General features: G+C 47.4%; 3 protein-coding genes and 1 long non-coding RNA gene across 4 annotated transcripts; 3 read left to right on the top strand and 1 right to left on the bottom strand.

The window, feature by feature from the left end:
* Positions 1–32,697: 32,697 nt before the first annotated feature.
* On the bottom strand, positions 32,698–56,024 carry LOC114644634 (uncharacterized). The gene is made up of 10 exons (XM_051924802.1): positions 55,896–56,024; positions 54,660–54,701; positions 52,628–52,701; positions 52,108–52,200; positions 50,917–51,085; positions 48,800–48,963; positions 38,578–38,691; positions 34,977–35,048; positions 34,169–34,226; positions 32,698–32,798 (listed from the first exon to the last, which is right to left on the bottom strand). The coding sequence occupies exons 2-10, from the start codon at positions 54,673–54,675 to the stop codon at positions 32,698–32,700; spliced, it is 861 nt and encodes a 286-aa protein (XP_051780762.1). The 5' UTR covers positions 54,676–54,701; positions 55,896–56,024.
* Positions 56,025–73,511: 17,487 nt separating this feature from the next.
* Positions 73,512–81,624, top strand: LOC114644633 (collagen alpha-3(VI) chain-like). The gene is made up of 4 exons (XM_051925373.1): positions 73,512–73,679; positions 76,691–76,797; positions 78,446–79,067; positions 81,004–81,624. The coding sequence occupies exons 2-4, from the start codon at positions 76,713–76,715 to the stop codon at positions 81,035–81,037; spliced, it is 741 nt and encodes a 246-aa protein (XP_051781333.1). The 5' UTR covers positions 73,512–73,679; positions 76,691–76,712; the 3' UTR covers positions 81,038–81,624.
* Positions 81,377–127,627, top strand: LOC114644628 (collagen alpha-3(VI) chain-like). The gene is given in 15 exon segments (XM_051924801.1): positions 81,377–81,590; positions 82,570–83,187; positions 111,583–112,170; positions 115,226–115,289; positions 115,897–116,522; positions 117,767–118,366; positions 122,255–122,866; positions 123,046–123,395; positions 124,087–124,165; positions 124,269–124,414; positions 124,700–124,792; positions 125,130–125,183; positions 126,941–127,012; positions 127,287–127,313; positions 127,409–127,627. Coding segments are annotated over 15 exon segments (4,260 nt in total). The 3' UTR covers positions 127,526–127,627.
* Positions 127,628–129,192: 1,565 nt separating this feature from the next.
* On the top strand, positions 129,193–130,557 carry LOC114644629 (uncharacterized). Its single transcript, XR_003715015.1, has 3 exons — positions 129,193–129,276; positions 129,749–129,784; positions 130,416–130,557. It is a non-coding gene; the product is annotated as an uncharacterized LOC114644629 (long non-coding RNA).
* Positions 130,558–144,179: the final 13,622 nt, after the last annotated feature.

The raw sequence follows: 144,179 nt of genomic DNA, 5'->3' as shown, positions 1-144,179 counted from the left end.
ATCCGTTTGTGGCAACGTGTGGCTTTACTGTTGATGTAAACAATTACAGTGCTGAGCAGTTTTATGAGCTGTTTGTGTCACCTGATTTGATCAGACATTTTGTTCATCAGACAAATCTGTATGCAGCACAGTTTATTGAGACATGTAACCGATTCTCTTTGCTGCTGAAATTCTTTCATTTGAATGACAACAGAAATGAGCCAGATAAGAAAGATCCAAACCGCGACCGCTTGTTCAAGCTACGTCCTTTGATTGACCATTTATTTGAAGCATTTCAGTTGCCCTACATGCCAGGACCGTCAGTTACAGTTGATGAAAGTTTATTGTTGTGGAAGCCTGAGAAAAGGTACATTTTGTGTTTTATTATGTGTTTGCCCATTTCTAGAACTTGCACAACATTTAGTGGTCAATACTGCTTGAATAAATGTAAAAAATGTAAAAAAAAATGTAAAAAAGTAAAAAAACGAAGATTGTTCAGATTTCGCCTGGCGTGGGGAATATTTAGGGAGTTGGCGGTTAAAGGGTTAAAACTGTCATGTGTTAGGAAGAAATCACTAAGTTAATTTAAAAAGATATTGATAGTCCTGAAAGAAAATAGATAAAATGTCTATTAATATACAGGCAATCCCCGGGTTACGTACGAGATAGGGACTGTAGGTTTGTACTTAAGTTGAATTTGTATGTAAGTCAGAACAGGTCCATTATTTTAATAAATGCTATTGTTGACCGACTGTAAGCAAGTGCTCTGCCAATGAATGATGGAGTTTCACCTTTCTCTGACCTTTTTATTATTTCTACTTTATTTTCCATGTTGATGGTTTTTCTCCTCTTTGCTGTATCACCAGCACTTGCATCAGATTTGTGTTTCAGAAACATTCTTGAAGGGTGAAGACAAAAGGTTAAGATGAGCTCTTCTGTACAGCACTGTACACACTATCACAGCAGATTAGGTACCAGTCGTCAGCACGTCTGGTGTACTGAACGGGAGACAACTTCCTGCTATGTACGTAACAGTAAAAGCAGGCTTGCCATTGAGAATGAAGGGGGGCAGTGAGGGATGGTTCACCACCAGCCCACCACACAGTCACCTCCACTTGCATACAGTATGCTGCCTGCAGTGTCAGCCCACCGAGAGCGAATAGGGTACGGCCAAAGGCGGGTAGTGAATCCCCCACCACCACCCCCAGTCAACAGGCAGCAACCCAAGGCACAATACAATGCTGCCCCCCCGCTGCCCCATTCACCCTCAATGGCCTCCATTCAGCCAGAACCAGGTCACCACCTGTAGCATCACCAGCCACCCACCGAGAACGAACTGGGCAGCCGTTCCAGGGACACTGCAAGGCTGTTTGGTGGGTGGGCAGTGAAACGCCCCCCCCTCCGCCCCATCAAGCCTCCATCCTGCACTTGAGCTCTTTAGCGCACCCAGCCACCCACTAAAAATGAATGGGGTGTGGCCCCCACCGCACGAGCATTAAAATCGCCCCCCTCCAGCCTCTGTCCAGCCACTGCTTGCAGCGTCCCCAGGCCAGAGATGACGGAGAGGCAGTTACCTAGGAGCCTGCTAAGCATCCCAGATGAAGGAGCAGCCGCTGCCCCATTCGTAAGTCGTATGTCAGATGTCCGTAACTCGGGGACTACCTGTACAGTGTAAAAACATAAAATGATGTAATTGAACAAAATGTATGTGTGTAAGTACAGAAAATAGGACAGAATGATCAAACTTGTTTGTGTTTTGCGTACGTGACAAAAAGCATATATACTTTCTGGAAGTTTTCTTTCAATGATGTGTGTGACAAGAAAATATACCTTTAGGGTAAGGACTTTACCAATTGGAATAATACAAAATGAGTCAGGACGCTATTTTTATTGCTTACGTGGTCAACGATCAGGAGACTAGAAAGGTATAAAAGAGCAAGGATATCTGCGCTTGAGGCAGATGAAGTGCGGTGTCCTAGGACTGTATTTCTCTGTCATTTTACCCTTGTCTGGTATGTATCAATAAAAGGTTTTTACTAATTTTAATTTTCTTCTCTGTCTTCAGTCACAAAAAGTGTCCACAACAGTTAACTTCGATTAAAAGTTGTAATTGTTGTGATTAATTTTATTATTTGAACAGCAGCCTTAAAATCTATACTAATAAAAGGCAAAGCCTTCACTGACTCACTCACTCACTCACTCACTGACTCACTCATCACTAATTCTCCAACTTCCCGTGTAGATGGAAGGCTGAAATTTGGCAGGCTCATTCTTTACAGCTTACTTACAAAAGTTAGGCAGGTTTTATTTCGAAATTCTACGCATAGTGGTCATAACTGGAACCTCTTTTTTGTCCATATACTGTAATAGACTGCAGCTCGATGGCCGTGGGAGGCGGAGTTGTGTATCGCGTCATCACACCTCCCACGTAATCACGTGAACTGACTGTGAACGCAGTATGTAGAAAACAAGGAAGAGCCCCAAAGAGCGCTGAAGAAAACATTCATTACACAATTGAGAAGGCAGCGAAACAATAAGAAGCGAGCGAGTGACGCATACAAGCATATTCATAAGTGCAGCTACTGCGGAAACAAAGCACGGTGTAAACCGTAAGTTTAAATTAAGTTTATAGAAACACTCCCGCTGCCGTTTGCAATACCATATTCGCGACATACAAGTTTAATGAGAAGACACGAGGTATAAACGAGACTTGGATCACTTTGTAACAGAGTTAAAATTGCTGTAGTGAGAAACTTTTAAGTGTCGGGTCTTAGCTAACATTAAATAAAGCCGTGGACATCGCAACATCACACAAGAGAGCGGCTCACATGAACTGACTGAACGCAGCACGAGTGATCACTTCGATGAATCAAACCTGTTCAAAAAACACATTACACAATTGATAATGTAGGAAAAGAATATGAAGCGACTGACACATACAGACTTATTCATGAGTGCAGGTACTTCGGAAACAAAGCACCGTGTAAACCTAAGGTTTAAATTAAGTTCATAGACCTACAAAAGGTTGCCATTGATTTGAGGCAAGATTGCTTTTCTCCTGTTCAACTATACGTTGCATTCTCAACAGTAAGCTTGCACAGCTTGGTCATTTTACAACCGGAGTGCTGAACTGACAACATGGTATACAAAGAGAACTATAACAATCGTAGTAATAATAATAATAATAATAATTCTTAATTCATTACATTTATATAGCGCTTTTCTCAGTACTCAAAGCGCTATCCACACAGGGAGGAACTGGGAAGCGAACCCACAATCTTCCACAGTCTCCTTACTGCAAAGCAGCAGTGGAGAACCCGTGGATTAAATAAAAAGGCTGCTTCCTTGGCGAAGCAAGGAAAAAGGATGGGCTTATATGGCGTTCGTTTATAAAACAGCAGAGAAACTGTGTAAAGGCTGCTTCAAAAAAAAAAAGCAGAGCGCCTTAAATAAGCAGGCAGTCAGCTAAAGAAGGGAATCAATAAATAACTATATTCGTAATAAATGAACAAAAAATAGCGGAGAATCCGCAGATTACATAAAGGAAATGGGTACCTGAACAGAAAAGTGAGTCTCGAATAGCTACACAATCACTATAACAATCGTAATAAACGAACAATAAAACAATACAGAACCGCTAAGCAAGGAGAAAGGACGGCCTTATATGGCATTCGTTTATAAAACAGCGGGGATATATATGTGAATGTACGTATGTATATATGTATGTCTGACTAAGTCAGTATGATCAAGGGGGGGGGGGGGGGGTTGTATAGTTTAATTATTGTGTACATGTCCTTCTTAAGTTGGCATATGTTGGATTTATGTCCAAGTGTCTGTTGATGGCATTTTCATCTGATAGCCAAGACTCGGCCAACTCTCTGGCACTTTTAGTACTGGCCTTAAATTTTACTTTTACGTTGTCCCAGTTGAATGTGTGTCCTGTCGATTTAGATATGTGTATATATGTAGATATGTGTATATATATAAATGTGTCTGTATGTGTTTATGTATATATGTATATGTGTGTGTATATATATGTTGATATGTGTATATATATACAGTGATCCCTCGCTGTATCGCGCTTCGCCTTTCGCGGCTTCACTCTATCGCGGATTTTATATGTAAGCATATTTAAATAAATATCACGGATTTTTTGCTGGTTCGCGGATTTCTGCGGACAATGGGTCTTTTCATTTCTGGTACATGCTTCCTCAGTTGGTTTGCCCAGTTGATTTCATACAAGGGACGCTATTGGCAGATGGCTGAGAAGCTACCCAACTTACTTTTCTTTCTGTCTCTCTTGCGCTGACTATCTGTGATCCTGACATAGGGGGTGTGAGCAGGGGGGCTGTTCGCACACCTAGACGATACGGACGCTTGTCTAAAAATGCTGAAAGATTATCTTCACATTGCTACCTTCTGTGTGCAGCTTTTAAGTATGCTGCACGGTGCTTCGCATACTTAAAAGCTCAAAGGGCACGTATTGATTTTTGACTTTGTTTCTCTCTCTCTCTCTCTCTCTCTCCCTGCTCCTGACGGAGGGGGTGTGAGCTGCCACCTTCAACAGCTTTGTACCGGCGGTGCTTCGCATACTTAAGAGCCAAACAGCTCTATTGATTTGTTTGCTTTACTCTCTGTTTATTTTGAAAAGGAAGATATGTTTGCATTCTTTTAATTGTGAGACAGAACTGTCATCTCTGTCTTGTCATGGAGCACAGTTTAAACTTTTGAAAAAGAGACAAATGTTTGTTTGCAGTGTTTGAATAACGTTCCTGTCTCTCTACAACCTCCTGTGTTTCTGCGCAAATCTGTGACCCAAGCATGATAATATAAAAATAACCAAATAAACATATGGTTTCTACTTCGCGGATTTTCTTATTCCGCGGGTGGCTCTGGAACGCAACCCCCGCGATGGAGGAGGGATTACTGTATATATAATAATAATAATAATAATAATAAATTTTATTTATATTGCACTTTATATTTTAGCATATATATATATGTGGATGTGTATATGTATGTATATATGTATATGTAGATATGTATATATATGTTTACATAACCTCTTTAACACACTACTTCTCTGCTGTGAAGCGCGGGTATTTTGCTAGTAATGAATAAATTATTGAAACATTAAGTAGCAATGATCACCACCTGGCCAAATTTGGTGTTATCTTTGAAAACACACAAATGTACACCAAAGCAAAGAGTTACAATGTGCAAAAAGCTGTTTTGTGTTTGACTTCACCAGGACCCCCGTCTTGGAGCTGGAGGTATGCCTGGAGCAGGATTGTCCGAGGAGCACCTCAAGCTGCATTAGAGATTCAGTCCAATGTGCTGTGCCAAAGAAACAAACTCCATTAAAGGTGACGCCATTTTGACATCTGATTTGGTAAACTTGGCCAACAAGGACACGATAGGCTTCTTCATCGCTAAATTTAAGATGCTGTAAGGCACTCCATGGACGAGCTCATACAGGTGGCCTTCACTGTCCTAACATACAAGTGATGTGGTGACGAGAGCACCACTGGGCTTAGCAACACACCAATGGGCGACTGCATAAATCAAAAGAGGCACTCGTAAGAAAGCTTTGACAAAACGTAATCGAGATTATGTGCCCCCCGTAAGACCCCCAGTCTGATGATCCCTTCATGATCCATTGAGCCAGTACCTCATGTTTTTTTAATAAAATTCATTTCAGAATCAGCTTTATTGGCAAAGTATATGTACACATGCAAGGAATTGGACTCTGGTTTTACTTAGTATTGTCTCTGATGCTGTGAGATTGAGTTAAGTGTTCATGAGAGTGATGGCCTGAGGGAAGAAACTGTTTGTATGTCTGGTAGTTTTGGCGTACAGTGATCTGTAGCGCCTACCAGAGGGAAGTAGTTCAAAAGGGTTGTGACCACGGTGTGATGGATCTGCAGTTATGTTTTCTGCCCGTTTCCTGACTCGAGATCTGCATAAGTCCTGAATGGAGGGCAGATCAGCACCAATGACTTTTTCTGCAGTCCTGACTCTCGGTTGTAGTCTGTTCCTGTCCTGTTTTGTGGCTGAACCAAACCAGACTGTGATAGATGAACAGAGAACAGACTGGATTACTGCAGAGTAAAATTGGATGAGCAGCTCCTCAGGCAGGTTGAACTTCCTGAACTGACGCAGGAAGTACAGTACTACCTCTGCTGGGCCTTTTTGACAATTGTGTCTATGTTTGGTGCCCACTTCAGGTCCTGGGAAATTGTGGATCCCAGAAACCTAAAGTTTTCCACAGCAGACACAATGCTGTTGAGTAGTGTGAGAGGGGGCAACACTGGGGGGCTCCTCCTGAAGTCTGCTGTCATCTCCACAGTTTTAAGCTTGTTCAGCTCCAGGTTGTTTTGACCGCCCCAGAGGGCCAGCCGTTCGACCTCTCGTCTGTATACAGACTCGTCACTGTCCTTGATGACGCCAATGACTGTCATATCATCTGAAAACTTCAGGAGTTTAACGGACGGGTCTCTTGAGGTGCAGTCATTTGTGTAGAAGGAGAAGAGCAGAGGGGAGAGGACACATCCCTGGGGGGCACCAGTGCTGACTGTTCATGTGCTGGATGTGATTTTTCCCAGTCTCACTTGCTGCTTCCTATCTGTCAGGAAGTTTGTGATCCACTGGCAGATGGGAGCTGGTACAATGAACCAAGTGAGTTTGGTGTGGAGGATTTCTGGAATGATAGTATTGAACGCCGAGCTGAAGTCCACAAACAGGATCCTAGCATATGTCCCTGGAGAGTCGAGATGTTGCAGGATGTAATGCAGTCCCATGTTGATTGCATCATCCACTGACCTGTTTGCTCAAGCAGGGGGCATGTAATGTCCTTCAGGTAGTTCAACACCAGTCTTCCAAAGGATTTCATGACCACAGATGTCAGGGCGACAGGCCTGTAGTCATTTAACCCCGCGATGGAGGTTTTCTTGGGACCCAGGATAATTGTGGAGTGCTTAAAGCAGGAGGGAACTTCACATAGCTCCAGGGATCTGTTGAAGATCTGTGTGAATATGGGGGCCAGCTGATCAGCACAGACTTTGAGACAGGAGGGTGACACACCATCTGGACCTGGTGCCTTGCTGATCTTCTGTCTCCTGAAGAGCTGACACACATCCCCCTCACAGATCCTGAGTGCAGGTATGGTGTCAGTGGGGAGGGGCAGGGGCTTGGTAGTGGGTGCTGGGAGTGTATTGTGATCGGTGAGAGTGAGAGGTGCGAAAAAAGGATTATCAAACCTGCAGTAGAACAAATTCAGCTCGTTGGCCAGTTGATGGTTCTCTTCAGTATATAGAGATGGTTTCCTGTAGTTGGTGATGTCTTTCAGACCTCTCCACACTGATGCAGGGTCGTTGGCTGAAAACCTATTATTCAGCTTTTCAGTGTAGCACCTCTTTGATGCTCTGATCTCCTTTGTCAATGTGTTTCTGGCCTGATTGTACAGGATTCTGTCCCCACTTCGAGTTTTGCTGTAAACCAGGGTTTGTTGTTGTTGTATTTGCGAAAAGTTTTCATGGGCACACACATATCCTCACAAAAACTGACATAGGATGTCACAGTGTCAGTAAGCTCGTCCAGGTCTGTTGCTGCAGACTCAAAAACACTCCAATCAGTACAGTCAAAGAAGGCTTGTAGTTCCAGCTTTGCTTTGTTGGTCCATCTCTTCACCGTTTTGACCACAGGCTTTGCAGATCTTAGGTTCTGCCTGTAAGTCGGGAGAAGATGAACCTAACAGTGGTCAGAGAGTCCCAGGGCAGCACGAGGGACAGAGCGATAGGCATCCTTTAATGTGGTGTAGCAGTGGTCCAGTATGTTTTTGTCCCTGGTAGGACACTTAATAGATATTAGATATACTTAATAGACACTTAATAATTTGTGAATTTCCCCTTGGGATTAATAAAGTATCTATCTATCTATCTATCTATCTATCTATCTATCTATCTATCTATCTATCTATCTATCTATCTATCTATCTATCTGAATTTTGGCAGTTCTTGCCTGAGGTGCTGAGTGCTTGCTCTGTTAAAATCAGCAAGAACAACGAGCAGGGAGTCCAGGTGTTTGTGCTCCATGTTAGTTATCTGGTCAGCCTGGTGTTGTAATGCTTCACTAATACAGGCCTGAGGTGGAATATAAACACTGACCAGAATAAACGAGGAAAACTCCTGCGGTGAATAGAACGGTTTACAGTCAATGAAAATAGACACTAAGTGAGCACTGTGACATCTGTACACCAACCTTCGTTTATGTAGAAAAAGATTCCGCCTCCTTTCGTTTTACCCCGAGAGCTCTGTGACGCGGTCCACACGGAGAAGTTGGAAGCTCAGCAGGTATAATGTGTTATCGGGGATGTGCTCACCAAGCCAGGTTTCGATGAAGCACAGGGTGGCAGATCTGGAAAAGTCCGTGTTTGTTCTGTTTAACAGTAGCAGTTCGTCCATCTTGTTGGCCAAAGAGCGGACATTCGCCTGGTGTATTGAAGGGAGCGCGGTTCAAAAATACCCGGTGGCGCAGTTTAACAAGCGCTCCGGCTCGCTTCCCTCATCGGCGTCTCCTGCTAATTCTGTAAAGAGCGGCTGCTCCTCCGACTAAAAGTTCTGTAAAGTACTCTGTTTGGGTGAAAGACAGTGAAAAAAATTCACAAGTGAATTGGCTGATGTGTAAGAGTTCCTCTCTGCTGTATGTGATCAGAGGGACACAACTTATCACTAAACAAACAAAAACAGAGAAAGCAGTAAGGAGCGCGGTACCGAGGCTGCCATCTACGGCACCATGTTTGATTTCACATTGTTAGAGTCCCCCCGTGTCATCATTTAAGCAGAGTCTTAATGGCGATATTAATACTAGAATTACCAGAGCTTACGAAAAAACTTGTAAATCCGGCCCATCTTAAATCCGCTCGCACCTCTCCATCAGCGTCTCTTGTCTTGTAAATGTGTCTAAGCCGAAGCAGCAAGCAGCCTGCTATACCATCCCCCCCACCACCGCAGAACTGGCAAGAAGATTCTCCCAACTGAAGCCTTGTTTATCAGGGAGTGAGGTACCTAGAGCTGTATCTTCTTCTTCTTTCTGCTGCTCCCATTAGTGATTGCCACAGCAGATCATCTTCTTCCATATCTTTCTGCCCTCTGCATCTTGTTCTGTTACACCCTTCACCTGCATGTCCTCTCTCATCACATCCATAAACCTTCCCTTAGGCCTTCCTTTTTTCCTCTTCCCTGGCAGCTCTATCCTTAGCATCCTTCTCTCAATATACCCAACATCTCTCCTCTGCACATGTCCAAACCAATGCAATCTCGACTCTCTGACTTTGTCTCCCAACCGTCCAACTTGAGCTGACTCTCTAATGTCCTCATTTCTAATCCTGTCCACCCTCGTCACACCCACTGCAAATCTTAACATCTTTAACTCTGCCACCTCAAGCTCTGTCTCCTGCTTTCTGGTCAGTGCCACCGTCTCCAACCCATATAACATAGCTGGTCTCATTACCGTCCTGTAGACCTTCCCTTTCACTCTTGCTGATACCCATCTGCCACCAATTACTCCTGACACTCTTCTCCACCCACTCCACCCTGCCTGCACTCTCCTCTTCTCTTCCACAATCCCCATTACTCTGTACTGTTGATCTCAAGTATTTAAACTCATCCACCTTCGCCAACTCTACTCCCTGCATCCTCACCATTCCACTGACCTCCCTCTCATTTACACACATGTATTCTGTCTTGGTGGTCCTACTGACCTTCATTTCTCTCCCCTCTAGAGCATATCTCCACCTCTCCAGGATCTCCTCAGCCTGCTCCCTACTATCGCTACAGATACAATGTCATCAGCAAACATCACAGTCCACGAGGACTCCTGTCTAATCTCGTCTGTCAACCTGTCCATCACCATTGCAAATAAGAAAGGGCTCAGAGCCGATCCCTGATGTAATCCCACCTCCGTCACTCTTACCGCAGACCTCACCACTGTCACACTTCCCTCGTACATATCCTGTACAACTCTTACATACTTCTCTGCCACTCCCGACTTCCTCATACAATACCACAGCTCCTCTCGAGGCACCCTGTCATATACTTTCTCCAGGTCCACAAAGATGCAGTGCAACTCCTTCTGGCCTTCTCTAAACTTCTCCATCAACATCGTCAGAGCAAACATTGCATCTGTGGTGCTCTTTCTTGGCATGAAACCATCCTGCTGCTCACTAATCATCACCTCACTTCTTAACTGAGCTTCCACTACTCTTTCCCATAACTTCATGCTGTGGCTCATCAATTTTATCCCCCTGTAGTTACTGTAGTCATGCACATCCCCCTTATTCTGAAATATCGGCACCAGTACATTTCTTCTGCACTCCTCAGGCATCCTCTCACTTTCCAAGATTCCATTAAACAATCTGGTTAAAAACTCCACTGCCATCTCTCCTAAACACCTCCATGCTTCCACAGGTATGTCATCTGGAGCAACGGCCTTTCCATTCTTCATACTCTTCATCGCTGTCCTTACTTCCTCCTTGCTAATCCGTTGCACTTCCTGATCCACTATCTCCACATCATCCAACCTCTTCTCTCTCTCGTTCTCTTCATTCATCAGCCTCTCAAAGTACTCTTTCCATCTGCTCAACACACTCTCCTCACTTGTGAGTATGTTTCCATCTTTATCTTTTATAACCCTAACCTGCTGCACATCTTTCCCAGCTCAGCCCCTCTCTGTAGCCCCCCCAGTCATTTTCTCCCTCCTTAGTGTCCAACCTCTCATACAACTCATCATACGCCTTTTCGCCTTTGCCACCTCTCTCTTCACCTTGCGCCTTATCTCTTTGTACTCTTGTCTACTTTCTGCATCTCTCTAACTATCCCACTTCTTCTTTGCCATCCTCTTCCTCTGTATACTCTCCTGTATTTCCTCATTCTACCACCAGGTTTCCTTTTCCTCCTTCTTCTTTCCAGATGTCACGCCAAGCACCCTTCTTGCTGTCACCCTTACTACATTTGCTGTAGTTTCCCAGCTGTCTGGTAACTCTTCACTGCCACCCAGTGCCTGTCTTACCTCCTCCCTAAGATGCAGTCTTTCTTTTTCAACTTCCACCATTTGATCCTTGGCTCTGCCCTCACTCTCTTCCTCTTCTTGATCTCCAACGTCATCCTACAGACCACCATCCTATTCTGCTTAACTACACTTTCCCCTACCACCACTTTGTAGTCTTCAATCTCCTTCAGATCAACTCTTCTGCATAGGATGTCATCTACCTGTGTGCATCTTCCTCCACTCTTGTACGTAACCCTATGTTCCTCCCTCTTCATAAAATACGTATTCACCACAGCCATGTCCATCCTGTTGGCAAAATCCACTATCCTCTGATCTTCTTCAATCCTCTCCTTGACACCATACCTACCCATCACCTCCTCGTCTCCACTGTTCCCTTCACCAACATGCCCATTGAAATCCACTCCAGTCATCACTTTCTGTCCCTTGGGTACACTGTTCATCACTTCATCCAACTCACTCCAGAAATCTCCTTTCTCACCCATTGCATACCCAAGTTGCGGTGCATATGCACTAACAACATTCATTATCACACATCCAATTTCTAGCTTCATAAACATCACTCTGACACTCTTTTCACCTCCCAAACACTCTTGACGTGCTGTTCCTTCAGAATAACTCATAGTCCATTTCTCCTCCCATCCACACCATAACTGAACAATTTGAATCCCCCTCTGATCCACCTGGCCTTACTCCCCTTCCATTTAGTCTCACAATATATCAACCTTCCTTCTCTCCATGAAATCTTCTAACTCTCTCTCCCCTTACCAGTCATACTGCCACCATTCAAAGTTCCTACCCTCAGTTCCACTCTCTTTACCTTCCTCCTTTTCTCCCGCCTCCGGACACATCTCCCCCTCTTCTTCTCCTTCTTCTTCTTCAGCCAACAGTAGCCTAATTTCCGCCAGCACCCTGTTGGCTAACAGTACTGGTGGTGGTTCTTGTTAACCCGGGGCTGGACTGATCCGGTATGGAAATTTGTATTGTCCGCATATTGATTTGGCAACATTTTACACCAGATGCCCTTCCTGACGTAACCCTCCCCATTTATCCAGGCTTGGGACTGACATGAAGAAACACACTGGTTTGTGTATCCCCTGTGACTGGGTTCTCTGAGGAAAGAGTCAGGCACAGAGCTGCAAATGTGTTTGTCTGGTGTTACCAGTTACCAGGGGATGTGTGACTGGGAGAACTGGGAAAAAAGTCATATAGACATCAGGAGAACACACTAACTCTATAGAGATGCAGAGTATGCTGGGATTTGAAATCAGGAGCTGTGAGGCACTGGGCCACTTGGGGGCATTTATTAAAAATAAATAAATAAATAAATAAAGTTACATTTGTTGAACCAAAACCTCTATAAGTACACATCAGGCTGCAGCATGAAAGTTGAAGTCACTGATGAAGATTTGCTGAGTGACTTTGGAGTTGTAGATAAACTTGTCTCTTCAGCGTGATCTTCATGTTCTGCCTCTCACTAATCACAGTCACTGCTCTCGTTTGCACACAACACCACACACATGTTGGAGGTCTTACTGTTTGTATCTTTTACAGTTTCATTAACATGAAAGAAAGTCAATGTGATGTTTCATGTTTGTCAAACAGACAAGTCAGAGTTTGCTGTAATCACCACACTTGTCAGTAAACTTGAACTTGAATATTTGACCATCTTCTCCTTTCTTGTTTGCAATACGATGAGGAGAATGGAGAATATTGGAGGATTATTATGGAAGAAAAAGAAGCTGTCAGGTTCTACATGAATGAATTAAACAGTTACTGTATAGTTAATTATTACACCCAGAAAGTGAAATACATGACATAGAAAATGAGGAGCAGCAGAACAAAGTGTGACAGGTGACAAGGCCGAGGTGTGACTTCGAGGAAGCCCACCCTGATATGCCGGTTAGGTGTATCTTTGTGCACTTGTTCCTATGGATCACCAAAACATTGAAACTTATGTCTCCACCTAAACTACTTGATTTTTAAATAAAAATAATTACACAAGATGTTCTGTATGTGTGTGGAAATACAAATAACAATCCTTTTTATTTCTAAAATATTAACAAATTAGATTTTTGTGACCTTCATGTTAAAAAGCCACCTGAACAACTCCACACACAGAATGCCTGATTTATAAAACTGGTCTCAGGCCAAGTCAGATCTTTTCATTCACTCCTCTGATTTAGATGACAAGACACCTCACTGTGTTTCAGGCTCTCGGCTGTTTTCTTTTTTATTGTCTACATCTGCAGATGGCTCTGAGATGACAAGTGGACTTCCATTTGTGAATGTGGCTGCCCCTCAGCTGGATTTCTTGTACCTTTTGATGTCAGATTTGTCCATATCTCAATAATAAACACACGGAAGACCTGAAGAAGCAGAGCGCCAGTGCACATTTGCACTTCAGATGCCTCTTGTTATATTCTGACGCCATCACATCTGTTACTGAATGGTGAGGAGTTCTGAGTGGACCCACTGAGTTCACATTCACCTCAAGGTAAGCAAAATTGTGGAAATGATCGGGGACGTCGGTGAACTCAGCAAAATGCAGTGACGTCAATGGGGAAGGAGTAACTGAACCAGCTTTAAGTGGGCTCTGCTGGTGCGGTGGTCTTTTAAGTGACCCTGAGGGTGAGGGAACTACACTGGCCAAACTAGGCACTGTGCCAATGAGATAAAATTAAAGGAATACCCGACTCAAAATTAATTTTTAAATATTTTTCTAATCCCATGTAGTTTGTAGTAATGGCTGATAAAAATTTTAATCTCATGTTTTCACGCAGAACAGAGAGAAAAAAGTTTTTGATATAAAAGAAGCCAACCAATGGTGACCAATGCTGCACAACAACAAATGATGTGAAATAAGTAAAAAAATAAAATATCACGTTACTTGTGTCACATCATCCACATGTTGGTTATCCCGTGGTATTCGCAAAACACGCAAAGCTCATGCATATTAGTAAATTATTGTTAAACAGATACTTCCAGAAAAATCAGCGCATGTCATAAACAGGAAACGCAAGTCACATATTGAATTGAAGACAGGAATGTTGACCAATGAGAGAGGTAGAGGTGGGTCTTCAGTTCAAAAGCTCAGCACTATGGGAATGCATTTAACATTAATATTGTGCGATGATTTTTCCAAAAGTTTCTATTTAGCAATAAAATGAACATAAAAAAGAATAAATCAGTGTGTGCAAATGGTGACATCTGATGCTTGTGAATAAAATTTGAAATGGAGCTGTTTTCTGTTCATTTTCTGTTTTCTGTTCATTTTCTGTTTTCTGTTCATTTTAGAAGTAAGGTCCATTAAAGTTTGGTTATAATTTTAAAAATGTATTTTTAATGCAATCAGGTTCACAACCACACTTCCTCTCAACGGACATTTCTTCACCACACATTACAGGGTTTTGTTTTCAGCGTCCACAGAAATCAGTCTGATTGTTAAATGCCATTATTGTTATAGTTTATCTTGTCACAGGTGTCTCTTTTTAAGACAATAAGACACAGAATGGTCGTGCGTGCAGGTCAGCTGGTCCATCTGAAGTGCAAGTTTGTCACTCCAGCGCACTCAGTGTGTCTCATGTTGCTCCTCACCCTGCTGCAGATCCTTTACCATTGTGAACTTTATTTAAATGCACAGAGTTAATGTCACTGCTTACTGACTAATGCCACTGTCCTCTCTTACAGACATGGCATAGCGAGTCACTAATGCAGGGGATGACTGCAGCAAGGGTCTGAGCGGCTGGGCAGGTGGTCTCCAGTGTGTTGGACTCACTGAGTTTTGATTTTTCTTTTACAATCCGCAGCTCTGCTGGTGACTTGAAGAGACTTGAACGTCACACACGGACTCTCATGTCTGTATTCTTAGTGTCTGTACAATACAATACAATATAATACAATTTATCTTTGTATATCCCAGAATCACACAAGAGGTGTCACAATGGGCTTTAATAGCCCCCCAGCCTTGACTCTCTAAGAAGACAAGAAAAACTCCCAAAAAAAAACCTTCTGGGAAAAATGGAAGAAACCTTGGGAAAAGCAGTTCAAAGAGAGACCCCTTTCCAGGTAGAGCGGGAGTCAAAAGAAGGGGGTCAATACAATACAATCACACAGAACAGAACAAATCCTCAATACAGTATAAAAATAATAATTTTAGAAGTACGGAGCAGAATTTTACAGTAGATGATATCCCATAATATGATTTGGATTTGTTTAGAGTCCTGGAGACCTCATCCATCAAGCTGCCTCCCCCATTTGGCAATTCCACGGCTGAAACAGTCCTGGGCCAGCCAATCCAATGAAAGGACCCCTCTTTCCCACGATTCCCGCGATCCTCCATCAGGGATGACTTTTCATTAGGCAGGCAAAACAACTTGGTAGGTGGGCCGTGGTAATTTGATTACTGAGAAGAGAAACAGAATAGGTGAGGGTTAGTATCCAATTCTAACTATCATTATGTTTTAGTGCTAATGACTAACAACAGAGATGCAGTCTGTACAGTTAATCAGCAGCTCTAGTCAGGGTGTGCTAAACTGAAGTAGTGAGTCTTCAGCCGGGATTTAAAAGCTGAGACCGAAGGGGCATCTCTTATAGTAGCAGGCAGACCATTCCACAGTTTAGGGGCCCTGTAACTAAAAGCTCGACCTCCCACTGTTATTTTATTAATCCTTGGAATCATAAGCAGACCGGCATCTTGAGATCTTAATGTGCGCTCTGGTTTGTAAGTCATGATAAGTTCAGACAAGTAAGCCGGACCTCGGCCATTTAATGCTTTATATGTTAAAAGAAGGATTTTCAAATCTGTCCTAAACTTAACCGGGAGCCAGTGTAAGGATTTAAGAACTGGAGTTATGTGTTCGTATTTTCTTGTTCTTGTAATAATTCTTGCAGCTGCATTTTGGATTAACTGGTGGCTGTATAGAGAACAGTTTGAACATCCAGTGAACACCGCATTGCAGAAGTCAATCCTACTAGATATAAATGCATGAATTAATTTCTCAGAATCCTGTTTATTTAGAAAGCGCCTTAATTTCCTAACATTTTTAAGATGGAAGAAACATGTTTTGGACAACTTTGTTATATGCACCTTATAAGACATGCTAGAGTCAAAGATAACTCCTAGATTGCGGGCTGATGTAGTGAAATTAATGGGGATTCCAACTGAGGTAAATGATGACAAGATATTATTATGATCAGCATCATTCCCTCCAATAATTAACATCTCTGTTTTATCTGTGTTTAAAGACAAGTAGTTCTCATTCATCCACTCCTTTAATTCACTAACACAACTAATTAAAGACAACATCAAAGAAACTTCATTTGATCTAAATGAAAGGTATAACTGGGTGTCATCTGCATATGAGTGAAAATTAAAATTATGTGTCCTAATGAGAGATCCCAGTGGAAGCATGTAAAGTGAAAACAGTAAAGGTCCCAGTACTGAGCCCTGCGGGACACCATATTGAACGTCTGTGTATAATGATGGAGTACTGTCAGCACGTTTCTGTACATATTAGAATCGATTTGATAAATAAGAACTAAACCAAGCGAGCACGGTGCCTGTAAGCCCAACATCATTTTCTAGCCTGTGCAGTAAAATAGAATGGCCAATGGTGTCAAACGCTACACTTAAGTATAACAACATAATTACAGTGGAGTTTCCTTCATCAGAGGATATCAGAATGTCGTTTACAACCTGCGTTAGTGCCGTTTCTGTACTACGACCAATGCGGAAACCACACTGGAATTTCACAAAGGTAGATACTTCATGATTGGCGACACGGTCCAATGCGGCCTCTATGTCAGAAATCTTGGCCCCTGTGAGGCACTTAACATTAACTGCTGGTGTAACAGAGTTTGGAATTCTAACATTACGCACTATGGAATCACCAATTATGAGCACTTTCTTATTCTCAGTTTCCACAGGCGCGCTGCGGAGTGCTGAGAATCTGTTCTGGGTCTGAATTGGTGACCTGGGTGCCGAGGGACTAAATGTTAGCTTCTTAGACCCCCGTCTTACTGTTACCCACTCACCCTATGGCTGAATTGGTGCTGCTGAGTTCGGCCGCGCACTGATTACAGTGGGACCTGGAGAGACTGAAGCCAAATCAGAAGTAGCCAAACTGCCTAAACAAACCGAGTCAATCCACTTTTCGGTTTGCCTAATTGCTATCAGATTCCTCCAATTCGCGTATTTTGTCGACCAACTCTAAATTAACTATACACTTTTGGCAGGTGAAGCTGTCTACACTGTTGGCCGGAAAACCTGAGCTGTACATGCTGCAGGACATAACACATAAATGGGCAGAGAGCAGATAGAACTTACGTTTAGTGTTGATGTCATCTTCTCCATTTTTTGTAGTAACTTCGGTTCTTTGGCGCTTTCTGCGTTCATCTGAATCACTAAGAGACTGTTGACTTTAAGTTTCCACCACCCGCTGAGTGATCGACTTTAATTTCTCACTGCTGATTATTTCTCCTGGTCAGCTGCCAGCTTTACTTCAGTTGAACTTGCTCATGTGTTTGCAAAGGGCTTCGTGCCTGTGGGAGACGCCGCTGCTCTGAGAGAGTCAATGCAATGTGACACATTTACAAGCACACCAGTCAGAGTACTGGGACCCCTGACACCATTAGTGAATGTTGTAGAAAAAGATGATCAGAACAGTTTTGCATTTAATAAAAGAAATAAACAAATGTTTGTCAGCCCGGCTGAGGTCTCACTGCACCGTCACACATTTCAGGTCACTCTGTGTTGTGATCAAATTTGAATTCATTATGTGGAGTGGATGAGACAACAACAACATTTATTTATGTTTCACATTTTCGTATAAACAATGTAGCCCATAAAATGAAATAAAAGGAAGTTAATATAAAACCTGCGGTGGGCTGGCGCCCTGCCCGGGGTTTGTTTTCCGCCTTGTGCCCTGTGTTGGCTGGGATTGGCTCCAGCAGACTCCCATGACCCTGTAGTTAGGATATAGTTAGGTTAGATAATGCATGGAATGATGGATGGATCAATATAAAACATAAAGAAACAAGATCAGGCAATAATATTATACAGTATGTAACAAAACAAAAACAGTAGGGTCAAATGGCCAGGACGATGGGATAAAAAACCAACTCCAGTTAAAATGGAGAAAAAAACAAAATTTTCAGGGGTTCCAAGGCCAAAAGACCACCCAGCCCCCACTGGGCATTCTACCTAACATAAATGGTCTAAATCAGTTCTCCTGATTCTCAGGCTTCACATGGTAGAAATTGAAGATGATGGACATCTGAGACACACGTCATTCAACCCATAAACACAGGGGGCAGCGTGGTGCCGTGATCAGGTGGTGGCACAGATTGCCACCAGAGAGAACCAGAAAAGACAGAGGAGAATAGCAGAGATTAGTAGGGAATTGCAGAACCCAGAGGAAAACGATCATTTAATAGATATATTGTCTAACAGGGATACAACTGAAATGTAACTATGAAAAATCCATTTTAAACCACAGGATTTTAGCAGTTGTTTTTAATTGTTCTACAGTATTAGCCTGGCAAATTTCTATTGGTAAAGTATTCCAAATTTTAGGTGCAATATAAGCAAAAAGCTCCCTCACCACTTCTTTTAAATTTAGCTCTTGGAATTATAAGCAGATCTTCATTTGAAGATCTAAGGTTACGATTTGGAGTGTAAGGGGACAGGCATTTGAAAATATAGGAGAAGATGAGATTATTTAAGGCTTTGTAAACCTATAGTAGTATTTTAAAGTCAATTTGAAATGATAATGTAACAATGCTAAAACTAGTCAGATGTGCTCATATTTTCCTTTCCTATTTAAGATTTTAACGGTAACTGATGGACGTCTTTCTTAGGTTGTCTTGTAAGGAGTGCATTACAGTAATCTAGTCGACTGAAAACAGAAGCATGAACTCATTTTTCAGCACCTTGCAATGTTATAAGACATCTGACTTTTGTTATATTCCTTAAGTGAAAAAATGCAGTCCTAGTAATCTGATTCATACGTGATTTCATATTTAGGTCAATAGTTGCCCCTAAATTCTTTACCTCTGACTTGACTTTTAAACCTAAGTGATCAAGTTTATGACCTCAGTGTGGGACATGGAACATTAAACATGAGAGGTGACACACGTGAACAGCACCCACCCCAGTCACAAAGTCCATGGCCCATACAATCCCAATATGAACGGTGGCATCATCAGCTCGACCATCAGCTGACCAATGGGAACCAGGAAGTGGAAGCAAAGAAGCAGAAAGAAAAGCAATTAGAAGACACCAGAGGTGGCACTTCATACGGCGCTCAGGTCACTTTTAATCTCAATAAAGTTAAAGTTAGTGTGCAAGTATTTATGGAAATTTCTGATGACTTCTTTGCAGTGAAATTGTCATTTATGGTCATTTTAGAACTGTTTAAAAAAATGAAAACAATATTAAAATATATCAAAAATACAGCAGTTATAACTAATATAAAAAGTATATAACTAATAACAAATCATATTGAAGTCACAGAGCCCCTCTGAGTTGCCGGTGCCAACATCTCCACTCCCAGGTGCCTCAGCCACTGCCTGCGTACTCTTTGCATGTTCTCCTCATGTCCATCTCCAAGTTCTCTTCAGCTTTTTCTCAAAGACCTTCAGCTCTGACCAGACCCCTGACCAGTGAGTGATGTCACCTTTTGATGGGTTGCCATCCTGGGTTTGTATTTTCCTGCTCTGAGCCCACTGCAGCTGGTAGAGACTGAAAAATCTTAAAAATCTGAAATGGAAAGAGAAGCTCCAGGAAATGGATGGATAGGTGAGAAACAAAGTAAAAGAAATAAAAATATGTAAAGAGATAAGTGGGTTAGGAAACTGATGGGGATTGGAGACAGCAGTCAATACAATAAACCAATTTAAAGTACAACTCTAAGGCCACCAGAGGGCACCCAGTCTGCTCTAGGTGGGTGATTGCTGAAGTTCTCCGATTCGCTGATCTGCATTCACTCTGCTGAGTGTTAAACGGCCATCACAGCACGTCAGTCAGATGTGTTATCAGAAAAGGAGCATCTCGTCCAGAATGGAGAATTGAAACACTTTGAACACCAACAAAAAGTGAGGATTACAGAGGATTTCAAACTTGTAATCTCCATCAAATTAAAATGGAATGTACTGTACTAGCTAGTCTTAGGTTATGAAAGAGTTAAACCGTTAAAGGCTCATGCCTTTTATTTTTAATTTTTCTTAATGCATAGTCACCATTATCTTCTAGCCCTAGGTCATGAATGTGAGAAGTGATTTACTGGTCACGTGAGCAGGAGAGACAACGTACTTCCAGGTTGAAGAAAAGGACTTTTACCCTGACCCGGAAGGAATAAGGAACTGTGGACTGTTGGGCAGGAACACTTCCGGGTCAAAGTGTATAAAAGGACTCTGGGAAAGCCCAGACACTGAGCTGAGCTGGGAGGTAGGGTGGCGAAGTGTCTGGGCGAGGAGGAAAGAGTATTGTTGTGAGTTTTGATAGTTATATGAGTAGTGTGGAGTGGAGGGTGCTTTGTGCACTGTACTATAAGAAAATAAAGAAGTTTTGTACTTTTACCTGGTGTTTGGAGTGGTACCTGAGGGTTCAAGAGGTGGACACACACCTCTACTGCTACAAGAGATACTGTAAGCTTCACCCATCGAGCGGAGCTCTCTTCATTGAACTGAGATGGCTTTTTTTCATCTTTGCAAGAAAGTCTATTCTGCTTGTCCATTTTAAAACTCTGAGCGTTTATTTTGAAGAGATTCTCTATAACATAGAAATTTGGTGAAGCCCACAATGATTACAAGAAGGATGAAGCGAATCCAGAGGTTGGAGGATGTGTCGGGGGGACGTGTGTCAGGGTGGGCAGATGTACTGACCCCTGCTTGTGTTAAAACCGCTCTGCACTGAACTCTTTAGTAGCACAGCAGTGAAAGAGCCCTATGGTTAACTCTGTGGATTAGAGACAAAGGTCTGTACAGATTCCTGTGGTATAGTGTACTAGTATGGGACTAATTTATATGAAATGTACTTATATTAAATTGAAATATCAAAGTAATTGCTGAAAATATATTGAGCTCTGAGTTAATTTGGGTTAGAAATACTGTACATGCAATATTGGTAAAATGTCAGTGTGTCCATATTTTCTATAAAATATTTATAAACATGCAAATATCTTTACTGCAGATAATGATCAAGTCTTTGGAAAAAAAATGTTCCTTTGATGATAATAAATACAGGAGAGACTATTTTTTTCAAGAATAAAAATGCTACTGGTGTGTGTGTGTGTGAGATAATACTACTTGTGCATATAGGATGATATATGGCTTTAAATAGTTTGAACATGATGGGTAACTTAAGAACTATTAAGGAGTAGCGGTGTGGTGGCACAGTGGTTAGCACTACTGCTCGGCAGTATGAAATGAAAGTTTCCGTGTAGAGTTTTTATGTTCTCTCTGTGTCCACGTGGAGATACTTTCTAACTGTGCTTTCTTGCCGTGTGGTCTCCTAGTTGCTGGATGTTTCCCTTGTTGTTACAGAATCGGATCGCCACAGAAGATTCTTCCTCGTTGTCACTGACTCAGTTCGCCAACAGAGTCTCCTTAACCTCAGAAATCAGTACCACGTGGAGCTGAGTCCGATTGTCATGTAGGTTCTGATACCATGCTCCCTATTTGAGTCTTGTAGCAGCAGTAGGGGCTGCGTCATCAGAGGCTGGGTGTTTGTTTGTCCTGATCAGTAATGCAGTGAGAACGCAGCTTGTTCTTCTTTAGAGTTCATTTCTTTCAGTTTCCTTTGCTCCAAATGTAGTGTGTGAGTAAATAGAAGTCTTAACGTGTGGTGAATTGAAAAGGCAAATATCAGCCTGAGAGGGACAAGCTGCGTTAATGCTTTAAACAGTAATAATACTTGAGTGAGTTGAAATGTGCTCTAAACACACTTTAAGTGCCTTTGACTTCATTACGCAGCATGTTAAAGAGATGCTTGTAAAGTCCACTAAAAGAGGTTTAAGTGAGTCTGACAATGTGTGAAGATTACTAGAGGACTGCATGAATGTGTATGTTCTGAATTCAAACTGGAGATTTGATATATGGGATACATTGAATTCCTTTCCCATCCGCTTCTTAAGTAATTTGTGTATTTCAGATAGGAAGTAGAATAGAACGCTCCCAGGACTACATAGCTGATGAAAGGTTTAGGTTTATAATTTGATTCTTTAATGGAACATTGCGGACATTTTGTTGGGATTCTAAGACCTAAGGCAGAAAACAAAATAATACGCTTAAGGAAACATAACTGGGATATATGCAATGAAACTTTTAGCTTTCAGACTGCATGTTAAGAAATTAATTAAGAAATTAAATTAATTTTAAGATAACTTCTGCTGATCTAAGTGAACTTTGAAATAATTTAAGAAACTTTATGTAGGAAAGAATAAAATAGATTTTATAAGAATTGCCTTAGACATAGTCAAATATACATTTCTTTTTTGAAATGATAAAAGTTGTAAAAGTACACACATTTGAACAATACATGGCAAAGGGAATGTGGAGCCTAACTGTTTTTCTCTCAAAATAAAAATGATAGCGAAACGGACACAACTGTCTATAAGGGGAGAAGGGCTGAGTTAAGGGTTGATTTTGGGGTAAATTCATTTTAATTTTTGAAGCTATTTTCATGACAATAAAGGTTATGAGACAGTAGTTTGAATATTGAAAGACCAATTGAATAGCTTTCTCTTGGTATATATTAAGATTGACTTTATCTTTGTGATGATTTACTTGTTACAGTGGATATGTTTTTAGTTGAGTGGAGTTTTCAACAACACCCAAACTGCATGCGACTATAAAGGATTTGTTTTCATTTAAGGACTTATTTTAAATATAATAAACAAATGGAAAGGAAAGCTAAGTATTGTGATTGCCAAGATACAAGCAGAGACCTGATAAAATGGCCATCTGTTTTACTGCTAGCATTACAGTCGATCAGGGGTACCAAGAACAGAACAGGCCCAGCATCTCATGAGACACTAACATGGGCTCCATAAGTGACTTTCAGTAATTAATATGTGACATGTTACAATACTGGCTGATACTGAACAGAATTTTATAAGTTTACAGGTAGAAACTGCTCTTCCTAGCAGGACCTGTTGAGGACCCGAGCAGATTGACCAGGCCAAGGGAATACCGATGTAACACCGGATTGAGGCAGATAGATGGGTGGGACTGGATGGAGTGTCTCCTGGGGGGTTGCCAACTGGGATCCTATGGTGTTTTGTCGTGTGGTGGGTTCAGCAATGCACTGTACCAGTCCATGCTCCCCAACCTGACCTGACCTGTGAAATGTGCTTCAGGTGTAGGAAGAGCTAAAGTGTAATATTTAGTACACACAAACAGAATTAATAATCACAGAAACAGTGTCAGGAGGCAAAGAACCAACAACTTTAAATACAGTAACTCATTTCTATGTATAGTAAACATCATAAGGACATGGCACACTAGACGAATTTACATAATCTTAGCAAGTTAGAAGCGGTTAGGGTTAGGGTTAGTGTTGTGAGGCTGTGTGGTTCAAAAATGACTGCAGTACATTTACTGATAGGTACGTACCCTCGCAATTTCAACTATGATATTTAGGGTTTACCTTTCTTTCTTGTGTCATTCTTTTGGGAAAGCCACTTGAGTCCACACATTGAAATAATTTTCCATGAATTATGGGCACCAAAGTGGTAAACTTTCAAACATCTAATTAAAAACAGTTGGTGCATTAATGACTGCCACTTACCTTAGACTGGCAATGTCAGAGTCGCATTGTTCTTAATGTGTCCTCTTCTCGTCCGTGACACAGTTACAGATTATTTGCAGAAAGGTAAAAGCACTGAAGCACATGGCTGTCAGCACTGCGCGACGAGCAACAGCTCGACTAATGCTTTTCTACATTACACGTTCAACTTCAAAGGTGGCTGAGTGAAGCGGCTACAAAAACATGACTATAAAATGGGATTCTAATGGGGCTTAATGGAGCTCTTCGGCTCTAAGGTGTTTACTACATGATGACTCCATTACAGTCTGGACCCTGCAGCCCCTTATCCTGCCTTTTGGACTTTGATTCAATCATCTCTGTGAGGGGCTCTGCTGGGCCCACTGCCATTTTGCCACACACTCTCCTTTCCTGCACGGCAGTTGATCGTTTGACCCTTCGTGCTAAACACCTCCAAAGTGTGCTTGTTGCAAGCACTAGAGACAAATGCTCTTATAAAAGCTAAACAGAAAGATAGAACTCAAGAAGTGATGTGTCCGTTCTCGACCCTAACTAATTATAAAGCATTAAAAAGGAGAAGCATGGCCTACATGGGACACGGGTGGCTACTGTGGTGTAATCCCAAGGCTCCAGCAGACAAATTCTTCAAATGTGAGCATCTGATCTTCTCAAAGATTTGAAATGACTAAAACTGTTCAATTTTCTGTGCTTGTCGCTGCAGTGGGGTCCTGAGGCTACTCACTAATGGTCTTTCAAAGTACGATTTGTCCTTAGAAAGATGCTCAAAGCACAAATATCATTTAGTAGATCATTCATGTGGAATTCAGTCAAAGGATTTCAATTGCATTCCTTTCATGGGCATTAGACAAGCAAAATGAAAAGCTGCATAATCAACAGCGCATGAATGGTTCAAGATGAGAATCATCACAGCTCCTAATGTCCTTTTAACTGCATGAAGAGACGAGGAGCCAATCTATTCAGACTTGTGACTGACGTGCATGTGACTGCTCACCGATGGACGCGAACGTGTAATGGGAACACAATGTGCAAACCCATCATCAACTTCTCCACTCTCCGCGTCCATAACAGAAATGAGTCAGCCACAAGACCATGTGCCATGACGCTTATGGGCTTGAACAGGACAACAACATGTTAATGTAATATCCTAATAAAGAAGGACACTGAAAGAGGGGTGTAAAGGGCAGCAGTCTTGGGCTGGCATCCTGGCCGGGTATGGTCCCACTCCCTTAACCGCCTGGGAGGCCAATATAACAGAGAGATTGGGAGGGGGCTTTGTTTCAAAGCTATATGCCCCTCAGACTGCTAGATAGCAGCATCACTGGGCTTTGGTACCCATTCACTTACCCGCAGAGAATGCTGGGAAATGTAATTCAATGTGGCAGAGTGGTGGCTCTGAGGCTAAGGATCTGCGCTGGTATCCCGAAGGTTGTCGGTTCGAATCCCCGTCACTGCCAAAAAGGCCACTGCTCTGCTGGGCCCTTGAGCAAGGCCCTTAACCTGTAATTGCTCCAGGGGTGCTGTACAATGGCTGACCCTGCGCTCTGACCCCAAATTACCGAAAACTACCAAATTCCTAATACAAGAAATTGTATAAGGCGAAATAAAGAACAAAAACAAAAAAAAAAAAAATGTGGCAACCCTGCTGGGATCTGTGGGTGCCATCAAAGGGTGCTGCGGGCAGTTACGCTCCCTACTTTAGAGGCTCTCTGTTGTCCCAGAAGTCCATCCATCAGGCTCTTCCTGGCCCGGAAGTGCTACTGGGTAGAAGATGAGCGGAGCTGATTGACCTCATCCAGGTGAGCTGGAGTCGGTTGGAAGAGGAACTAGCTCACCTGGGAGGTGTGGAGGAGAGACCAAGAATCGCGTTTGGCTTATTTCACTTCTGAAACCTCTGTGAATAAAGCTTCTGTTTTTACCAGAAGTTGTGTCTGTGAGGTTGCGTCTGGGGTTTGGGTTGCTGCAACGCTCCCTGGCGGTCACAGGGAAGAAAATGCACAGCACAGGGAAGGAGCCATTGTGGGAGAGCTATTTTACAACATTTAGATAAAATTATTCAAAGGAAAAGCATTGAAGATTCCTCCGGTTCAGAGAGGTCTCTGTCACCTTTCTGAAGGGGAAGGAGCCTGAGCTAGTGCGCGAAGTTGAGAGGTTCCGGCTAGATATAGTCGGACTCACCTCGACGCACAGCTTGGACTCTGGAACCAATCTCCTTGAGGGGGCTGGACTCTGTACCACTCTGGAGTTGCCCCCGGTGAGAGGCGCCGAGCAGGTGTGGGTATACTTATTGCCCCCCAACTTGGAGCCTATACATTGGGGTTTACCCCGGTGGACGAGAGGGTAGCCTCCCTTCGCCTTCGGGTGGGGGGACGGGTCCTAACTGTTGTTTGTGCGTATGCACCAAACAGCAGTTCGGAGTTCCCACCCTTTTTGAAGTCCTTGGAGGGTGTGCTAGAGGGCATACCTTCTGGGGACTCCCTCGTTCTGCTGGGAGACTTCAATGCTCACGTGGGCAATGACAGTGAGACCTGGAAGGGCGTGATTGGGAGGAATGGCCCCCCCGATCTGAACCCGAGCGGTGTTTTGTTATTGGACTTCTGTGCTCGTCACGGATTGTCCATAACGAACACCATGTTCAAGCATATGGGTGTTCATATGTGCACTTGGCATCAGGACACCCTAGGCCTCAGTTCGATGATCGACTTTGTGGTCGTGTCGTCGGACTTGCGGCCACATGTCTTGGACACTCGGGTGAAGAGAGGGGCGGAGCTGTCAACTGATCACCACCTGGTGGTGAGTTGGCTTCGATGGTGAGGGAGGATGCCGGTCAGGCGTGGTAGGCCCAAACGTGTTGTGAGGGTCTGCTGGGAACGTCTGGCAGAGCCCCCTGTCAGAAGTAGCTTCAACTCCCACCTCCGGCAGAACTTCGACCACATCCCGAGGGAGGTGGGGGACATTGAGTCCGAATGGGCCATGTTCCGTGCCTCTATTGTTGATGCAGCTGACCGGAGCTGTGGCCGTAAGGTAGTCGGTGCCTGTCGTGGTGGCAATCCCCGAACCCGTTGGTGGACACCGGCGGTGAAGGATGCCGTCAAGCTGAAGAAGGAGTCCTACAGGACCCTTTTGTCCTGTGGGACCCTGGAGGCAGCTGATAGGTACCGGCAGGCCAAGCGGAATGCGGCTTTGGTGGTTGCTGAGGCAAAAACTCGGGCGTGGGAGGAGTTTGGGGAGGCCATGGAGAACGACTTTCGGACGGCTTCGAGGAGATTCTGGTCCACCATCCGGCGTCTCAGGAAGGGGAAGCAGTGCAGTGTCAACACTGTATATGGTGGGGATGGTGCGCTGCTGACCTCAACTCGAGACGTTGTGGGTCGGTGGGGGGAGTACTTCGAAGACCTCCTCAATCCCATTAACATGCCTTCCAATGAGGAAGCAGAGCCTGGGGACTCAGAGGTGGGCTCCCCCATCTCTGGGACTAAGGTCACCGAGGTGGTCAAAAAACTCCTTGGTGGCAGGGCCCCGGGGGTGGATGAGATACGCCCGGAGTTCCTCAAGGCTCTGGATGTTGTAGGACTGTCTTGGCTGACACGCCTCTGCAACATCGCATGGACATCAGGGACAGTGCCTCTGGATTGGCAGACCGGGGTGGTGGTCCCCCTCTTTAAGAAGGGGGACCGGAGGGTGTGTTCCAACTACAGAGGGATCACACTCCTCAGCCTCCCTGGAAAAGTCTATTCAGGGGTTCTGGAGAGGAGGGTCCGTCGGATAGTCGAGCCTCGGATTCAGGAGGAACAGTGTGGTTTTTGTCCTGGTCGCGGAACAGTGGACCAGCTATACACCCTTAGCAGGGTCCTGGAGGGTGCATGGGAGTTTGCCCAACCAGTCTACATGTGTTTTTTGGACTTGGAAAAGGCATTCGACCGTGTCCCTCGGGGAATCCTGTGGGGGGTACTCCGAGAGTATGGGGTACCGGCCCCCCTGATAAGGGCTGTTCGGTCCCTGTACGATCGTTGCCAGAGCCTGGTCCGCATTGCCGGCAGTAAGTCGAACCCGTTTCCAGTGAGAGTTGGACTCCGCCAGGGCTGCCCTTTGTCACCGATTTTGTTCATAACTTTTATGGACAGAATTTCTAGGCGCAGCCAGGGCGTTGAGAGGGTCCGGTTTGGTGGACTCAGGATTGGGTCACTGCTTTTTGCAGATGATGTTGTCCTGTTTGCTTCATCAGGCCGTGATCTTCAGCTCTCTCTGGATCGGTTCGCAGCCGAGTGTGAAGCGGCTGGGATGAGAATCAGCACCTCCAAATCCGAGACCATGGTCCTCAGCTGGAAAAGGGTGGAGTGCCCTCTCAGGGTTGGTAGCGAGATCCTGCCCCAAGTGGAGGAGTTCAAGTATCTCGGGGTCTTGTTCACGAGTGAGGGAAGAATGGAGCGTGAGATCGACAGGTAGATCGGTGCGGTGTCCGCAGTAATGAGGGCTCTGCATTGGTCTGTCGTGGTGAAAAAGGAGCTGAGCCGCAAGGCGAAGCTCTCAATTTACCAGTCGATCTATGTTCCTACCCTCACCTATGGTCATGAGCTATGGGTAGTGACCGAAAGAACGAGATCGCGAATACAAGCGGCTGAAATGAGTTTCCTCCGCAGGGTGTCTGGGCTTTCCCTTAAAGATAGGGTGAGAAGCTCAGTCATCCAGGAGGGGCTCAGAGTAGAGCCGCTGCTCCTCCGCATCGAGAGGAGTCAGATGTGGTGGCTCGGGCATCTGATCAGGATGCCTCCTGGATGCCTCCCTGGTGAGGTGTTCCAGGCACGTCCAACCGGGAGGAGGCCCCGGGGAAGACCCAGGACACGCTGGAGGGACTATGTCTCTCGACTGGCCTGGGAACGCCTTGGGATTCTCCCGGAAGAGCTAGAAGAAGTGGCCGGGGAGAGGGAAGTCTGGGCATCTCTGCTCAAGCTGCTGCCCCCGTGACCCGACCTCGGATAAGCGGGAGACAATGGATAGATGGATGGATGGATTCCTCCGGTTTCTATATTAAAAGAGTCACAAATAAGGCACACTAAGCTTCTCTTTGATTTAAGGAACTATACACCCTTGTGCCATGGTGTTACGGTGGTGAATCAGCCCAAAGGCCAAGCACATGTGCTTTCATTACATAACAGAACAGAACCTTTTAAGTTCACTGACAGCCAAAGCAGAGACTGAAGAGCTGGGATCCCATGGACAAACATGGACCTCTTTGAAGCAGTCCCTTGAATGATTTGACAGGTACACACAGAAAAGAACTTGAGCAGCGTGTCAATAAAATATTGCAGTAGACAACCTGCTCGACATTATTGCATAGATTTCTTCTTTTCCAGCACAGACAAGCAAGCTCTGAGCATCCCAGCAACACAAGTGCTGATGGTAGAGCTGAGTGCTAAGCTCTGCTGTTGGCTCCGAATTAAAGACCTCCATCTTGAAAGAGTCAATTTGGTCATTTTAGGCCATCTTCTTCTCTCTGTCCCTCTGTTACCCTGCAGACAATTTGGTGCTACAGATTTTGCCCTACTACAGAAGTTCCTGACATTCTTGGGTCTTGGCCTTTTGGATTCATGATGTGGCAGTGAGAGGATCGTTTCTACTTCATCATTCATGCATGGTGCGCCATTACTGGTTTCTGAAAAAAAAATTCAGAAAAATGCAGAAATCATTTAAAAAAACGTGAAGAAACGCTCAGCACAAAGCGCACTGTACTGCAGTATAGGAGTGAATCGAGTAGAGTGACACTTGTCATGACGCTGGCCCGCGAATGTTGGCGACCCTCGTGTCCTTTTGTCCGACTACCAGTCGCCCGGTCTTCTCGTTCTTACTGCTTCAGCAGTTTGGCCAAGCCCAATTTTAAAGGCCATTAACAGCACCGAATGCAAAGGAAGAGGAACAACCAAAAACGGCATAAGGGCCGTGGTGGACTTTGAAAACCTTTGTTACTCCATTGCTCTGTTATTGCATGAAACGTAATAACTGATTTTCTGTAAAGCTCTTGGAGAGCGCTGATCAGGCACTGAAGACACACGGACAAACTAGCGGCCTCGTCTCCTGAACTGTGTATGGCGGCTGGCAGTTCCAGAAGTGAGGACGACTCACTGCAACGCCTGTTATCCATGACTTGGTTTGGATCCGTTTTATGATATTAATGGTCTTTGTCCTTTTCACTTTTATAACTATGAGTTTTGAAGCACCCTAAAAGTAATCGTGATGAAATGTTAATGGTGATTTAAAAATGTACAGTGGAACCTCGGTTCACAAACATCTCGGTACACGTACAAATCGGTTTACGACTAAAAAGTTCGCCAAACTTTTGCATCTTTTGCATACGAAGAAGCCAGTTTCCCTTTCAGTTTGTGGTGTTCAGTCTCTCCTTGTGCATTTCATGTGCAGCGAGCAAGAGAGAGAGAGAGCGATAGAGCGCGACACACACACAAGAGAGAGAGACACACACACACACACACACCCAAGAGAGAGAGGGCTACACACATAAGGTAGAGAAGGCAGTTAAAGATGCACTGGGCTTGATTTTGTTTTCAGTTCTGTTTCCAGCGATTGGTTCGTAGCCTGCATTGTTGCAATGTGACTTTTCTTGGTGGTTTATTAAATTACGGATTTTTCAAATGTTCATTTTTTTCCCTGTGCTTAAAACTCATTAAAAAAAGTGTTTTTAACCAGCGGTTGGTAGCGCTGTAGCGCAAACTATTGCAGTGTTAGTTTTCTTTATTGTTCAAGGTTTTCTCAGTGTTATTCAATGTTTTTTCATTTAGTTTACTATTACGCTGTGCATTCTATGGTTTAATTAACTATATTTGTGCTTAAAAACTTAAAAATATATATATATATTTACATACAGTTCTTACGGTCTGGAACAGATTAATTGTATTTACATACAATCCTATGGGGGAAATGACTTTGGTTCACGACCAAATCGGGTTACGACCAGAGTTTTGGAACGAATTATGGTCGTGAACCGAGGTTCCACTGTATATCAATTACATCAAATATTTTTGCATCTTGTTTTGACTACGTTTTATTTTTCAAGCGTACCGCCATTTTGTTTCCATAACATCAGGAAGGAGACAACCTGTGACATCATCATTGTGATAGCATAAAAGGTCAGCATCCAGCATTTCTAGCCAGTCACGACTGTAGGTGATGCCATACAACTATGTACTCTTTTTTGTTTTATTTTAAATCGGGTTATTTTAAAGTTAGACTTGGGTGTAAAAACCAGAAGCAAAATCCTTCATCTGTGTTCCTGGTTTTGACCTTTAAGTGCATCATTTGATTTTTGACATCTCCCAATCCTTTTTGTAGGAGGGAAGTTTGGGCTTTAGAAAGCAGGTGGGCTTGCCTATGCTGCAGCCCACCCAATTTCTCCTGTTGTCAGGCCCAAAACCAACACTCTAAATTTTTTTTTAAAATTTTGTAGCCAATAGTTCTCTTTTAACCAGGAACGCGAGACGAAACACCACTGCAAACAAACGTCAAGGGGTCTCTCCATAATCTGAGATGACTCGAAACTGCACGGCGTGACCTTCATGTATCACCGCACTTCTAGGTCCCGCTTACTTAGCAAAGAGCTGGGAACTGCACCACAAAATGGCAACAACTGTGAACAAGAAACAGTGGTGGAGGAAGACATAAATGTGACAAAAATAAAATCATAAAGTAAGAAGAGAAATGAACTCAGCAGCCCAGAGGCCATAATAACCAACTGATTAGTTAAGGAAGCAAAGCACACTTAGAGCAGCAGACAGCAAGGAGATGTGGCAGAAGTTCATAGTGTTTGGGCATCTGAGGTCAGGTGAGGATAAAAAGGAAAGGGTGGCATCGGCAGATCGATACCCGCCTGACGACTGGCTGGCTGGAAGTGGAATAAGATGGAGGGCCACAGTAGGAGATGTGCAGCCACAGACTCCACGTGAGGCACTAAATGGGCACCATCAGTACCCAGCCTGGAGGTGCCAGCCTTCCAAGTAGACCAAGTAGGTTGAAGGTGGCGATTCCTGAGACTCGGGTGATGCCACTGTTTGTGATGTCTTCAGATGGTTTCTCTGATTCTTTACCCTTCACTTACTGACCACATTAGCCGTCGTCAGCCCACCAAAGCGCCCACTTCTTCAGAGTTCAGCCACCTTTTTACATTTTGTGTGACTTAAATTCTTCCTTTAGAAAATGTGTAATGGGAGGTTTGTCTGTGCATTCTCTGAAAGTGTGATAAAATGTTATACACGAGAAATTGAAAATGTATCTTTGGAAGAAGCTTGCTTGATATTTCAATCAGATGACACTGCAAGCAACAGAAAGGAGGAAGAAGGGAGCGGCACAAGGCCTTCATCATACACAGAGGTGAGCCACATTAAACCCACGCGGGACACGTCCACTGCGGAGCCGCACGTCTGCTGCTGTTATGGAAGCCCTCCCTGCACCACCAAAAGTGGAGAAGCCTTGCAAATGTTCAGGAGATTTGGAGAAACAGAACTCTCAGAGGTGATCGGGATTACGCGGGACCAGCCCACCCATTTACAAGCCAAAGTGGGATCAGAAAATGGAAAGACGGCATTCACACAGATTGTATGAGGGAAGTGAAAGAAACTTCATTCTTCCTCACCCACAGCCAGAAAGACATCCAGTTTGTCTGAATCCCATTTACGTGAACGTTACTTATGGCCTACGTTGTTCTGTCTTTATGCTCCCAATCAATGGCGCCAGTGAAATGCAGCCTGTCCATCCATTTTGTGACCTGTTTGTCCACTTGCAGGGTGCTGGCCTACTCCATGCCAGGAATGCCAAAACACAAAAAGCAGTCAGAAGAGCGCCCACCACCTGTAAAATGTCAGGCTTCATACCGCGTAAACGGGGCTTCGTTTAGTCCTGGAGCTTGGATTCCTTTGGGTTAGTGAACCCCGGTACACGTCATTGCGGTCAAAAGTATTTGTTTTACCTACAACAGAGAAATGAAACAGAAGCGAAAAATCATTGAAGTGGATTCGATCTGCTTGAAGGCGCCCGTGCTCCTCTGCCCAAACAAACCTTCATGTTGTGCGAATTTCAAAACGAAAAGGTGCAGCACTGGCTCAGCTCAGCTAATGGCACAAGTCGAGTCCGACGGCTCACTGAGTGGTCATGGCTCCTGGGACCCCCCCAAAGTGACTGATATGAGCAGACTGCTCGAAACACCCAAATAAACTGAAGTGGGCCACCATGGCACTCACATGGCACTCACATGGCCCACACACGGAGAGAGGCGTCTAGATGGCAGTGTAAAGAACACAACAGAAAAGTCTCGCTGCCAGCCCTATCATGGGGTCTTCAAGCAAGCGCCATCTTTCTCCTGTGCTTTGAACCAACAACTTCTTTCCTTAGGGGTGCCACCAGCACTGCGTGTCCCATTTAAATAATCATGGACCCGTAGGATATAAAGTTGTTCACCTCAAAAAGGTTACCCACTCCAAAGACCACCAGAGATCACTAGAAATCTTTAGATGTTTAATGAAGTGGAGGAAATGTGATTTTTTAAAACACGTGAGGAAGCACCAGAGGGGCACAATTAAGAGAAGAACCAGAAACAAGTGAATTGGTTGGTCTTGTTATGCGCCGCCTGGCAGTAAAAGCGCTGCCTCACTCCATACCTCTGGGCCGTAGAGGCTTTCATTACTGTAACTCAAAGCCAGCCATCCATCCAGTCAGGAGACGCCTGCAGATGAGCGGCTCTCTGACCTGCTCAGTTCAAACACACAAAGCAAAGCAACCAGGAAAGGAAGTGCATGTGGGCACGGGGAGAACCTGACAATGGCGGCTATCACACGAGTCCAGGCATGCGACGGAGGAGACGCTTCACTTTTTGAACTTCATTTTGTATTTTTGAAACCGAGAAAGAGAGCAGGAATGAGTACTGCCAATGAAGGGCAACATCCAGCAGGCACAGAAAAGAGCAGTCGTGGACCTCAGTAGGGCACTTTGTAACATAAATGGCGGATCATCAGAGTGCAAAACTCCTTTTCGGAGGAATAAACCACTTGATGTACCAGCGAATACGGGACGCCTGAAACCCCAGAAAGGCTGCTGACCCTTCACATGAGCCTTGAACACAACTGGACACAGGACACAAACAGCCACAAGGTGGCAGCACTTTCTGACACTGGCCTCTTTATGTCAGCGAACACGGACTTAAGGGACTCGCTGCCCACCTCAGTCGCTTTTTGTGTTCGATGCCAGTTCACACAACTTGCCATTTTTATGAATTACTTTGAACTTCTTGCTGACAGGACAGCACAAAGGAGACCTGAGTGAGTGGATGAAGGAGAGCCTTACATTGATCTCGAACAGCCTTGAAGAGCGCCTTTGGCATCACCTCCTCGCCAGCTGATGTCTGTGTATAAAGCAGAAAAAAGAAATAGAAGAAATGAGACAAACGGCGGGAGGGCACAAGCCAGCGCCAAACACACACACACAACACACACACACGTTCAGTAGACGAGCTTGGGTGGCATGCCAGGCTATTGTGATATGCCAGTCTGGTGACTTACAAGGCCTTCCAGTTGGCTCACTCACTGAGGCAATGGGGCAAATGAAGCAGCAATGCGCCTCCAGTTGACTGGCTGCACACAGTTTTATTTGTGTCTTTTTATTTCCCATTCAGATGTCTGCTGGGATCCTCCTGTCACCCGTGTCACTCTGCGTCAGACATGATATCTCCAGGCTCAGATCTGTCCACCTGAGCTCAGCCTCTCCCAGGCCTTCCTCTTCTACAAGGAATTGGATTGGCTTCATTCGCTCTTTTTACTTTTATAGGAAACGTATGAAATCCATAACTTCTCGATAAAGTCTCATTATGTGAGCAGCCACATTTATTATTCACATGGTGACAGTAAGGTTAGTGGCAGCAGGGCACCAAACCAGCAGACCACGGGTTACAATGCTGTCAAGTCTCATGAATGATGTGCTGCTTAATTAGGATTGGGGTCTTGTTACACATATGGGCTAAGTAAACCTGCCGAATGCCACCTGCACACAGGGAGAGCGTGCCAACTGCACATGCACCTCTAAGCACGGCGCCACTCTGCTCCTGACAGTGCACGGTGCTGTCAATTCAGCCAAGCAAAGGCGTCCTTCCACCAACCTGCTTTAAAGTTTCCTTTCTGGACATACCAGCTGCATGTAAGGCGGCTATTCGGCTTTCAATATCAGACACCTGAAATAAAAAGGTGCAAAGGTGAAGTCAGTGGCATGAGGCAGGCTGGCATCCTCTCTAGACCGGGTCTACTTCAAATCAACTGCCAACATGGATATTTGGACAAATAATCTTTGATTCGCTTCTTTCTTGTCGTTCTTACAGTCATCCATCCATCCATTTTCCAACCTGGTGAATCTGAACAAAGGGTCATGGGGGTCTGCTGGAGCCAATCCCAACCAACACAGGGCACGAGGCAGGAAACAATCCTGGGCAGGGTGCCAACCCACCACAGGACACACACAAACACACCCACACACCAAGGCCGATTTAGAATCGCCAATCCACCTAACCTGCATGTCTTTGGACTGTGGGAGGAAACCCACGCAGACACGGGGAGAACATGCAAACTCCACGCAAGGAGGACCTGCTACCCACTACGCCACCCTTCTTACAGTCATCCAAAAGTAATTTTAGTTGCATTTACAGAAAGATATTTTGTGCTCCTCCACAGTATCAAGTCAAATTACTGAAGGTAAGACGCTTGACCGCGACAGTGCCTGAGGCCCTGGCGGTGTGTCACCACTGATCCGTCATCTGGTCTCCTTCTCCACTTCATGGGGGTTCCTGCCTCAGTCGCTTGGACCATTTTGGTTTCTTGAGGAACAATCAGATGTGTGCAGAACTCACAGTTGTCATCGTTCCTAATTGTTATATGGTGGCTATTGTTGGGTGTGAGAGTCTAATCAAGGAGTGAGTGACCTGCTTGAATCAGCAAAGAGGACAGAAGACAGAAGTGACCAGCTGTAGAGATGGCTGTGGGGACACAGAGACCTGGCCAGGCTGAATTTAGAGAATTTGCTCAAAGAACCCATCGGCGCCCATTTCATATTTTAATATACTGTAGAGAACGGCATGCCAAGGCTGGAGTCCAAGTGCCTACATGCCAAACGGGTGATAAATGGGGTATGGGGGGGGACACAACTCACTAAATGGAGATGCTGATTTACAGCCCAACACCTTCTCCATGGAGCCAAACCTATGTTGGCTCCATGGAGAAGCCATGTTTCATGTTCCTTGGCTCTGGCACCTACTTCCTTCTCCAGTACCAGGTGACAGCTGCCTGTGCCACCAGGGCCCAGTACTCATGCCACCTTCTTCTGGTGTGAAGGTGTCCATTATTTAGGCAGACTAGTGAACAAATTCTGATTATTTTCCAAGGACCTGCCATAATGTTGGGTCTACTACAAAATTCCTTGGCCATACTTCCAGCCTTGCCCTTTTATTTAATGTTCATTTTCTCTGCTCTCAGTACTGCTTTCCTTGGCTGTCTGATGCCCAGATTCGGCCACTGCAGGGGTCTGCTGCTAATTTTGATTTATTTTGTGCTCCCGACTAACACTGTCTGCTTCCATCTTCTGCATTATTGCTGCTACTTTTATTGAAGTCACTGATTAGAGAGGAGCTTAAGCCATCAGGAGATCATCAAAGATCTACACGCCCCTTGACACAACAGGAGACTGGGTTACATAAAAGCTCAGAGGGCGGACTGCAAGGCTTATAAGCACTACAGCGTGGGAAGCTCGAATGGTCTGAGGACGGCTTGGGGATGATCTGCTTAGCGTCCCCAATGGTACCTCACTCTCCACATGAAGGATCTTGGCTGAAGCAGAGAGCCACCTTCTCCACCAGTTCAGAAAGCTCAGAGTTGGTGGGACCTCCTGGATGGCTAGTGGCACCACTGAGGCCTTTGTAGCCTTTTTTACAAATAGCAGGAATTGCCATCTGTTAGAGACATCTGCAAGAATGACACAGTTGGGCAGGCCTACTGGAGACATTCTAGCTATTCATTCAGCAGAGCCATAAAGTGAGTGAAAGGTAGTGGTGAGAATCAAAGCCCATTGTCTGCGGCCCAGGAGACACAGCACAGCAGCTCCCTAACATCGAGAAAGCCCCTCGAGTTACCTTTGGAGAGAATGACACAAAAGGCCTTCCACTCATTTGGTGTCTCTCACCCGCTTCTTTGGCATGAACATCAGAAAGGGTGGAGCCAGTGAGAGAGAGATGTGGTCAGAAGGGGAGGGGCCAGTGAGAGAGATGATCAGAAGGGGTGGAGCCAGTGAGAGAAATGTGGTCAAAAGGGGAGGAGCCAGAGAGAGAGAGAGACAGAGAGATGATCAGAAAGGGTGGAGCCAGTGAGAGAGATGTGGTCAGAAGGGGTGGAGCCAGTGAGAGAGATGATCAGAAGGGGTGGAGCCAGTGAGAGAGAGAGATGTGGTCAGAAGGGGTGGAGCCAGTGAGAGAGATGATCAAAAGGGGTGGAGCCAGTGAGAGAGAGAGATGTGGTCAGAAGGGGTGGAGCCAGTGAGAGAGATGTGGTCAGAAGGGGTGGAGCCAGTGAGAGAGATGATCAGAAGGGGTGGAGCCAGTGAGAGAGAGAGATGTGGTCAGAAGGGGTGGAGCCAGTGAGAGAAATGTGGTCAGAAGCGGTGGAGCCATTGAGAGAGAGATGTGGTCAGAAGGGGAGGAGCCAGAGAGAGAGAGAGACAGGGAGATGACCATAGAGGGTGGAGCCAGTGAGAGAGAGAGAGAGACTGTCTGTGAAGGGACGGAGAAATCTTGAGAAACGGTGCAGAGTGTGTGTGTGTGTGTGTGTGAGTGTGAGTGTGAGTACATTAATGTATGAGATGCAGGTGGACTTCTTAAATCTATTGGCCTGGTATGTGTTTACCAGCAAATCTTGAGAAGGACTGTGGTGTGGATTGGCTCAAGGAGCTGAGAAAGGTGAGTGCAGATGGTGTTGCCCCGTGAGCCTAGCGAGGGGCACAGGCAGAGGGTACAGTAGGAAAGCAGCCTGGAAGCGGCCGTGATAGGTGAGATTGGCAACATTGTCTTTAGATTGCAGCCGAGGAAGAAGATGGTGTCCAGCAGACCTTGTGTGAGGAAGTGTGAGTGTGAGAGACAACGCGCGTCACAACGTAGGAACCTACCAGCACCAGTGGTGTTCAATTGTCAGCCCAACGATATCATTAAGTAAAAATGAAAAAAAAAGCACACAAAATGAAAATCTATCAACACACTGCTGTAAAGTACAACGACCAAAGGACAGAATTAAAAGGCATCTCCACATCAGGTACTCCTCACCAAGAGCAGAACACACCAGAGAATGCTCAGACATTGATATTGTGGTAAGTAATGGAGGGGACTCGTGATGATGAGGAGGACAACTGCCAGTCAGTGACATGTGACATGTGCAGCTCCACACAACCCGTCAATTGCATCATAAACAAGTGAACCAATGGGCCGCTTAGAGCCTTCAGGCCTCATGGCAGAACAGAGAGACCACTGGGGGTCTGAGTGGTGCCACACGCACTCCAAAAAGAACAACTTTGAAACTCCACGGAGCTTAATGTGATTCTGACAACTGCGTTTGGGTTTGCGGTAAACATTTCACTGACGGAGGCGAGTCGCCCACTGATCTGTGCCCCTTCTACCCTTGACCCCCCATCCCTCCCCCAGTATGATTACTCAGGTCTTTGGTTCGTCTTACATGCGCATCAAGCTGCTGGTGCGTCTCGTCTGCTTCATTGCCCGGCCTTTGATCCTGGGATGGTGGTGATGGCCGCTGAGTGGGCTGCACTGTGTCCTTTACTCCACAGGGGATCTGAAAATGAGCAAAATGAAGAGAAATGAAAAGAAAAGAAAAGGTGACACTGCCGGTGGACAACTAAGCGAGCAGAGACAAAGAATCTGAACTGCTGCTGAGCGCACGGCCAGCGCGAGCGAGACCCCCACTCCCTCCACGACATGGGGGTCTTGACATGCGTCTGACATGTGTGTCGGCCCTTGGGAGTCAACGAAGGGGACCACTGCCGGTGGACAGGAGCGGGCTCGACGACGGAACACGTGTGGCACACACGCGGCACAAACAGCCGCAGAGGGCACAGCCCGGCGGTGTGAAAGGATGAGAGCCTTAAAGTGCGTTTTCTGCAGCACTTCATGACAAAGGAGAAGAACTAAAAGAGAATCAAGGAGCTTTAATTAAAGGACGAGCCTTTCAGGAGACGTGAGCTTGAAAAGAGAAAATCAGAATGCTGCCAGCCTGCAGCACAATTCTGATGTGCTATTAAGAGACGTTAATGAATGTTAAATTCAAATCACACACCCAAAAAAGCGAGGCCTTAAAAGAAGAAGAAAAAACAACACACCACATCTTATTAGTCATCACGCTTTTAGGAAAAGTGCAAATGAAAAAAGCAAAGTGCCATCTTGTTCTAAAGCGCGGCTTTGTGCAGAGCCGCTAATGACCGAGCTGGACGACCGGCCGCATTCACTGCAGGCTTTTATCAGCTTCGGAGTGCTAAGGGGGCCGCGACTGATTGGGGGGAGGGGTGTTTGTGTGGACAACGTGACATTTGCTGGACGCTTGGCTTTGCAGGCCAGTGTCCCTGGTGCCACTCCAGCTCTGACGCATTTCTACCAAGCGCTGGCGTTGTCTGATGCCGCACACGCAAACACAACGAGCAGCATCTTGGCATGGCGGCCGTGTGAGGGAGCGCCCCATCAGCGGGCATCCAGCGGGTTATGGCGGCTTGACTTCCTAAACAGGTCCTGCACTCACGTTGCATGAGGACACAAAATGGGGGGTGAAAGATGATTTTGAAAGTCCAGTGGGTCATTCGCTGACCTCAGACTAATGGCGCAAGGCTGATGTGATTTGTCCTGAGAGCCTTTTACACATACGACAGAGACGAGCGTATTGTCAACGTATTGCATAAGGCATTCGTGACACCTAGCACTTGTGTAAACCACTGACATGAATCTCCGAATGTGCCAGCGCGTGCTCTCCTGGTGGGGCACATTAAAAACTGCACGCCCATCACAAGTAATATGCAGTAATGGATGGCACTCACACAACGCTCGCCCTTAGGCTTTATCAGCCCGTGATTGAGAAGCCTCGCTCACTTCTTACAAAATGTCCATTAGTGACGAGCGCGAGAATGAAGAGCGCTAATGGACGGACTGGCACTGCTTGTTCAGCAGCTGACAGATTTGCTCCATTTGTTGAAAATTAAAGCAGAAGCGGATTGTGTCCCTTTACAGACACATGAAGGAGACAGCAAACATTAGAGGATGACGGGCAGGCCGACTCACAAATGGGCGCAGCAGCGGCCGGCAGAGGGCAGATGGGTGACCGGGAGAGAAGAGGGCACAAGTCACTTTGTGACAATCATTGAAGAGAAAGATGAGCAAGGAGCGCACTGCTGGCCGCAAACGTCCATCCTGCTGACCCTAACCCCCCGCTCTCGGCCCCTTTCTTTGTCTGCGGCTCGTTTTTTGACATTTTGCTTTTCTGAGTCCCTGTATGTTTGCAGCTGTGGGGTCCGCGCGGTGTCAGGCCGTTGTTCTTTGCCCACTAATGTTGTTCTCTGTTTTGTTCTCATTGCTTATGTCTGCTCGACCTGCTCCCCTTTTTGAGTTTTTTGGAAGCTTGCATTCCTTTCTTCAGGTGCCCACAAAGCCATTTCTTGCATTTTGAGGCACTGGCCTGATATTTGTTTTACTTTAAGGCTTATTGTGTAAGCCCAGCAACAATCACAACCCCGAGAGAGGTGGTCCTGGCTGCCCCTAATGACGCGGTGACAATCTGCGGCTTTTCATGTCCTGCAATCGCAGGTAACTAGAAGACCCCACGATGAGCTTCACTTGGAACGTTACTGGAATTCAGTGTGACGTAGAAGATACGCTGAAAATGCACGGCTCTCCTGGTGGGGCTTTAGTCACAGGTTTGGTAACTCTACTGAAGCGATGGCTCCACGATGTCCACGAAATGCACTTCACTAAACCAAAGCGAAGAAAACGCGTGGCCCTTCGTTCTACTAAAGCCTTCTTGCAGGTTTGGTCCCCGACTCTCCATGTCCACCAACAACACATTCAGACCCCAGAGGGGGCGAGCGCCTGCCTTGTGATCACTGCTGCCAGGTTAGGCGAACCAGGCAAGGAGAAGATGGATGGTCCGTCCATTATAGAGGCCAAAGCAAGCCCACCACTGGACACATCCCAGAACACCCTGCAAAAGCCTCTGATGTCATGGTGTACCTGCTTTACCTTACTTGCGTTGGGTAGACTCATCGTCATGACAACAACAACAACAACATTTATTTATATAGCACATTTTCATACAAAAAGTAGCTCAAAGTGCTTTACATAATGAAGAAAAGAAGAATAAAAGACAAATAAGAAATTAAAATAAGACAACCTTAGTTAACATAAAAAGGAGTAAGGTCCGATGGCCAGGGTGGACAGAAAAAAAAAAAAAAAACTCCAGAAGGCTGGAGAAAAAAATAAAATCTGTAGGGGTTCCAGGCCACGAGACCGCCCAGTCCCCTTTGGGCATTCTACCTAACATAAATGAAATAGTCCTCTTTGTAGTTAGGGTTCTCACGGAGTCACTTGATGCTGATGGTTATACAGACTTCTGGCTTTTAATCCATCCATCATTGTTGGAACATCATGGTGCTTTGGGTAGATGGTGGTGGCACAAGCCACCACCAATAGGACAAAGGAAAAGGAAACAGAAGAGAGAGTAGGGGTTAGTACAAATTTTGAATGAATAGTTATTATAATGAATTGGATATACAGAGTGTCAGGATTAAATTACAGTGAAGTTATGAGAAGGCCATGTTAAAGTAATGTGTTTTCAGTAGTTTTTTTAAAGTGCTCCACTGTATTAGCCTGACGAATTCCTACTGGCAGGCTATTCCAGATTTTAGGTGCATAACAGCAGAAGGCCGCCTCACCACTTCTTTTAAGTTTTGCTCTTGGAATTCTAAGGAGACACTCAGTTGAGGATCTGAGGTTGCGATTTGGAATATAAGGTGTCAGACATTCCGATATATAAGACGGGGCGAGATTATTTAAAGCTTTATAAACCATAAGCAGAATTTTAAAGTCAATTCTGAATGACACAGGTAACCAGTGTAGTGACATCAAAACTGGAGAAATGTGTTCGGATTTTCTTTTCCTGGTAAGGATTCTAGCAGCTGCATTCTGCACTAATTGCAAACGATTGATGTCTTTTTTGGGTAGTCCTGAGAGGAGTGCATTACAGTAATCTAGCCGACTAAAGACAAACGCATGAACTAATTTCTCTGCATCTTTCGATGATATAAGAGGTCTAACTTTTGCTATGTTCCTTAGGTGAAAAAATGCTGTCCTAGTGATCTTATTAATATGCGATTTAAAATTCAGATTACAATCAACGGTTACCCCTAAGCTTTTTACCTCCGATTTGACTTTTAATCCTAATGCATCCGGTTTATTTCTAATAGCCTCATTGTATCCATTATTGCCAATCACTAAGATTTCGGTTTTTTCTTTATTTAATTTGAGAAAGTTACTATTCATCCATTCTGAGATACAGGTTAGACATTGTGTTAGCGAATCAAGAGATTTGGGGTCATCAGGTGCTATTGATAAATACAGCTGTGTGTCATCAGCATAGCTGTGGTAGCTCACGTTATGTCCCGAGATAATCTGACCTAATGGAAGCATGTAGATTGAGAAGAGCAGTGGACCCAGGATAGAGCCTTGTGGAACACCATATAGAATATCATGTGTCTTTGAGTTATAATTACCACAACTAACAAAGAATTTTCTCCCTGCCAGGTAGGATTCAAACCAATTTAAGACACTGCCAGAGAGGCACACCCATTGACTAAGGCGATTCTTAAGAATATTATGATCAATGGTGTCAAATGCGGCACTCAGATCTAAGAGGATGAGAACAGATAAATGGCCTCTGTCTGCATTTACCCGCAAGTCATTTACTACTTTAACGAGTGCAGTTTCTGTGCTGTGATTTGTTCTAAAACCTGACTGAAATTTATCAAGAATAGCATGTTTATTGAGGTGCTCATTTAACTGCATAATGACTGCCTTCTCTAGAATTTTACTTAAGAAAGGCAGGTTGGAGATGGGTCTATAATTTTCAAGAGCAGAGGGGTCGAGATTATTTTTCTTAAGTAGGGGTTTAACTACCGCAGTCTTAAGACAGTCTGGGAAGACCCCCGTATCTAATGACGAATTTACTATGTCAAGAACATTATCACTAAGCACGCCTGATACTTCTTTGAAAAAATTTGTTGGTATTGGGTCAAGGGCACAGGTGGATGGTTTCATTTGAGAAATTATTTTATGTAAATCAGGTAAATCTATCCTAGTGAAAGACTCTAATTTATTTATTATGGAGTACTGGGGTTTTGGAGGATCCTTAGTGTTGGGGAGATATACTATGTTATTTCTAATATCATTAATTTTTTGATTGAAAAATACAGCGATAGCCTCACAGGTTTTACTGGAAGTACTTAGGAGGCATTCCTTTGAGTTACCTGGGTTTAACAGATGATCAATTGTCGAAAATAAGACTCTGGGATTACTAGCATTGTTATTTATAATCTTAGAGAAATAGCAGCGCCTTTCAAGACGGACTGTGTTATTGTATTCTGTTATTTTAACTTTTAATATCTCATAGTCAATAGTTAGTTTAGTCTTCCTCCATTTACGCTCAGCTCTACGGCATGTTCTCTTTAAATCAGACACTCTTTGGGTCTTCCAAGGTATAACAATGCTAGAAGATTTTTTAACTGTCTTTTCAGGTGCAACTATGTCAACAGCAGCCCTCACTTTAGTATTAAATCTTTCCACCTTACTATTTACATTCTCCTCGCTATTATAGTTGGCACTATAAACGGACTGATTGGTTAGAATGTTTGTAAGTTTTAAAGTTGCTGATGAGTCAAAGAACCGTTTTTTAACAATATGCTTCTCATGAGTGTTTTCTATCATTATTTCTATATTAAAAAGTAGAAGAAAATGGTCTGAAAGACCCGTATCAATGACCTGCTTTATATCAACTTTTAGTCCTTTAGTAATTACTAAGTCTGACGTATGACCTGCTTTATGTGTAGGCTGATTAACGAGCTGTCTCAAATCAAAAGAGTCCAGGAGGTTCATAAATTCTTTTACTTTTTGGTCACATTGATTATCTACATGAAAATTAAAGTCGCCGACTATTAAGAGTGCGTCATAGTTCGTAATTAAGATTGACATCAAGTCAGAGAATTCCTCAAAGAAAGACGCGTTGAATTTAGGAGGTCTATACACGGATAATACTAGAACGTGAGAATCTCCCTGAATAACAATGGCGAGATACTTAAAAGACTTGAATTTACCAAAACTGATATTTTTACATTTTAACCTGCTTGAGTAAATGTTTGCTAATCCGCCACCTCTCTTTCCTTGGCGATCAGCACGAGTAAAACTGTAATCCGGAGGCGCAGATTCGATTAAAACAGCTGCGCCATCTGAGCTAAGCCACGTTTCACTTAGTGCAATAAAATCTATTTTTTTATCACTAATAATGTCGTTGATAAAAAACGTCTTGTTAGTTAAAGCTCTAATATTTAATAGTGCCATATTCAATGTTTCGGAGGAGCAGAGATGAATACTATGTGCGTTATTGATATAGGGAACAGGAATTAAGTTATTTTTATTAGCGCCGCTCTGCGTGTATTTTTTGTTTAATCTATGATCTGTTTTTACAGTTTTAATACATTGTTCATCTAAAGTAGTAACTTTAATTAAATTATTGGCGTTTATGCCGTATTGCCTAGATTTTCTATGTGCATTAAGATTGGTTATTACAGTATTTATGTTGCGCACTTTTATGGAAGATTTTTTTAAACAATTATCATGACCAAACACAGGAGTGGCATTTCGGAAGGGGTTAAAAGCAGAGATAGATAGTCAAGATAAACGAATTACCTTGGATATGTTTTCGGAGAGGACCCGGGCGCCGAAGCTGTTCAGATGCAGGCCATCTCGCTTGAAGAAACGCGGTCTTTCCCAAAAGAGGTCCCAGTTGTTAATGAACCCGATGTCTTGATTCTTGCAGAAGCCCTGCAGCCAGTTGTTTAAACCAAGCAGACGACTGTAATACTCGTTTGATCGTCTGACGAGAGGGAGTGGACCCGAGATGAATATCTTTGCCGATGGGGTCCTCTCCTTTGTGTCTTTAATTAATGCAGTGAAGTCTGCCTTGAGGATCTCCGACTGTCGGTGCCTTATGTCGTTTACGCCAGCATGTATAACAATGGCTCCAACTGCCCTGTTCTTGTAGATCACCGGCGCACGTCTCGTCACATCTCGGACACGAGCACCGGGAAAACAAGAAGCAAAAGATTTTCTATTAGGGCAAGTGATATTGAGGTTCCTAACAATAGAATCACCTACCACAATTACATCACCAGGAGCTGAAGGCGAACTGGGGACGCTTAGAGGGTCAAACCGGTTCTGGGTTACGATGCTTGCCTGTGCCGATGGAGGTGTTCTGGCCTTGAACCCCCGCCTGCATAGCTGAAATACACCGAGGTCATCATCGGTGTCGCTCCTACGAGGCGCAGGGGTGAAGGTGACTTGCGCGGCACAATGCGGGGTTGATGTTACGCCGATAACAGATGGCGAGGACGGTTTATCCAACAGCCGAGCCTTCAGATCTCTGAGGTATCTTCGTCTGTACAGAAGATTCTGAATCTGTTCATCGAGTGCCTGGAGTTCCTCGACTACAGTTGCAATGCGATTCACCTCACTGTCGGCCATTGTCCGCTTCTGCTTTTGCTTCCGCTTCGCGCCCTAGGAAAAATGAGAGAGAGAGAGAGAAGGTGAGTCAGTCTCATTGTCTTCCCCGCGTCCTCTTCATCAGACGTAAGACCTTTGTCACTGATGTTCCCAGCCAGTTCATTCAGTTTCCATTTTAATTTGTTTTCTTCCAGGTCGGCGTCAGATTGAGCTCCTTGAATGAGGTCCTGATGGCAGAAAAAGACGGCAATTAGTGACGGGAATTGACTTTCATTTCTGCTAATTGTGGGGGGGCTATGTGGAAGTCAGTGGCTTTGACACCTGCCAGTGACGCCTTGGCACACACACACACGCACCTCTTTGCTCTCTCCGACCACAGCATTAAGGCCCCGGCTGCAAACTGGCGGCCACTTCACTTGCCAGCCGTGTCCCATCGACATGAGGGCATCACAAGAATACACCCAGCACACAAGACTCTGCCCGCAGCCCTGTGCAGAAATGCCCGTCTAACATCTAGGAAGGTAAAGCAGCTGAGCATCACCACAGATGTGTGACATTTGAATGACATTTCAATGTCTGCTACCTTCAGGACATTTGAGAGTGACAATGGCCCTATTAACCCTTTATCTGTACGAGTCATTACTTCAAATGAAATCCTGCGCGAGCAGAGACCACCCCAAACCCCCCAAACTCCAACCCTGGTACCCGTCTTTAGGGCACAAGGGACAACTAGAGCAGCTGGAGAAGGAGAGGCCTTTCCCGTAATTAAATACGCACAGAATATGGATGTCTGTCTGTCTGTCTGCCTGCCTGCCTTCAATGTAATAAAATAACGAAGGCCCCGATCAGCTTTGCCAGCAGCTCCAACCTGAGCACGGTGTGTTTTTGGGTGCCTGATCGTTGGGGTGCTGCTGCCCCCCCAAACCCCCCACCCCCCTCCGACAGTAACGTTTCTCAAAAAAGGTTTGGGCCTTATGGAGTGCTAGCTTGGAAGTGCCTGAAGTTCACCAGATAGTCCACTAGATGTCACAAACGTAACCTTGGATTTTGTGCATCGAGCGTCTGAAGCCCTGAGACTTTATTCATAACACTGTGTGACGAAGCCCAGCGGTGTCATAAGAGGACATTCATTTGTTCCTTCTTTTTCCATTTGATATGACGCAGAAGCCACCAAGCAGTCAAGATGCCAGTTTCCTTTAGCTCAGCACACCAGGCCACTTGCTCACGGGTTCAAGGCCTGGACCTTCATAATTCAACAGGAAGAGCCTAAGAGGGCAAGTGAGGCGGCCATCGCTAGAAGAGCTGCCATGGATCGACTATGACATCAAAGTCACCGTCACTGTCGCTGCCACTCTGGGCCTTTCAGGGTTTGATTCGCTTTCCAGCGCTGCCATTTACCTTCTCTGATGGCACTGCAATTTTCCGTTCGAGGCGAGTGAGTAGACGCTCGATGGCAGACATTCGTTTGTTGAGCTCAGAAATCTGAAATAAGGAAAGGAAGAACAGAAATTGGAAATGGAGCCACCAGGAGCACCAAGGGACCTCAGAGAAGCAAACACCCAGAAGAGAAAGCACTGAAAAAGACATGAAAGTCACCCAAAGTGTGGTCATTAGGCAGAGGCCCAGCGTTTGTCACTGGCAGGTAAAGCAGAGCCCCCCCCGTCAATCAACAAAGTGACACAGTGGACACATCGAGGAGTTCATCCTGCCATCAAGAATGACTTATGAAAGCAAAGTGACTGACAGCAGGGCCGCACGATCGACCGATGCCATGTTGTGACACACGCTGGGGTGCCGCCAAATCACTAAAAGCGCCAGCGCTGCCACCGAGAGGCGCCTCCTTTGCTTTGCCGCTTAGCCGTCCCGTTTTGTCTGATTGCTGAGCCTAACTGCTGCTGTGCCTCTCAAGCAGATTGTGGGTGTCCCTGTGAAGTGGCACAGCTATCATCTGACACATGTCATCCTGTCAATGTCTGCTCTAGAATGGAGTGACGCAGTCCACCTTAGTGCCAGGAACCCACCAAGGGCCTCACACCTGAACGACGCAAACGGCAGAAATGTATCTGCACCCTTCTTACGGCACAGTGATGTAAGCCTGCAGATGGCCCCGTGGTTGGCAGTGAAAAAATTGTGTTCTGGTGGGCGTGACGGTGGTCATCTTCAAATCAATGGACTTAGAAAGGCTTGACCCACGCACCATATTGAATGAAACGGCAGTTCGCTGTTGGGGGATTTCAAGGACTGGAAGTCACCTCAGAGTGCCAAGACTTACCCATAAGGAGCAGCATGAGCCTGTCACACCGGCGAGTCCCAATGTGGCACAGTGCCGGATGATTCAATGAGGTGTTGTGATAGTTGGTGTGGTATGGGGCCATAACAGAGCTGCAGATGACCAGTGTGAAGAGACAGAGGGATTCAAAGGCACCACAGGAGATCAGAATGTGAGGAATACTAAAGTCATTGTCATCATCATTATGGGAGATGACCAGGTGGTCCAGCCGAAGCGAGGCCAGAATTAGAGAGGGCGTCTTCAGAGGTAGACCTCATTAGATGGCAGTGGGTGACGCTTTGGATTTGTCATTTTCAACAGGACCACCATATCTTCTCTTTCCAGCCTGGGGATTTGCCTGATCTCGTGGACAGCAGGCAGGAGAAGATCAGAAGGTCACAAAGAAGAGCACAAGGATCAAAACTGGCAATTCTGGGGACATCTCACTTCCCTCAAGTGAGATGATGGGTGTCACAAGGACCGTCAAAATAATTCATTCAAAAAACAAAGCGACAGACTTTGTAGGGCCCCCTCTCAGAAAAAACATCGGCAGCTGGAGGCCACCAGGCTACAGGGGTCCAACAGACCCCCAGACATGCCAAAGTTGGCAGCTGGTTGTGGGGCAGTTGGCACAGCTAAGCCCACTGGCATGGAGCCACTCGATTCACCTGGTCAGCTCACTGGGGGCTCGTCAAGTGACAAAAGGTGCCAGCGAGGAGCTTGTCAATGACACACAGGGTTCGACTGCCTTAGTCACCTTTTGAGTGGCCCTCAGATGCACTGGGCAGTCGTCACCCCACTGTTCAAACGTTAAAGTGCATGGTGGCACCCTGAAACCGATGGCAGCCGAGCCGAGACACGGTACCTGAGGGGTCGAATCCACGCCTTCTGGTGGGGATTCCCGGCTCCTCCGTTGGTGGAAGTGGCTCTGGTACACTGGGAATCGAGCTTCAGGCTCCTCGTCAGAGGTGTCCAGGTCAGTGGAGTAGTGAGAGTGCAGCGAGCGGCTCATCAAGCTGGCAGGACTGTCTGCAAAGAGAATAAAAAGTCTTCAAGGTCACAAAGTAGACGACACAGCAGACTTATTGAAAGTGACGTCGGAGATCACCTCCCATGGACGGCCAAATTAGCTGACCCTAAGACCGCCAAACGATCAGAAATGGGGGCAGGGAAGGAGACATGATGAAGAAGCAAGCTGGCAGAGTTTGGCACCACCCGAGAAGCACGTGGAGTTGGCATGAGCAGCATTTATGGCCAGTTAAATGACGGAAGGGCATCTTGCTCAGTCCCTGTGACACACTCGTGAGGCGGCGGCGGCACAAAGCAGCCCAGCAAGAGCAAAGTCCGCCTGGCAGTCTGCGAATGAACCCAAGATGGCGGCTTCTCAAGGGCACCACTAAAGCTGATCGGGCTCATTTCTCAGCCAAGATGGAGAATCCTTTGGCACTGCCACTAAATGAACGAGGCGGGTAGCTGAACCAGAAACTGTGAGGACTTGTAAAGTGTCTGGGCGAGACATGGGGGCCTAGTGACACGGGCCGGGTTGACTTCCTGTCATCTGTCAAATGCCCACCGTACCGATTGTTTAGGAAAATAAGTAGGGGAGCAAAGCCCCGGTTTGAGAAAACCAGTCGGACCCCCAGAGCTGATCTGCAGAAGCCTTAGCGTGTCTGGTGGCTCAGGCTGTCGGCCCCCCTAAAGACTGCAGCAGTGGGAGCGCAGGTCACTCGAGGTGGCCTCACTGCCCACTGGGAGTTCTCGACTCTTTCCGATCTCCACATCTCCATTTGTGACCGCCTGACGAGCAGCCTGCCGGTCTGTGCCTCAGTTCAGTGAGCTTTCGGGGGACGCAGAGTGCGATCTGAAGGGTATTTCACGGCGCGTTACCTCACAGGCTTGGAAGAACGGCGCCGGCCTGCCTGCGCCCAAATGGCTTTCTTCATGACAGCGTCAAGAAAACGCCTTCAGGAAATGGAGATTTTACAGCTCGCTTTACTCCTGCGTCAATCCAAGTCATTCACTGATTTAGTTTCTTTTTTTGTTTTATTGTCACTGTGACTGTGACGTAAACAAGGAAGCAGAGCCTTCATTTTGGTCACCCTGACCCATGGAGCCCAAGACAGAATGACAAGGACGCTCATTAGCCACCCTGCTCTGTAAGGAGCTCCTTGGCTCTCCATTGTCGAAGCCTTAATGGAGGAGGCCACCGTCCCCTAATGGCCACTCGATGGGGAGGGACGATGGGGAGGGATGCTGAAAGGCACTTCATGAGAAGCGGACTGCATCAAGGTGACACTGGCTGGCTTGGAGTGGGACAGTAAACTGAGCATTAGGGTAGGGGGTCTCATTTATCCAACTTAGGCCCCTGCCTGGTGTCAGCTGAAGGCCGCTGATTTCATGTGCCATAGCAGGCCTTGCCAACGTTGTACCTTTTGCTCGCCGGGTCATTCCTCCGCAGAGTGCCAAAGACCCCAGCAGTGTGACCGGGCATTTGAAGTCAATGTATTGTCTGTGACCTCCGAGGCCAATAAGACACACGTCTGCTCAGAGCCCATTTGTCCTTCATGTGGTGCCTGCCTGCCTGCCCTAACAGCACAAGGCTCAGGGCAGGAGCCTGGAAGGCAAGGTGGTCCGCTGCAGGGCCCACTAAGACCTCGGATGCCAATCTGAAGACACATTAGAATACGAGGGCAGCCCAAGTAAAAGCAGAACCCACCCAGAGAAAGTGCAGTTGGTCAAAGCCACATTATGAGCCTGGGTCTACTGTGGCAATGAAAGCTGACGGGCACACGGGCAGAGCGATGCCCAGGAGGCTGTCTGTGCTCTGAGAAGTGGGCATTTCTGAGCTGAGCTGTTTGACTTCATTGTGGTCGTGTTATTTTTGGCGACTTTTATGTTTTTGCTTGTCAAAGTACAGCAGACACAGCACGGGCCTGCCAGCTCCAAATCCATGGCATTATTCAAACATAAAGGACGCCCTACTTGATGGGATGGCATTACTTTGATAACTGGCATGCAGCTGCAGCTCCGTGGTTGGCTCTTCCTCGCCCTGCTGCCTTTGCTCCTCCAGGATCTGCTGAAACATGGAGGTGATGTCTGCCTCGGCAATCACGGGCTCCTTCGGGATAACGGCGTCCAATCCCGAGGTGTACTGAAGGGGGAGAGAGAGAGAGAGACGGCCAATCAGAAGGTGACCACCTTAACGTGAAGTGAGAGGGGAGCACAGAGAAGGCACACGTAAAGAAGACGTGAAGGCCGACACGTCACTTGCTGTCGGTGCCCGTAGGCCTCACGATGAATAGCCAAAGCAATGAGGCCGTCACCCAGGGCAGGTTTGGGGGGCCAAGAAAGAAAACCTCACACGCCACTCACCAGCGCCACAATGACAAAAATAGCCTCAAAGGCCAGGAGACGACAGGAGTCAAAAATGGGCTCAGCCTTTTGTTGATGACAGGTGAAGAGAAGTAAAAGAGCAAATGTCAGACAATCGAGACTTGACAACATGACGCGAGTACACACTCTGTGACAATCGTGACGAGTTTCTCAGATGGGACACTGTGGTGGCCTTTCTACAATGAGCTGCAGCGCCCCTCAGCGCCCTGACGCACCTCAGAGCATGATGGGAGCACGAGGACAAGAGAGTGCCAGCGCATCACAGGGCACACTCAAACTGGGTTCATTTAGATGGGCCAATCAGCTGACTCCTACAAAGGTGGGCACAGAAGTAACCAATTGCAACACCTAACAGACACCAACAGGTAAAGTGTGGCCCATAATGAGCCCACGGGTGTCAGGGCCACCAGAAGTGACATCTTGCACACGCGTCATGTTGGGTGTAATCAACATGCATGAATGATAACGGACACAAACGTAAAGAACATTTCCTGAATCTCATGTTCCTAAGTATGAGGCATCCAAACCAGGCCCGGCCAAAACGGGCCAATGTAGCGACAGCAATCCACTGAGCGTGGCACGTCGATGAGGCCAGCCAAGAGACCAGGCCCCCACATGGCTATCAGTAGGTAAGGAAGTGAATGTTGCACTTCAGTCATCAACAGCGACTGGCAGCAGGAAATGAGCGCCATGTTCACTTCCACATCTCTTACGTCTGCAACTCAAACCAAACTTGAATGTTGTGCCAATGATGACAGGAGCAGGGATGAGGACAAATACCTGGAAAGACTCTCGGCGGGACTGAGTGGAGTACTCCGAGTCCAGGTCAAAATCCAGGGGGTGAACGGAGAGGAGGCGCTTCTTCTTTCTCATCTTCAGAAAAGACAAGAAACACAAATGTTAGGCGATGCCCTGAGAGGACGCAGCCAGCAGCAGGCAAGGCAGCAGCCACGTGGCACTCTGGCCCATCAGAGTACCCGTGATACATGGTGCCACGCCCACACTGAAGAAGCGAATGTTGGCTGGAAATGCCAGCAGGCCTCTCAGTGTGTCTGAAGGGGGCAGTGTGACTTTGACCATGCCCACTGATGTCAGTGGCACATCCCACTCACTGGGCCTCAGAGGGCTGCATGCACAGAACATCTGAGGCACAAAAGGTGCTGTCCTGTGGGCACAGTCAGGCCAGGTGAAATGAACGAGTGAAATTTCTAAATGATCGGGCACCTCAGTCCAGGGTCTCACGTGCCAGGCAGTGCTCAGCAGACCCACCATAACCTCGTTTTGACACTTTCTTTTGTACCATTTTGTAGTGTTGAGCTTCAGAAGCATCAATGACGCTGTCACCTCCTTCAGCAGCATCACACAAATCGAACCCTGCAAAAGCAGAAGAGACAAGAATGAGTCCAGGGTGACATGTAGTGACACGTTCAGGACCCCACACTGGTGTGTCATCCAAAGAAACGGAAAAGGTGGCAAGTGTAAACCTCAGGCGGAGACGGAAGAAACCCCACTAACAGAAAAGGGACAAGGTGGCAATCTGGGCGATGAGGAGACCTCTGGAGTCAAAGTCAGGTGGGCCGGCTGCCGCCCTCCCCTCTACCTGGACAACATGCAGACTCCATATTAATGGATGTTCGAGGGTCCCGAGCACTCTAACGTCTCAGCCTATGGTCAGCGTTCAGGCCTGCAGAATGGAATGACCAAACACCCTATGGGGGTCCATCATGAACGATCAAAGACACAAGTGAAGTGTGCCAGTGTGCCCTGACCGGTGCCCAAGCGAGATGGATACTCTTCAGACACCCTGCTTAGTTTAAGGTGATTGTGAACCTGCCAAGCTGCCACTTCGTATGACGTGTGACAGATTTAGAACTGCCTGAACCCGTGCTGTAGAACCCTCATTGGGTGTAAGTGGCGCAGTCCCCTCAGCCCCCCCAGTTTCTGGTGTGTTGTTGGCTCTTCTTCTCTGGCCTCAGTATGAATGACGCCATCTGTTTGAAATGACAAACGCACACAGAGGTGAATTTCCCCCTGGGATTAATAAAGTATCTATCTATCTATCTATCTATCTAGAGGTGGACGGGTTCAAGTTAATTCAGGTGGCACTGTGGTTGTGTTTTTTTGGGTGGGCATGGGGTCTTCAAGCCCTTGGGACTTCATCAGACTGAACATCCTGCTGTTTTAGAGCAAGAGTCGAGAAGGCCGAGCTCGTCAATCTGCTGTCTGCTGGGGGGATTTCTGACCTGGCGTCAGATTTGGATGTGAAGGTTCATTCACTTTTGAAATTTTACTCAATGATGGCCTGACAAAGCTTTCTTGTACTTCTGAGTTCCCTCCGTCCACACTGGTCGGTAAACTGTCCACTCTGGCTACGCTCTGCTAATATACGAGTGGAAGCCCCCCGCTAACCCATGGCAAGGGTCTCTGAGCTTAAACAACGTTTGATTTGAGAGCATCCACCATCCTGTAGCTGCCCCATGTCCTGAAGTCACTTCATTTGGAGGTGACAGAGTGACGGCATGAGCTACACAGCACCATGGAGCATGGAAATTTGGAAAAACTCGACTGGGTTAATTGGGAACAGAAAACTTTGGGTGTCCATTTGCTTGTCGATGCAAACTTCCAGTCCACAATGAGAAAGGCCCAGCTGGTTCTAAGTTCGTATTTTAAAGTAGAAGATGGAGGGACCTGCATGTCCTTTTTAAAGACCACCTCACCTTCTCCTTGCATCTCCTGCCCTGAACAGACGGAAATCACAAAGCAAAAGTGCAGTCAGTCGACGGGAATTTGGTGAATGCTGCCTGTCAGTGCTAGAAAGAGGATCAGAGAATAAGAAACACACACGGCCTCTCGAAGACACAAAGCCCCTCCATTCTTACATTCTCAACGCCACAGAGCCCCCCAAAAGCAACTCATCCTATTGCTAGCATCTCGTCTCTTGTCACTGCCAGCCTCCAGCACTTCACCAGAACATCCCAAGATTTCAGCCCCCCAACATTCCCGGGTTGGTCCCTTGATTTCCCCGCAGGCAGCCATTCCCGCTGGAGGCCCTCTTGAGGCTCAGAGCGTCGACTCTAAGGCCATTTTTGGATTACCCAAATAGTGAGGATAGGGGGGTCACCAAAGGGCCTCGGGCCATCTGTCCCCCGCACTACGGGGACAAAGCGCTGACGGTAGGGTTTGGGGTCATCCAAAAAAAGCAAACGCCTCTCCAGTCAGGTGAGTCAAATATCTCCCTCCTCGGATAAACCCCCCATGAATTCGGTCAATATGGCACCCAGAACGCAGTGAGGGGCGCACTGCACATGTCGGAATAGACGGCAGGCACTCACCATGGTTTTCTGGCATGCTTAACGTGTCTTCATCATGCAGAACTAAACAAAAACACAAGAGCAGGGTTACAGCCTGGCATCGGCCCTCTCGTAACCCATGCGCACCCTAACCCTCCCCGAGCGGCCGTCGTCAACGGGGTCCGGTGCACAAGAAGCACTGTGCTGGGTCTGTGGACCTTACTGCTCAGTCATTGCTCCATGAGATTAGAAACACAAGGGGTCAACACGTGGGTTAGCATCACCAGAGGAGAGACTTCCGTCATCCACATTAAAAGGACCGAGGGGCAGAGTGGGACCAAACCTGTTGATTGTCTCGGGAGCATCCTGACATGCTTAAGAAACCCTGACGAGGACTGGTGCATCGCAATTGTGACCCTCACCAGGAAGATGAAGATGATGATGATGACGATGTGCACTCCTACCTCGCTAGACTATCAAAAGCAGTGTGACAATATTTGAGAACACTCAAGTGACACAGCCAGGCAGCGCATTGTGGCCTTTAGTCTCGTGCCCGTCAATGGCAGGCAGACACACTGCTTGCGTGTCACTTATTTTTCTTGTGTGCGCACTTTTACCAGAGATTCCGATGTTCCGACCATGGCACCATGTGAGTATGAATGTCAACGTACCTTGTACACGTGACAAAATGACAACTACCGATGTGCCACACTGCCCTGACATCCAAGTCACCTTACTGTATGTATCCAAAATGAGACAAATGAGACTCAAACAATCTGTCATCAGGCTACCCCTCCGGTAAACTGGTGGCAAACTTCACAAAAGAGCAAATGTGGGACAATCCAGCCCAGGCAGGAGCACAAGTGACCACAGTGACCGTCCTGCTGATCCTCCAAAGCTGCACATCAGAGTGACTAGAAGTGTGACAAAGTGCAGATTAGATCAGTGTGTCACTGACAAAGGGGATGTGGTCGTGCCGATGGCATCTGAAGCCCATTCTGGTGGCCTCCTGTGGTTTGTAGTTTTGTTTGTAAAGAGGCGAGTCGACACAAAGGCTTGGCATGCAGCACAGGCCCAGAAGGCGCTACACAGGAGCTCTTTGAAAGTGACAGGACGGGCTCAGCAGTGCTGCCCTGCTTATCACATCACATACTGTCTGCCACCACAGATATCGGGCCCACCAGCTCACCCCAACAACCTGCACGTAGAGACAAAAAGACGAGCGAAGAGGAAGGTTCTAGAAAGGCAACAGCGGCAGGACCCACTGGCGAATCTTACCAAAGAACTCCGGGTGAAGACTCTGCCCGCTGCCATGCTGCCTTCTACCTCATCACCTTGGCACTGCCAAAGCGCTTGAAACGAGATCGGACGTGTTCATGGTACCAGTCCAGTGTTCCCATATTCACCACCCTGAAAATCAAAACAGAAAGTCATCAGCTTCACGGGTTCTGTCTGTCCAGTCATTGGCAGATTTTTGGATTTAAACTGACTGGGCATTCACCTCATCAGCTGAAAGGAACAGTGAAGGACTGGAGACATGGCATGTCAGGCCGAGACTGAATGTGGTGCCAGTGAGGCTGCACCTCGAGTGCCAAGTCCAGCTCTCAGAATATACCAAGTCGCCAGAAGGTAGGCAGAGATGAGTCGCCAACTGCTGGACAAGCTAAACCATCACACCGAGTGGGGAGACCCAGGTGCCCCCCTGAATGTCCCATGTGTGTCACCCCTCGTTTGGAAAGCTTCTGGTGTTCTCCTGGTCATTTTTTCATGTCTGAGGTCCTACATGAACCCTCAATGTCATACCAGGCCTTCAGTTGGCATTTTTCCTCACTTCTTATTTTATGTGTTAAGGTCCTGTGACACAAAAAAATGTTGGATGTTCTTGGTTTGTCAACAGAGGCCCAAACTGTCACCAGCCCACTAACCCCAATCACATGTGGTGGGACTCGGTGAGGATGGCGACTGGGAGAGTAGGCCAGGCTCCATGACCCCATGCCCAAAGAGGTGCCCACATAAGTTACGCCAGGCTCTTCAAATCATGCGTAATTCACCCCCCCATCAGGCTAATCCTGTGGACCTTTTTACTTTTCATTTGACGTTCTCTTTGTCATCATGTGAAGCGCTTCGAGTTCAACTGTTGTATGAAAATGGCCTTTAGAAAGGAATGTTGTTGTTGTTGTTGTAGTCTTGGCAGTGCGCTCACTGGCACCTCAGTTTATCACATGCCATGACATGATGCCCCTGGCACATTCTCAGTCGTGCCAAGGCCATCACTGCAGATTGCCATTCTTATCCAATTTACATGACCTGTTAAATGAGGCCAATGTGACAGAACCTGCCACCTCAGCTCACTGTCACTTGGAGCCTTGCTGCAGCACACTGATAGGCCACAAGGTGGCACTGGCACAGTGCTTAATGTTTGATGAGGGCCAGCGACTCCAACATTCCCTGACTGCTGGGATCAACAACTCGTGGTGACGCGTGAATAAAGATGAACGCAGCTTCAAGTGACAACGAAAAAGCCAACATGCCAACCCAAAGAAAAGCTGCCTGGGCATGAAAGACGAGCAGCAGTCTGTGACCACAAGGGGGCGCCACGGAGCCCCAAGCACAGTGTAGAGAGGCCAATATGACAGGCTTTCTTTACACTCTAACACACTTAAGCACTTGTCGTTAATAAAGCCCCCTCGTCTTCCTCCTCCAACTCCTCTCTCCTCCCAGTTGTCACCTTTGGATGAGACAGAGTGGCTCCTTTTATGCTCCACAAATTAGTGATGTCCGCTCTCCACAGCGCCCCCTTCCAGACTGCAATACCCAGGCAAGCCAAACTGGGTTCTAGCCAGGGGAACACGGCCACCTTTTGTCCCTTGTCCGTCCATTATTCAATCATTTGGTTGTGCCTTGGGCTACATCCATTACGGCCTCTCGGGCGGGCAGGTCATCTTTCTCAAGCCCAGTCAGGTCGTCAGTCCATTCAATCCACAAGTTACATAAACATTTACTCCAACAAACAAAAGAAGAGTGGGCAGCCGTTTGTAACAATTTAAATTGACAAGCAGCCCACCAACAGGCTGCTGTCCCAAAACGAGGAAGCCCCAGCAGATCAAAGATTGCCACAAGGCCATGAAGCCATGCAATGTGAGGACAGCCCCGAAGACGCCAGGCACAAACAGAAAGGGGAAGTTCAGGGGGTCCCAGCTTGGCCCACCCACAGCGCAGCAATGATATAAGAGGCTCACTTAAAGAAAGACGACTAGCAGAAGGTGAACGATCAAAAATGAACGTCAAAATCGGAGCAACCATCCGGGGGACGTGGGAAGAGGAAGAGCAGCGAGGAGGCATGACTGGACAGCTGAGGCCAGGGGACAGTCAGAGGACACATGTTACAGGGCAAAGGAGGCAGAGGGGACAGCAAGTGAGAGGCCAGCACCTGAGGATGAAATGGGAACGAGGAGCTAAGGACGGCGGGGGTCCTGCTTCTGAAGGTGGCCTGACATTTCCCTGCTGTATTTGAGGGTCCTAGAGGACCCGAATGCACTAAACGGACGTGTGTGAGGGAGAGTGCCAATCGGACACTTCCATGGCGTCACCCACTGAACTCACCTGGACAGCCGGCAGAGGTCGCATACCCAGCCGCGCTCCTTCTTGTGGTAGCGGCTGCAGGCCTTGCAGGTGTACAGGCCGCAGTCCCGGCACTGGCACTTGCTGTTCACCAGGAATCGGAAGGGCTGATTTGGGACTTCAGCTGCCTGTGGAAGACACAAAGCGCGGGCTTATGAGCTCCTCTGAGTGGTCAAGGCCCACCTAACAGAAAGTTTGGACAGAACAAAGGGCAGAGCGCCTTGGACTGACGGCGTCCACGTCTCACATTTATACATCCAGACGACTCTCCACAAGTATTCTACACTCGCATGTCACTTACGGGCTCACAAAGGAGGGATGAGCACAAGGAAAAAGCAGCAGACAGCTGGCCTGCCAGCTCCAAACTCCCCGCTTCTCTGCTTCTACTTCAGGCTTCAGACTGGAGATTAGGGTGGCAGGTGAAGTGAGCATGTGACCAAACTCCAGCCAATAAGATCATGTGACGAGACAGGACCATGAGGTCACCAGCGACTCCCCCCTGGACGTTGGTCTCTAAGAGAAAGGCAAATGAGGGACAAACGATGGCGAGGGTGGCCTGCAGGTCACCCAGCTAACTGAGCCTCTTGACTGAATATAGCGCCTTTCGTAGCAGCAGCCACCAGGAGACCCTGACACAAAACCAACTGTGCCCTGGCGCTCAGGAGGTCGAGTTCTCTCGACGGTGGCTGCCTTTATTTTTTCGGGGATGCTGGCTCTGGCCACTCATCCCACCTGCATGTCACCTTTTCTAGCATTTTCTGCCTTTTTGCAGACCACTTTGACTCTTTTTGCGCCTCTGAACTCTCCACTTCAAGGCCTTTTGTCCTCCGCGTTCCTCTGAGACAGTCCCCCCCCAAACCCCCCACCACCACCACCACCCCAGTGACGTGACGAAGATTTTCGGTGCCGCCTTTTCCAGATGTCACATCTGGAGTGACAATCCTAAAAAGGATTAAAGGGGAATTCTGCAGCTTTAAATTTCTACACAAATCTGGTTTGCCGTCGCAGAACCAGCAGAACCAGTTGGAAAAAACGAAAGAAAGAAAGAAAGAAAGAAAGAAAGACATTTCAGGAAATGCTAAATTCCTACAAGAGCTGAAAGAAAAACAAGGTCATCCGCAGCTTGGACGCTGCAGACGACCATCTGGCTGGGCACAGTGCCACAGTCAAACGGCTGGACTCAATAAATGAAGTGTCGGGCCCAACTGTGCGACTCTCGAGTCCACATGGATTTTCACACAAACAGGAAATTTTGATTTGATGAGCCACAAAGCAGCAGGCTGCCTGACAGTACGGACTTCATGATGGAGCTGAGGGCACAGAAGAAGATGGCGTGAGAGGTTGGCACAGGAGGCACTGAACAACACTAAAGCGCTCGACTGCCTAGGGGTGCCGGGCACTGCGAGGACCACCGCTGTCACAGAGGGGCTATGTGACTTTGTATTGGCACTTCATGCTCAACACACCCAAGGAATCCAAATTGAGGATGCCAATGGCCTGGTGCCACTGTGGGCCACCGACAGTCCTGTGCTTTGGAGATCACTAGAACATTAAAAATGATGACAAGAAGAAGCCATTGAGCCCAACATGCTCGGCCCTCTCAGTCAGTGACACCGAGACCTGAAGGTCCATGCAAGTCCTACTCTCCAGCACACTGCCTGCTGATCATTTACTCCACGTGTCTGTGATTGGTGTCCCTGTGTTGGTGCACAATTTATTTTAAAGTGACAGCTGGCATCTCGTGTACTAATTCCCTTTGAGTCACTCCAGTCATGGCACCTCTTACTATCGATGTGTTATCGATGTGAAGTCTCTCCTCGTAGCTCAGAGCTCCTCCTCAGGATCTCCTCAGGATTTCTCTAGTGCTACGAAAGCACGTCTGTCTTGTAATATGGAGACCGTCAGATGAGGCCCGGCCAGCGTGTTAAGCATAACCTCCTTTGTCTTGTGCTCTACACGTCATGGTGCTATATAACCGATCATCTTCATCATGTCAGTATACTGCCTTGATGTATCAAACCAATCAATCATTACATGAATCCATCAGTCAGCCACATTGGGAGATAGCGACCGCTCCACCATGACTCCCTGGTCCTTCTCGTCAGGTGTAGTCTCGAGTTTCAGACCTTCCATTGAGTATTCACATTCTGGCATTGTGACTTTCTTTATGTAATACTTTATACTTACTTGTGATACATGTCATTGTCCACAAGTCTGCCCAAACCTGGGTGCTGTCCAAGTCCTTCTGTAACAACTGAGCTGGTTTTCCATGCTGTGCCCTTCACCTAGTTTGATCTGCGCCAGTCCAGATGGTCCCCCTGAGGGACACCACTTTTAACGTCACCCAGTTTTGAAAAGTTCCCCTCACCATAACCTTGTGCTTCTTTTGCCCCCATTGACACAAAGCGCTTTGTTTAGTTTGCTCACTAAACCTTTCAGGCTGTAGCTTATCAAAAGCTCTCTGAAAATGAAGATAAATGAAATCTTACACAACGCCCTCATCCTCGCCCTTCCCATTTGCTACCTCACCTGTTCTAGACGTGTGCCCTCCATGTTGTCCTTAATAATTGCTTCCAATAATTTGCCTGTCACACACATTCAGCTTACTGGCCTACAGCTACTGGGATCAGCCCGTCGCCCTTTTTACGTAATGGGATCATATTTGAGTGCCTCTTTCAGACCCTTCCCAGCGTGCCAAAGGCTTACAGACATCCGTCCTCACGAAACTCCTCGCTGATGAACGTGGTCCTGGTGATCTGTTAGATTTCAGCCCGTTTAATCTGTGCAGCGCTTGCTTCTCCCCGTTACTTTTCAGATATTATCGATTTATAAATTTCGGTAAAGTGCGACTTCACTCACTGTCGGTATCCTTTACCGTTCCTAATACTCCTCACTTTTCCGTAACCGTTCCTTTACTAATAAACTATTGATCTTTGCTCATTTTCGTCCATCCTAATGTCCTTCTTAACCGCTACTCTCATTTGCTCGTTGGTCTTCTACGCCTTATTCGTCGGAGTTCTCCTTTGTAACTTCCTTTTCAGCTCCTTATTTATCCCCCTCGGAGTTTTCTTTGACTCCTTTGATGTTTGTGATGAACGTGTCCAGCACTGCATGTCAGACCCTTCTGTTTCAGCCGGTCAGCAGTGTCACATTGTGGTCACTTTACCGCTTCAGCGCATGCCTGATTATCACGGTGTGCTAAATCACATCTACAGACCCCTGCTCTCACGCCTCACTGATTCCAAGGTTACCCCAGTTTAGATTTGAGAGTTTGGGCCTTTTATCCAAAGTGACTTACAAAGGAGGTCAGCATGATTGAGTAACATCAGTCTGGGGACATTTTGGGAACAAGTGTGACAGAACAAGGTGTCATAAATCTGATCAGCATAACAAAGAGCTCCTAGTTACAACACCTAACCGCCAATATCAGTTACACAGAACTCCACCGACGGGAGGGTCCTCAAGAGCAGCAGTTCAGAGGGAGGGGAGCTGCTTGTTCCATAAGTCTGAACTGAGACTTGACGCCAGGCAGAGCTGGCATGACCAGACGCCATTCACCGGCTGGCCTGAGTGCTCAAGAAGGACCAGCGGAGCTCACAGGAGTCTCCATATGCAGAGGTGCTGACCCACTGACGAAACATGGGAGCCAACATAGTGCTCTGAAGAGAGGAGTGGCATGTGCCCGCCTTGGCACAGGCCTGACAAGACCAAAGCCTGGACCAGGAGTGGTGTGGGTACGGTCTGATGGTGTGTGCAGTGGTCACTCCGACCATTGCAACACTGAAGGACGGCTGGTCATCAATCCCCCCCTGAGCTGTAATATCCCCCTTTAAATTAGCTTTTTTAATCTCATTAAAAGATGTCTGAATTAGGGGATCCAGTCACTGACCCTGTCCAGTCGAATCCATGCGTCCTCACTCTGGTGGTCTTCACTATCGTGGATGACGACTCCTTCACTTTTTCAGTTTTGCCCGTTTTTTTGTAAATAATGCGCCCCCCCCCCCCACCACCCCCTGTTGGTTCCGCTCTTGCCCATCTCCATTTTTTTAGCCAGGTTTCTCTTATTTCTGTTTTATCAAAGTTATTTATGTGCAGCTTTCGGTAAAAGCCAGGACTTTTAGCAGCATGCGGTGCCCTTTAGCAAACAGTGGACATCTCAGACAGTCGCTGTCTGCTGATTGTAGGGCATCCTAAGGGCACCATTGGATGCCAGCCATTCTGATGTCACACAGGTATATCAGGGCATCCAGTCTTTGTAACTCTTGTCTCTGTCCATAGGGGGCTGAGGAACAAACTGACCTCGAGGTTTGGCTTGAGTGCTCCTCGCCAGTCCTGAGTGGTCACTTCGGCAGGATTACGGGATGCTGGGGTGACCGGCAGCTTCTCCTCACTGAAAGTAACAGGCAAATGGAGAAAGAGCGCCGTGGCGGTGACTCAGCGCCCGGCCTTCTGCTCATCATGTGAGAGGTTTTCACGCCAGAGGGTCACGTGACATGGTGGCACACACAGATGTCCCTTCAGTCCGAGAGGAAGGCAGTGCATCAGATGACTGGAGAGTGCGCGGCTCATGACGGTCACACCTCTGTCACAAGGCCTCTGGTCGGCCATTTTTAATTTGAAATACGTGGAGGGTCATCAGGGTAACCCCCCCAGCCCCCCAGTATGTGCTGTCCACCCATCCATCCATTTCCAGTATTTACAGAGGCAGCCCAACTGAAAGTTGCTTACTGAAGGACAAGTCAGGCTCAGTTGGGCATGGTGGGGGGCACAGTGCCACCATGCAGTAGGCCTTCCCTCTTTAAAGTGCCTTTCCATTGTGAACACATTGCCTAATGTGCCACTTGTTGGACAACTGCTGGAACGCTTCTGGCACTCGATGGTAGGGAGAGATTTGATAAAGTGCCTTGTAAAACACGTGCCACTCCTGGTACAGCTCAGTTATTTGCCCTTTTTCAGAATCTGAGCCATGCTGGGGCATTTTGCTTGTTTGGCTCATCCTGTGCATCACAGCCATCAGGGGTCCGTCAGCCACTCGAACCTTGAAATTTTAAGGAAAAGCACTGCGTGGCAAGGGCAGCAGTGCCCATCTGATGTATGTGGGGTCTGCCTTTACCCAAAATACACTTTCCTGCAGATGAGCTCACTGGTGGTGGGAGAAGAAACAGTGGCATGTAAAGCTGATCCATTCGCCATGTAGCTCTACCTCAGGCTGGCAATAAGGGCACACTATGGATGATGGGCACCTCCCAGGTTCTAGACTGAAACAGCCAACATGGCAGTCCAAATGCTCAGCACTCAAACCAAAACCGCAGAATAAAAAGCTGAAAATCAAATTGTGATCAATAACCAATCATCAATAAGGGGGTCAACAAGGTCAGCTGACATTAATGGCTTCAACCAGAAGAACTAAGAAGTCTAAAGGGGCTCCGCCTTTTGGACCCCTAAAGCCAAATGGGGAGACCCAGAATGGTGAGTGACCGGGTGCTGGCCATTGAGGCCACATCTGCCACTCCAGCAGAACAGGAGGCTCATAGCTCGTATCCAGCTGAATCCAAGTTTGGGTCATGAGAGCCAGCATCGGGCACAAGGCGGGGGCCAAGACTGGACAAGGGTCCTGGGCCTGCTCAGACAACTCTTGCTAAACACGTGTTAGCTGCCTGGGCTGAGGCGGACCTACTCCTCCACTGACCGCTGTCTAAGGTTTGTAACAGTAACCATCAGTCACATGTCAGTCAGGGAGTCACGTGACTGTGCAGGCCTAGACCAACCTGTGAAGCTGGAGTTCGGTCCAGGCCTGGAGAGCTCACGGGGCTGTCAAGGTGACCACTTTGAGGAGTAAGAAACTCGTGACCAGCAGAGTGCGGTGTGTCTGATGGTTAGATGGTGACATCACCTACAAGAACCAACATGGCATTGCATGTCAAGGACCACACCACACCAAACGGCTCACATATCAGCTGTTCAGCGAGGTGGCACAGCTGGTAGTACTGGCGCCTGACCTGATGGTTCATTCTGTGTTGTGCTGGCTTGTCTGAACAGAGGGACGCGTGACCTGGAGGCCGAGTGGGTATTTTTGGGCAGTGTGGCCATCAGCTTTCCTTCGCTCTTTTTGTATTTCAGAGTCACCGAGACTCCAGCTGCTGCTGTCTGATGTCATCCCACGTTTCTGGCCTCATCAAAGTGCAACGTGGGCCAACATTGGCGGCTGCATCTCCTGCACATATGCCACCTCGATTTGCTCTGGGGCACATGGGCACCTCACACCAAGGCATGTAACAAAAACATAACTAGCTTGACCAACAAGACAGCCCTCTGGGGGGTCAGTGGTCTCTCCTGTCTAACAAGCTCCTACTGAACTGCAGCAAGTGGGCGCAGAACACACGCAATCCTTCATAGACAAGTGGCTTGTGTGATGTGGGAGGCCATTGGTGTTGATGCCCACTTTGCACAGCGTTAGTGGCAATGGCTGCAGGTGACAAAGTGAGCTCAAGTCCACCCAAGCCGTCCTGCTAGTCCTGAGAGGCTCAGATGCTGACGAGGCCACTGTCGGGTGACTTGTGACATCAACTCGCCTTCCTTTTTCACTAAGCTGTCGCAGCTGATAATTGCGGTGACTTCACGAAAGGCACTTCCTGTGAGCAGGGCTCTCACAACAGACCGGTGGCCAAGTGGTCACTCTAACTGGGCTCAGTATTTGGGGGAGAAGTTCATTGGATTAGGCCAATTAACCTGCGTCTTTGGCACTTTGAGGTTGTGCCCCACCCAGGACGATGCACCAGTCATCTGAGTGAAACGGCGAGCAGACTGGACCATAGGCCACCCGTGGGCACCACAACTATCTCCTAAAGAGCAGGCCTAGTAAAGCGCATGATTCTCAGTTGGCCACCAAAGTGCACAACCACTGGTTAAAGCGTCCAAATGGAAGTAAGGGACATCGGCGCCAGTTAAGGCAGCGGAGTGGGGACAAGGCGGCCGAGTCCAGATACCAGGTCCTTGTGTCTGAAAACACACAAAGACAACCACAGAAAGACCTCCTTCTGATCAACGTCCAGGCCACCAGGAGGAGTGACCACCCACTCGCACTCGACCCGCCATTCTAGAATGGTCCATGATGGGAGACTTGCTGACTCTGAAACTGACCATCAAGGAGCACATGCCCACCAGAGAACCCTCTGTGTTGCCTAGTCACCAGGTGTTTCTGTCCCTGTATGCACAATGATGCCACCTAAAAGCCTCTGAGGCCTTTGTTACCCACCCCTAGTGCCAGTCACAGAGGTCCAGGGAGCCTGGCAAGCAAAGTACAGAACAAACTCCAAGGAGGCCCACCAATGCTTGAATGGTGGCACTTGCACTGTGCTGACCCTTGACAGATCACAGAGACGATGGACAATGAAGGACCCAGTTAGCCATGGTGGTCTTAACAGATCTTACAGCTGCACCAGTCCTGGGTGCCAACAGCTTACCTTGGCTGGGGGTTTCTGTATTTGAGGGAGAAGCAAAACCAAATCTGTGCCTGGAGTGGACTAAGTCAAGTGGCCAGTCAGTGATGTCCACTTCACCCCCCACAAGCCATACTCAGCTGTACCACAATACCAGGCTCTCAGGCATATGTGCATGTGAGTTAGTGTGCCCTGTTTCTCACACACAAGCCTCAAAGGGCACAGGAATGCAGCTGACGGTGTCCACAAAGAGAGATGGAGGAGGACAAGCTGGCATCTGTGGGCCTTGTCCAATGGCAAGACGCCCCTCACCACCCCCGTGACGAGTGCCACCCCGCTCACACCGGCATTGCCAGTGGCCACGCGGCAGAGGGGTACGCCCAGGACCTTACCCCAGCCTGTCATCTTCTTTCTTGCGCATGTCGAAGTCCCTCTGAATGATCTGCCAGATGTGCTTGGCCTCCTCGTCCATCAGCTTCGACAAGTCCAGCTTCATACCCATGGCGGCCAGTCGACTCTCCTGACAAATGAAAGCAGACAGTGGTCAGGCCATTCGCGTGCCCACTCCAGTACCCACGCACCTGCGACCGGGCAGCCACCTGACGTCTCCTCCCTCATCACCTGAGCTGCTGGCTTTTAGTATTGAAATGCCAAAGAACTTCCGCCTTTCAAGTCTGAGTCATGGCATGAGAAGGCCGAGTGCCCCACGCATGGCCAAGCGCAAGGAATGCGGCACTCACCCCCGCCTGCACCCAACTGCCTTGGCGTCGCCAGTCGAGATGGAGCCAGGCGCAGAAGGCCTTCAACAGCGGGGGCTCAGCGTTCACAACCCGCATGTCCAGGACACCAAGTGACCAGTCACTAGGCTGGATGTCCCGGGCTCGAAGGACCGAATACTCGGACCTTCCACTTGCCCACCTGCTCACCTTTCCTACAGCCTTGCAGCTCCTAAGATAGTCAGGAGTTTCACCGTCTCCAAGATTTGCTCACCAGTGGGCACACCCTGCAGGCAGGCAGGCAGGCGATTCCTCTAGAGCCGAGACGGGCGCGTGTGACACCAGAAGGACGCCTGCCAGTCCCAAGTTATCTGCTGCTGCACTGTTTAATCAGAACTGAGGCAGTGGCCCCCTTAGCAAACATGCCAGAGACACGGCCCAATGAGCGGGCACAAGGCACAGGATTTCGCATCTCAAACAGCAGCAAAATGCCTGGCGGAGGACTTATGGAGCGGACCCCCTCTGCCTCTGTGCACCCTCCCCTTTGGATGGGGCCTCGTCCACTAAACGCATTCATCTGATTTACCTCAAAGTCGTCCTTCAGCTTTTTGTTAAATTGGCATATCAGATGGGCACTACCACCACACTGGCCCGTCAGCACTCACTGATTAGTAAATAAGGGCTTGACAGTCTGGGGTGCCCGAGCTGCGTGTTGGCCCAGAGCTGACCCAGTTGTACTCGGCTTAAGCTGCACACGTGACCCTTGCTTGTTGTCCAAATCTCCGGATTATCCTTGAGGGTCTCTCAATTCAGGCAGGAGCTTCAAAGCTACTTGAGAGGCACAGATAGTGAGTGGTCACTCAGACGCCAGTGGGCATTAGCCGCTGTCAGGCCCTCCGAGGTTTCAACATGACGAGCCTGCCGATGTTTCACATCTTCAGCTGGCAGTAACTGGCACAGGCTTAGTGTACACGGGGACAAGGAGGAATGTACAGAAATGGCACAAAGGCTGGCACTGCTGTCGCATTTCCAGGGTCCAAACCTCTTGGCTGGCTTAGACTGCGTGGCCTTTGCATATTCTCCCTGTGTCCATGTGGGGTCTTGTGTGGTGTCACTGACTGGCACGCCCAGACCCCATGACCCTGAGCTGAATTTAAATCGCGCAGCAGTAGGCATTGTCAGACCCAGAGCCGTTTGATAAGCAGGCGCCATTTTGATAGCGCCCGTTCACCTTCCGTGTCCCACATCACAAACTCCTGCCCTGCCCATTCGTTTCCGATCAGCTTTAACTTTTTTTTTCTAAATATAAAACGACTTTGGATAAAAGCACAAAACTGTTTCCTGCCACACACCGGGTGCCTTATTACGTCGCAGGCAGCGGGAACCTATGCCAGCAGCTTTAGAAGCAAGGCAGGCAGGAACCACACAGGATGCCAGTCCACCACCGTACCCACTCGCGTCGCCAGTTCCAGTGAGACACACCTCTTTAAGAGGACGTGAAAACTCCACAGGCAAGGATTTGTACCCAGGACTCTGCAGACATGAGGCGCTGTGCCACCCTCTCTGTCACCAGCGACACTTCTGATGAAAGAGTGACACGTCCAAGCGCACAGTCCACGTCCCGCTAATCGAAGGGCACCTCCCGCGAAAGATGCCGAGAAACTGGCCGCCCGTGGCCTCCCCACCCGGCCCTCCAGGCACACCAGACGGGAGCCGAGGGGACGCCGGCCCGACACAAACCTGTTATGCAAAATGAAGTCGCCGCTCCGGAGGGTGCGGATGCGCAAATGGAGCTGCCGCCGCTGCCACCGAGGACTTCACGAGCGGAAGGACGGGGCTCGGCGCAGAGCTCAACGGGGACAGCGGGCGTCCCAGCCAGCCGCGCGTATCCGAGAGGCACAGAAATCGCAGCCCCGACCGTCAGACGCGCACGGCGGGTCCTGGCACTGCCCGGTGCCCCTCCCGGCTCACAGCCCCTCGCTACGTTACCTTCAATGTGGACAATGTGCCCACCTGCTCTGCCCCTTTTGTAGATACCTTATTCTAATACAGCGACCCCTACTGTGTGATGAAGGTGCCCCTTCTCGCACTCGACGCTGCTCTTTCATGACAGTACTAGTCACATGTCCACAGGGGTGGTCTTCTACACACCAGGGACCCTTGAACATGTGTGACACGGCTGCCTCCTCAACAGTGTGGCTTCTGAACCATCTCGAGGTCTGCAGTGATGTGAAGCCCCTTAGGCCACACTGCATTGGCATTGCCATGTCATGGCACTTGCCCTCTCACTGTAGTGCAAAGCCCCAGGTCTGGAATTTCAGGTGCCATCTTTATCACCTCATACCATGGCAGGTCGTATCTCACAGACTTTGCTTTGCTCTGCTACTCACGGGCACCAATGCCCTGTTGATAAAGAGGAAAAGGTGATCTTGCCAGTTGTGATCGTGCCGGTCGGGGGCATTTCTGGATTCTTCAGCCTTTTGCTGTGACCAATGTCAGCATCATTCTGAAGAATCTGCCCACCCTGTGCCCATTCAGCCCTGTTCTGATTGGCCTCCTGAGCCACGCCCGGGCAACCTCCTCAGCGTCTCCACTTTCACTTTGGCCCACCACCCCGATGTCCAGCCTTTCAGTGACATCACATCCCCAGGATGTCGTCTTCTTCTGTCCTCCACAACGTTCAGAGACCGCTGGGCACAGCCCGGCACAAACGTCTAGGCATCGCGTGCATCTCTAGCTGCATTTCTTTTTTGCCAAGTTCCTTGGAGGTGAGATTCTCAGTGCCAACTGTGTGAGGTGCTCTGAAGATGGAGTCCAAGTCAAGGAGCGAGATGTGTGAAAATCTGCAAGGCGACTTTCACAACAAAAAGTCATCCACTGAAATGCCAGCGAGGCCTTTGCCCACAGGGTGAGTGAGTTCACCAGCTGAGCCAGTCCAGCCTCCGGTCACTCGCATGTCCAGATGCCCGTCACTGCAGGCACACATAGACTCTGGGCTAATTAACGCCTGGGCTCGGCTTCCTCTTCCTGCTTCACTGATCTAATCGCCATAAGGCAAGCAGATGATGGCAATCAGCATTAGACGGGCATCACTGCCAAGTTAAATGAGGTGACTGGAAAAACACACACACTCACACACACACTGCCAACTGAGGGCTCTCCATTACCTTTTTGGGCGATGATAGGTTTGCCACGTGACATGGCACCGAAGCTGGCACATTAGAGGTGATTGGAAGGCGCTATATTTGTGTAGACATAGTAGGGTGATTTGTGCTTACTTATATAGAGTGTGCATAGTGGACTGGGCACTGGACTGTTAACTTAGGGGCTGCTGGCCTGGCACCGAAAGGTACTATACACAACCAAGGCTGCACATCACTGTGAGCTCATCACAGGAACAACATGCTGGGTTGGAGAAGACGCCCATGACGGATTCGGGGAGCTGAGCCAACAGAGGAGACAAAGTGATGCCAGGGACCTGCCGAGCGGCCAGCTGCCTCTCTCCGTTTAGTGGCTCCCCAGCTATCCACCCTCTAGAAGTGTGACTTTAACTTGGAGGGGCCCTGGCTTGGACTGCCATCCAGCCTGCCCTCTGGTAAAACAGCAGAACATCTGCCAGCTGGGCACTAAGGCCTGAAATAGAACAACAAAAGCCAAGGATGGCACAATGTGGTCTGCACATGCGGGCACCAGCTGCGAGCCATCCCGCCACTACCTTTGATTCTCTGCAGCCCCGAAGACATTCAATAAGGAAACGACGTCCCTGGATGGCATCCAACTTCTCCAGATGAGCCACCAACGAGCACAGGCGTCCATCCAGCTTAATGGGCCGCCATGACCAGGGAATGGGACAGCCGGGTAAAGTGATGGACAGGCTGACCACCCATGCCAGCTCCCCATCACCTCAGGGAGTTGTGCAGGGCGCCCTCTCTTGGACTTTCTCTGCGTTTCAGGCTTTGGGACTGAGTCACAGGCTGTGGCAGAGGAGAGGTGGCCGTGCCGGGCAACGGGGTCAGCACTGGTGTGACACCCTGGCAACAGGAGATTTGTGCCCACCCTCCTTTAGATTGGATCTGTATAATCAATTCCCTTTGCCAAGGTTACCTTGAAAGGATTCCCAAATGGAGCCCACGGGTGGGTCACCTCCAGGTCTGTGACGTCTTTGACCTCCAAGGCCTCGATGACCGGGCAGCGACCAGGTGCCAAACGTCTATGTGACGAGGACATGCCCTGTGGGGCACTGGGCCCAGGAGTGCCAATAGTGTCCAGATAATCCAAATGATACCAAGGCATTTGCTGTGTAAGGCGCTATATAACACAAAATATCAGACACGGTGGCGAGGGGCTCAGATTCCGCAGCCAGTCACACGTGGTCTGTACCCATTCCAGTCCAGCAGGGTGGCCTCTCCACCTTTTGTACCCTCATGCCACAAAGCATGTCTGTTCTCTTCTGTCCTGCCAGCTGGCAGGAGCCAACTTCAAGCTCCACATGACATTTATGCCTGAACCTGGGCAGAGCGGTATGGAAAAAAAATGTGTCCTCTAGGTGCCACTGCTCACTGACTCAACCACCAAAGGTCTGGCGCCCTCTAGGCTACTTCTAGCCTCCACCCACCCACATTGACATGAATAGTGCTCTGTGACTGGCACTGTGGGTTGGTCCATGCCACCCCAGTGCCTCTTGTGTCAATCAAAGGTGTTTTGTGGGTACCAACAAAAACATTAAAAGGTGGCACACCCTTGTTTCTCACTGTCAGCTGCCAAGCTCAGTAGCCAAAAGGAGTGAGGGCACCGCCTCACACAAGTGCTGCAGGGCGCTATATGAGCCCACCAGGCCGGCACAAACTCTTTCTGGTTGCTTGCAGCTCGCGGCCCCCAAACTCTGCAATCCGCGAATCTCCTGATGTGTCCCAGCTGTGGCCAAGTTCCGAAGTTAATTTTGGGAAAAAAAAAACAAAAAATGGAAACACAAAAGTGGGTGGCGGGGAGGCGGGCGCATGAGAACAAGCGGGGGACACGTGCCAGTAAGGAATTTGTGTATCCAGGCAACAGGCCACAAGGGTGGGGGGGGGGTGTCGGACAGTATGACTCGGCCTTTCTCATTCGCCGACGCTCCTTCACTCTGCACTGCTGTGCCATCCTGCAAAAGGTGCCTGACGAGAGGTTCAAACTGGCACACTGCAGCACTTTCCAGTACCGTATATGAAGCCTCTCTATAAACGCTTACTGTGACTCAAAGGGGTCCGGCCTCTCCCACTGATGTCCCCTCGCCCAGCTCCTTTTGTGTCTCAGGCCCATCACAATCAACATAAAGCAAGCAAAGAAAAGAGAAGACCGAAATGGAAAGCTGTCCATGAGGCGGGCACAGGGCAGTGGAAGCACAACTGGGAGGTGGATGGCACTGAAGCTCAAATGCCATGTCCTGGACCGTGGCGGCTCTGTTGGCATGTTCTCCTTGTGCCCACTGAAGTGCAGCTCAGAGCCCTGTGGTGCTCCGTGGCAGCCCGTCTGGGTGTTGGTCTGACTTTGATGCCAATGAGGTCAGAATATGGAGAGGACAAAACACTGAGTGCAAACAGAGATGGGACCCCCATGCAGTGGGCTGTGACGGCCATCGTGTCCTCTTCACTGGGTGAACTTGGAACAGATAACATGGGCACCACATGGCACTGAGGCCCTGAAGGTGGCACCCTGTGCCCTTATTTTGTTTAGACCCCTATAGCCTGCCATTCATGAGGGGCGCTATATAACAAGGCTGCTCCTTTCATACCCACATGCTCAGCGGATGGGGACTGCTGGGATGGCGCGTCCAAAACAGCAGCTGCTCCTATTCAGTCAATCCAGAGCATGTTGGACGAGGCTCGGGTGACATGTGGTGCCCACCTTTGACAGGCATGCTAATGTGTGCCACTTTCCCAGTCAAGTCCTAATATGCAGCTGCTGTTTGCAGAGCTTGGCACAACTGGCACTCCAGCTGGCCTCAATTTGGTACTGAGGCTTAGCAGATTGGGGCCACTGCCAGGCAGCGAAGGACGTACATTGGGAAAAAACAATGGGGGCATCCAGCAGACCCTCCGTGATGAGTCATGAAGTCAGGGGTCTCATCAACCTCCAGTGGCTGCCTTAAATATGTAAGTCACACTGGCCACAAAAGATGCCACAAGCTCAAGGAACAGGGGCACACAACTGAAGCTGAATGTGCAGATATGGTGGGCATCTGCTGTGTCATTTATGCCAGGTGATCTCTGATTATCTAGCAGTACCTTCACAAGTGACCACCAGAAAAGTAAAGTGGAGCTCGGCCAAGATGGACTTTAGTCAGGAGACGCAGCAGCAGCAACCCTTCAGGTAAGCAGCGTCCATCACACTGGCAGACGAAAGAGACGCGAGGCCTCGAGCAATGGGGGTCCAAGGTCTGAACGACCAGCCAATCGTCAGGCAGGGCGGCCAAGAGAAGAGCTAGCACTGCTGCCCATCACCCCGTTCTCTTTGTGTGCCCTAACATGGAACAGGAGAGGTCCACTTCAGCGTGCGGGTGTCTGGGGGGGCACGGTGGCCCAGGAAATGAGCTCCATGAGGAATGGCATGCAAGTTCTCAGGAGTGGCATGCAGCTATCCTAAAAGTGAGAAGGCGACGTCGGTCAGCCCACCGTTGACTGGCCCACTTAAACAAGCTGTGGGTGCCCCATGATAGGCTGACCCTGATCCAACTGGATTAAGTGACTTCGGTCATGGACAGCTGGACGGGCAGCGGGCATGTATAATGGAATAATGGAAGGTGTGGGCCTCTGGGCAGCGAGTGACTTTCAGAATCGTCTCATGGCAACCTCTATCCAGATGTCTGCTCCGAGGGGTCAGCGTCCACCACGCCTCTGCCATTTCTCGTGTCTGAATGGTCTCGTAGAGCTGCAAGGGGCAAAGCCCAGGTGAGGGACGCTTGAACCCGAGTCCACACAACATGGAAACTCGGCTTGGCTCGAGTCTGCAGGCTCCAGCTGGTGACATCATGCAGAAAGCAGCTTCCAGACCAGCGCGGGCGGCGCGTCTGGCTTTCATTTAGGGAAGGACGTCAGCTGGCCAGCGCCCAGCGTGCTCTACAAGTTGGCCACGCACTCGTTAGCTCCGCCACACAGTCGCTGGAAGGCGAGCTGAGAGCTTCGTCCAGTCTGCTCTGCCTCCGTCTGTCCATCCAGAAGGGCCAGCGCTGAACGGTCAGGTGCCGCAGGAATATGACCAGGGTGCAAGCCTAAGTCGCCACGAGACTGGACTGCGCGCACTTTGCTCAGGTACGGGGGGCTCGGTTCGTGCACTTTCAGGATGGCATTGCCGGGTTACGATTGTCTGTGGTCAGCTGAAGGGATATTTTGGGCTCTTTGCGGAATGACTTATATAGCGCCTTTCACATGTCTGTTACATGTCACGACATGAGGACGGTGCCTTTCAGCCACTGCAGCCACTCCGTGTGGCATTCATTCAGCGCCGAGCTTTGCTGCCACCCTCGCCCTCCCCTGGCAGACGTTTCCATCTTACACCCATTTTTGGGCTTCTAAAATAAAGATGTCTGTTTTGGTGCGCAGAGCCTGTGGCGGTTTTTGCTCAACCAACTCGGCAGTGGGCATCGGGACTTGGCACACAGCTCCCGAACACGGGCGGTAGGATAGGACGGGATGCTGGGTCATCACTGCTTGTTGCTTCTGCAACGACCTCGAAGCACTAAAGTCGCTAATGAAGTTGAACGTCTGAAGGGTACATAAGCAAAGGGCTGCGGGCATCTTCCTTTTACTGTAGGGCGGTGCCGTCTTCTGGTAAAGTTTATAAGACTGGCAGCCTCATCCAAAAAGCCCACACTTGTGCAACTTTTAGGGTGGCAGCAAAACTGGAGCAGAAAGACGGAATTATGTGGGGGGCAGAGCCAGGAAGAAAATGAATGGTGCCAGTCCTCCATGTGCCTGTGCCAGGCTGCCTGTGTGCCCATTTACACCGATGCTGCCTCAAAGTGCCTGGCTGCTGCTGCTGCCCACTTCTCTAGACTTTGGTGTGCCAGGCTTCTACTCTGCTGTTGCAGTCCTTCATATGCCAGGTGGCATCTGTTAAGATGTTCTTCTCCAGGTGCCACTGCTGTAATCCTGAATGTGCCAGGCTCTTTTTGCACAGCAATAATCCTCGATGTGCCAGGCTGCTTCAGTCCTTCATATGCCAGTTGGTTTCTACAGCTCTTTCCGGTGTTGTTCCTGTTGTGCCAGGCTGGTACTGTGTTCTTTCACACATTGATGTTCTAGTCCGGTAGAATTTGTTGATATGCCATGCTCTTTCTACCCTCATATCTTTGTGCCAGGCTTCTTTTGCTCCTGCTGAGGTCTTCCATGTGCCAGGTCGCTGCCGTTTGACTAGACTTTGGTGTGCCAGCTTGTTTCTGCCCCTCATAATGTGCCCATCTTTGTGATTGGGTTGTTTCGGATTCTGCTCACACTGTTTCAGTCCTCGGTGAGCCCGGCGATTTTTACAATGCACTAGTCCTTTGTGTGCCAGTGTTACCACTGCTGTAATGTACCAGGCTGCTTCAGTGCTACTGCCGTTCTTGACATACCAGGCTGTGTTTCGTGCTTCCACCACCACTGCCATTGTCCTGTGTATGTCAGCCTGATTCTTGCAGTGCTGTTCTTCCAATTGTGCCAGGCTGGTACTGTGCTCTTTCTTTCCTTGATGTTTCTACGCTGTTACAGTCCTCGTTGTGCCAGGTGGTCTTTGCACTGCAGTAAGCCTCAATGTGCCAGGCTGCTTTGCCTGCTTAAAGCCAAGGAGGAAGGGTACGAAGCCCTTCCACTTCGTATGTCGCGTCCTTGCTGCTCGGTGGTTCATTTTGGCGTCACCAAAGCACAGACTTGCAGTACACACGCACGGCCAGAAGAGGCCGCCCCCGCACGCGCTTACACTCTCGGCTGACCTCGAAGCGCGCTCCCGTCCGCAAAGCCTTCCATTTTCTGCGCCCGCTTTTTCAGTCACGCGGTGGTGAGCAGCTGGGGATGCCAATCGCAGATGGCACACATACTTAAACGCCTTACAGAGAAGGGGATTTGTAGCCAAGCGGCAGAGCGGTTAGCTAAAAGGCACTATACAAGAAGGACCTCGGATGTGGACCGAAGAGAAGACATCATCGGGCATATCCGACCCCAGGGGGCCAGTGTAGCATTGTCACTAGGGGGCGCGATTCGGACACGATCGGCAAGCGTCCTTGTCTACTTTGCCAATTTCCATGCCCACCTGGATGCCCCCACCTCAACAAGCGCTTTCATTGTGGCATCCAAAGTGAGAGAACGAAAATGAAAATGTCAGATAAAAGATGGCGGCAGTTTAGAGAGACCGCGCTGAGCCGAAAGCAACGGGCTGTCAGTCCCAACGGCGCCAGTTCCATGAGCGCCTGTCTGTGTTCCAGCTACGCCAAAACTGTGAAGCAGGTGTCCACTGGTTGACTAAGGAAAGGCGCTATATAAAGCTCCCTCCCAAGACACTCGCCATTCGTCTGCCAAGCGGTCAGTGGCTCTGTGCCCAGCCTTGCATTGAAATGCACGTGCCATCACCTCAGGGCCATGCCGTCTAGTCCTGCAGGGTCTGCGTTGGGCCAGTAAGGCGTTGACGGGGTCTTGTGTAAGAGAGTGGAGATAAAGGGGCAGACGCTGGACCTGACTGGACCCCTGTGCAGCATCACAGTTTACCTGGTCAGAGTGGCCAGAGGTGGCACTGGTGCGATGATCTTCTGTGACGGGGAGGAGGCCACCACTACAAAATGATGTCACCTTCATTAACTCAAGGGAGGGATGGTCACAGGGAGAGCTCTCAGTGTAAATACAGGGAGGAGTATCACACAAGCAGGCCCCTCACCTCCGTCCTCTCGTCCCTCTAAATCCCATGCTGGGGTCACTTCTGGCCAAGTCCCAGGGACAGCAGCACAGCACACCCCCTAGACGCTCCAGGTGTGTTCTGGTTGGTGGGATGAGGGAAAGCAGCACTTTAGAGGCTTAAGCCCCCAATCTTTCCGCTCATTTTTTATTTATTCCAAAAGAATAATGCACATCAGCAAACTCCAGTCCTCAAGGAGGACAAGGCGGTTAAAGACCCCGAACGCCGCTGGTGGGATCTGTTTGGCTCAACTGGACCGAGTGGGTCGCCGAGCAGAGTCCTTGTTTGAGCTTTGACCTTCCGGTGTGGAGACTGTGCCCTCCGCCATTTCAGGCATTGCAGGCGTGGTGGTCCAGGAGCCCGGCCATTCGTGTCATTGTCTTCTTTTTGTTTCCCGCAGGGCATTGGTGATTCAGCACAAAATGAGGAAGCCTCAGCACTTGCCACTAGTTGCCCTCCTGGGCTTGGCATTGGTAGCCTGGCACTCCCCTGTCAAAGCTCAGGCTGGTAAGTTTGCTTTTAATCTCTCTGACACTACAACAGTATGGTGGGCTGCATTTCAGGTCCTTCTGTAAGGATCTGTCAGGGGGTCTATGTGTGAGTTCAGGGTAGGGAATGGAGGCAGAGAAAATGATGCCATGCAGCGGCCTAACAAATACCAGGGTTCAAAAAAGTGGAAACTTCAACGGGGCTGCAGAACATGGCGTGTCATTAGTGGCGCCAGCTCAACAACACGGGGCTGTACAATGTGCTGAAAGTGAAGCAGACGGGGGCCGCGGGTTCAAGGCTCTTCAAAGGGGCTGTTAGCAGTGAAGCTGGCGCCACTGAGTCCCAAACCTTGGGCACAACATCACCCAGCACAGTCCCGGGTTCAAGTGAAGAATTTGATTACACTAAAATAAATCAGCAAATGTGCAAACACAGCCAAACCGCAGTCTTCGTTCTCTGCTGCCGCTCCTCTCGTTGACGTTACCCCCTGCCTCCCGACTATGACCCTCCAAGGTGAGGTGGCAGGTCCTTTTAAGCTGGACCCAGGAATGGTTTGGCTGCCATAGTATGTCCCCTTGGAAGCAATTGTGGCTCATGTGGAAAACAGAGATGTCCCACCCCACTAATGGCACCAGGGGACCAGGCCAGACGTACCCTCACGTACCCCTGCGGGAGTCCAAACTGGGATGGCTTGGGACCACCACAGCCTGAGGTGTTGGAGGATGGAACTGCTCCTGGCCTCCGGCTTCTGCTGGTCCGTCCTTTATATGCCTCTGGCCGGGCAAGAAGTCACTTCCTGTCTGTCCTTCCTGCTCGTAAAGGGGTCTTCAAGTCCCCTGTGATTAGAAGGAATATCACGCTCTACTACGACAAAGCCTTGCTCTCCATAAAGGCCCTCCGGGGGACCAAAGAAGAAACAAGCGAGTGAAGGCTAAGCCTCCTGGCCTCTCCTGCTTCACCCAGCGGAGCGCCCCTCTCCTTTGGCTCATGCCAAGAGGCTCTCGTTAAATCCCACCCAAGTCCCCGATGCCCGAGGAGCCCATGAAGGCTTCAAAGTGTCTACCATCCCAGCCATTCATCTACAAGGGGCAACTTGTGGCTGAGAGGTCACTTGTCCTCTCTCCAGTCCCCAAGGCCTCTCGTACTTGTACTGGTGCCCTTGGCATAGCTAGACACCACAATTTAGGATTGTCAGGGCCGCCAACCGGAGCCTCTTTTGCCCCAATGAGTGTCTAGCACATCTCCTTGTTGCAGTTTGATCAAATAGCATAATTAACATCCAACATCGTCATAATCACGGAGCGTGAGGGGGCCGATCGGAGTCAAACAGACACGAGGCTCACCACAGCAGCCTCTGGCATGGGGTCGATTAACCCAACAGACACGAGGACTTGGGGAGAACACCCCGACAGCGGCCAATCCAAAGCCCGGTCCTACTGCCAGTTGGCCACCGTGCTCTCAAACCGCCGGGCTGGCAGTGCAGAAGGTGATGAACTAAAGGCCTAAAGTCAGGCGGACGTGACCTCAGGAAGGACGGCCGTAAAGAAGACCCATCTGTGGGTCCCCTTTAAAGGCCCAATGAACCCGCGCGCTGCCCTCTGCCACAAGTGTGACTGCGTGCCCGTGCCCTGGACGGAAAGTCCTCAATTGCTTTTCTCTCTTAAAGCCAGCGCCCCGGCTGTGACCGCAGATATAATCTTTCTAGTGGATTCATCCTGGAGCATTGGCAAAGATAACTTCCAATTCGTCAGGGAGTTTCTGTACAAAGTGGTAAAGGCTTTAAAGACGGGCGGCGGCGACTTTAAGTTCGCCTTGGTGCAGTACAGCGGATCCCCCAAAACTGAGTTCCAGTTAAGCACCTACTCCAGCGTGCAGGATGTGCTCTTCCACATTTGGAGCATGCCGTACTTGGGGGGGCGGCACCAGGACCGGCCTGGGCTTGGAGTACCTGATCGAGCAGCACCTGACGGCGGCGGCCGGCAGCAGAGCCAACGAAGGCGTGCCTCAGGTGGTGGTGGTGCTGACGGACGGCCGCTCCCAGGACGACGTCATCCCGCCGTCGTCAGTCCTCCAGTTAGCCGACGTCGACATGTTCGCTGTGGGAGTGCATCACGCGGTCGAATGGGAGCTCAAGGAGATGGCCAGCAAGCCGCTAGAGAGGCACATGTACAACGTAGCCAACTTCAGTGCCTTGTGCGACATAGTAGGCGATTTAGTGGACAATGTGTACGCCGCCGTGGCTCCGTCTGCGCCGGCGGAAGTGGCAGGAGTAAATTCGGACGTTTCAGGTAGCACCACATGACCATACTTAACCCCAATAACCCCCTCCATCACTAATAACGGGAGCAGTGACCATCCATTTTCTGCATTTGTCATTTGTCACCTGTGCTGTCATTATCCCCGCTGTGTTCCATAATTCACCGTAGTGCATGGTGCTAATGAAACACCCGGGCTGGGGTGGGCTGGGGAGGGGAGAGTGAATAGAAACGAGTCGGCAGCAGTGGCCCACACCTTATAGAGACCACGGGGGTCCTGACTCAGCGCCTGACACGGTAGAGGCCCAGTTTGGCTCCGGCTGATCTCACAATAAGCTGTGCCAGCGGACGGAGAGCCCAGTGTGCTCAGCAGCCCGCAGCTTGGCACCGGCTCTTCATCATCTGCTCAAACATTTGCCTTCAATTGTCCATTCAGCCACTGGGGCTTCCTGTGGAAAACTAAATTGCACTGCTGCTCTGGCAGCCCCGCCGAGTTGTTAGCCGCGCTCGCTGTTACTCATCGTTTTCCTTGGACCCACCAGCAAAGCCCGCAGTTCTGCTAAATTAACGACACGCTTGACCGTACTGCTGAAACGGAGCCACCACGCCATTCCCGAAAGCTTGCTGAACACAAGTGCCGTGGTGCGCTGCGCTCATCGGTAAGTAAGTGCCATGTAGTGGAGAGGACACTTGTCCTTGGGGGTCCAGGCCTGCGCCATCATGCTGTGTCATTATGTCTGTAAGCTGGAGCAGAGCCATTAACTTCTAACCTGTGCTAATTCTTGTCACTGTGCAAACTGTTTGTGATCATCCGCTTACTTCACACGCGCCCTCGTGTGTGTCAAATGTGCTCTACACGGTCATGAACACTTGGGCCCGCTTTCAGCACTGGGATGGCAGGTTGCAGGGCACTCCACTTCTCTGGCCAACGCATTGACTTAGGCCCACCATGCCACCCCAGCCACTCCTGGTTTCTGGGGACCTACTGGTGTTTTCTTCCGCCTCGCCAACTCTACTCCTATGTTTCTTGTTTGACGCTGACCCCAAAAGTGTAAATCGTCCTAACGTCAGCTTAATTAGTGGTGTTGTCCCACCTGCATAACATTTACACATCTGCATGGCGGTGGCTTTGTTCACCTCGGCCTGCCTTAGGACACGTAACCGGGCGAGGTGCCACGGCAGAACGTTGACATTGTGGGACGCCCCTCCATCCTTTCAGGGCCACCTGGAGAAAAGCTTCAAGTCAAACTTCACAAACCATGAAGCGCTATTACGGCCTGGTCCACGGTGGGCATCACCCCACCGTGGAATGTCTGGCCACACCTCGATAAGCCCAAAGTCTTACAGGGCAGGCGGTGGGATTTCCACTCGGCCTGCCACTCACAGGTAGACATTCCTGAACCCTCACGCACTTCTTAATAATGGACACTACGTTGAGATTAGCATTAGGCGATGTGGAAGAGGAGCACACAGCGGGTCTGAATCACGGCGCCCGACTGGCCTTCCTGGAACCGCCACATGTCGCTGCCGTTTTGCTTCCTCATTCGCTCCGCCACTCCAGGGTGGCATTTCCAGTACTAGAAATCCCAGTCTGATGCGAATCTCTGTGCACAAAAGGTGGCCAAGTGCGTCATGACCGGTAAGTGAAGTTTTTAACCTGGGTCTGCATTGTTAAGGTGGAGCGCAGAGGTTGGCGCCAGCAGGTGCTCTCGTTCATTTGGGCCTGGAAGTGTAATTGTCGCTCATCAGTGCCTGTGCCTCGGAGCAGCGCTCCCCAATGACGACGTCCCATCAGATCAGGCACCAGAAGCGGGCCGTCTGGGAGAGCCGGGCGCCACACCTCTGCTCATCTAGAATGCAGAACGTCAGCAGACAAGGACTGGGAGGTGATGTTAGCTCTGTGCCTGCATGGATTGACTTCATTTTAACACTTTCACGTTGCCTTTTTTTTGTTTTTCTCTTTTTAAAGCACAAGAGTCGACCGACCTTTTATTCGTAATTGACGGATCAGACAACATCGGAGCTGCTAACTTCCCGCTTGTCCGCGATTTTGTTCTTAATTTCATTGACAATCTCAAAGTGGGAGAGGACACGATAAGAGTGGCTGTAATGCAGTATAGCAATGAGCCTCAGACTGAGTTCTATTTAAATACGTACAGCACCAAAACCCAAGTTCTGGATGCTGTGAAGGAACTCAGATTCAAAGGAGGAGAAGAGGCTAACCTCGGTGCCGCTCTGGACGCAGTGCTGCAGACCCACTTTACGGAAGGTGCAGGGGGACGAGCAGATGAGGGGGTACCCCAGACCGTAGTGGTCGTCAGTGCTGGCAAGTCCTGGGAGAGATGGCCCTTAAGCAGGCCAGCATATATACGTTTGGAGTGGGGGCTGGCATCACGGAGTCCTCCGAACTTGAGCAGATCGCTACGGACCCCAGCTTTGTGTTTTCAACCACTGATCTGAGTGCCATTGACGTACTGCAGGATCAGCTGCTGCCATACGTTAGAGGGGTAGCCCAGCGCACTGTTGTCATTCATCGGTCCAGTGTTGTTGGAGAAGGTAGGTAATGAAGTCAACAGGTAAATACATTAAAGCAGAAAAAAAAAAACAAAAAACAGGCGGGACAAAAGTAAACGTGGTAGGCATGTCACCCACGGCCAGAGGCTGAATGCATGTCCAAGATGAAGCTCTTGCCAAGACCGACGCAGTGTGTGACTGCGAAAGAAGAGGCACGCTGGCCCGTTGGTGTCCTAAAGCTAACGGCAGGCAAGCCTTGTGGTGCGGCACGGCGTAGCTGCACGTGCCTCCTGACCTGTCATCAGCATGACGGCACCTGTGTGTCACACCTGGACACAAAGCGGGTCCCCACGAAGGGTAACTTCTGGGGTCCCAAGAAAAAAGGAGGAGCGACAAAAAGGCAAACATCTGACCCTATGGGCCGTGATGGCTGCCAGTGTCTGCTCTGCCCTCTGTGTTGCTGTCACTTACCATCGCTCATGCAATGCTTGTCCTTCTTCTCATTTCTTTGTTTGTGTGAGTTTTCCTTCCACATTCCTAAGAGTAGCATGGTAGGCTACTTGAAGATTCTACGCTGGCCTGGTGTGTGCAAGTGTGTCCTGTGAGAGGCTGCTGCCCAGGTGCCCGAGTGCTGCCTTTTACCAGGGGATAGGTCCCATGTTCCACTTGAGAAGTATGTAAGAAAATGGACTGGGTGTCTTTGAAGAGTCTTTGTCCTTTTAGTTGTCACACAGTTTGTTTTGTTTGAGTGGACTGCAAGGGCAACTTGATCAGAATGTCTTGAACTTCAGCAAGAAATGTAAATCCTGAAGTGCGTTTGACTTCTCACCCAGGAGAGCTGCACTGTGCCCAATTTCACTTGTCATTCCATATTACTAAAGCATGGTGCCCACTCCCTGTCCTCTGTCCCCGTGCATCACTATTAAGTGACTCATTGTGCACAGATATGCTGCCCTTTGTTCTTTTTCTGTTCAGGTTTATTGGTGGTCTTAACAGCAATGTTTCCTCCATGTCAGTACAGGCATCAGTACTCACCTTTTCCTGTTTTCTTCCACAGACCAGAAGGATATTGTCTTCCTCATTGATGGCTCTAACAATGTTGGAGATGACTTTCCAAGTATCCGTGACTTCATTTTACGATTCATTGAGCCTCTTGATATTGGCATTGACCAGATCCGTTTTTCTGTGATCCAATATAGTGACCAGCCAAATGCAAATTTTTATTTGAATACGTACTCCACCAAAGAGCAAGTTGTCAGTGCAGTTAATGGCATGACCCTTTTACAAGGAGATTCAGCAAACCTTGGTGCTGCACTAACCTTCCTGAAAGACACTGTTTTCACACAAACTTATGGAAGCAGAATTTCTGAGAAAGTCCCACAGATCTTGATAGTCTTGTCTACACAGCGTTCCCGAGATAGTGTACGGAGTCCTGCCATTGCTCTTAAAACAGCAGGAGTGGTGCCTCTCACCATTGGCGCCAAGAATGCCAATGCCAATGAGATGAAAATTGTGGCTATTGACCCTTCATATTCCTTTGTTGTCAGTGATGTTCCTGTAATTTCTGCAATAGAGCAGCAGATTTCATCCCTGGCAACTGCCCTCACCGCTGAGGAGGTTGAAACATTGGTATCAAAAGGTAAGCTTACTTTTAATTGGTTTTTATTACAATTACATCTACTCTCAAAGTACAATATTAGATTTCTTGACATGGTAGACTTTTTCAAACTGTTTTAGATAGATAGATAGATAGATAGATAGATAGATAGATAGATAGATAGATAGATAGATAGATAGATAGATAGATAGATAGATAGATAGATAGATAGATACTTTATTAATCCCAATGGGAAATTCACATTCTTCAGCAGCAGCATACTGATACAATAAATAATATTAAATTAAAGAATGATAATAATACAGGTGAAAAAAACAGACAATAACTATGTATAATGTTAAATATTAACGTTTACCCCCCCCTGGTGGAATTAAAGAGTCGCATAGTTTGGGGGAGGAACGATCTCCTCAATCTGTCTGTGGAGCAGGACAGTGACAGCAGTCTGTCGCTGAAGCTGCTCTTCTGTCTGGAGATGACATTATTTAGTGGATGCAGTGGATTCTCCATAATTGATAGGAGCCTGCTGAGCGCCCTTCGCTCTGCCACAGATGTTAAACTGTCCAGCTCCATGCCAACAATAGAGGCCTGCCTTCCTCACCAGTTTGTCCAGGCGTGAGGCGTCTTTCCTCTTAATGCTGCCTCCCCAGCACACCACTGCGTAGAAGAGGGTGCTCGCCACAACTGTTTGATAGAACATCTGCAGCATCTTATTGCAGATGTTGAAGGAAGCCAGCCTTCTAAGGAAGTATAACCGGCTTTGTCCTTTCTTGCACAGCGCATCAGTATTGGCAGTCCAGTCTAATTTATCATCCAGCTGCACTCCCAGATATTTATAGGTCTGCACCATCTGCACACAGTCACCTTTGATGATCACTGGGTCTATGAGGGGTCTGGGCCTCCTAAAATTCACCACCAGCTCCTTGGTTTTGCTGGTGTTCAGGTGTAGGTGGTTTGAGTCGGACCATTTAACAAAGTCATTGATTAGGTCCCTATACTCCTCCTCCAGCCCATTCCTGATACAGCCCACGATAGCAGTGTCATCAGCGAACTTTTGCACATGGCAGGACTCCGAGTTGTATTGGAAGTCCGATGTATATAGGCTGAACAGGACCGGAGAAAGTACAGTCCCCTTGTGGCGCTCCTGTGTTGCTGACCACAATGTCAGACGTGCAGTTCCCAAGACGCACATACTGAGGTCTGTCTTTAAGATAGTCCACGATCCATGCCACTAGGTATGAATCTAATCCCATCTCTGTCAGCTTGTCCCTAAGGAGCAGAGGTTGGATTGTGTTGAAGGCGCTAGAGAAGTCTAGAAACATAACTCTTACAGCACCACTGCCTCTGTCCAAGTGAGAGAGGGATCGGTGTAGCATATAGATGATGGCATCTTCCGCTCCCACCTTCTCCTGATATGCAAACTGCAGAGGGTCAAGGGCGTGTTGAACCTGTGGCCTAAGGTGGTGAAGCAGCAGCCTCTCCATGGTCTTCATCACATGTGACGTCAGAGCAACAGGCCGAAAGTCATTCAGCTCACTAGGACGTGATACCTTTGGGACTGGGGTGATACAAGATGTTTTCCAAAGCCTCGGGACTCTCCCCTGTTCCAGGCTCAGGTTGAAGATGCACTGTAGAGGACCCCCCAGCTCCGATGCACAGACCTTCAGCAGTCGTGGCGATACTCCATCTGGACCCGCTGCTTTGCTGGCACGAAGTCTCCTCAGCTCTCTGCTCACTTGCGCTGTTGTTATTATGGGTGGGGATGTTTTTCCTATGCTGGTATCAGCAGAAGGATGTGTGGAGGGTGCAGTACTCCGAGGTGAGAGTGAGAGTGGGTTAGGGTGGTCAAACCTGTTAAAAAAGTTGTTCATTTGGTTTGCTCTCTTCACGTCTCTCTCAATGGTGGTACCCCGCTTCGAGCTGCAGCCAGTGATGATCTTCATCCCATCCCACACTTCCTTCATGCTGTTATTCTGCAACTTCTGCTCCAGCTTTCTCCTGTACTGCTCCTTCGCCGCCCTGAGTTGGACTCGGAGTTCCTTCTGCACGCGCTTGAGCTCATGCTGATCACCGTCTTTAAAAGCCCTTTTCTTCTGATTCAAAAGGCCCTTGATGTCACTTGTAATCCATGGCTTGTTGTTAGCATAGCAGCGTACTGTTCTTACTGGAACTACAATGTCCATACAGAAGTTGATGTAGTCAGTAGTGCAGTCAACAACCTCCTCAATGTTCTCACTATGAGATCCCTGCAGGATATCCCAGTCTGTAGTTCCAAAAAGTTCTCTCAGAGTATTCTCAGCCTCCGGGGTCCACTTCCTGAATGATCGTGTGGTTACAGGTAGGACTCTAACTTTTGGTTTATAGTGAGGCTGAAGCTGAACCAGGTTATGATCTCCTTTCCCAAGCGCAGGCAGCGGGGTGGCGCTGTATGCGTCTTTAACGTTTGCATACAGTAAATCAATAGTCTTATTTCCCCGGGTGTTACAGTCCACATACTGGGAGAATGCAGGCAATGTTTTGTCCAGCGTCACATGGTTAAAGTCTCCAGCGATTAGCACAAGCACCTCAGGGTGCTGCGTTTGTAACTTAGCAACATCAGAATGGATGATGTCACTCGCTGACTCCACGTCTGCCCGAGGAGGAATGTATACAATAACAACAATGACATGTCCAAACTCTCTGGGCAAATAGTAGGGACGTAAACTTACAGCCAACAGTTCGATATCCCTGCAGCAAGTGGAGATTTTGACGTTAACATGTCCAGAGTGACACCACCGTGTATTAACATAGAGAGCGAGTCCTCCTCCTTTGTGCTTACCACAGGTACTTGCATCTCTGTCCGCTCTAACTGTGCTAAACCCGGGTAGCTCCACGTTGGCATCTGGGATGGTGTTATTTAGCCACGTTTCGCAGAAACACAACAAACTGCATTCTCTGTAGGTCCTTACATTTTTCACCAGCGCAGCCAGTTTGTCGATCTTATTTGAGATTGAGTTTACATTCCCCAGAATCACAGAAGGCACCGAAGGCTTGAAACGCCACTTTCTCGCAAGCCGCTTCTTTTTTAGCTTAGTGCCGGCTCTGCTGCCACGATACCGCCTTCTTACCTCGTCGGGTAAATATGGAACCACACCGGCACTGGCATTTGTTCTCAGCGCCCGAAGTTGAGTACATTGAATAGGCAAGTCTCGGCGTGTTAAAATCCATGCCCATGTTGTAAAAGTAAGTGTGTCCAGGGAAGGAATCCACATAAAATAAAGTGGTAGGAGTGATCAATAAATAAAAATAGAAAAATAAAAGTAGAAAAGTACACATACATATACAGTCATACACGGAGCTGCTGAAAAGGCTGCCACTCACGGCGGCGCCGGATGCATGCATGTTTTGTACAGGGTTGAAGACTTCGTAATGTTCAAATTGTTTTTTAGGCTTACTGACATTTGTTCTCGGGGTTGTGTGGTTTAGTGCCAAACAATAAAATGCTTTGCAGTAATTCATTTTAATAAAGGCCTGTTTATCCAAAACAGTGGACTCGATCAATGTCCCCCGTACAGCAGTTGATAATGCACTGGCAGTTTGTTGTCTACCAGCAGGCTGATTGCAAAGTGGCCACTGTAGGGAAGAGTAATAACTGTAGCACTCATGACTTGAGCCAGCAGTGGGCAGAAGGAAAAAGAGCTTCATTCTGTTTCTTCTTTCTTCCAAATTTCATTGTCTGGTACCTGAATTCAGTCCATCAGAAAGCGCAACTGCTCTGTTAGTGGGGATGCGTGCAATGATGAACCTGTAAGCCACGTTATAATGCAGAACTTGTGCTGTTTGTGTTTCTCACTCTTCTCTGTACTCACTGCTGTTTTTTCCATTTCCTCATCGTAAAACAAGAGGTAAGTGTCCCTGGCAGTCTCTTTTGAGATAGGATGGCTGGCTTTTCAGGTTTCCAGTGTACAGTAATCCCTCCTCCATCGCGGGGGTTGCGTTCCAGAGCCACCCGCGAAATAAGAAAATCTGCGAAGTAGAAACCATATGTTTATATGGTTATTTTTATATTGTCATGCTTGGGTCACAGATTTGCGCAGAAACACAGGAGGTTGTAGAGAGACAGGAACGTTATTCAAACACTGCAAACAAACATTTGTCTCTTTTTCAAAAGTTTAAACTGTGCTCCATGACAAGACAGAGATGACAGTTCTGTCTCACAATTAAAAGAATGCAAACATATCTTCCTCTTCAACGGAGTGCGCGTCAGAGAGAGAAAAGCAAACAAATCAATAGGGCTGTTTTAAGTATGCGAAGCACCGCGGTACAAAGCTGTTGAAGGCGGCAGTTCACACCCCCTCCGTCAGGAGCAGGGAGAGAGAGAGAGAGAGAGAGAGAGTTAGAGAGAGATAGAGAGAGACAGATAAAAAAATCAATACGTGCCCTTTGAGCTTTTAAGTATGCGAAGCACCGTGCAGCATACTTAAAAGCTGCACACAGAAGGTAGCAACGTGAAGATAATCTTTCAGCATTTTTAGACGAGCGTCCGTATCGTCTAGGTGTGCGAACAGCCCCCCTGCTCACACCCCCCTACGTCAGCGCAAGAGAGAGAGAGAGAAAGTAAGCCAGGTAGCTTCTCAGCCATCTGCCAATAGCGTCCCTTGTATGAAATCAACTGGGCAAACCAACTGAGGAAGCATGTACCAGAAATTAAAAGACCCATTGTCCTCAGAAATCCGCGAACCAGCAAAAAATCCGCGATATATATTTAAATGTGCTTACATATAAAATCCGCGATAGAGTGAAGCCGCGAAAGGCGAAGCACGATATAGCGAGGGATCACTGTATATCACAAAGTGTTTGATTCCCTGATATTAAGTAAGTACCATTTCTCCTTTGTCCCTCTTTTTCATTTCAGTCGGGTCACCTTATATACGTTTTAATGTGTTGTGATTTCTTTAACTGGTCCAAGGCTCACAGTAGAATGCTCAAAAATCATTGTACTTTTGTTGGTGTTCTGTGAAGGATAAAAACTGCCAGACCCGAAAAACAAACTTCTCTGCTTTAGTCAAAGTTGAACACTCATAAGTGAACAGTAAGTGAATGAACGTTATGTAAAGATTGATTTTCCTCCTGAAAAACCAAATGTGCCATAGTGGAGGAATCGCGCAGGGGATGTCCCCGTTGTCTCATTTAGAAGACACTGAGTGTGTCGCAGCAGCAATGGCCAACATGTTTCCAAAGGCCCTACTCCGCCACACACTTTCCTGTGCACCTCTGTATGCGTTAAAGCAGTCAAAGTGATATCAGACTTTATTGTCAGGTGATGTTGTTAATTTGCTGAGAACTCATTTGTTTATTATGCATCCTCATTAATCTAGTTGAGCAAGAAGATGTTAGAAGAGATATCGTGTTTCTCTTCGATGGAACCAATGATGCTAGAAATGCATTGCCTGCAATCCGAGAGTTTATTCGAAGAATGTCAAACAGTCTTGAAGTGGAGGAGGACAAAGTTCGCATTGCTGTTGTGCAATACAGTGATGATGCAAAGACACATTTCAACTTGAATACGCATAAAACACAAAAGGCAGTGGTGAATGCTTTGAGAAGCATGAAACCTAAAGGATGGAAAACCTTGAACACTGGGGCAGCACTGCAGTTTGTAAAAGACAATGTCTTCAACACGTCCGCCGGCAGCAGAGTCCAGGAGGGTGTTCCTCAGCTTCTCATCGTGCTGAGTGGTGGAAAGTCTGCAGATGATGTGGCAGCTCCATCCAAAGCGTTAAAGCGGAAGGGTGTAAAGACTCTGAGTATCGGAATGAAGAACGTGGATACGAGTGAGCTGCTGACCGTTTCTTCTTCTCCAGAATTCTATTTTAACCTGGCTGAGATCGGCGAGCTGTTATCCATCAGTCCACAGATTTCATTCCTGATTAAAACCAAACTGGGCAGTAAAGATCCAACTCCAGAGGGTAAGCATGTCGGCATGATCCCTAAAGCAGACACACAAAACGTGTGCAGTTTTGCCGATTCCGGCAAAATTGTTGCACTGAACACAAAATAAATGTGAGATTTGTTGTTGTGTTCATGCAGAGCTTTATCACTAGAATCAGTTTGCTGCATAGCTTTGCCGTTTTTACAGTCTTCCAGGACTGAGATTGTTGCATCACGCGCCTACCCCGGTGCTTTCTGGGGCATAGTGTGTGATCGATGTCAGATCTGTGCTCTTTCTTGAGCCAATGATTCTGCATCATTGTGTTCTTTCCTTCAGCCGTCCTCTGATCTCCTAATCCACAAAGTGATGTTGCTTTTCTAACATCCTTTCATCGTTCAGAAGTCTTCCCGTCACCTTGAATCTTCCCTCTTTCATCCTTACTCAATATTAATTTGCTCTTCACTAAAAGTGTTTCATAGCCCAGTTCCTGTGGCAACGGCTTCACATTGGTACACTTATGAAACATGGAAGACTTTGCTTCATTCACAAGAACTTTCCTGCTACACGTCCCTTAACAATTTAATCACTGCTTTTACTGCAAGAACTGTCGTCTCTTGGCTAAGGAAGCAGCTAACGGGTGGAATGCATGTCGGGAGCTGTCTTTTAGCTTTCCTTGCTTGGAAGGCAACATCGCATGGATTGTCAAGTACACCCATTTGATCTTTTACAAATACAGATTTCAATTATGTTCCAACACTTTTTTGGTAACAATACTAATAAAACATCTTCAGTATAACTACATTTAGAAATGGAAAAGTTGAAACGCTTACACTATAAATTCCTTTCATCACATAAGAAGTTCATACGTTCCGTAGTTCTGTGCCTTCCAGTGTTAGTCATTTTCTACTAATTGTGTTGAGATGCAGCTCTCTAGGTTGACGTATCCGTGTGTATCGCGTGTGTGCAGAATGTGGCAGACGCGGCCTGGATGGTGGCTCATGGTGGTGGAAGGAAGAGCTTCTGCTGATATCTCAGATTATGTCACTATAGCGTGAGGGGGGCCTGAAGCATTTTAGAAGATTAGATTATTTTAGACTATTTATTTATAAAAGCACATTGAAAACAACAGAGGTTGTGCCAAAGTGCTGTACAAAAAAAAGCATTAAAATAAACACAATACAAACAACTATGCAAAGCAGATTAATAAAACAGCCAATTGTAACATCCACCACAATCCCATCATACACAATGGAAGACAGAAGAAAACAAGGAGGTCTTACAGTAAGCCGACTTTTAAAAACCTCAATCGAGGATGAAGACCTGATGTGCACAGGCAAGTCATTCCAAAGCCGAGGAGCAACATCTGAGAACACTCGGTCTCCCCTCGACTTCAGCTGAGATCTTGGCACTACAGGGAGCAGTCGTCCAGATGACGACCTCAGTGCTCTTGGTGGCACATAGGGGTGAAGGAGGTCACAGATATATTTTGGAGCCAGCGAGACCATGCAAAGCTTTAAAAACAAACAACAAGATTTTAAAATCAATGCGACGGAGAGAGAGGCTAAAATGGGGGAGATGTGATCCCGTTTTCTCGACCCAATCAAAAGTCTCGCTGCCGCGTTCTGAACCAGATGAAGGTGTGACAGAGCAGATTTTGGCAGACCACATATAAGGAATTACAATAATCTAGTCGAGATGTAATAAAGGCATGAATGACTATTTCCAAGTCCTTCTGTGATAGAATGGATTTTAGTTTAGAAATTTGCCTCAGTTGGTAAAAACTAGACTTTACTACCATGGAGATTTATGTTTCAAAACTTAGACTCAAAGATGATACCTCGGTTTCTGACATCATTATGAATCATTGCTGCCAAAGGTCCTAAGTGCATGCCGATTTCAACTGCAGATGTGGCAGGATCAAAAATAATGACTTCTGTTTGATTTTCATTTAATTGCAAGAAATTTTGTGCCATCCAATATTTAGTATCCTCAAAGCATTTCAATGGCTTTTTGAACTGTACAAGGAAGAAAAGCTCTCCGCAAGACTGGCTTGTGAGTGAACTGGTCAGCTTGTCCTACACAGTACAATCCCTAACTGTTGGTGAGAGCATGACAAATCTTAAAGATGATTGAAAAGAGATAAATAAATCTTAGTGTAGACTCTGAAAAGGTTAGTGTGTCATGTGGCCTATCAGGACGCTGAAGTGGGCTGCACTGGGGGCTGCTTCCAGGCCCAGAAGACAGTGGTTTAGGGCTGTCGGACGATGGGGAGAGCACTCTGGGAAGCAGTGAGCACTGGAGACTGACTTCAGTGAAGGGAGGCAGGCTATCTAGAGCACTGACCCAGAAGCCTCTGCTCTGGATGTGTGTCCCCTTGGCCAGGCAGCCATGTCTTTCACTTACTGCAGTACCACATGATGCTTTCCAGTAACCTGCAGATGCAAATGGGAGCAGGTGAGCCGATACTAGAATACAACAGAAGAGAGCCGAGGGCAGGACCAGAATGTTATGGCATGACTTTGCAATGCTGGTAGAAAAGCGATGAGGTGGAGACGGAGCGGTAAGACAGAAAAGGCTTCCCTTAGTAAGCAGCTCGCCACACTTGACAGGTTCTGAAGAGAGAAAGCCAGGGCCAGCTAATCTTTATGGAAGAAGAAGATGTGGCGTGAACTCACCATTCAGTGTTTTATGAATCCCTTTTGTCTAAATTAATCTTACATCTTCCTGTACTCCACCACATTGTTACCACAATGGAATAAATTGGCTTGTTCACATTCTTCAAAGACTCAATCAAAAAACAAATCCTTTAAAAATTACACAGATGTAGTCACTTAGTCAGTAAGTCAGTCATTCCCCAACCTGCTATATCCTAATCCAGGGTCACAGGGGTCTGCTGGAGTCAATCCCAGCCAACACAGGGCTCAAGGCAGGAACAAATCCCCAGGTAGGGCGCCAGCCCACCGCAGGGCCCACACATATAATAAAAGGCAAAATCTTACTGGCAACAGATAAAAGGAAGACCAAAACCTGATTGTGAACTGAGACCTGAGAAACGCCAGCTCCTGTCATAGGGCTGTGCCCACCTCCCTGGGAAGACCAACAAGACACGGTCAGGTGCCCATAACGGTTTGAAATTGCATTCCCAAAGGGTGAAGGGTCCACGGGGTTAACACTAGAATTACTAGAGCCTACGAAAAAACTCATAGATCCGGCCCACCTTAAATCGCTTCTTAAAACCTTTCTCACCTCTCCGCCAGTGTCTTTTGTCATCTAAATGTACTGATAAAGACAAGCTGCCAGCAGCCGGCTATTCCATCCCCCCAATGACTTAGAACGTAAACGAGCTTTTTCCAGCTCATGCCTTGATTAATTATCTGAGAGTGGAGTTTTAGAGTAGAAATAATAGATTGTTATTTGGAACACACGCATTTCATATGTGTTGCATTTCTACAGTAATCTGTGTAAACACATTGTTAAAACAGAAACGTGTTATATATTCTAGTAGCAATTGACAAAATATACGCATAAACTATATAATGTATGAAGCCTGAAGTCCAAATATCAAAGAAACACTTTCACAAAAGGTACAAAAAAAAAAGCCACCACCAAAAAAAGCCGCCTTAGTGTGTGACATTGACACTAATTAACTATCACCGCTTCTGTGGCGTAACAGTGTCAGTCACTGACTGGGATTCAGGAGGTCATGAGTTTGATCCTGCACAACTCCCTTTTGAGAAGTGTTCTTATTTTCACTATTTTAGAATAAAAAGATACATTTGATTTCAGTCTGTAACAGCCGGTGTAATTTATGATATTTGTAAAGGTTAGCTTTGTTTTTTTTTTTTTTAAATTCATTTTTCATTGTCTCAGTCGCGTTCAGGATCCATCCGTACCGCCCCCCACCTGACACTGCTGTTTTCACATAAAGACGCGCTATAGTTCTGCAGTGTATCATGATACATACGACCGCTTGTTTTTTTCCCCCAGTATTGCCAGTCCCCACGTGTTGCTGTATGCTGTTTCTTTTGTACTCCAGGACATGCAGAGGAAAGCATAGTAAAGAGCAGTCACTTCAGCGCTATATGCAATCATCAGACACTCCCCATCTGACACTGCTGTTTTCACATAAAGACGCGCTAAAGCTCTGCAGTGTAATTGTGGCTGCATTGTCGTACCAATGCTTGCGAACTGAAGTGTCTGCATGCACTTTTCGTGGCATTATGTGTGTATTTTTTGAGCATGCCCATGTAGCTCAAACACAGGAACATATGTTGATGTAAAAGTATAACAAAACAAATGCACTTTTATTCAAGACTATAACCGAAGAAAAAAGAAAGCAAGTTACAGTAGGCGGTTGATATGACAGCTTGCGTGGTGCAATGCTAAGAACTGCTGATTTCCATTCTGTGCTATATAACTGTTAACATTTTAATCTGATGATTGCATATAGCGCTGTCTTATTCAGTGTGCACAAGAACATGCAGGTGGACAGTTGCTGCGTACTACAACGCACATTTTGAAAAAAGAAAGAGACAAATATATGTGACGTTTTGAAGAAATCATTTTATGACGCGAATAGTACCAATCAGAAAACATCGTCGAAGTAATGCAATATTATTTGAAAACGAACAGCGTCAGATCGGGTGTGAAGTTATACTGGCGCTGTTTGAGTCAGATCAGAAGCTGAATAAGCTGAAAAAGCTCCTGTTAGTAAAAAAGTAAAAAAGCATGAATTAATCAACAGAAATAACCGCGATTGACATTTTAAGGATAACGATTTACAGTGCATACCAATTTATAAATGTAATGTCCGTTTGAGGAAAAAAAAAAACACTTCTTCAAAGCTGAGAATCGAACTCACGTCTCTGTGGCACAGTAAGGCAGCGGTGCTCCAAGTCAGCAAACCGTAGCGTTAAGCCACAGAAGCTGTTATATCAACCTTGAACCTTTTGTGAAAGTGTTTATTTGATGTTTGGACTTCAGGCTTCACATATTCTATAGTTTATGCCTACATTTTGTAACATTTTTTACTAAAATATGAAAAAGTTTCTGTTTTAGCAATGTGTTTACACAGATTGCTGTAGAAACGGAACACACATGAAATACATGTATTCCAAATAGCGATCTATTATTTCCATTCTAAAACTCCAGCAGTTCAGTCACTCCCAGATAATCAAACAAGGCATGAGCTGGGAAAACTTAGTGAACGTTCGGTGACGGTGGGGGATGGAATAGCCGGCTGCTCGCTGCTCCTCTTAATCGGCACATTTAGAAGACAAAAGAGAGGCGAGAACGGTTTTAAGGTGGGCAGGATCTACGAGTTTTTTCGTAGACTCTGGTAATTCTAGTGTTAAAAAACAAAAAGGGAAATTCAGTTTTTGCTGTAACGTTTCAGCAAGGGCCTTAACCTGAAAACTGCTCCATGGGCACTGTAGAATGGCTGACACCAAAGGTCATGCGAAAAGGACATTTCTTTTCGGAGATTAACAAAACAGATCAAATCAAAATCAAAAAAATGTCACAAGAAACTTGATTCTTGAATAAATGTTCTTCGTAATGTAGAAGTGACATCAGTACTGCCATCTTTTTTCATTCTTGTTGGCTTGAGAGTGCTGTGGTCCACTTTCAAATCACACATTCAACGTCCTCAATATGGCTTCCATGCCCAGTTGATGCCTATGTGGAGTTTACGCATTCTCCCCATGTCTGTAGTCCATCCGTGCATTTCCCGAACCGAGCCAATATAAGTTCAGACTTGGGAGGGACAGAAGTTACACGGTTGACATAGAGTTGTAACGGCCGACCCCTTTACCCAGCCGGCAGCTACACCTCCAAGACCTGTGGCCTGGATAATTTACTGAGAAAGAATCTAACTATCAAGCCGTACTTCTAACCAATTAAACTTTTCCCCAAAATCGACGGTATAAATATAAGTACACAAAAGCAGGATGTAAAATTAAACGGATTAAATGTATTAAATGAAACAACAAAACATGCAAAAAAATAGAAAACAGATATAAATATAAATAACCCTTCACCCCAGCAACAACAAGACTCCACCAAATATAAATACAACAAAAACCCTCCCTTGCCCCTGTAACATATAAACACACAACACGAATAACAAAAATTGAATGAGATACGGAAATGAATGTGAACTTGAGTCCGGTTAAAAAAAACTGTCCTGAATGCGGTTGACTGAACTAGCGAAAAATGAGTCGTTTGATTTTCCACGGACAAAATGGAGCAGCCTCACCGTGAATCCTCGGTACGTGGTGGATGATTAACTCCGACCCCGGGGTCTCTTGTGATGAGGTTCTTGAAGCAAGTCTGGCGGATAGAAAAACAAACTGGATGGATGGGTGCCAAACAACCACTGGGAACACTTGGTACACACCAACCCCCAGTGCATGCTGGGGCTCAGCTTGTCATAGCTTCTTCTAGGATTACACACTTCACACCCCCAGATTATTTGTGAAGATCTGTGTTGTTGGGGCAAAGTGTTATCAAATGCATATTCTTCCCTTCACGGATTTAACAACATGAATGTACTTATCGATATTCTCTTTCCTGAACGTTTGAAAAGAAACTTTCCTTACTTTATTGTACAGTTTGATTTGGAGTTAACCTTTCCTCTTGTTTCATGTCCGTACAAGCTTCATGATGAAGGCATCCACTGTGTCCTGTTGCTGTGCCCATTGGTTCCACAGCATGGATTTGAACACGGGCCCGAATACTCGGAGATGCTTGTTGCACTCTGGAATCTTCCAGCCTCCTGTAGCTGTTGCACTAATGTATTGGCAGTGTCTTCATAAGAGCACAAAGTTTTGTTTGTGGGTCAGAACTGATTGATTTTGAATGTTGTTTTGCTCCTACTTTATTATTAACACGTATTTTCGATGTATGCCATAGCAGAAAGCGTCTCTGGGACAAAGGATGTTGTGTTTCTGATTGATGGCTCCGATGACACTGCAGGTGGTTTCCCAGCAATACTTAATTTCCTTCAGCAAGTAGTTGAAAGCCTTGATGTGGACAGAGATAAAGATCACGTAGCTTTGGTTCAATATAGTAATGGCCCATCGCCTCATTTCTACCTGAATGCCCTTTCCACCAAAGAGGAGGTGCTTGGCCATATAAGGAGCCTCCAGCACAAAGGGGGCAGACCCCTTAACACTGGAGCAGCTCTGCAATTCGTGAAGGACAACGTTTTCACTCGTTCTGCTGGGAGCAGGTACAATGATGGGGTTCCTCAGGTTTTAATTTTACTCACTGGTGAAAGGTCGGGAGATGACATCAGAGGAGCGGTGAATGCACTGAAGCAGTCTGGAATTCTGATGTTTTCTGTTGAAGTCAATAATGCCGACCTCCCAGAGCTGCAGACAATCTCACACAAGCCCACTTATGTCTTCGCTGCCTATGAATTTAAGGATCTTTGAGATGTCCATGCGCAGCTTCTACCAGCAGTAAGCCAGGCGATTGACAAGAAGTATTGGATCTCGCATTTGCCACCATGGGTCAAAGGTAAGAACTGGCCACAGAGGAGACGAGTAGAATCTCTTGATTGTGAGCCTTGTGAAAGTCTAAGTTAACTTCAATTTCATGTTTCATAGCTGAAGTAGAAACTGCCAAGAGGGATATTATGTTTCTGGTTGATGGCTCAGATGACAGTAGAATCGGATTCCCGGCAATGCATCAGTTTATGTATAATTTGGTGGAAGACTTAAGTGTGGAGGGCGCCAAAGACCACATAGCTGTGGTTCAGTATAGCAATGAGCCTGAAGTCGATTTCTATCTGAATGCCCACACAGCTAAGGATGATGTCCTACGTGCCATACAAGGCCTTAGGCATAAGGGAGGCAGGCCCCTCAACACTGGTGCAGCCCTGAACTTTGTGAAGGACACGGTTTTCACCTCTTCTGCTGGCAGCAAACATCTTCATGGTGCGGCACAGGTCTTGATCTTGCTGCTGGCTGGGAGGTCAGCAGATGATGCCAGCTTGCCGGCAAGTTCTGTTAAACATCGCGGAGTGGTACCTTTAGCCATTGGCGTGAAAAATGCAGAAATTGGTGAATTATAAGCCATTTCATTCGATCCATCCTATGCATTATTCATTCCTAATTTTGGTGACCTTTCTACAATCAAGGAACAAATATTGTCCTCAATGGCCCAAGTGACTGGTCTAAGAAGACCAGAGTCACCAACTGTCTTAGGTACGTATGGTGATATGACTAGTGACATAGAAGTAAGGGGAGGCGTGAGGAATTGTGCTGTCTTTTCTTTATCTGAACGATCCTGAAGAGTTTCACTTTCTGAGCCTGCACAGTTCATTTCAGAAGGAAGCACTTCAATGGTACCCGCAGTAGGGAGGCCATGTCTTTTCTGTTGTAGCGTGGAATGCAGGGCATGTTAAAGTCTGCCTGCCTGTCCATTGTGTGCCACCTGAGGGCAGCAACTTGATTCGTGTTAAGACCTGGGTAGGTATTCATTTCTATCCAGTCTTACTGTCATTTGTTTACTTGCATTCCATAGTTGAACAAGAAGTGACAAAACAAGATGTTGTGTTTCTGCTTGATGACTCTGATGATTCGAGGGATGACTTTCCTCAGGTCCAGCAATTTGTTGAATCGTTTGTAGAGAATCTGAATGTGGGAAGCAGCAAAGACCGCGTGGCAGTGGTGCAGTACAGCAACGAGCCCACTAGCACATTTGACCTAAATTCATATTCTACCAAAGAAGAGATTGTTAGCGCCATACGAGGCATGCTACACAAGGGTGGCAGAGAGCGGAACACCGGCGCAGCGCTGCACTTTGTTAAGGACTTTGTCTTTACTCCTGCTGCAGGGAGATGAGACGCACTAGGAGTTCCGCAGATGTTAATCCTGCTGACTGGTGGCCGATCCGACGATGACCTTGGCGACTCAGCAGCTGCTTTAAAACGACGTGGGGTGGTGCCTTTTGGTATTGGGACAAGAAATGCTGATAATCTTGAGCTGCAAACCGTCTCCTATGATCCCAGCTACGTTTTGTCTGTCAATGACTTTGGTGAGCTGCCAAATATTCAACAGCAGCTTTTCTCGTTTGTGAATAGGATTACCAGGCAGAGACCACCGCTGTTAACGACGCCTGTAGGTAAGAGAATGTTGCACTCGCCTCTTGTTGTGCTCTTAGTGTTGTCACTTTAGAACCTTGACATTCAAAGTCCCTCAATGATTAACAGCATTTCCTTTCTGTTTCCCTCTGATTTTACGTTGAAGTTGAAAGTGACGCCGGCAGGAGGGACATTGTGTTTCTGCTTGATGATTCAGAAAACACTAGAAATTCATTCCCTGCCATCCAGGAATTTGTTAAAACCGTGGCAGAAAAATTTGACGTTGGGACAAAGAAAGCTCAGATCTCTGTTGTACAGTACAGTGATGACCCCGAGGCGATGTTTTATGTAAATTCCCATCCGACCCAAGAAAGTGTCCTTCGTGCAATAGCTAGTCTGCAACACAAAGGCGGCCGAGCTTTAAATACTGGCAAAGCCCTCCAGTTTGTGAAGGAGAATGTCTTTATTACGCCCTCTGGCAGCAGACATCTTGAGGGCGTCCCTCAGTTTTTAGTTGTTATAGCTGGTGGCAGGTCAAGAGATGACATTCAGGATCCGATAAGAGCTCTGAAACAGTCCGGGGTTGTGCCTTTTGGCATTGGCACTGTCAACACTGACACACTGGAGCTGCAGTCTTTGTCTTACACCCCACGCTTTGTCTTTTCTGTGGCTGAATTCGTGGATCTTCCAAAAATTGGGCAGCAGTTGTCGTCACTGATTGCAAGAGTTAATGTCCCGAGGGAGTTAGAAATGCCAGCTGCCAAAGGTAAGAAAAAGAAAGGTGTCTGCCATTTGCCTGTGTCTTTCATGATGTGATCTCTCTGTGTCCTGGCATAGGTGCCCGGGCCATTTATGTTTAGAGTTGAAAGGTAATTCTGCACTAAATGCTGCCGTTTTCAGAAGCCACAACCCCAGGGAGGATTCTCCTCTGTTCTAGTCATGGTGGCCTTTAGTTTCATGTGCAGCTGACGGGTTGTGTGCTGTTGCTTTGAGGAGAAGTCACTTGAGTGAGCTTGCTCTTCTCTCATTAATGCACTTGTCTAATGTGTACCCCAGCAGAAGTCGACCCCATCAAAAGGGATGTTGTGTTTCTTCTCGATGGCTCTGACGATGCTAGCAATACATTTGCGGCAGTTCGGGACTTTGTTTTAAGTGTCGTACAAAGCCTTGATGTGGCTGAAAACCAAGACCGAGTGCCTGTTGTTCAGTACAGCAATACTCCAGCCGCGGACTTCCACTTAAACTCCTACTCGACAAAAGAGAGCGTGCTAAAGGCAGTGAGGAATCTGAAAGCCAAAGGCGGGACGCCCCACTACACTGGAGCAGCACTGCAGTATGTGAAGGACAATCTCTTCACTCCTTCAGCTGGCAGCAGACATCTAGAGGGGGTCCCACAAATTCTGGTTGTGCTCGCCAGTGAAAGATCAAGAGATGTCATAAGAGGCCCTGCCGCTGCCCTGAAAAGACAGGGAGTTGTGACCCGCGATGCTAATATTCTCGAGATGCAAACTCTCTCCAGTGAGCCCAGTAACGCTTTCACTGTCTCTGACTTTGGGGACCTGCCGAACATTCAGCAGCAGCTTCTGATCAAAGTCGCCAGACAAACTGCGCCGGACTCGTCGGCGGTGCCAGGTAAGACTGGATAGGCTGCATGTATCTTTGACAATTCTGGAGGACGTGATGCATGTTTATGGTTCCTCCAGCTCTCTTTAGCCATTTCGGGACTTTTGCATACCATAAGCCTCGTGGATTGGCATCCTTCCTTAGGGTGGGATTGAAGTGGACTCCTGTCTGGGCACAAATGGAGGAGTCCCTTTGACTTGGTCCTGTGTGTGCAAAGGCTGCAGGTGAACTGACACAAGACTGTTTGCTCTGTCACTGAGTTTTTACCCATTGGTCACAATTTGTCTTTTCATCTGCAATTTCATTGCTGCCACCTTTGGCCATTTTCTTTTATGTATTGTCATTAAGAACAAAGCATAGTGACATGATATTCTTTTGAGAGAAGAGATCTACTGTACACTTTATGATCCATTTTGTAGATAGATAGATAGAGAAAAGCCAAGCAAAATGACACCTTTTATTGGCTAACTAAAAAGATTACAATATGCAAGCTTTCGAGGCAATTCTTGCCTGAAGAAGGGGCCTGAGTTGCCTCGAAAGCTTGCATATTGTAATCTTTTTAGTTAGCCAATAAAAGGTGTTATTTTGCTTGGCTTTTCTCTACATTCATAATGGCTAACACGGTACAACACCCTAGTACTATAGATAGATAGATAGATAGATAGATAGATAGATAGATAGATAGATAGATAGATAGATAGATAGATAGATAGATAGATAGATAGATAGATGTTGATGACTCGGGTCCAAATGAATGCCATCTTTTTAAGCTGTCTGTGGCAGAAGGGGCAAGGCCAGGTCTGGGCACTGTGGGTGGAGCTAGACATCCTCCTTGGGCATCTTCTTAGAAAGAGAGGATAAAGTTAGCGCCAGCATCCCCTCAGGAAGGTGGTCCCCAGGTCCCCGTGTGTGACAGTGTGGGTTCTGCTCCTCCACAGGTACACACGAGTGACACAAACCTCATTTATTCTTAATGAGCGGATCTTAGGGTGGCTGAGTCTCAGTTCCTCAGAATTTTATCTGCCAATGGTTGACATCTACATATGCAGATGGAGAAGATCTTGATGGCCTAGAAGGAGACCAGGAGGACATTCTAAAAGTTGTGCAAGGCCTCCGGCCCAAAGGGGGCAGTCCCCGCAATACTGGCGCAGCACTGCACTTTGTAAAGGACAATCTCTTTGTCCCATCTGCTGGGAGTCGGCTCCGGGAAGCCGTACCCCAGATTCTCATTCTGTTGACATCTGGAAGGTCAGAAGATGACATCCGAGCTTCGGCAGATGCCCTTAAGCAATTGGGAGTGGTGTCTTTGACAGTTGGAAACAGCAATGCAGACACCCTTGAACTGCAGATGGTTGCATTTGAACCTTTGCATGTTTTCTTGCTTCCTGATTTTGACCATCTTCCAAGAATCCAGCAGCGGCTCTTGACTTTTGTAAGAGGAGTTGTTGGGCAGGAACGAGCAGAAGTGCCGATGGTCTTGGGTAAACATGCTTTCTTCTAATATGCATTTACACTGACGTGGGCTCCTCCTAGTGAGAGTTCTCTGGGGTCGCACTCTGGTCACGTGATACTCCTTGTTTTGTCAGGGAAGAGTCCCTTCGACCTTCTCGTGACAGTGCGCAGATGGCAGGAGTACCACGTCACCCTCTTCCACTAAAGCCCATTAAATCCCGATTAGAGAAATGTGAGGGGTCTGTGAGTCAGAGGCAGCATCTCGTACTGTACGTGTGATCCTCTCTCCCCTGGCATGCATTACTGGTCACAGGTCACTGGTGCTGAGCCGTTGCTCCTGAGCTGCGTGTCCCTCTCCGTCCATGTCTGCTAATGTCCTCTTTTGTTATTAGAAGCTCTGACGAAACTAGAAATGGATTTCCTGCAGTTCAAGAATTTCTCATAAGGCTGGTCGAGAAACTTGATGTGCAACCAAACAAAGACCGAATATCAGTGGTGCAGTACAGTAAGGATGCCGACATTCACTTCTATCTCAGCACATATTTAACAAAGGAAGATGTCCTCAATGCCATAAGGCAGCTGAGACATAAAGGAGGCAAAGCGCTCAACATGGGAGCGGCACTGCAGTTTGTCAAGGACAACGTTTTCATTCCGTCCGCTGGCAGCAGACTTCATGCCGGCGTACCTCAGGTCCTAACCGTGCTCTCTGCAGGACGGTCCACAGATGACATTAGAGGGCCTGTGAGCTCCCTAAAAAAACTGGGAGTGGTGCTTTTTGGAATTGGAATTCAAAAGGCCGATACTGTGGAGCTGCAGATAATCTCCCATGATCCTAGCTTTGCAATGTCTGTCCCGGAATTTAGTGACCTTGTCGGTATCCAGCAGCAATTCTTATCCACTATGACAAACATTCCGGGAGGGAAAAAAAACGATTTGCAAGGACACTTGGGTAAGAAAGATGGGTCTTTGATGTGTGAGTGACTGCCTGCTCTTGACCAGAGGGGTTTTAGGGCTGCTGTTCTAGTGCTTGTGGTTGAAGGTGCAAATCTGTGACCAAAACTCAGAGAGGCAGCAGGGCATACATAGATGTAACGATCTCTGTCACCTGTTGGCTTACTTGTCAACTTGAGGGCAGTGCTTCGTAAATAGGCATCTGAGGAGTGCCACGGGGGCACAAGAACACAAAGAATCACATGACTGCAATCAACAGGGGCAAAGCAGTGCTGGCAGTTAGCATGGGCGCAGTGCGGCCCTGCCAGCAGAGAGTCGTCGCGTGCTCTTTCCTGCGACGCCACTAAATGGCTCTTGTGTCTCTCCATGCAGACTGCGTTTTTAGGTAATTTGCTGTTTAGCTGATGCCATCATCAACTTGAGGGTACCACTGCATGGATGAAATGAGCCTCAGGCCAACGCTTAGTGCTCGCAAGTCTAGTAGAGACACTCAACACACGAGATAACCATTTGCAATTACACTTTAAAGTCAGCCACATCCCAAAAGACGTAACCAGCAAGGAACCAAAGGTCGAGTGGCCAGAAGTGGTGCTGGAAGGTCGCAGTCCTAGACAGAGAGAGAGAGAGACGGACAAAGGATGGCACATCTAACGCTCTGCAGGCTTCATGTTGGCGGTTTGCTTATTCAGTTCAGAAGGGCTGATCATTCATTAAGATGTGTGATGGCGGCTGTGCTGTTTGGAGGCGTGTCTGTCACGTGGGCACCCCCAGTAGCTGTGGTGGCCTCAAGTGTGCTGCACTACAACCTTAGGCTGCTTTCAAGACTTTCTTTCTTTCTTTCTTTCTTTCTTTCTTTCTTTCTTTCTTTCTTTCTTTCTTTCTTTCTTTCTTTCTTTCTTTCTTTCTTTCTTTCTTTCTTTCTTTCACCACTATTACAATAACGTCGTATGCCTTCTCCTGTGTTTTACAATGTGATATTGGAATGACATTGCTTTGTGGTTGTGGTTCATCTTGCTTATGCCAACTCTTGTTGCTTTTATTTTCTGCCATGGTTACCATAGAAGATGGAAACACAGATGTGGTGTTTCTGCTTGATGGCTCAGATGATAATAAAAATGGATTCAAAGCCATGTGCGAGTTTATAATAAAACTGGTGGTGAACTTTGATGTGCAGACAAAGAAAGATCAGGTGGCGGTGGTCCAGTACAGTGATGAAGTTGCAGTTCATTTCTTCCTCAACACGTTCTCCACAAAGGTCATCAGTGCGATAAGAAGCCTGCAGCCTAGGGGTGGTGGCCCCCTCAACACTGGAAAGGCGCTGCAGATTGTCAAGGACAAGGTGTTGGTTAGTTCTGTGGGCAGCAGGCGGGCTGCTGGGATTCCCCAGTTTCTAATTCTGCTGACTAGTGGGAAGTCAAGTGATGACGTTAGACGTGAAGCACTGGCTTTGAAACGGCTTGGGATTCTGAGTTTTGGTGTTGGAGCCCAAAATGCTGATACTCTTGAATTGCAGACCATCTCCCATGATCCAAGTTTTGCTTTGTCAGTATCTGACGTTGATGATCTTTCATTAGTTCTGCAACCATTGTCATTCTTTATGAGGCTTTCCATGCAGAAGCGACCAGAAACGCCAACATTTGCTGGTAAGAGCACATTAAATGTTACGGTTGTTGTGCTGCGTGAAATCGGTCAACAGTACTTGGACCAGCCTTCGATATTTCTGCTTCTTCACTTATTACTCTGACAGCGGTTTTCCTGCTTGTCCGTCCTCGACGTGCCTTCGTTTATTCCTCATATTTGATTACTGAACTTTACTCATTTCATGGTAATTTTTTTGCCGTTTATTTATGAAATGGTATGTGAACAGAAGTGAAAGCACATGGTGGGGCCGTGCAATGCAGCAGAAGCTTCTCTTGACTCTGGATTGAGGTGCACCTCGTGTGCATTTTGCATGGATTTTGTTGTCCCTTATTTCTGTGTGCCCCACATTATTAGACGGTCCAGTGCTGCCTAAATGACATGATATGGCCTGGCAATGCCCTGAAGAGAACTCAGAGTTGTAGATTAGAAGTGACCACAGTAAACTGCCCTCAACTTAATGGTCTGGGCACCTTCCAAAATCCGAAGGCAGGGAGGCAGTCGGATGACAGTCTGCCATGAAAGCTGTGTGCGTTAGGAAAAAATGATTGATAAGCCTGTCTCAAGAAAAAATAAAGTGGAAATGGCAGTTGTGTCTTTGAGACCCACATGTGCCAATTCAGAAGTGAGCCACGCTTCACAAACACGAAGGTCAGCTCGTGTCTACTGCCTGACGCTAAGCCGCTGACGCCTCGGCAGCACAGAGGCCATCTTAAGGCTTGCCTTCGTTATTCTTGCTGTCTTACTGCAAACCTCAGCTCCTTCAGTGGTCACCATTTCAGTCACCTGGCACTTTTGTATGTTTAAGTGTCGTTGAACATTAGATTATGAAGAATAATTCACAATACCCATTACACAGAAGTCTTTGTAGCCGATTTGCCATTTGCTGAGTATCCTGGTGCCCACATAGCTTTTCTCCGGGTATGCCATGTGTTATTGCTGAATGGCTGCTCCGTGTGGATTATGTTACAGTAAGACAGGGTGCCAGGCTGTTGACCTGTGCCCTATGCAGGGTTGGTTCTTGCATCGTGTGGCAGACAGGCTAAGCACGTGTCACTGGGTCGTTTGTGATGTCAGACGCCAGTGCTGGGAACGTGACATTTTAAACTTCCCATGTGAGGTTAGCATGGGGCACCTCTTAATAAATGAACAAGTGGCCCGTCGTCATCGTTTAAGTTGCTACTTACCAATAGAAATTGTGAGGTAGTGAGAAGAGCTGTGCACTGGTCCAAGGTGCTGTGATCAGGTTTGTATCGAGCCCCCCATTGGCAGTTCCTGTACAAGGATTTCAGTATAAATGTACCGTAGGGCCCAGTGCTTTGTGGGTCTGTTGTCAGAAATGGCCTTAACACGTCTCTCCAGTCTGTCCATTGGATCTGCTCGCGTGGGGAGCTCTGTCTTGGCTCAATTTGAACTCCATTTTCTCTGTTTTCCTAGTTGGATTTCAAAAGGATGTTGTGTTTGTGTTGGATGCTTCTGATGACACTAGAAATGGATTCCCTGCAATGCGTGACTTTATTCGGGGAGTCGTGGAGACACTGGACATGCAGGATAACAAAGACCGGGTGGCAGTGGTGCAATACAGCAATGACCCGGAGGCCAACCTCTTCTTCAACTCGCATTCCACAAAGGAAGACGTCCTGAATGCAGTGAGAGCCCTCAGGCACAAAGGCGGCCGGCCCCTGAACACTGGCGCGGCTCTTCAGTTTGTGAGAGATGCCATCTTGAGCAGCGCTGCGGGGGGCAGACACGCCAGTGGTGTCCCTCAGATCTTAATTCTCTTAAGTGCGGGTAAATCTGGAGATGACACCACAGGACCCGGCAGCGCACTTCGAGAAATGGGTGTCGTGTCGTTCGCTGTTGGAATAAGAAATGCAGACAACCGAGAACTGCAGGCACTTTCTTATGGGCCCGACTTTGCTTTCACCACATCTGAGTTCTCAGGGCTGCCCAGCGTCCAGCAGCAGATTGTATCTTCATTGAGGGGAATTGCTGAGGAAAGCACAGAGGAGCCACTAGTCAGTTTAGGTACGTAGAATGTGTCTGCCAGTAGGAGAGGCAGCATTTACGTCAAGTAGGTTACAGTCGCTCAGGGCTCATAGTGTAACTGTTGAGTTATGAAATCGTGCATGGTGGGGCACATCAGAGAGTATGGAGTGCTGATGTTCTACATGTGCTGTAAATTAGCAGGAATGGCGGGCACAGTAGGCCTTGAATCTATGCAGTCGAGGTGTCCGATGGCACCCCCGTCTTACTGCAGCACGTCTACTGGGACTTGAGTTCAGTAACCCGTAGCCTAGGAGTCTCGTAACGTCACGCCAGTAGAGTGTTCTGGAGTTCAGGAGATGCCAGTTTAGATGGGAAGCTCACATTATCTGAATGCCGCCTTTCTGATCTAAACTGTATTTCTCATATTATTCTCAGCCAAAACTGAAGCTGCTCCCATGGATGTGGTCTTTCTGCTTGACGGTTCTGATGATACTAAAAACACATTCCCTGTGATGCGCGATTTTGTTCAGCGCATAGTGGAGATGCTGGAGGTGCAGGAAAACAAACATTGGGTGGCAGTGGTGCAATACAGTAATGAGCAGGACGCCAGCCTCTTTCTCAACACGTACTTCACTAAGGGAGATGTGCTGAGTGCAGCTCTTCAGTTTGTGAGAGATGCCATCTTGAGCGGCGCTGTGGGCGGCAGACACGCCAGTGGTGTCCCCCAGATCTTAATTTTCTTAAGTGCGGGCACATCTGGAGATGATGTTAGAGCGCCAAGCAGCGCTCTTAAAAGAAGTGGTGTGCTCCTATTTGCCATTGGAACCAAAAACACCGACAGTAAAGAACTTGAGATGCTTTCCCACAACGCCACTTTTACACTCTCTTTAACTAATTTCTCTGATCTGCCAAATGTCCAGGAGCAGTTAGTAAGGTCTATGAAGGCCATTTCTAGAAGGAGGGCCGCACAGTCACCGCTCATTCCAGGTAAGTAACACTTGTATAAAATGGCCGACGAGCCATCGTCTCAAGTGCGTAGAGTCTGAAGCTGTAGGGCGTACATAGAGCACATTGCATGGCGGTTGTTCCCTCCAAGTGTAACTTCAGCTTATACCGTAATACCAACAAGCTCAGGCTGTGTGTCCCAAGGATGGTAATGTGAAGGGACGTGACGGGTTTGCTTTCTCTCTTGCCCTTAATGCCTCCAGGGTGGGCTCCAATTCGATCTATCCACTACCCCATAGATGGATTCAAAAACAGATGGTGATATCCGTGGCATTTGTTTCGTAAATGACACCATATCTTGTCCATACGGAGAACTCTGCAAACAGAGGTTACTGTTCTGAGCTGTTCTCTAGGTTCTGCGTTTTGGAATGGCGCTAGAGACGTAATAAGCCACGGCTGTCCTTTGCAGTTGGCGTCTTCTCTTTATCCTGAATTTTGTCTCTTGTATGATTTCTAGTGGGTGTGGATGGCACTCAAAGAGATGTGGTCTTTCTACTCGATGGGTCCAATGACACTAGAAACGCATTCCCTGCCATGCGTGACTTTGTTCGAAGGATAGTGGAGTCTCTGGATGTGCAGGAAAACCAGGATCATGTAGCAGTGGTGCAATACAGCAATGACCAGGATGCCAGGGTATTCTTAAATACGCATTTCAGTATGGAAGAAGTGCTCAATGCCATCCGAGGCCTCAGACATAAAGGAGGCAGACCTCTAAACACCGGCGCGGCGCTGCGCTTTGTCAAGGACATTGTCTTCAGCAACTCTGCCGGCGGCAGGCCTGCTGACGTCCCGAAGATCCTAACTGTGTTAAGTGGAGGACCATCTGCAGATGATGTTCAGCGCCCTTCTGCTGCTCTCAAACAAAAGGGAGTTTTGTCATTTAGCATCGGAGCCAGAAGTGCAGATGACCCGGAGCTGGCAGCACTTTCTTACCACGCTGACTACGCTCTCCGTGTGCCTGACTTGTCCGACCTTCCGAGCATCCAGCAAGAGCTGGTATCCACTTTGAGGACGCTTTCCAAGAAGAGGCAGCTGGGAGCACCAACCGTCACGGGTAGGTTATAAGTGTGGGGACGTGGCCAAGTGCTCGGTGAGACTAAAACAAGTTCCTTTCCTTTTTCTTTTACAACATTTGTATTGTTTGGGTTGAAAAATTATCAAAAAAGAAAGGATGAGAAAGGTCTACAATATTATGGGATTAACGATGTACCTATCAGGACGAAGCATAGTGTTGTGAAGTTGAAGCCATTTCCAGGTTTGTCTCATGTTGGAGACCTGCAAAGCCTGCATTGCTGACCACAACATTGGCATTTAGCTTCTCCGCCCACCGCTTGGCAGCTTTTAAGGTCATTTCAATTCAATTTATTCCCATCCTCTGTCATTGTCACTCCTCCAACTCCGGGCTCAGGCGGCAGTTTCACACTCAGTGTGTCATTTTACATGGGATTGGTCTTCTTCTTCTTTTACTTCTACTTCTTAGTTTCAGATTAATATTTACGAGAAATTTAGCAATGTTTACATTTTTGCACTTTACTGTGGATGTTGTGTCTTAGTATAACAACAAATATTGAGAAGTGGCCACCATACCTGGAAATGTGGGACCTCCTACTAAAGTGTCCCAAAGTAACGCTTGATGAGGACCAATTCAAATTTAGAAAACTCAGTCTGGCAGTTTTTGGATGGACACTAAAACACAGAAACTGGTAAATACAGTAACAGCGTTCTTAATTTGGGCAGGAGTTCAATTGAAGCCAAAAGCCTGCAGCCACTGGGGCCCTCAGAAGTAAACTCGAGAGTTGACGCTCTGGCTAAGTGTGAGGTGAACACCTGCCTTGCTCCTCTCACTTAGTGCTTCAAACGCCCGCTTGTAGAAGTGTAGGGCATGTCACACTCAAATTTTAGGGCAGTCAGTTGAACCAAACCGGCCTCGATCTGAAATGCAAGTTTTCTGTGGTGTCACCTCAGCCTGGTCAGTGTGACGAGCTGCTTCTGGCAGGACATTAATTTGGTGCCAGTGTTCACTGCCGGTGTCCTGGGGCTTCAGATTCTGTGCAGGCCGGTGGGTGAACTCCCAGAAGCTAACACTTCTATCGACGGCGGACTAGCGTGTTTATAGTTGGCATGAAAGGTGTGCAGATAGATTGTGTGTTTAGGTGGGACGGGCCTGGTGCCACTCAAATCCCATTTCTTGCCAATGGCGACTTTGTTCTAAAAGGAGTGCAGATACTGGGTGTGTATCCAAGGGTTAGAGCTGAAGGCCACAGGCCTTGTGAAAGGTGACGTCTTCGTGGACAGGAGAGGTAGCTGGCCGACCGGCCAGTGGTGTCCTTAACATCTGAATGAATGCCATTAACTGTTGGCTAATCCAGAGCTGATGTGACAGGACCGTTGAGGCCTTTTAGGGAAAAGTGCATTGTGGTTCTCATTAATGGAACGGCCAGTTCAGACAGCGGAGAGCTTACCAAGCTGCCTTTACTGTGCCACCCTGAAAATCAGCCCTGTCTAAGTCCACGTGGGCTCTTTGGTCCTCTATGACTGAGTGGCAAGTGTGCCCAGCACCGGACTGGTGTTCTGTCCACTTTTAGGACCTGCTCTGCAGTAGAAGGAATGGTTTTTTAAAATGGCTGGTTGAATGCCAGGATTTCAAGGACACTTTGCTTTGCCTCACACCCTTACCAGTCAACCGGAGCACAGGTGCCAGGCCAGGATAGAATCAATGCCAGGCATGTTTCTGTTGATTGCTGTGGGCGCCTGATCCTTGATTTGGATAATGGATTAGGACTACGTATTTAGTACTTGTCTTTCAAAGCAGGTCCAGAGACTGGAAATGGAAGAATGTTATTCTTCACTCCATAGGTAATTTATTGAAGCCTTAGTGTCTACGTGGCAGCATGGGAGGACAGGAGCTGTTAGGGTGCGCTTAATGCCCCAAAAGTAAGAGCTCAGTGGAAACCAAAGAAGGCGCTGGCACCCCACATGCAAGCCTGCAATGTTAAACAGGAAGCATCCGGGGGGAGTGAGGCCATGCAAAGCCCCCCACACCGATACAGGAGAAGACAAGCCAGATGTGAGTGTGGGTTTATTCCCCGGGTGTTGTCTCATTGAAGCGCACTGACTGGCGAGGAGGTGGCATAACCAGACAGGCAGCACCCAGAAGGCCTTATGCTAATGACTTTCATTTTTTTTTCTTTTCTTGCCCACCCAGGGTCTTTCATGTTTAGTGCCTTGTCACTAAGGTTTGGTGATTTTTACAGTACAGAAGTGCATTGTTAGTTTTGCTTTCACTGTGTATTCTTTTTATCGTGTCGCCATTTTGTTTTTGGTGTGCGTCACTCTTTTGTGTATCAAATGCCAGGACGCAGCTCCTAGATGCTGGGGGCGTGGCTTTGTATGACACGACGTATTACATCATTCATTTACCTCTCTGTGATTGGATAAACGTCTAAAAGTAAGCAAGGAACTGTGTATGCAAACATCCTCTTTGAATTCCTGCCTTTCAGGTTTTAGCTTGTCCTTCTCCACAATGACTTTCTGTTTGTTTTCAGGTTTGTTGTTGTGCCTCCCCTGCCCAGCTTTGCCTTCGCCCCTTCTGTCATTTCCTGGTTGTTTTCCTCCTTTACTGCTTTTCAGTTCCCCTTGTCTGAGTCAGCCATGTTTGTGACAAAGCTGGACGTGTTGACATTTCATGCCAGTGTTTACTAGCAAAATGAACGAATCAGACGTGTGCAGTGAACTGAAAGAGCTGCTCCCCCTTCACTTTAACCAATGATTTCTTTAATACTTTGTAGTTTCCATGTACATTATTTTCTCTTTATACTGATATATAAATTCATCTCTCTCTCCATTTTCAGACCTCAATTCTGATATTCAATCAAATTTCCAGCGTGCAGCGTAGAAAAGGCAAAGCAGTTTTGTGTCTGGCGAAGTTTAATGTTTGTGGGATACAAAACAGCTCAGGAGCATCCATCTTTGTGTTGTATGCCTGTTGGTGTCATGGAGTTGACTCTGGAGCTGTGCTGGAGATGAGATCATCAGCCTGAAAGAGTGAATTGGCAGCACTGGTTTAATATTTGGTCCACTGACGACCAGTAATGGGTAAAGTCAGTACAGTTTTAGAGTTGCTAAGACCATAGGAGACAAGAAACTCCTAAAATGGGACAGGAGGGCTGTAGGTGCAGTATGGAGACTCAAAAGTGTAGACTTTAGGAGGAAAAGAAGAAAACCTAAAGCTCCAGAAGAACGGGGAAATACCTGAAGCCCCAAGACTCAGACTAGACAGTCACGGAACAGGCCTCCGAAAACATTGGCATAATGAGCCATCCAGGGCAGTCAAGGAGGGCGCGTCACTAGAGACTGCCAACTGCTAATCATCAGGTTCAAACGGACACAGGCGTATGGCTAGGCTTACGGTTAGAGTCTGCTCTAGGTCTGTGTTGGCAGAAACTGATTGAATTGACCAAAGTGCCATTAGGGATTCTTCCCTAGTTGGCGTACTGCAGTTTCGTAAATGAATTTTACTCATTAAAGACACAACAAGTGTAGCATTTCATTCAATTGAAACTTTCTATTCGACATTCATTTAGCATGCACAACTTTTCTAACGCATGCCATGTCCATCATTTCTATGGATTTGCTTCTTGCTGTTTAATCCAAAACTAATGTGTCAATGTAAACTGTCACCTTCATTGTACCAGTGTTAAAAAATCTTTTCTTTCTCTTTGTAACTCAGCCAAACTCTGTTTAATCTGTCCCCTGCTTAAAGGTGTCCAGCGAGATATTGTGTTTTTGCTTGACGGTTCTGATGATAATCAAAATGGATTTCCAGCAGTCCGTGATTTTGTCCAAAGAGTCGTTCAAAACATGGAAGTGGGTGAAAACAATGACCAGGTGGCTGTGGTGCAATTCAGCAATGACCCGGCTGCTAATTTTTATCTAAACACTCACTCGACCAAAGATGACGTTGTGAATGCCATACGAAGTCTGAGACACAAAGGAGGTAGACCCCTCAACACGGGGAAGGCACTTGAATTTGTCAAGGACAATGTCTTCAATCCTTCAGCAGGCAGCAGGCATCTCCGGGGAGTCCCACAGTTTTTGATCCTGCTGACCGCAGGGAGATCGAGGGATAACGTCCAGAGTGGGGCCTCAGCCTTGAAAGGCCTTGGAGTCGTGCCTTTGGCCATTGGCGCCAGGAACGCAGACGCCCGAGAGCTGCAGAGTATCTCATTTGCACCTGCTTATGTCATTTCTGTGTCGGACTTCTCTGAACTTCCAAATGTTCAGCAGCAGTTGGAGTCTGTCACGTTAGTGATTCCTGAAGTGGTGACAGCAGAAACGCCAACCACAGAAGGTAAGACTTTCAATTTTCTAAACAAATCTTTTAAACATCACAGTGGCATTTGTTTGACCTTTCAATGGATCCTTTGAAGCAGACTAGAAATGTTGAGAGGTCCCCCTCCTGCTGCCCCTGATGGTCTCAGTTGATTAAGTTAAAGAGCAGGTTGACTTCTTGGTGTTGCAGTCGAGGGTCTGGGGCTGAGGATGAAGCTCAGCTCAGCTTGTTGTGGTTTAATGACGACTGCAGTGCACATCTGAGCAGCTCCTAGCCCTGCCACTCTTTCCTCCGTATGGTGTATTATGGTATGTGTGGTAAGTTCATGGCAATATGTGGTCAAGTCAAACAATTTTCGATATCTGTGGGGAAAAGCAAAACAAATAAAGTGTTTTGAGCCATTTTCAAAATATGTAGTTACTACAAAGTACTGGGCAACACAATAAGAGCCCCACATTTACGTCTTCTAGCACTTCAAGCAGTAAAGGTGAGTCAGTAAGACAAAGTTGGGTGGCAGCGTGTAAGTAAGACGAAGGACCCCAGAGGCAGAAAACTTCTTTTACTGTAAAAGCAGCCTGCGACTGCCTGAAAACGCGTTCCACATCACGTAATCATGAAAAGCTTTGCTTTGGATGGATACCATACCATACCATACCATATTTATTTGTTGAGCGCTTAAAAACACAGCATTACAACTGACCAAAGCGCTGTACAGTTAAGACAAGTGAGACTAGGAGCAAAAAGTTAAAAACAAACATTAAAAGAGAATTAAAACAGAGAATACTAAAAACAGGTCAGGGGACCCAATAAAATAAAGAAATAGCAAAAAGTAAGTGGAAAATGAAACAGGTTAAGAATTAAAAGCCAATGTGAAGAAGTGCGTTTTTAGGCGTGATTTGAAAGTGGCGACTGAAGCGGCTTGCCTAACCACTAGGGGTAGGGAGTTCCAGAGCCTGGGTGCACCGACGGAAAAAGCCCTTTCACCACGAGCTTTAAAACGTACCTTGGGAACGGTTAGGAGCAGCTGATCTGCGGATGTAAGAACACGAGGGGGATTGTGACGATGGAGCAAGACACTCAAGTAGGCGGGGGCTAGACCGTTTAATGCCTTATAGGTTAGGAGGAGTATCTTAAAATCGATTCTGAAGCTAACCGGCAGCCAATGTAGGGTTTTTAAAATCGGTGTAATGTGTTGGCTTCTGCTGCTTCCAGTTAGAAGCCTTGCAGCCGCATTTTGAACCAGTTGGAGTCTAGAAAGAGTGGCTTTAGTGATACCATAAAGGCAGGAATTAGAGTAGTCAAGCCGGGACGTAATGAATGCATGGATTACTGATTCCAGGAGGTGGTTTGACAGAATAGGCTTGAGTTTGGCGATTCGCCTGAGATGGAAAAAGCAGGATTTTACTGTGCTGTTGACTTGAGCATCCATTTTCAGGAACGAATCCATTTTAATTCCAAGATTGGAGACAGACAAAGTTACTGGAGTGGGAAGAGAATCGAGGCCAAGGGGTGGAATCTGTTTGCAGTCGGGACTAAAAACAATGACCTCGGTTTTTGAATCGTTCAGGTGAAGGAAGTTTACAGCCAGCCAGTCCTTAATGTCCGATAGGCAGTCGAGGAGAGGTTTGGTGGAGTCAGTTGGCTTGAGGGAGAAATAAATTTGGCAGTCGTCAGCATATAGGTGATATGAAATTGCATGTTTTCTAAAAATTGCACCTAAAGGCAGGATGTAGATTGAAAAAAGTAGTGGCGCTAAAATGGAACCCTGCGGGACCCCACATGGGAGTGGGACTGATTCAGATGAAAAATTGCCCAACATGACTCTGAGGGTCCTGTTGCAGAAATATGACCTGAACCAGTCGAGGGCTAAGCCAGATACACCAGCCCAGGATTCAAGTCGGGAGATCATGATGGATGAGGATGGACATCACCGTGTGAATTCCTGTGTCGGGGTCCCAGTTAGCACACACCTTCTAAACCCGTGAAGACAAATTAGACATCTGAAGAAGACCACTGGTGACAGTCAGGGTGTTTGTATTTAAGTCCTTGTGAATGATTTGTGATCTTCTACCAAAGAAACACGTTAACAGTCGAGTCCTCAGCAGACGATGGAGCTCCTTTGTGCAGACCTTTGAGGTCTGAGTGGTTTGAAGTGATCACTGCTGGGTGGGAAGATTCTGACGGAGTAGAAAGTGGAATCTCAGTCACATCACCACTCAGGCCCTGCCAAGTGTGGTGCCAGTGTGCTTCACTCCAGCCACACTAGGGTGTGAGCTCAAGGGTGACGAGAGGCCATGTGGGGGTCCATCGGCCAGTGCCAGGCTGGTGCTTTATGGTAGTCTGAGTTTGATTGCACGTGTGGTGACTTTTTGGAAATGAACCAGCAAAACTGTGAGGGGCCCTGCCAACTAATGGGGGGGGGGGGGGCACTAGAAGTAGGTACCTGCACTCATAAATGCCTAATGTGTGAATCTTCAACGGTGCAGACCACCATTCTGGCTAATGATGGTGTACAACAGCAAAGTGAGGTTTCAGCCTGTGGACTCAGGAATTCATGTTACCAAAATTCTACACCACAGTAAAGAAGTAAGAATGCTAACCGGAAAATGTGCGGTCGCTGGGTAAAATGGTGGAGATTGCAACGCAGAGCCGGAGAACCGAGGCCCAGTGGTAAAGGAGAGCAGCAGGACTCCATTTTGAGGAAGTCAGGCGTGACCTGCAGCTCGTTCAAGTGTCACGTCAGTTGTATTTAGAGATGATTTTATACTTGGAGGATTAGGAGAGAGCAAAATGTCGAGCTTAAGGCAGAGTCTTCAACCTCGAAACAGTCGTGTTCATGAAGCCACTTTAACTTGACGGTTCAGAGCAGGGCTGTACCAAGGAATTGTGGGGTTTCTGTGTGGGACCACTTGGGCTGCTCGCCGTCCAGCATTTTATTTTGCTATATTGATATTTGCAGAAATTGTTTACACTTGTTCCCTTTGAACAGTAATTCATTTGCAGTTGCATATTTGTGGAACAGATCAGTTCATTTCACGCTAACCGCACCAATTTATTGTTTTTCTTTTTGAAGTTGAAAGCGAAGGCGCCAAAAAGGACGTTGTCTTCGTAATCGATGGCTCTGATGATGCCATCTTGTTAGTTAGGGTGGTCCCATTCCCAGTCCCTCATCCAGATTTTTTTTAAAAGCCTGTCCCAGATTCCCATGAGCCTTCCTTTTCTCTCGGCCACGCCAATGTCCTTTTATGAAAGGAGTTCCTGGTGCTGACAGTCAGTTAACGTTAGACATGGAGTCGTGGAGGTCCACGTTAGCGTGCTGCCGCAGAGGGTGTCCCTACTCTGAAGACGCAGTCATTTGGTGGTATCGCCTTCACGAACCTGAGGAAGAAGCAGACACTCCTGGTGAAGGAATTGTGGCTTCTCTCTCCTTCCTTTCTCATTTTTTGATCCCGTCCCTGAATGTGACCCATTCCAGTTTGAGCCGGTGACGCTTCATTGCCAGGTTTCAGTTTGCGTCCCGCGTTTATTCTTTGATGTTCTGCTCACGTATGTCTAGAGTCCTTCCTTGTAGCCAGCACTTGATGCCACACGATGCCCAGTCACTTTATGGATTTCCAGGGAGCTCCCAGATGGCCTGAGCCCCCTGGCTGGGTCCCATTGCATTAATGAATCTCTCCTAGAAGAGGTACACCTGGGAGGGCTAAGAACAGAAAGACTTGTAAGACGCACGTTTGGCTGAAACTGACCTGTCCGTTTTTTTTGTTTTTCTGCTACAGGTGTATTTGGTGAAAAACGGGACATCGTCTTCTTAGTTGACGGCAGCAGCAATGTGAGAAACGAGTTTGGCGCCATCCTTGACATGATCTCAAAAGTAGTGAAACGGGTAGACGTGGGCTTGGACAAAATGCGAGTGTCGCTGGTGCAGTACAGCGATCAGCCCAAGGTCGAGTTCTTGCTGAACAAGTTCTCAACAAAAGACGAAGTGCTGAACGCCCTGAACAGGATGAGAAGCAAAGGCGGAAACATCGTAAATACGGGCAGAGCCCTGGAATATGTGGAAAGAAATGTCTTCCAGAGGGCGGGGGGCAGCTGAATTGAAGAAGCGGTTCCTCAAGTACTCGTGGTAGTGACTTGCAGCCCGTCTTCTGACGATGTCTCTGGCCCCGCCGAACAGCTCAGATCGAGCAATGTGGCCCCTCTGGCTGTTGGAGCCAAGAACGCCGATGCAGAAGAGCTGAAGACGATCTCGCTCCTGCCGGATCAGTCTTTCGTTGTGAGAGAAATCCGTGATCTGCAGAACCTCGAGGACCAAGTGGTGAATGCTGTGAAAACGGTGAAGATAACTGACCGGCCAACACCTCCGCCAATAAGTAAGTGCAATGTCCCTCGGTCCGCCTCCAGACTGAGATAATGCAGAAATGGAAAAACCACACAAAGCATTAGGGCAGGGCGGGGCGGGGGGGGGGCGGGGTTGCCTGATGGCCCAAAGCACTTCCACTTGACACCTGAGCTGGCTTGATGTCCTGCTGGTCCAGTGACACGGTGAGCCCAGCCTGACACAAGACAACTGGAGGAAGCAGGGGGCTCCACACAGGGAAAGGTCTCCTGACACACTGATTTTAGGAATCTTTTTTCTCGTTTGGGCTTCTTTCTATTTTATTGCTGGGCACCTGGTCCCAGGGGTCTCCGTGAAAGTCTCCGCCGACTCTCCGCACACATCTGCTGGTCTAAGCTGAGAGAGCGAGCAATGACGTTAAGAGCGGCTGTAGCCTGGATGGGCTGCTGCTGGCCATGAAGCGGACTTTTGGATAACACATCCGATTCTCTTCATTTGGGACACAGGCCATCATTCCTGAAGCAGATTTCACAATTCCCAAAGCCTCTTCCTCCCAGCCAGGCCCCGGCCCGTAGTGAGGGACCAGACACACATAAGTTGTGATCGGTTTGATCTTCTTTGGATCGGCGTAGCACTTTGCCGTTGCTCTAAGGAGATGTTTTACCTGCACTGCCCTGAGGTCAGACATTCTGAGCCTCTTATTTGGCCACCTCTTCGGGGTCTCATTGTTAACCTTCGCTGGGCTCACTTTGGCTTCTTAGGTGCCCATCTGACCAATGCCCAGTAGTCATACTTGGTGCCTGATGTCTTCCGCTTGGTCCGGGAGTCACCAGTTTCAGATCAGAAATACATTTGGCCGCTCTGAACCGCAATTTACATGTCTGCCAAGGTCCAAATAATTGGGGGTACATTTGCCAGGAACCCCAGCTTAATGAGGCAGGTGATCCCACTTTAGAGTTGAAGACAGTGGGATGCTTAGAAACTCTGCGCCGGACACAAGGCCACAGAGGCCCTCAAGGCTCTCGACTCCACCAAGTCTACTGGGTGCCGCTTGGAGACTCGGCCCACCTCGTCTGCGTCACCGGCGCCACGCTGCCCTCTCGACTTCCATGCACTTCGCCTTCACTGTCGATTTGTGTGCCGAGTTTCTGTTAGCCGAGGTCAGATCATTCCAGGCAGGTGATAGCGGCCCAATTATTAGGGTCACTAAGACTCCTGTAAAGGAAGGAAATCGCCAAAGGTGTTAAATTTAATTTCATGTTTTTTTTCTCCCCATAGTCATCCCAGACCTTGGAAAGAAGGATATCATCTTCCTTATCGATGGCTCTACCAACGTAGGCCCACAAGGCATCATGCACATCCGCGATTTCATGCTGCAGGTCCTTCAGCAGCTCGACATCAGCCCTGATCAGATTCGTGTCGCCGTTGTCCAGTACAGCAACACCCAGAAGATGGAGTTCTCCCTCGGGACACACACCAACAAAAATGCCGTTATAAATGCAGTGAGGAGGCTTCGACAGCTAGGGGGCTCTCCTGCCAACCTCGCCCAGGGCATCGACTATGTTTTGCAAAATGAACTTCGAGATTCCGCCAGAGCCCGGCCCTCAGTTGCCTCACAGCACCTGGTGGTCCTCACGTGTGGCAGCTCATCCACTGATGTCAGCAAGTATGGCAACATACTAAGAGGCTCCAATGTGAACTGCATTGGAATCGGATCACGGGAGGCTGACTTCAACCAGCTAGGTGCCATCGCCACCACTCCTGATGACATCCTCAGAGTGAATAACTTGCAGGCTCTCATCAATATCCCGGAGCGAGTCCTGGTACGACTCAGTAAAGGAAGCATACCCACCGAGGTGCCACATACAGAAGTGCCAGGTAAGCAGCTTTTAACCAAGAAGGGTGGAAGGACCTCTGAGATGTGCATGAAATGAAAAAATTCACGAGTCGTCACTGCTAGGTTTGAGTTGTCATGGGCATCGCTGACCTCCTCCGAGTCTGGAAAAGAGCACTGCCAGCTGGCACTCCAAGCCACATGCAAAATGGGCAAATTCCAAAAGAGAGGGGAGCCCGATGGCAGGCTGAACCTCCACGTAGCAATGGCCTGGCTTCTCAGATTCAAGGCCATGGTGCAGTCTCACTTTCAAAATGGGGCCTGCCTTTGTTCCTCTTCATGGTGGTCCCAGGGGCCACTGACTTGGGCAATAGGGTCCTGCCTGCTGCTTTGAGGGAACAGCATTGCATCCCTCTTGTCTTTCTCTGAAAGTTTCGCATGAATCCTGTTATAGAGTCTGTCACATGCTGGAAGCCCCTGTTTGCCCACCGACATTGGCTTTTAGAGGGGCTCTCTGATAAGCAGAAGGCTTTCCTGTATCAAATGGGTCCTTGCCCTGTCTAGTACTAACATAGCATCTGTGTGTCCGTTGGCTTGGTAGTCCACATTGTTTGAACTTTGGTGCTGCGGTCTCAGCCAGCGTGCTGTGAATGGTATGAAAAATAACGGGCAGTCAAAACGTTTGAGTTTGAACCCGAGAGGCGCCAGTTTAGTAAGTGACTAGAAATGTGTTCCTGTGTGCCAAGATGAGTTTCTAGCACATGCTGTAGTGACCCAAGTCATCATGGATGTCAGAAATCAAGTGTTGTTCCATCATTGAACCTCGTAACACAACAGCGCAATGCCCCTTCAGAGACTGATGCCATCTGTGCCATAAAGATAAATAGAAGTACAGAGAGAGCTGATCAGAATTGTTGAAAGAGTGGTCTCTACTAAAGGCGTTCATTCCTCAGTCTGGGGCCTTACGGATATTAGTCCCGAAAATGTTAGGAATTCGCAACACAAGCAACTCGGGCCCAGTCAGCTCAGTCCAAGGTCAGCAAGGAGCAGCAGCAAGAAGTCGTCAAGAATTGTCAGAAAAGTCCGCTTCGTCTCAACACACCACGATGGCTTTTCTGTTACTTACACCGGCACAGAGAGTTCAGTGGGGGGCTCGTGTCAAGTGGGCAGACACAAAAGCCCAGCACTGACCGCACACTTTCACCTTGACCATCACGTCGGCAGTCGGGGCCTTGCAGGGGACCAACTGATGCATTAGCCAGGCCTCTGGAGAAGGGGGCATTTTTTATCTGCCTGCCCCTTGACTGCATTCGCCCGTCCAGCGAGGGGCCATTTGTGGAATTTCAATTGGCTTTTGGATTGGCGAAAAGATGCAGCTGTTCCCAAGTGGTCATCTTCATGAGGTCACATTCATCTTAGTGTCAGAGGTGGCGGCTGACTGAACATCAGTTCATTTGAGAATTGATCTCAGAATCACTTGGTCACTTTGAAAGGGCCACAGGACTGAGTCACTTGGCTGAGTGGAGGGAGCCTGGAAAGGACAGTGTGACGCTGCTGTGACTCTAATGACACACGGACAAGTCTCCAGTCCTGGGCTGCTCTGTCCATTTCTAAAGCTCGCTGACCAGACCTGCAGTCAGGAGTCAGCAGAGTTTTGAAAGTCCTGTGTAATAACGCCATGTTGGGTTCACCCGTCTGCAGCTCACTTTGAGATGTGTAAAAACTCGACGTGCTGTAACGCCACACGGCAGCGTCCCCCCACGTGTACGCACGTTTCTGCTCGCTTTTGTAAACCGGCGTCACCCAGCGTCAAAGCAGTGCTACTGTCTCTGTGGTCGGCTTTTCACATCCATGACGCTGGCTTCATCAAAGACACTAAAATGAATTGACTTGATTGTAATCATTCTGTAACAATTTAATGGAGCTCAGACTATCCAACTAGCATGGCTGCTGTAGCGTTGTTAGAAGACCTCGTAAATGGAAGAATTAGATGAGAGCGCCTCAGATTTACAGATGATGATGATGATGACGATGTCAATCTCCAAGAGCTCTTCTCCTGGCGCCGTGTGCTCTGAGAAGACTCCCATGTGTACTTGATATCATTTCTGTGATCCATTAAAGTATGGATATTACATTTCACAGATAACTTCATTTACTAACGTATACTGTTAATAATTACACATGTGGGGGCGCGGCGATAGCAGTAAGGGGGTCACATCCCAGGTGTCGCCTGCCTGGACTTTGCATGCTTTCCTGGTGGGTTTCCTTCCAAAGGCATGCAGGGTACGGGATCTGGTGGTGCTAAATTGACGTTACTTGTGTGTGTGTGTGTGTGTGTGTGTGTGTGTGTGTGTGCACTCGTATTCACCCTGTGATGAGCTGGCACCCCGTCCACAGGTTGGTCCTCCCTCTTCCTCAATGCTTGCTGGGACTGGTGTAACCCTGAATAGATAAATAGATAGATGGATGGAAGGAATAATTAAACAAGTATAATGAAGACTTTTCAATGTTCCTTAAAAGTTTTGAAGAATCGCCGTACAGAGCTACAGCTGCTTTGACATTTATTACAGAGCTCATTGTGTGTCGATTGGTTACATGGAGAAAGAAAACGGAAGGACAGGAGGAATTGGGTTTTGATATGTTTGACAGACACAGTAGTGCTGTAATAAATGATTCCATTCAGGGTCTGACGTGTCCCAGCAAGCGTTGAGTGCGAGGCAGGACCAGTCCCTGGATGGGGTACCCACTGATCATTACCGCTGTGCCCCCACGTGTTTAATACCTGCATTAATGCATTTCATGATGAAAATGATTTCAAGCATTCCTCTTAGTATTGTAATGTTCAGAGAGCTGTGATATCGTGACTGGAGTGTATTCTGTGTGGCGATCACTGCCTGTGCGCTCCTGTCGGCCCGTTTAAGAAGCACAGAGCGATTAACGACGGGGTGGGGGAACACTTGAAATACGAAGCATTTGATGTGCTACTTTAGTTACGATGGCGTTTGAGAAGCTCTAGTGAATTAAGCATCGATTTTAAGATGGAGTTTACGATGTTCTACTTTAATGACAAAGTAAACAATGAGATTAAAGTCAACATTTCAAGAGTTATGTTGACATTTTGACTTTAATCTCGACATAGATCTTTCTTTTTCTTCTTCCTACGGTGTTCTGCAACTCGCCTTTTCACTTTGACTTTGATATCTGTTTTGTTTTTTTTTTCATTTCATGTACGGTGTGTCTGTCTGAACTTTGACCTTTTGAGTCCCTCTGCCCTGCAGTGCCCCTCCATCAGTTTCCTTTTGTTGTTTATACACTGCTTATGTTTTTCATTGCCTCCACTTCTTCGTTTTTTCCCACATGCTTTTGCCAAAACCCTGAACTCAAGGGGCTCTTACACTGATTTGCATATTCAAATAGCTGTAATTCTGGGCAGAGTCAGGGTAGGGCCATACATGTGCGGTACATTGATTGGTATTTATTAGGGGAAAGTGCTTGGAGCTTGGCGTACACACCGTTTTCTGTGTCTGAATTTCTTTGTGTGTACTCCATGTTTTAGTGTGAATTCTACGCATGCCGTTAGCCATGAGGCCTCTAGTGAGGGGTGGAAGTTGCTACTTTCAGAGGATGGCACCACTGGCATTGTTGGGGGCTTTGCATTAGTGCACCACCTCAAGAGAACTCTCCTGTTTTGCGAGTATTGAATATCAACATTTTCAAAGGATTGTATCAAAGTCAGTACCCGGATAAGCCGGTCTGCCACTTTCAGACGCGTTCCCCTAAATGTCCAGGTATTTCTGCGTAAAGCGTTCCCTTCTGCCCCCTTGGTGCTGCGCTAACCTGGCAGACCCTCCAGGTCAGGAGGCCTCCTTGTTTGCTCCTCTCTCTCTCTCTCTCATTCTCTCTGTTTTTTTTTTTTTGTTTGTTTTTTGCAGTACCGGAGATTAAACCCAAAATTGCGGACATTGTGTTCCTCGTGGATGGCACAATTAATTTTGGTCGGGGCAGTTTCAAAGAGGTGATGTATTTCATAATCGAATTAATTGACTCCGTCTACGATGAGAAGGACTCCATTCAGATCGGTTTGGCTCAGTACGCTGCAGACGTAAAGGATGAGTTTCTCCTCAACACCCATAAGACCAAAGATGACATCATAGACGCCATTGAGAAAACAAACCACCGCGGGGGCAACAGGCTTAACACAGGTGCAGCCATCAAGCACATTCAGGATAAGCACTTCATCAAGCCCTCTGGAAGCAGGCGAGACCAAGGCGTGCCACAGATTGCCTTCATCGTGACCGGTGGGAAGTCCCTGGATGACGGCCAGAAGGCGGCTATGGGGCTTAAGGCGGAGGGCTACCGTGTGTACGCAGTTGGCGTGGGCAATGTGGAAGATGAACTCAATAAGCTTGGCAGTGAAAGCACCACCGTGTTCAGAGCAGTAAATGTCCAGGAGCTCAGTGAGCTCAACGAGCAGATCCTAGTAACACTGGTGGACGACATGAAGGTCATCAAGCTATGCACTGGCACCAAAGATGTTGTCAAAGGTAAGAATCTGAGGCCATTATAAGTGACTAAAGGCCACGGGCAGCACATGGCCATGCCAAGGGGGCTGCTGCAGTTGATGCTTTTGGCCGTGACGTGCCACTCCAGGCGCAGGTTAAGGTGTGGTAGACGCCTCCGTTCTGTGGTTGTGTTGAGTAATCGTGAATCTCGTTTGTTGCAGAATGCAATCTCGAGGTCCTAGTAGGATTTGATGTGACTAACGTAAAACCTGGATCCAGCATTTTTGTAGAACAGAAGGGACTAGAGTCCAAGGTGGAAGCTGCACTCCAGAGGATTTCACAAATGAGACCCACCAGCTGCTCTGGGACTCAGGCGCCCACCGTCCGAGTTGGCATACTGGCATTAAATGCAGCAGGACAGAAATCAGTATTTGACTTTGCTGCTTACAAGCCCGAGCTGGTGGAGAAGTTCAGAGGTCTGCGCACAAAGGGACCTTACATCCTGGCCTCCAGAACAATTAACGCCTACAGAGATCAGTTCAAGAGCAGCGGCACGGCGGGCTCAGTTAAAGTAAGTAGTGGGCACACCTTATTGACTACATCGATAAGGTGCCAGGCGAGTTCTCTGTAGCCCCATCTCTCTTTAGTATCCATCCACCCATGTATGTACCCGTGGCATCGGGATGTGGGCATGCACCCATGCACAACCACGCAGGGTAGATTAGGGGTTGCCAGCCAACCTCCCTGGCACGTCTTTGTGATATACAAGAAAAAAAATCCTACCTGGTGGTCCACGCAGATGGTGACCGGGCCAGGATTTCAGCCCATCCTTCTGGTGTTATGAGGTGGACATGCCAACTGTGCCATCTCAGGCTGGCTGTGTGGCATTCCCGTAGAAAGCTCCCTCTTTGGCCATTTTAGCTACAAGGAGGCTGATGGTGGCATCGCAAACTGATGAGAGGGACGGCATATTCTGGAAGAGTTCTTTGAAAAGTGAGCTGCTCTCCTACTGCTTGTGTTTTAGGCCATGATGTCTTATAAAAATCCACTTCATCTGCACAAGGACTGCTTCATAAAGACAAGTGCCAGGGTGTGGGCATTAAATGGTGCCACAGGACAGGCTTGGGCAGCCCAACAGGTTTTGGGGACCTGGCCCTTGCTGCCATAGCAGTCAGCACAATCACACTGAGCTGTGCCACCCTAAGTGAGTAGGCCTCCGTACTCTTTGTGGTAAGATAAGGAGACCCCTGTCTGTTTTCTAGGTGGTCATTCATTTCACCGATGGTGCAGACGAGCAGCTGGCGGACATCAGGAAATCCCTAGAAGCCATGCGCAGTGAAGGTGGGCACAAATCTCTTGGCAGGTCAAAGTTAAATAATCTTCCAATGAAGCCCGCTGCCCAGGTGGTCTGCCACGCTCACTCACTTCTGCTTTCTCTCGATAGACGTGACTGCCTTCGTCTTGGTGGGCCTGGAGAAGGCAACTAACTTCGATGATCTGGTGTCACTGGAGTTTGGCCGTGGATTCCGATACAGCAAACCTCTTCGGATAAACCAGCTGGATCTCGATTATGAGCTGCTGGAAGAACTGGTGAGGGGACGCCACCGTAGTGTTCGGGGCTGTAAGTGGGATGTTGGTGGATTTGGTATTTAGCCCTGATGTTGCTCAGTCATTTTATTTATGTATGTCTGTCTGTCATTTCTTCACATTTAATGCATCTGCAGCCCTTTTTGAAGTCTTTTGGTATTTTCAGACCTGAATGGTGTGAAGGAGATTCTCAGCTGGTCCAATATGGCAGCTGCTTCGCTTCACGTGCCACGTCCCGCTCCCGGGTGTTCTTGTCACGTAGTTTTCCCTCTGCTCTGCTTTTCACAGGACAACATTACAGAGCGAGCCTGCTGTGGTGTTCCGTGCAAGTACTCTGGTCAGCGAGGAGACAGAGGCCTGCCAGGGCCAGTGGGCACAAAGGTATTCATCTTGCACAAGTCCTTCATTTTGAGGTTCTAGCTGCAAATTAAATGGCCGCTCTTGGTTCACTGGCTCTCATTCAATCCCTGGTCTGTTTGGCCACAGAATGGCTGCCAAGTCCTCTTGTCTTTGCCTCCTTCCACAAGTCTTGGAGATTCTGTCACAGTCTCTCACAACGAGCCGGTCCCAAATCTCTTTACAAAGCAGACGTGGACCCCTGGAGTGGAGGAAGTGGGGCCAAAGGGGGGAGCAGCAGCCGTGGAAAGCAACATCACTTTGAATGTCATTGAAAACGGCGGACCTTTTAGCTTCTCTTCTTTTTTTATTCTCCTTCAAGGGAGGACCAGGAGGACCAGGATACCGAGGTCATCCGGGAGATGAAGGCAGCCCGGTAAGTCCTGCTCGTGGGGCTCTCCCCTTTACCTGTAGCCCACCGTATAGTAACCGAGGTGCGTGCTGAAATTTCTTATCGCACAATTGCTTTCGCTAATCTTAGTTTACAGCAGTGCAACTCCAACGGGCCACCGTTATCTTCTCAGGCTCAGCTGAAGGGCAGGGGCAAGCAGGCCACAGCAGGACACGCTCACCTCCGCCTCTGCTCTCGTCCTCCGTTAGCCAAACGTGCAGGTCGATGGAGTGGGACGTGAGAGCCGATCAGGATAAATGAGAGACTCCACATGAGAACAGGAGGAGCAGACAGGCAGTGGGGCCGAGGTGACCAGGGGCAGTGCCCTCAACCAGTGTGCCACCTAACGTGGGATCACAGCTATTATCAAAGACGCCTTTAGTAGGAAGGCTGTAAACCGTTTGTGGCTCTGTGCCATCTAGATGAGCCCACCGGAGCGGTGATGTGGCGACAGGCTAAACGCCAGATACGGTCGGCTCCCATCACGCTTTATATGGCTCACTCGGCGTTCTGTCCATGCATGAAAGGAGGGCCAGGTGAGGCACGGTGGGCGATAAATAAGTGGCATCCAAAAGCAGAATTCCAGATGGACCTCCGCAGAACTCAAGAAAGCAAAGAGTCTTGTAATAAATGGTAGACTGAAGTCTTCTGCACAACCCGGGATCTGACGTAAAGTGTTGTGTGGCTGACGTCACGAAGCGCAGCGGCCAACAAAGCCACCAAAGGGCAAAAACCAAACAGAAAATATAAAAGAACAACAACTAAAAGCGATTCTCTGAGGTCAGAAACCAGTAGAAAACTATCTGAGGAAAATATGAACAAAAGATGGTAAATCACGTCGTGCTTTTAAGTCCAAGCACAAAATAAAGTCGGTGCCATTCCTTTTTAGTGCCCTGCATCCCTGGCACCTTGAAGAGCAAAGGAAGCTTACCTCACAGCAGCTTGTTCACGGGGTCCGGCACCCCTCATCCTAAATATATTGAGGCGCCTCCTCGCTTGGCCTCTTGTGCAAAACCCCAAGGAGGCTCCTTTAGATAGAGAGATAGATGAAAGGCACTATATGATAGATAGATGTGAAAGGCGATAGATCGCACCATTTAACAAAGTCATTGATTAGGTCCCTATACTCCTCCTCCTGCCCACCCCTGATGCAGCCCACGATAGCAGTGTCGTCAGCAAATTTTGCACGTGGCAGGACTCCGAGTTGTATTGGAAGTCCGATGGCCGAACAGGACCGGAGAAAGTCCAGTCCCCTGCGGCGCTCCTGTGTTGCTGACCACAATGTCAGACCTGCAGTTTCCGAGACGCACATACTGAGGTCTGTCCCTAAGATAGTCCATGATCCATGGCACCAGGTATGAATCTACTCCCATCTCTGTCAGCTTGTCCCTAAGGAGCTGAGGTTGGATTGTGTTGAAGGCGCTAGAGAAGTCCAGAAACATAATTCTTACAGTACCACTGCCTCTGTCCAAGTGGGAGAGGGATCGGTGTAGCATGTAGATGATGGCATCCTCCGCTCCCACCTTCTCCTGGTATGCGAACTGCACAGGGTTGATGGTGAGGTGGACCTGTGGCCTTAGGTGGTGAAGCAGCAGCCTCTCCATGGTCATCATCACATATGACATCAGGGAGATGAAGCCCTCCATCCTCGGGACCCCTCAGTGGCTGCTGCTTCTTTTAGTCGTTTTTTTCGTCGATTATGCGCCGCTTTCTCTCATCGTGCATTTTCTCTTTCTCCACAGGGTGAGCGAGGCCCCCCAGGAGTGAATGGAACACAAGGCTTCCAAGGCTGTCCTGGACAAAGAGGCGTCAAAGTAAGCCAACTGTCCTCCTCCTTTTATGTTGGCGTCTGTGAATGAGATCAGCGATGGCAGCACATAACAAGCGCAGTGCACAACAACAAGGCAGCTGCATCTTCTTCCAAGAAGTCAGGAAACGGAGCAAAGTCCTCCTTTGGTCTTAATGTGCATCTTCCTATTCACGTTGTGCCGCACGCGCTGGGAGCGGGCTGCTGCTACTGCTGTTGTGCGCGCCACTGTCTGTACGGCTGAGCAGCTCTTACTCTGTCTCTCTGCTTTTTGATTTCAGGGCTCCTGTGGCAACTCTGGAGAGAAGGTTGGTGTCCATCCCTCCTGTCTGGTCAACTTCAGCTTGCGTCACAAGGCCTCTATGCACATTTAACGCCAATTGTCCTTCCAATCTCATTTCAGGGTCAAGAAGGAGAAATTGGTTTGGATGGAATCGATGGAGAGGAGGTAGCCCCCTACTTTTTGATTTCTCAACTTCCTTCCATTGACTGTTATACACTGTGGAGCTCTTTACTGTGATTGTTCTCCGTTACACCTGTCAGACCATCTGGTCATTTTGTGGACCCCCTTATCCGCAGTTTCATGTGCTAGGCCCCCTCAACACCGAGCCTTCTGGATCAGTAGACACTTCAACGACTAGCACACCAGAGCCTTCAAAGTGAAGAGACGTAAAGCAGCCACACATTGGCTTAGGCAGGTGTGAAGATGCTACTTTAGAGTAGATAACCAAAGGCACTATATAACGCCTCCAGCGACCCCCACCAATACTCTCATGAGTAGCCCACCCAGAAGAGGGCGAGGCGTCACTGAGCTCATTTCCTGTACATGAATGCCATGTTCTCTCCAGGTAAGGGGTGGGCAGCTTGGCCAGGTGGGTAGTGAAGCAGGGCCCTTTTTTACAAATGACATGGCAGAGTCAGAGGGGTCTGAAGCTGTTCATTCACCGGCCAGTCTGTGCCCCGTCCTTACCGACTGCTCTGCCAAATTATATCTAAATGACCAGGAGGCCAGCGAGAAACAAAGACTTAAATGGGCTGAGGTCAAAACCTGGACAAAATGCCAAGGCCCAAAACACCAACCAGAAGCTGTAGTCGGGCCCTGGCTAAGATCTAATAAAGTATCTATCTATCTATCTATCTATCTATCTATCTATCTATCTATCTATCTATCTATCTATCTATCTATCTATCTATCTATCTATCTATCTATCTATCTATCTATCTATCTATCTATCTATCTATCTAGTGCAGGTCAGACAGTGGGACGCCATCTTATAGAGTGGGACAGTGAAGAGCTAATACTGCTAACAATTCATAATACAAACCTGGTCAGGCCTCCAAACTGCAGCCAATAAGAAGGCCAGGCTCTTCACCAGTCTGCCCAGTAGGAGGGTAGGCGCAGGCGCTGATACGGCGCAGTGCCGCACCCACCACAAGACCAACCAACTCAGGATCCCAGATTAGGACCTGAGTGCAGTCAGGCGACGAGTGACACCTCAGCACCACGCTACTTCAGATGGAATGGAACCACTGGGAGGTTTTTTATGGTGGCTGGAGTACCAATCCTGCCACCAACCCCCAGGTTTGTCCTTGTAGATTAATGTCACACCCAGGACGGGCTTCAGCTGGAGCAGGCCTGAAAATGGGGAGCTGGCAAAAATCTTAGATGTTTATCAGAGAAATAAAGTGAATGAAACCCTACAACGAGGGGCAGGCGTAAACCTCCAGTCTGATCCCAAATAGGGCAACAAAGAACCTCTTCTGTGCCAGGTCATGAGCTCTGGGCCACGGTTGGAAGACTGAGATCATCGATGTAAGCGGGCAACATGAGGCTCCTCTGCAGGGTTGCTGGGCCCACTCTAAGTGACAGGGTTTAGGTGATGACCATGTGGCAAGGGTGCCCTCCCACTGGGAGCACTTGAGACGCTGGAGGGGTTGAATCTCATAACCGTCCTGGGAACACCTCAGCGCTTCTCTGGAGATTGTTGCTCAGTTGCATAGCCCATGCCCAGAGTGAGTGAGGACACGACAATGAAGAAGAAGTTACGCAATTCTCCTGGCTGCGTTAGGGTGCACCTTCCAAACCCCAGCCGCTTCTTGTGGCACCCTGCTGGTATTCTGGTGCTTGCCAGCTTTGAGCTCCATTCCAACCATGCCGATGCACTCCACTCGTACCCGCCAAAGGAATGAAGCTGAAGTTTCTTTTTGTTCTTTTAGGGTGAGCCTGGTGAAGATGGCATCAAGGGGACACCCGGGGTTCCTGGAAAGAGGGTAACGACACTCACTTGCTAAGTGGTCTTTTTGTTTGAAGTTATTAAGCACATGGAAGTAAATGGCAGCAGCAGGCTGGCACACTCTCCGATGCTCCTCTATGGGCATTTCAGATTCAAATGATTTAAAACATGAGCTCTCAACTCTCTCTACGTGCCAGCACTGAGACCATTATGTGCTCTTCTCACGATAATCAAATTGAAAGGCATCTGCTTCACTAATGGCAGACAACTGGGTATTGCTGGGCACCTGCCCTTTGTGAGGGCGCCAGCTGAGCAGTGCAATCTGAACGTTTGGGTTCAGTTTCAAGCATTCAGGCTGTGCTACACAACCAGGTATGTTCACTGGTGGGAGACGAGTGGTGTTAAAGGTGGCTTTCATGGCCGCAGCACCGGATGTACCCGCGTGTGTGCCACTGTGCCTTCGGCAAGCCTCGGTCAGGCAGCGTTTCTAATTGCTTGTGTTTTCACAGGGTTCTGATGGTAGAAGGGGGCCTTCTGGACCACAGGTATGTCACAAAGGAGAAGCGTCACTTGTTGAAATGCACTCTGTGTCACTCATTGTCTGTCTACTGGAACACAACGTACTGTACTTGTGATATGAGGCAGCAGCCATTGCTAAAAGTCACTAAAGTCCTTTAAAATGGCGTGTGGTTTTATGTGCCCAGCATACTAACACACATAAGGAGAGTTGCGTTGAACCTACGCTGCTCCTGTGGCCCGGGTTCACTTTCCGAGCTGGCTGTGGTTTGCATGTTCTCCTGATGGCCGCCAGTGTTTCTTGTCACCTCCCAAGACGTGCATGTTGAGCTGCTTTGTGCCCATCACGTAGCCGTGTGACTGGGCCATGGCATGTCAGTTGGCATGCAGTGCCTGAGGCTGTCGAGTCAGACTGGCAATAAACACCTGAGCAAAATGTACGGGCGGGTTCTACCAGAGTCAGGCTCCATGCTCACCAGATGAAGAAGTGCTTTCTGGCAGTGACCACTGCATGCCATCTCAAGGGGTCCGCAAAGCCAGTGGTGGGAGCGCTTGGCTGTTTGTGTCAGACATTGGTAAAGTGTGTGCCAGCTGCCCGAATGGTAAACTGAGCCGTTGAGCCGTCTTATCGCTGACATGGACGTCCTTTTCTGTTTTCAGGGTGTCTCCAGGGCACCGGGACCTCAGGGCTCAGCTGGAGACTCAGGAACAAGATGAACTCAGGTGATGAGACACTTACTTACTCCTCGGCCTTTGTGCTACGGCAGCGGCAGAAACAACAGGAATCAGAAGAGGCCGTAGCCCACCGCTACACCGGGTTAACCTTCCTCTTATGTTAGCTTTCTGTTACTTTCTCTTATGTTAACGGGTCGGTTTTGACCCGTGTCTTTAATCAGCCATATTACCCTCAAAACAATTATTTATCATCCAATTTTTTTCCTTACCTCTTGGATACTTTGTTACGCTTCCTTGTCCATTAAAAGAATGTTTTTAAATTTTTGCTGTGACCTCATGAGCTTTTACTTTAACAGCATACCTCTCGTTTTCAATTTTAAAAAATGATTACATGAACCAGGGGGCGGCATGGTGGCGCAGTGGGTAGCGCTGCTGCCTCGCAGTTGGGACACCTGGGGACCTGGGTTCGATTCCCGGGTTCCTCCCTGCGTGGAGTTTGCATGTTCTCCCCGTGTCTGCGTGGGTTTCCTCCGGGCGCTCCGGTTTCCTCCCACAGTCCAAAGACATGCAGGTTAGGTGGATTGGCGATTCTAAATTGGCCCTAGTGTGTGCTTGGTGTGTGGGTGTGTTTGTGTGTGTCCTGCGGTGGGTTGGCACCCTGCCCGGGATTGGTTCCCTGCCTTGTGCCCTGTGTTGGCTGGGATTGGCTCCAGCAGACCCCCGTGACCCTGTGTCGGATTCAGTGGGTTGGAAAATGGGATGGATGGATGGATTACATGAACCTCGAGAGAATTATTTAAATAAATGAAAGGTTGTTATGTTACCTGACTATTACTGAGGGGTATTAGAACACATCTCTTAAATAAATTTGTTATATATATTTTTTATTATAATATTAATTACTATAGTAACATCTATGGTGTTACGGGTCAAATTTGACCCATTTATATTTATTTCAAAGAAAAGGGCAAAAAAGTATTTTCAAAAATAACTTTAATATAAATGGAAAGCTAAACAAGTAAATCTGAAAATGTGGATTTGCAAGGTCAAACAAACAACGAACAATGAAGCAAATCAAACCAATAGAAATGAGGCTCTAGTTCCAAAGAACGTCTTTGTGTGCAAGAACATGCATGTGCATTTAGATGCATGTGTGGCAAAAAGTGACACTTTTCGTGTGTTCTTTGCAAATCTATTTTTTACAGTAGAAGCAGAGTACGTTTGTCTTTCTGTCTTTATTGCTAGGGCAGACCTGACGCCTCTTTCTTTTCGAATCAGGTGGCCTCAGTGGGGTTTTGGCTGTGGCTGTGTAGGTTGATGTTGAGGCAGTGGTGGCCGAAGAGGATGTTGGCACTGATGCTCTTTGTGTTGTTGATGGTGTGAAAGGAGTGCTACGTGAGCTCTGCAGCTGTCTGACCAAGGCTGCAGCAGCTGGGTCCCGGGGCACACGTTCCCTTCGCTCAATGTGTGCCTTGACAAGGGAACTTCCTAACTCCTCACGAAACATTCTCCGCTTGTTTTTTCTGGTTGAGTTCCACCCTAGGTGAATGTGGGTCCACAACACAAATGCATTGTATGCAGACACATCTAGAATGTTATAAAACACAACCATTGGCCATCTCCTGGTCATTCTCTGGCAAGTGTAGGTGGCAGTCAGCTTGTCCAGGTTGTCCACTCCACCTTTGTTTTTATTATAGTCCAAGATAATTATGGGCTTTTTGTCACTTGCTGATGACACAGCTGCATCTTTGTGAAAAGTGGACATAAGTATCACACTCCGTTGTTTTTTTGGACAATATGAAACAACCGTGTCTGTAAAAGCAAATTTTGAAGAAAGTGGAGCCCTGTCCTTCACCTGCAAAATTTCGGCAGGCAGCTCAGGTTTATTTTTTTTTACTGTGCCCACCATGGTAAGTTTCCACCTGAGAAGTTCTTGTCCAAGGTCATAGCTGGTAAAGAAATTGTCACATTTGATATTGTGACCCCGCAGTCCAGTAGTCATATCGAGGACTACACGTTTTCCTTGATTTTTCTCAGGAATGCCACTTGCATGTTTGCCTGTGTAAATCTGCAGATTCCATGCATAGCTGGTATTTGCATCACAGGCTGCCCAAATTTTTATGCCGTATTTCCCTGGCTTACTAGGCATGTACTGCCGGAAAGGGCATTTTCCACGGAAAGGGACAAAACGTTCATCTACTGTTACCTCTGGCCCTGGGTTGAACATCAGTGGAAGGAGCTGCACCCACCTTTCCTAGACATCCCTGATGGGAGCAAGCTTGTCAGATTTTTCTCTAGTTTCTCTGTTGTCAAATCTAAGGACTCTTGATATCATTTGAAATGACTGAAGTGACGTTGTTGCCCGGAAAATATTTCTGCCTGTCGACGCATCCCAGAGACTATCAGTGGCCTCATTGCTGGATTTGTAAACACCAGCAAGAAGAACACCAAGATAAGCATCCAGGTATTCCTCATCAATGTCATTCCACATGTCGCCATGAACCTTTTTTCCTTCAAGGTTTGTCATAGCAATCATGACTTTCTTTAGTGACAATGGCATAAACAGATCAAAACATGTCTTGATGTCACTTACTCTCGTCACAGCAAACCTTGTGATTCCAGGGGTCATTTTGATGACATTTGTAGCAGCTGCCCTGCCATGTAAGTCAGGAGGTACTGAGCTCCAACAGATGTTTCCACTTTTGGATTTGAACGTTTCAGCAGGAGTGAGTGCAGCTTCAGCATCGGTGACCTCCACATCAGACTCATCAGATGTGTCTGTGCCTTCTGGTAGATACTCTACAATGTCTTCCTCCCCGGAAACCTGCTCATCTGTATCACTATGCTGTTCTGTGTCCTCTGCCACATTTTCAGAAAAGATATGATCCAGAGCTTGGCTTACTGTAAATCTTCTTCTCATTTTTGATTGCTGCAAACAGGAGATGTGTACTCTGCAAGTCACCAACGCTAAACTAAATTTGTCTTATGCAAGCCTTACATGTCTGAAGATGTCTGTCTTTGTTTGTTTGTTTTGTTTGTTCAGGTAAGGAGACACACAGGCAAAGAGAGAAGCCCCTCAAAGTGTGTTTAGGATTTTGGTTTTGACCCTAACTATTGTTTTATAACCTTAAATTATAACTGGCTCAAAACTGACCCTACCAACACAAAGGGAATCATTTTCACCAGAGCATTTTATAATTTAGTACAATTGTTTTTTTTGTTTTATTTTAATTAAATACAGATTCCTGACAAATTCAAAAAGCCTTGATGCAATAAACAAAATTAGGTAGTAGTTTTATGCATTTAAAAAATAAAACGGGTCGGTGCTAACCCTAACACAATTAAATTATATTAAATTTCAATGACTTTTAGACATCCAAAACTATTACACTATATAAACAAAATACTGCATGCAATAATTATTCTTTATAAATTTTGAGATTATTTTAATGGCTTAATAGGAATGCAAGAATTTTTTTTTAATTGCAGTGAAAAAATGTATAAAATGTAAGGGGTTCAAAAAAGGAAACCAGACACCAAGAAGAATTGTACAAATAAAACTCAAGTTATGATGCCTGATAAGGGCGGTTCGGTCCCTGTACAACCGGTGTCAGAGCTTGGTCTGCATTGCCGGCAGTAAGTCAAACCCGTTTCCAGTGAGAGTTGGACTCCGCCAGGGCTGCCCTTTGTCACCGATTCTGTTCATAACTTTTATGGACAGAATTTCTAGGCGCAGCCAGGGTGTTGAGGGGGTCCGGTTTGGTGGGCTCAGGATTGGGTCACTGCTTTTTGCAGATGATGTTTTCCTGTTTGCTTCATCAGGCCGTGATCTTCAGCTCTCTCTGGATCGGTTCGCAGCTGAGTGTGAAGCGGCTGGGAATGGGAATCAGCACCTCCAAGTCCGAGACCATGGTCCTCAGCCGGAGAAGGGTGGAGTGCCCTCTCAGGGTTGAGAGCGAGATCCTGCCTCAAGTGGAGGAGTTCAAGTATCTCGGGGTCTTGTTCACGAGTGAGGGAAGAATGGAGTGTGAGTTTGACAGGCGGATCGGTGCGGCGTCCGCAGTAATGCGGGCTCTGCATCGGTCTGTCGTGGTGAAAAAAGAGCTGAGCCATAAGGCAAAGCTCTCAATTTACCAGTTGATCTATGTTCCTACCCTCACCTATGGTCATGAGCTATGGGTAGTGACCGAAAGAACGAGATCGCGAATACAAGCGGCTGAAATGAGTTTCCTCCGCAGGTGTCTGGGCTCTCCCTTAAAGATAGGGAGAAGCTCAGTCATCCGGGAGGGGCTCAGAGTAGAGCCACTGCTCCTCCGCATCGAGAGGAGTCAGATGAGGTGGCTCGGGCATCTGATCAGGATGCCTCCTGGACGCCTCCCTGGGGAGGTGTTCCGGGCACGTCTAACCGGGAGGAGGCCCCGGGGAAGACCCAGGACACGCTGGAGAGACTATGTCTCCCAGGTGGCCTGGGAACGCCTCGGGATTCTCCCGGAAGAGCTAGAAGAAGTGGCCGGGGAGAGGGAAGTATGGGCATCTCTGCTGAAGCTGCTGCCCCCGCGACCCAACCTCGGATAAGCGGAAGAGAATGGATGGATGGATGGATGGATGGACTCAAGTTTAGAACCTTAGAACATTAGAACACTCTAGATGAGCCCAACAAAGCTCGCCAGTCCTATCCACTTATTTCTCTCTATTCATCCATCCATCCATCCATCCTCTTCTGCTTATCCGAGGTCGGGTCGCAGGGGCAGCAGCTTGAGCAGAGATGCCCAGATTTTCCTCTCCCAAGGCCACTTCTTCTAGCACTTCCGGGGGAATCCCAAGGCATTCCCAGGCCAGCGGAGAGACATATTCCCTCCAGCGTGTCCTAGGTCTTCCTCGGGGCCTCCTCCTGGTTGGACGTGCCCGGAACACCTCACCAGGGAGGCATCCAGGAGGCATCCTGATCAGATGCCCAAGACACCTCATCTAACTCCTCTCGATGTGGAGGAGCAGCAGCTCTACTCTGAGCCCCCTCCCGGATGACTGAGCTTCTCACCCTATCTTTAAGGGAGAGCCCAGACACCCTGCGGAGGAAACTCATTTCAGCCGCTTGTATTCGCGATCTCGTTCTTTCGGTCACTACCCATAGCTCATGACCATAGGTGAGGGTAGGAGCACAGATCGACTGGTAAATTGAGAGCTTTGCCTTACGGCTCAGCTCCTTTTTCACCACGACAGACCGCTGCAGAGCCCGCATTACTGCGGACACCTCACCGATCTGCCTGTCGATCTCACGCTTCATTCTTCTCTCACTTGTGAACAAGATCCCAAGATACTTGAACTCCTCCACTTGAGGCAGGATCTCGCTCTCAACCCTGAGAGGGCACTCCACCCTTCTCCGGCTGAGGACCATGGTCTCGGATTTGGAGGTGCTGATTCCCATTCCCAGCCGCTTCACACTCAGCTGCGAACCGATCCAGAGAGAGCTGAAGATCACGGCCTGATGAAGCAAACAGGAAAACATCATCTGCAAAAAGCAGTGACCCAATCCTGAGCCCACCAAACCGGACCCCATCAACACCCTGGCTGCTTCTAGAAATTCTGTCCATAAAATTTATGAACAGTATTGGTGACAAAGGGCAGCCCTGGCGGAGTCCAACTCTCACTGGAAACGGGTTCAACTTACTTCCGGCAATGCGGACAAAGCTCTGGCACCGATCGTACAGGGACCAAACAGCCCTTATCAAGGGGTCCGGTACCCAATACTCTCGGAGTACCCCCCACAGGATTCCTTGAGGGACACAGTCGAACGCCTTTTCCAAGTCCACACAACACATGTAGACTGGTTGGGCGAACTCCCATGCACCCTCCAGCACTCTGCTAAGGGTGTAGAGCTGGTCCACTGTTCCGCAACCAGGACGAAAACCACACTGCTCCTCCTGAATCCAAGGCTCGACTATCCAACGGATCCTCCTCTCCAGGACCACCGAATAGACTTTTCCAGGGAGGCTGAGGAGTGTGATCCCTCTGTAGTTGGAACACATCCTCCAGTCCCCTTTCTAAAAGAGGGGGACCACCACCCCGGTCTGCCAATCCAGAGGCACTGTCCCTGATGTCCATGCGATGTTGCAAAGACATGTCAACCAAGACAGCCCTACAACATCCAGAGCCTTGAGGAACTCCGGGCGTATCTCATCCACCCCCGGGGCCCTGCCACCAAGGAGTTTTTTGACCACCTCGGTGACCTCAGTCCCAGAGATGGGGAGCCCACCTCCGAGTCCCCAGGCTCTGCTTCCTCATTGGAAGGCATGTTAGTGGGGTTGAGGAGGTCTTCGAAGTACTCCCCCCACTGACCCACAACGTCCCGAGTCGAGGTCAGCAGCGCACCATCCCCACCATATACTGTGTTGACACTGCACTGCTTCCCCCTCCTGAGATGCCGGACGGTGGACCAGAATCTCCTCGAAGCCGTCCGAAAGTCGTTCTCCATGGCCTCCCAAAACTCCTCCCACACACGAGTTTTTACATGAGCAACAACCAAAGCCGGATTCCGCTTGGCCTGCCGGTATCTATCAGCTGCCTCCAGAGTCCCACAGGACAAAAAGGTCCTGAAGGACTCCTTCTTCAGCTTGACGGCATCCTTCACCGCCGGTGTCCACCAACGGGTTCGGGGATTGCCGCCACGACAGGCACCGACCACCTTACGGCCACAGCTCCGGTCAGCTGCCTCAACAATAGAGGCACGGAACATGGCCCATTCGGACTCAATGTCCCCCACCTCCCTCGGGATGTGGTCAAAGTTCTGCCGGAGGTGGGAATTGAAGCTACTTCTGACAGGGGGCTCTGCCAGACGTTTCCAGCAGACCCTCACAACACGTTTGGGCCTACCAGGCCTGACCGGCATCCTCCCCCACCATCGAAGCCAACTCACCACCAGGTGATGATCAGTTGACAGCTCCGCCCCTCTCTTCACCCAAGTGTCCAAGACATGTGGCCGCAAGTCCGACGACACGACCACAAAGTCGATCATCGAACTGAGGCCTGGGGTGTCCTGGTGCCAAGTGCACATATGAACTCCCCTATGCTTGAACATGGTGTTCGTTATGGACAATTTTTATAATCTCTCTATTATAAAAAAAAATCTTGAAAAGGAAAAGCAGGGTGACAAGACGTGATGTTCTTGGAAGTTCTCGGAAGACATTTAAAAGACCTGCGAGACAAAAAAGACTGGCCACAGAGCGTCTCGTGGGGACCGTAAACATGAGACTTGGTGCCAAGAGATTGTCCCAGGGCCATCTTGCGGGGACGTGGAACATGAGATTCTTGCAAGACACGCCCTTCATATCAAATAAGAGCACGGCCATCCAGCAAAACACTCAGTCATGAAAAGGCACGTAGCACACACCGATTCTGTGCTCTCAGCAAAGAAGAAACAGCAGTGCGGAGAAAAGAGACCTAAAAGCGTTGGAGAGAATAAAGGGTAGATAAGAGATTATGAAAGCAGTAGAATTCGGAAGGCTCAAACAAACGATAATACACACGCAAAGAAAGGTACAGAATATGAAAGCAGTAAAATCCGAAAGTATTGTAGCGTCCCAGCCAAGTTGAAGCCTTTTTTGTTTTTAGTGACTGTTAGGTCTGATTGAGGGAGGGTGGAGTACAGCACAGAAGACTGATAGCGGGGTATTGATTGATGCGGTAAAGGGGGAGGCGAGACCCATGGGATGAGGAGTTGGAGAGGGTGCTAGAAAGTTGTATTTGGGGTTACAAAGTCGGGGATTCTTCAAGTAGAACTTTTGTGACACTTTATTACATCAGTCGGTACAGAAAAAAAAATTAGTAAAGATCTCATTAACGCAAAAAAAAAGTTAATTAATCTTTTCGCCTTTGCATCATTCAATGCACAAAACATGGATTTACACAATAATGTTTTTCACCTGCATTATTATCATTCTTTAATTTAATATTATTTATTGTATCAGTATGCTGCTGCTGAAGAATGTGAATTTCCCATTGGGATTAATAAAGTATCTATCTATCTATCTATCTATCTATCTATCTATCTATCTATCTATCTATCTATCTATCTATCTATCTATCTATCTATCTATCTATCTATCTATCTATCTATCTATCTATCTATCTATCTATCTAATGGACCATATGCTATGAGAATCTGTGGTCCTGCACCAGTTAAAGCAATGGTTCCAAAGAAAAAAAAAGCTTTTAAAATTGTATATTCGATTAACCAAACAAAGGGGTTGGCGAGCAAAGCGGAGCCTCCTAGTCTTCCAAAAAAACATCAAGTCGAGTTTTGAAAGATCCTAACGTCTTACTGTCTACCACACTACTTGGTCACTTATTCCAAGTGTTGTTCTTTGTGTAAAGAAAAACTTCCTAATGTTTGTGCGAAATTTCCCCTTAACAAGTTTCCAACTGTGTCCCCGTGTTCTTGATGAACTCATTTTAATATAACAGTCTCGATCCACTGTACTGATTCCCTTCATAATTTTAAACACTTCAATCATGTCACCTCTTAATCTTCTCTTTCTTACACTGTAAAGGCTCAGCTCTTTTAATCTTTCTTCATAATTCTTTCCCTGTAGTCCTGGAATCAGCCTAGTTGCTCTTCTCTGGACCTTTTCTAGCGCTACTATGTCCTTTTTGTAGCGTGGAGACCAAAACTGCACACAGGACTCAAGATGAGGCCTCACAAGTGCATTATAAAGGTTGAGCAAATCCTCCACATGTATCCAGTGAGGTGACTGTGAGGGTGCAGCATCTTGAATGGTCCTTTCCATGGTGCATACAGTGCCAGGGAAAGGGAGGGGAAATCCAAAGTTAAATGCAAGAGAGGTGGCGTTCCTTTGTGTATCCACTTAGGTAGTCGACCCCTCTAGCTGAGGGAACAAGTGAGAACAGACATCCTTCTCGGTTGTAGAAGATACAAGATACAAGAAGTTTATTGTCATATACACAGTAAAAATACATGCTAAAACCATGTAATGAAATTCTTATTTTTTTTGCTCACCTTCATATACAAAGACAGAAAGACAAAAGAAATATAAAAACAAATAGCAAATACAATTATAAGATTACAAAATAAGGTGCACAGTGCCTGATGATGTACCGCGGCAGTCAGTACCATTTATGAGGCTATGAGTTGTGGTTTGGATTGACTTTATCTTTTAGCATTGTTGTCCACTTTGGGTGTACTGAGTTTCGGCTATGCTGCTTATGCGAGGATGAGGCTACTGTCTCTTCCCGGCTGATGTTAGGTAAGTCCAGCTGCGGGAAGGAATCCAAATCCAGCAAGCTTGTTTTTCGGTACAATGTGTGCTCTGCGAATGTCCATAAGTTTCTCACGATTGTGTCGCAATACTGCACAAGCTAGTTGTAAGTTTAAAAGGCACGATATCATGAACACAAAAACAAAAACACACTGAAGTCAGGAGAGCAAAGCAAATATGTCAGCCACGGTGGGCGCCATACCTGTTGTGGCACCGAAGATGGAGTTCTCCAAGGTCACCCCTCAGTGTTCACCCACAAGCATAACTGATTTTGTAGAGGTGGTTGATTTGTTCGTGGAGTAGCATCCAATAAGCAAGGTTAAGATGCAGGGATTCCTGAACGTTAAGCTCAGCACTCTGACTTGTGCTTAGTGGTGTGAGCAGAAGCATGAGTGTAATAACTGGCCGGAGTTTTGAATGTGTTCCTGTCTGACAATTACCCAGTGTAAGAGCCATTTGCTAGTTATTTAGGCTATGTCAAGTAGATAGAAGTGTTTGCTAGGTTATGTTAAACATTTGTCTATAAAAAGGGCATAGTGTATAGGAGGTTCTTATAAGCTCCAGAAGCTGAATTGAATTGGTATATTCTATCTATTTCTTGGCTCTCTGAGTACAGGTTAGCCTCAATTAGTGACCTGCCTTGCCGTGTGTAAGGCATGGTGGGTACATAGTTTTAATCCGTGCCTTAATGTGCCCGTTAGTATGTAACGCATCGTGCTCTATTGAATGTGTAGCGCCGTACATACTGAATGTGAAGTAAAGCATCTTTAAGTATAGAAAAGACTGAAGTTTGACAAGAAAAGCTAAGTTTAGAGAAGAGACATTTTTTCCAGGTTTTTTTGCCTTTTATTGTAGGTGTGTAAACAATCATTTTCTTTGTTCTTGTGTGAAATGTTTGCTTTGAATTTTCACTAAACCTTTCAAAACAAACTTTTGGACTGAGAGATTTCTTTCAGCATGTGTTTGGACCATGCTTGATCCTGCCTTTTATTTTTCTTCTCTTCATTATGTAAAGCACTTTGAGCTACTTTTTGTATGAAAACGTGCTATAGAAATAAATGTTGTTGTTGTTTAAAATTCAGTAGTTATCCCTTAATTCTTTACCTCTGTCTTGACTTTTAACCCTAATGCATCAAGTTTATTTCTAATAACCTCATTATATCCATTTTTGCCAGTCACTAAAATCTGTTTTCTCTTTATTTAGTTTAAGAAAATTACTACTCATCTACTCAGGAACACAAGAAAGAAATTGTGTCAGTGAATCAAAAGAGCTGGGGTCGCCAGGCGCTATTGATAAATACAGCTGTGTGTCATCAGCATAGCTGTGGTAGCTCACGTTGTGCCCTGAGATACTCTGACCTAATGGAAGCATGTCGATTGAGAAGAGCAGCGGACCCAGGATAGAGCCTACTCTATCTAATTCCTACTGGCAGGCTATTCCATAACAGCAGAAGGTCACCCGCCTCACCACTTCTTTTAAGTTTTGCTTTTGGAATTCTAAGCAGACACTCATTTGAGGATCTGAGGTTACGATTTGGAATATAAGATGTCAGACATTCCGATATATAAGATGGAGCAGATTATTTAAGGCTTTATAACCATAAGCAGAATTTTAAAGTCAATCCTGAATGACACAGGTAACCAGTGTAGTGACATCAAAACTGGAGAAATGTGCTTGGATTTTCTTTTCCTGGTAAGGATTCTAGCAGCTGCATTCTGCGCTCGTTGCAAACGATTGATGTCTTTTTTGTGTAGTCCTGAGAGGAGTGCGTTACAGTAATCTAGTCTACTGAAAACAAACACGTGAACTAATTTCTCAGCACCTTTCAATGATATAAGAAGTCTAACTTTTGCTATGTTTCTTAAGTGAAAAAATGCTGTCCTAGTGATCTGATTAATATGCAATTTAAAATTTAGATTACAGGCAACAGTTACCCCTAAGCTTTTTACCTCCATTTTGACTTTTAATCCTAATGCATCAAGTTTATTTCTGATAACCTCATTGTATTCATTATTGCCAATCACTAAGATTTCAGTTTTCTCTTTATTTAATTTGAGAAAGTTACTCTTCATCCATTCTGAGATACAAGTTAGACATTGTGTTAGTGAATCAAGAGAATCGGGGTCATCAGGTGCAATTGATAAATACAGCTGTGTGTCATCAGCATAGCTGTGGTAGCTCACATTGTGCCCTGAGATAATCTGACCTAATGGAAGCATGTCGATTGAGAAGAGCAGTGGACCCAGGATAGAGCCTTGTGGAACACCATATAGGATATCATGTGTCTTTGAGTTGTAATTACCACAACTAACAAAGAATTTTCTACCTGCCAGGTAGGATTCAAACCAATTTAAGACCCTGCCATAGAGGCCCACCCACTGACTAAGGCGATTCTTAAGAATATTATGATCAATGGTGTCAAATACGGCACTCAGATCTAAGATGATGAGAACAGATAAATGGCCTCTGTCTGCATTTACCTGCAGGTCATTTACTACTTTAATGAGTGCAGTTTCTGTGCTGTGATTTGTTCTGAAACCCGACTAAAAATTATGAAGAATAGCAGGTTAATTGAGGTGGTCGTTTAACTGTGTAATGACTGCCTTTTCTAGGATTTTACTTAAAGGCAGGTTAGAAATAGGTCTAAAATTTTCAAAAGCGAGATTATTTTTCTTGAGTAGGGGTTTAACTACAGCTTTCTTAAAACAGTATGGGAAGACCCCCATATCTAATAACAAGTTTACTATGTCAACAACAACAACAACAACATTTATTTATATAGCACATTTTCATACAAAAAGTAGCTCAAAGTGCTTTACATAATGAAGAGAAGAAAAAAATAAAAGACAAAATAAGAAATTAAAATAAGACAACATTAATTAACATAGAAAGGAGTAAGGTCCGATGGCCAGGGTGGACAGAAAAAACAAAAAAAAACTCCAGAAGGCTGGAGAAAAAAATAAAATCTGTAGGGGTTCCAGGCCACGAGACCGCCCAGTCCCCTTTGGGCATTCTACCTAACATAAATGAAATAGTCCTCTTTGTAGTTCGGGTTTTTCATGGAGTCACTTGATGCTGATGGTCATACAGACTTCTGGCTTTTAATCCATCCATCATTGTTGGAACATCATGGTGCTTTGGGTAGATGGTGGTGGCACACGCCACCACCAACAGGACACCTTAAAAGGAAACAGAAGAGAGAGTAGGGGTTAGTACAGATTTTGAATGAATAGTTATTATAATGAATTAGATATACAGAGTATCAGGATTAAATTACAGTGAAGTTATGAGAAGGCCATGTTAAAATAATGTGTTTTCAGTAGTTTTTTAAAGTGCTCCACTGTATTAGCCTGGCGAATTCCTACTGGCAGGCTATTCCAGATTTTAGGTGCATAACAGCAGAAGGCCACCTCACCACTTCTTTTAAGTTTTGCTCTTGGAATTCTAAGGAGACACTCAGTTGAGGATCTGAGGTTACGATTTGGAATGTCAAGAATACTATCAATTAGCACGCGAGATACTTCTTTGAAAAAACTTGTTGGTATTGGGTCAAGGAGGCAGGTGGAGGGTCTCAGTTGAGAAATTATTTTATATAAATCAATTAAATCTATCATGGTGAAGGAATTTAATTTGTTTAAAATGGAGTACCGGGGTTTAAGAGGATCAGTGTTGGGGAGATATTCTATATTATTTCTAATACCATTAATTTTGCAATGAAAAAATACAGTAAAAGCCTTACAAGTTTCACTATAAGTTTTTTTGAGCCATTTCTTTGAGTTACCTGGTTTAACAGACGATAATTGTAGAGAATAAGACTCTGGGATTACTAGCATTGTTATTTATAATTCTAGAGAAATAACACCGCCTCTCAAGATGGACTATGTTGTAGTCATCAGTGCTGAGATGATATATGGCCTTCCTCTTTTCCTCTTGCCTGGCGGTTCCATCCTCAACATTCTTTTCCCAATGTACCCCTCATCTCACCTCTGCAAATACCCAAACCATCTCAATCTCGCCTCTGTCACTTTGTCACCAAACTGTCGTACCTGTGTTGTCCCTCTAATACCCTCATTCCTAATCCTATCTACCCTTATTATTCTGAGCAAATATTGTAGCATCTTCAACTCCACCATTTGCAGCTCTGCCTCCCGTCTTTTTTGTCAGTGCCACTGTCTCCAAACTACACAACATAGCTGGTTTCACTACTGTTTTAGAAACCTTTCCTTTCACTCTTGCAGACACTCTTCAATCACAAATCACTCCTGCCACTCTTCTCCACCCAGCCACCCTGCCTGCACTCTCTTCTTCACTTCTCTGCCACACTCTCCATTGCCTTGGACTGTTTAACCCAACTATTGCAATTCATCTACCTTCACCACCTCTTCTCCTTGCAGTCGCACCCTTCCACTACCTTCCCTCTCATTCACGCACATGCACTTCAACTTTGCTCCTACTTCCTTTTCATTCCCCTTCTCT

This window comes from Erpetoichthys calabaricus, chromosome 3 (assembly GCF_900747795.2).
Source record: "Erpetoichthys calabaricus chromosome 3, fErpCal1.3, whole genome shotgun sequence".
NCBI classification, from domain to species: Eukaryota; Metazoa; Chordata; class Cladistia; order Polypteriformes; family Polypteridae; genus Erpetoichthys; species Erpetoichthys calabaricus.
Note: the sequence above shows the minus strand (reverse complement) of the source record. Positions and strands in the feature narration are given on the sequence as shown.

What these genes read in the sequence shown, in the direction of transcription:
- LOC114644634 (XM_051924802.1), bottom strand. An exon ending in CCCGCCGAGAGTCTTTCCAG is followed by an intron (nt 51,086 to 52,107) that starts GTATTTGTCCTC and finishes CTCCCCCTTCAG; the next exon opens with TACACCTCGGGATTGGACGC. An exon ending in GAAAGGAAACTTTAAAGCAG is followed by an intron (nt 34,227 to 34,976) that starts GTTGGTGGAAGG and finishes CTTTATACACAG; the next exon opens with ACATCAGCTGGCGAGGAGGT.
- LOC114644633 (XM_051925373.1), top strand. Translation starts at nt 76,713, where the DNA reads ATGAGGAAGCCTCAGCACTTGCCACTAGTTGCCCTCCTGGGCTTGGCA. An exon ending in CCCTGTCAAAGCTCAGGCTG is followed by an intron (nt 76,798 to 78,445) that starts GTAAGTTTGCTT and finishes TCTCTCTTAAAG; the next exon opens with CCAGCGCCCCGGCTGTGACC. An exon ending in AGTAAATTCGGACGTTTCAG is followed by an intron (nt 79,068 to 81,003) that starts GTAGCACCACAT and finishes CTCTTTTTAAAG; the next exon opens with CACAAGAGTCGACCGACCTT.